We start from the raw sequence: 144,179 nt of genomic DNA, 5'->3' as shown, positions 1-144,179 counted from the left end.
GGAACTTCAGATGAATTGAATGACTATTCGGTTTATCGTTGATTTAGGTTCTGCCCTACATTCATTGGAAGAAAAATCACAAAAGCAGTGTACTGTGAGAAAATGGAACCTTATCTTTTAAATTTTATCACGAATTTGCCAGAAAATGTACTGTGAACAAATGGAGATGTAGGAAGAAAAACAACTTACCCAGCTGGAAATAAAAAGATTTAATCGGTCCAAAGTGTGGGCTCAGAAAAAGGCTCCTTCAAATAAACTCTGTACAAAACTGAACTTCCTAAATGCAAAAACAGTGAAAAGGACAATGTTTGAAACTTTAATTAAACTGTAACTTTCAACACAAAATAAACTATCATAAATTCAATGACATATCAGTTGATAGAACAGGTTACTTCGTTTTCCAATTACAACTGATCTTGCATCAGGATAGTACACAGTACTCCAAGCAGATTCCGTCATTCCAAGCACACACATGTTCCATAGTCCTGAGTAGACACATATGGCGTTATCACAACTATGCACAACTATATGGCCTCGATCAGAAAATATCTGGAAGCACTATTATCTGAATTTCGTTTTCCAGATAAGGGCTGCTCAATAGCTTAAGTGAGTTTTAAGTGACATGAGGCCTAATAAGTGAAGTTTTGATATGGATTCTAATATACAGTCGGAACAGATCTTATTGTACTCTAATGATATCGAGCCGATTATTGATTATTGATAATTGATTATGACTACAACAGGCCAGGTATCATTTCTTATAATATAATGGTCCTGAGCACATCGGTTTTCCATTACCGGACTTCCATATGAGTATTGGTCCCAAAATTTCAATCCTGAGCCCGTGTCACCCTCCAGTGCCCCGAGTCCCTCATAAATGGCCCACTGTCCCCATCCAGGGCTCCATTTATCCCCCCTAACTTTTCCCCCTCCCTCCTAAACAACCAATTTTTTGAATAGAATTTTTGAGCTTGTATTTTTTTTTATGTAGCCACCCCCATGGTACTCTGTGGTTGAACATCGATATTAGATAGTTTATTATGTGTTTTGACCAATATTAGTTCTGCACTAGAAGAATAAAGACTTACATCATTTAAAAAAGTGAAGATGAAATGTTCGAAAAAAAGTGTTTGTAAATGATAAAATTGTCGTTGTGTTGAAAGCAGACAATAACCAATATCTGAACTATGAAACAATTACTAGTGAGAACTCTATCGGAAACGTATACGCGCGTTTTCCTGATAATAAGACATTGCAATCCTTTGGAGCAATGAAAAATTTAACTTTTGTGACGGTGAACATATGACAGTAACATTTTCAAGGGTGTTCGCTTGTTTTTCTTTGTGTTTATGTGTGTCTGACCGTGTTTTTGTGTCTATTTTCGGCTCCCTCTTTCTCTTTCTCTCTCTCTTTCTCTTTCTCTTTCTCTCTTTCTCTTCATGCCTCTGTGTCTGAGCAGATGTAAGAAAACACCATAAATTAAGTATTGAGCTCCCCAGCTTTCGAAGAAGGAATGCCGTATTGTAGTGCGTTTTCACATAGGCATTACATACAGCATAAATGGTTAAAATAGACATTTATCTTAAAGCTTTATTTATCTAAGTTAATTCACTTCATGTTTCATAAAATCCTACAATGTATAATAAACTAATACAAAGCTGAAAAAATAGGGAAAATCTTTTCAAGACAATGGAAATCAATTCTGTGAATATTTCGTCCCAATGTCAAAAGGCCGTCTTCAGCACGATACGAGAAAGAGAGAAAAAAAAAATATGTATATATAAATAAACTTACATTAAAATTCGAAAATTAAAACTAATAATGTTAAAGACTTTTTAAAACAGCCCTAGCATCCTTACTTCAACGAAGTTCAACCAGTATTGTATTTGTTTGTTATGGAAAGGCAGTGTGGTACTTGTCGCTATTTTCGCTAGTTTTACAATGTATAATTGTGCATCACCTATTTTGAATTAGGGGTGGTGGATCATTGTGTGGTCAGAGGGGGGGGGGAAGACGCCTGAGAGTGTAAATTTTAATGTAAGAACAATCTAACTCTGCAAGAGCCTTCAGATAAATATAAAAGGGGAGCTGGAAATTAATATCTGGTCTCTGTTCTTCTGGATTAAGCTTGAATACAGTGCTGCTTTTTCCGGCAAATGATTTTTCTGTGGTTATAAAAGATGAATGCCACATGACGATTTTACTTACATTCAATAACTATGATTTAGTTTCGTCCAACTTTTGAAATTTTCTCTAAATCTTTCCTCTATATATATATATATATATATATATATATATATATATATATATATATATATATATATATATATATATATATATATATATATATATATATATATATATATATATATATCGTAGCATCGATGCTACGATGCCCTACAATATCCTGACGAATATAAATGACGCCCGGGACACTCAAATAGAAATCACAGACTGGGACACCAGGTCACAAATGACGACGGGGACACAGGGAATATAAATGACGACCCGGACACAGGGACACAACTACAACGGGGACGCCGGGGGGCACAGGGGGATATATAAATGACGACGGCAACAAAGGAAATGGTAGATTAGCAATCACCATCAACAAAGCTCAAGGGCAATCTATAGAATCATGAGGTATAGATCTGAATACGGATTGTTTTCCCATGGACCATTATACGTTGCATGTTCAAGAGTCGGTAAACCTGACAATCTATTTATATGCACAGACGATGGGACAGCAAAGAATGTTGTATATTCTCAAGTTTTACGTAGTTAATAACATATATATATATATATATATATATATATATATATTTATATATATATATATCTATATTCACAGGTGGGACATAGGGACACAACTACAATGGCGCGTAACGACTTACGCGCGCGGGGGGGCTTGGGAGGGGCGCGAAGCGCCCCCACCAACTAGGTGTTGGGGTGGCGCGAAGCGCCACCCCAACAGCTAGTGTATATTCACAGGTGGGACATAGGGACACAACTACAATGGCACGTAACTAATATGGCGCGTAACGACTTGCGCGCGCGGGGGGGCTTGGGGGGGGCGAAGCGCCCCCACCAACTAGGTGTTCGGGTGGCGCGAAGCGCCACTCCAACAGCTAGTATATATATATAAAAATAAGTTGTCTGTCTTTTATGTCTGTTACACTATGTCTGTTACGCCAGATTATATCTTATCTATATATAAAAATAAGTTGTATGTATTTTTGTATTGAGGGTTTGCATATGACGTCTGAAAAATAAAGAAGAAAAAGAAAACTGAAAAAGAAAAATGGTAAAAAACTAAAAAAAAACTAAAAAGAAAAAACTAAAAAAACTAAAAGATAAAAAAAAATTAAAAAAAGAAAAAACTTAAAAAGAAAAAATGTAAAAAAAATAAAAACAATAAAAATGTAGAAAACTAAAAAGAAAAAAAACAGATAAACAACTAAAAAAAGAAAAAACTAAAAAAACTGGGAATTGCACAAATATTTTAATATATTTTGACAAAAGATTAAGGTAATTCGAAAACCTTAAAACAGATACCCAAAATTTGAGGTTAATTATAAATTGTTGGAGCTTTGGCTTGCTTGGCACGTAAAGATTTTTCCAAGTGTCAATGTTAGAATGAACATTGACAAATTGAAGAAAACAAATCAATAAAAAGAAGAAACTTAAAAAAGAAAAACTAAAAAAGAAAAAAACTAAGAAAAGAAAAAACTAAAAAAGAAAAAAAAACTGAAATGAAACTGTATCTATATATCTATATAAATGACGACCGGGGCACTCAAAGAGAAATTACAGACTGGGATACCGGGACACAAATGACGACCGGGACACAATTTTTCCAAGTGTCAATGTTAGAATGAACATTGACAAATTGAAGAAAACAAATCAATAAAAAGAAGAAACTTAAAAAAGAAAAACTAAAAAAGAAAAAAAAACTAAGAAAAGAAAAAACTAAAAAAGAAAAAAAAATGAAATGAAACTGTATCTATATATCTATATAAATGACGACCGGGACACTCAAAGAGAAATTACAGACTGGGATACCGGGAAACAAATGACGACCGGGACACAGGGAATATAAATGACGACCTGGACACAGGGACACAACTACAACGGTGACGCCGGGGCACAGGGGGATATATAAATGACGAAGGGGACACAGGGAATGTTCGATTAGCAATCACCATCAACAAAGCTCAAGGGCGATCGTTAGAAAAATGCGGTATAGATATGAATACGGATTGTTTTACCATGGACAATTATTATGTTTCATGTTCAAGAGTTGGTAAGCCTGACAATCTATTTATATATATCTATATATATATATATATATCTATATATATGTCTGTGTGTGTGTGGGTCTGTCGGGTGACGTCATGTTTTCGACTGACGAAATTACAGACCGGGACATCGGGACACAAATGACGACCGGGACACCGGCACATAGGGAATATAAATGACGACCGGGACACTCAAAGAGAAAGCGACCGGGACACAAGGAATGTTCGATTAGCAATGACCATCAACAAAGCACCGGGACACAAATGACGACCGGGACACAGGGAGTATAAATGACGACCAGGACATAAGTAAAAAAAAAACTAAAAAAAAAACTAAAAAAAAGGCAAAAACTACAAAAAAACTAAAAAGAAAAAAACTAAAAACTAATAAAAAAACTAAAAAAGCTAAAAAAGGAAAAAAAAGGAAAAAAATGAAAAATAAAGGAGAAAAACAAAACTAAAAAAAATAAAAAAAAACTAAAAAGAAAAAAAGAAAAAACTAAAAAAAAGTAAAAACCAAAAAAAAACTAAAAAGAAAAAAAGGGTAAAAATACGAAATTTATTTCATCATATACCATTTCAAAAACGAATGTATATACAGACCGGGACACCGGGATGCAAAATGATGACCGGGACACAGGGAATATAAATGACGACCGGGACACAGGGACACAACTACAACGGGGACGCCGGGGGGCACAGGGGGATATAAATGACGACGGAGACACAGGGAATGTTCGATTAGCAATTACCATCAACAAAGCTCAAGGGCAATCACTAGAATCATGAGTCGTTACGCGTAAGTCGTTACGTGCCATATTAGTTACGCGCCATTGTAGTTGTGTCCCTATGTCCCACCTGTGAATATAGATATATATATATATATATATATATATATATATATATATATATATATATATATATATATATATATATATATATATACTAGCTGTTGGGGTGGCGCTTCAAGCCACCCCAACACCTAGTTAGTGGGGGCGCTTCGCGCCCCCACCCCAAGCCCCCCGCGCGCGTAATATATATATATATATATATATATATATATATATATATATATATATATATATATATATATATATATATATATATATATATATATATATATATATATATATATATATATATGTTTTTAACTAGTAAAACTTGCGAATATACAACATTCTTTGCTGTCCCATTGTCTGTGCATATAAATAGAATGTCAGATTTAACGACTCTTGAACATGCAACATATAATGGTTCATGGGAAAACAATCCGTATTCAGATCTATACCTCATGATTATAATGATTGCCCTTGAGCTTTGTTGATGATGATTGCTAATCGACGATTCCCTGTGTCACCATCGTCATTTATATATCCCCCTGAGCCCCCCGGCGTCCCTGTTGTAGTTGTGTCCCTGTGTCCCGGTCGTCATGTCCCGGTGTCCCGGTCGTCATTTGTGTCCCGGTCTGTATATACATTCGTTTTTGAATTGGTCTTTTTTTAGGTTTTAGTTTTTTACCTTTTTTTAGTTTTTTTTTTTTTAGTTTTTTTCTCCTTTATTTTTCATTTTTTTCCCTTTTCATTTTATTTTCTATTTTAGTTTTTTAGCTTTTTAGCTTTTTTAGTTTTTTATTAGTTTTTAGTTTTTTTTTTTAGTTTTTTTGTAGTTTTTACCTTTTTTTTAGTTTTGAATTTTTTTTACTTATGTCCTGGTCGTCATTTATACTCCCTGTGTCCCGGTCGTCATTTGTGTCCCGGTGCTTTGTTGATGGTGATTGCTAATCGAACATTCCTTGTGTCCCGGTCGTCATTTATATTCCCTATGTGCCGGTGTCCCGGTCGTCATTTGTGTCTCGATGTCCCGGTCTGTAATTTCGTCAGTCGAAACCATGACGTCAGTCGACACATAAACATGACGTCACCTGACAGATCCACAGACAGACAACTTATTTTTATATATATATAGATATATATAAATATATATATTTATATTTTCTTTTTAGTTTTTTTGTAGTTTTTACCTTTTTTAGTTTTTTTCTTCTTTTGTATTAATGCTAAAGCCAAGGTTCAAACCTGGAGCCTCTCGGACCTAGAACCTGAAACATAACGCTTTACCAACTCAGCTACTTCGGATTGAATACATTCGTTTTGAGCAGCTTCCTCGGGTGTTGCCATTTTAGGTTCTTCAGTCATTTTACAATTAGAAATTTCTCTTTCAACGGTCTTCTTACAATTAAAAATTTGTCTTTGAACGATATTCTTAAATACCTGTGTCCTGGTCGTCATTTATATTCCGTGTGTCCCGGTCGTCATTTGTGTCCCGGTATCCCAGTCTGTAATTTCTCCTTGAGTGTCCCGGTCGTTAGATATATTCCCTCTGTCCCGGTCGTCATTTGTGTCCCGGTCTGTAATTTCTCTTTGAGTGTTTTTTCTTTTTAGTATTTTTTAGTTTTTTACATTTTTTCTTTTTTCAGTTTTCTTTTTCTTCTTTATTTTTCAGCTTCACTATGAAATACATGTCACCGAACCTTTGTTTTTTTAACTAAAATCTGGTAGGCATTGATGACCTTATCCAAGTCAAGATCCTAAACCCAATCATCATCGCTATCAATTTCAGTTTTGATATGTTTTGACTCTCGCTGTCCAGGTGGATCTTCATCTAACTGCGCAGTTTTGCGTTCTTTAGCCTCAAGCCTGTTTCCTTGCTGTTCTTTTGATTCCTCGGCACGCTTTCTTTTCTGACTTTCTCTATCAGCAGCAAGTTTTTTGGCATAGACTCTTTGAGCATCTTCATCGGCTTTTGCCATTGTAAGTTCATCAGTCATTTTAAACTTAAACATTAATAGATTTCTACGTGAACATATATGTCTTAAATATCTTTAATGACGTCACCGTCATAGCAAAAATGACGACAACTAACTTCATGACGCAAGTCGACACAGAAATATGACGTCACCTGATCCACAGACAGACAACTTATCTATATATATAAAAATAAGTTGTCTGTAGATCTGTGGATCGTGGATCAGGTGACGTCATGTTTCGGCTGACGTCATGAAATTAGTTGCCATCATTTTTGCTTTGAAGGTGACGTCATTCAAGTTATATAAGACATATGTTCGCGTAGAATTCTATTAATGTTTAAGTTTACAATGACTGATGAAGATGCTCAAAGAGTCTATGCCAAAAAACTTGCTGCTGATAGAGAAAGTCAGAAAAGAAAGCGTGCCGAGGAACCTAGTTGGTGGGGCGCTTCGTGCCCCCCCAAGCCCCCCCGCGCGCGTAAGTCGTTACGCGCCATATTAGTTACGCGCCATTGTAGTTGTGTCCCTGTGTCCCACCTGTGAATATAGATAGATTTATGTATGTATTTCAAACTTCGTAAAAATTGCGAATATACAATATTTTTGGCTTTCCCACTACTGGAAGCTTTCCGTTTCCAATTGCCAGCAATTGATCTGAAAATGTTTGACCAGAATCATCGTTTTGCAATCGGACACGCATATTTGTAGTTAATTTTAATATTTTTACGTGTGCCCATAAATTAGAATTTTTCAGGCAAGCATTCATTTCGTCTGCAGGAGTTAAACTACGTAAAAATTGCGAATATACAACATTCTTGGCTTTCCCATTGTCTGTGCATATACAAAGCCGTATGCACTAATAATGACGTCATATGCAAACGCTCTTTTTAAAAACAAACAAACATGCATACACACAACTCGTTTTTATATAGATAGATAGATAGATGGATACAATACAAATTAACTGTGTAAAACTTGCGAATATACAACATTCTTCGCTGTCCAATTGTCGCTGCATATAAATAGATTGTCAGGTTTACCGACCCTCGAACATGCAACGTACAATTGTCCATGGGAAAAACAATCAGTATTAAGATCTATACCACATTTTTCTAATGATTGACCTTGAGCTTTGTTAATGGTGATTGCAAATGCTAATCGAATTGGGAATTGCAATCTTTTAAATTGAAAAGGCAGATCCGTTGGAATCATGGGAATGCGAGGAATAAGAACAGCCTTACCCTCAAAATGCCCTGTCAAGATTGTCGCCTTTATTAGGCTTTCCATTGTTTTTTTTACGGCAAGTCGCGTGCCATTGCAAAGCTTTGGTGGGTCGCCTATTTTAGTTGTAGCACGTGTGGTGGAAACCCTGAAAGATATATGGAATTTAAAAATTCAGATGGATAATTAACCGCTTCATTTGGTTCCAAAACTGTGTCGACTGACTTGCAAAGGACTGCCTGGTCTCGAATCTTGGTCAAAACAATATTGTTGATTTCGTGGACGTCTATATTTTTGGGTGCGAGAATCGCTCTTTCACTTAGCCATTTATTATTTTTATAATTTTTTAGAATATTCGGAAATACTTTTTCAATCAATTCATTTTTGGACGTCACTAAACTACAGAAATCTACAGAAACTAGCTGTTGGGGTGGCGCTTCGCGCCACCCCAACAGCTAGTTTTTATATATATAGATAGATATAATTCTAAAATTGTCAGGTAATTTTCTATTTTGAAATAAAAACTAAAAATTATTGCTCAGACAACATAAATATTTTTGATATTTACATAATAGCTTTAGTGGTTCTGGACTGAAAACTAAATATGCTAATCAAATTGGGAATTGCGATCTTTTAGGTTGAAAAGGCAGATCCATTGGAATCATGAGAATGCGTGGAATAAGAAAAGCCTCACCCTCAAATGGCCCTGTCAAGATTGTTGCCTCTATTACGTTATAACAGACATAACACGTCATTTGTGTCCCGGTGTCCCGGTCTGTAGTTTCGTTAGTCGACAAACATGACGTCAGACGACAAACAACTTCATGACGACATACAGCTCAATCCTTATAATGACGTCAGTCGACAAACATGACGTCAGTCGACACACAAACATGACGTCAGTCGACAGACAGACAAACAACTTATTTTTATATATATAGATATATATATATATATATATATATATATATATATATATATATATATACTAGCTGTTGGGGTGGCGCTTCGCGCCACCCCAACACCTAGTTGGTGGGGGCGCTTCGCGCCCCCCCCCAAGCCCCCCCGCGCGCGTAAGTTGTTACGCGCCATAATAGTTACGCGCCATTGTAGTTGTGTCCCTATATCCCACCTGTGAATATAGATATATATATATATATATATATATATATATATATATATATATATATATATATATATATATATATATATATATATATATATATATATATATATATATATATATATATATATGGTTTTAACTACGTAAAACTTGCGAATATACAACATTCTTTGCTGTCCCATTGTCTTTGCATATAAATAGATTGTCAGGTTTACCGACTCTTGAACATGCAACATATAATGGTCAATGGGAAAACAATCTGTATTCAGATCTATACCTCATGATTCTAATGATTGCCCTTGAGCTTTGTTGATGGTGATTGCTAATCGACCATTCCCTGCCCCGGTGTCCCGGTCGTCATTTATATCCCCCTGTTTCCCCCGGTATCCCCGTTGTAGTTGTGTCCCTGTGTCCCGGTCGTCATTTATATTCCCTGTGTCCCGGTCGTCATTTGTATCCCGGTGTCCCGGTCTGTATATACATTCGTTTTTTAGTTTTGTTTTTCTCCTTTATTTTTTTCCTTTTTTTTCTTTTTTAGTTTATTTAGATTTTTAGATTTTTTAGTTTTTTTATTAGTTTTTAGTTTTTTTTTTCTTTTTAGTTTTTTTGTAGTTTTTACCTTCTTTTTAGTTTTGTTAGTTTTTTTTTTTACTTATGTCCTGGTCGTCATTTATACTCCCTGTGTCCCGGTGCTTTGTTGATTGCTAATCGAACATTCCTTTTGTCCTGGTCGCTTTCTCTTTGAGTGTCGTCATTTATTTTTTTTTTTTTTTGTTCTTTTAGTTTTTACCTTTTTTAGTTTTTTTATAGTTTTTTAGATGAAATTTTTTTTTAGTTTTTTCCTTTTTTTCTTTTTAGTTTTTTATTGGTTTTTAACTTTATTTTAGCTTATTTTTCAGTTTTTTCCTTTTTTTTTAGTTTTTTTTTATTTTTAATTTTTTTTAGTTTTTTACCTTTTTTTTAGTTTTTTTAGTTTTTTTAGTTTTTTAGCTTTTTTACTATTTTTATTAGTTTTTAGTTTTTTTTTTGTAGTTTTTGCCTTTTTTTAGTTTTTTCAGTTTTTTTTTAGTTTTTTATTGGTTTTTACCTTTATTTTAGCTTATTTTTCAGTTTTTTCCTTTTTTTTTAGTTTTTTTTAGTTTTTAGTTTTTTTAGTTTTTTACCTTTTTTTAGTTTTTTTAGTTTTTTTAGTTTTTTAGCTTTTTTATTTTTTTTATTAGTTTTTAGTTTTTTTTGTAGTTTTTGCCTTTTTTTAGTTTTTTTTAGTTTTTTAGCTTTTTTATTAGTTTTTAGTTTTTTTGTAGTTTTTGCCTTTTTTTAGTTTTTTTAGTTTTTTAGCTTTTTTATTTTTTTTATTAGTTTTTAGTTTTTTTTGTAGTTAGTTTTTTTAGTTTTTTACCTTTTTTTAGTTTTTTTAGTTTTTTTAGTTTTTTAGCTTTTTTATTTTTTTATTAGTTTTTAGTTTTTTTTGTAGTTTTTGCCTTTTTTTAGTTTTTTTAGTTTTTTAGCTTTTTTATTAGTTTTTAGTTTTTTTTGTAGTTTTTGCCTTTTTTTAGTTTTTTTAGTTTTTTAGCTTTTTTATTTTTTTTATTAGTTTTTAGTTTTTTTTGTAGTTTTTGCCTTTTTTTAGTTTTTTCAGTTTTGACGTCACCTGATCCAGTTTTTTCAGGTGACGTCACCTGATCCAAAAAGATTGTCAGGTTTACCGACTCTTGAACATGCAACATATAATGGTCCATGGGAAAACAATCTGTATTCAGATCTATACCTCATGATTCTAATGATTGCCCTTGAGCTTTGTTGATGGTGATTGCTAATCGACCATTCCCTGTCCCGGTCGTCATTTATATCCCCCTGTTTCCCCCGGTGTCCCCGTTGTAGTTGTGTCCCTGTGTCCCGGTCGTCATTTATATTCCCTGTGTCCCGGTCGTCATTTGTATCCCGGTGTCCCGGTCTGTATATACATTCGTTTTTTAGTTTTGTTTTTCTCCTTTATTTTTTTCCTTTTTTTTTCTTTTTTAGTTTATTTAGATTTTTAGATTTTTTAGTTTTTTTTATTAGTTTTTAGTTTTTTTTCTTTTTAGTTTTTTTGTAGTTTTTACCTTCTTTTTAGTTTTGTTAGTTTTTTTTTTTACTTATGTCCTGGTCGTCATTTATACTCCCTGTGTCCCGGTGCTTTGTTGATTGCTAATCGAACATTCCTTTTGTCCTGGTCGCTTTCTCTTTGAGTGTCGTCATTTATTTTTTCTTTTTTAGTTCTTTTAGTTTTTACCTTTTTTAGTTTTTTTTAGTTTTTTAGATGAAAATTTTTTTTAGTTTTCTCCTTTTTTTCTTTTTAGTTTTTATTGGTTTTTACCTTTATTTTAGCTTATTTTTCAGTTTTTTCCTTTTTTTAGTTTTTTTTTTATTTTTTATTTTTTTTAGTTTTTTTAGTTTTTTTAGTTTTTTAGCTTTTTTACTTTTTTTATTAGTTTTTAGTTTTTTTTGTAGTTTTTGCCTTTTTTTAGTTTTTTCAGTTTTTTTTTAGTTTTTTATTGGTTTTTACCTTTATTTTAGCTTATTTTTCAGTTTTTTCCTTTTTTTTAGTTTTTTTTAGTTTTCAGTTTTTTTAGTTTTTTTACCTTTTTTTAGTTTTTTTAGTTTTTTTAGTTTTTTAGCTTTTTTATTTTTTTTATTAGTTTTTAGTTTTTTTTGTAGTTTTTGCCTTTTTTAGTTTTTTAGTTTTTTAGCTTTTTTATTAGTTTTTAGTTTTTTTTGTAGTTTTTGCCTTTTTTTAGTTTTTTTAGTTTTTTAGCTTTTTTATTTTTTTTATTAGTTTTTAGTTTTTTTGTAGTTAGTTTTTTTAGTTTTTTACCTTTTTTTAGTTTTTTTATTTTTTTTAGTTTTTTAGCTTTTTTATTTTTTTTATTAGTTTTTAGTTTTTTTTGTAGTTTTTGCCTTTTTTTAGTTTTTTAGTTTTTTAGCTTTTTTATTAGTTTTTAGTTTTTTTTGTAGTTTTTGCCTTTTTTTAGTTTTTTTAGTTTTTTAGCTTTTTTATTTTTTTATTAGTTTTTAGTTTTTTTCGTAGTTTTTGCCTTTTTTTAGTTTTTTCAGTTTTGACGTCACCTGATCCAGTTTTTTCAGGTGACGTCACCTGATCCACAGATCCACACACAGACAACTTATTTTTATATATATATATATATATATATATATATATATATATATATATATATATATATATATATATATATATGTTTTTAACTACGTAAAACTTGCGAATATACAACATTCTTTGCTGTCCCATTGTCTGTGCATATAAATAGATTGTCAGGTTTACCGACTCTTGAACATGCAACATATAATGGTCCATGGGAAAACAATCCGTATTCAGATCTATACCTCATGATTCTAATGATTGCCCTTGAGCTTTGTTGATGGTGATTGCTAATCGACCATTCCCTTTGTTGCCGTCGTCATTTATATATCCCCCTGTGCCCCCCGGCGTCCCCGTTGTAGTTGTGTCCCTGTGTCCTGGTCGTCATTTATATTCCCTGTGTCGCGGTCGTCATTTGTGTCCCGGTGTCCCAGTCTGTGATTTCTCTTTGAGTGCCCCGGGCGTCATTTATATTCCTTGTGTCCCGGTGTCCCGGTCGTCATTTGTGTCCCGGTGTCCCGGTCTGTATATACATTCGTTTTTGAATTGGTCTTTTTTTTAGTTTTTAGTTTTTTACCTTTTTTAGTTTATTTAGCTACACCTCACTTGAGGTATACCTTTAACTTGATTCCCCCAAAAAGAAGATCAGGCTCTAAAATTATGTTTATAATCTTGTCAAATATGTTTGATGTTTGTACGTTTGTATGATGTTGTCAAATATGATGTCATGCTTGTCTGTAATGAAATATGGAATAGTTCATTAAACACTAAACTATTACCTTAGAATTATGCAAGGTTTACAAATATCATAAGATTGCAGTTATTTTTACAAACAGTAAGGTAACCTAAAGTGATGTTTTAGATATTTTTAAACCACATGTCCCAAATACAATTAGCGACGTTTTGATTTGAATTGACTATGTTATGCCACAGATCTTGTGAGATTCAAGAAATTGTACGAAAAGTAGCTCAGGAGGAAGCAGACAACCCTGACCCAAAATTAATGTCGAAAATTGCAAAATGTACTTCTGAACTACTAGCACGAACTCGTGTAATGACCTATGTCTGGAGCAAGTTGAATCGAAGTAAGAAATGGTCCCATATAGAAAAATGGTTACTTCTTCTCGATTATTGAGTAAAAGAAGGGAATAAAGAAATACTCGAGGACTGTAAAAGTCACCTTTGCGCGATTGCAATTGTGGAACAGCAATGTAGCATCAAGAGACATGGGGAGCACATTAGTACACTATTGACCGAAATCCCTATTTAAATAAATTGAAGTTCCTTGGCTTGAACAACAAGAAAAATCCATTAGCTTGAATTATTAGTAATAATGGTGGGTGCAGCAAATATGTTAAAAGTAGAATAACCAAGGCAAAAGGTGTTTTTTACTGTTGGCTTTAAAATCCTGTTTAAAATCTTGTCAAATATGTCTGATGTTTGTATGACGTTGTCAAATATGATATCATATTTGGGTGTATCGCAATACAGAAAAGTCAATTCAACATTTAACTATTACTTTAGAATTACACAAGATTTTCAAAAATCGTAAATTGCATAAATTTTGCAAACAGTAAGGTAATCTTGCGTGATATTTCAAATATTTCTAAACCTTACGTCACAAACACAATCAGCGACATTTTGATTTGAATTGGTAATGCTATCGTAATATATAACTATAGATTTAGTAAACTATATAGAGTAAACTATACAATGTTATTTTTGAAAAAAAAGTATGAAATAGTCGACATTGTAAGAAAAGTAGCTCACGACGAAGGAGACAACCTTGACCCAAAACTCGTGTCAAAAGTTGCAAAATGTACTTCTGAGCCCCGCGCGTTAAGTCGTGTAATGACTTATGTCTGGAACAAGTTGCTTCGAAGTAACAAATGGTGCCACATCAAAAAATTGTTACTTCTTCTCGAGAGTCTAGTAAAAGAGGAGAATAAAGAAATTCTCGAGGATTGTAAAAGTCACTTTGGTGCAATTGCAGCTGTGGGAAAGAAATGGAGGAAAAAGAAACATGGGAAGCACATTGTTGATTTAGTTGGTCAACTGATGTGTTGTATTTTGGATGCTACTGAATCAACCATATTGATTGAACATACCTTAGAATATTTTCTATCACAGCATCTTTCTGATGCTGTGATAGAAAATATTCTAAGATATGTAAATATATTAATAAAAGAAATCAATGAATTTGATCTCTTTGTCAAAACCAAATTTGACAAAGAGGAAGTATTGGACGAAGATATTAAGGTCATTGAGACTAAAAGCAAAATCATCGAGAAAAAAATAAGAGAATTTGCAAATATTGAAGCAAATAACATAGCTTCAAGAATACAAAAATTCCAGCATTCAGCAATTGAAGAAAGCTTTCAAAAAGTGATGTTCAATTACAGTACTTGTCTAAACTCAATTACTTGTCTAAAAGAAAACTTGAACCTTTTATCCCCTGACATTACAAAAGTAATGGAAGTGGGGAAGTGTGAACTTACTGACACTGTAGACATACACAAAAAAACTATGAACCTGGAATGTTCAATCAAACAATTATCTTCCATGCAAGAAGATATTTCTTTTTTGGTCCAACAACAGGGTGATTTAGTTGATAACATAGAGTCAAACATGGACCAGACAGAAGACTATGTCCAACGAGGGGCAGACCGAACAAAACAAGCCTCGAAGTTTCAGAGAAAATATAGAAAAAAATTGATTTTTGGGGGTATTTGTTCCCTCAATTTAATTTCTATTTTGACCGTAACTTTAATTTTGTTAATTTAAGGTTATGTATGATTGAAAGTAGAAGGTTGGATGATTGATCTAAGGTTAGATGATTGAAAAAGGTTGGATTATTGAAGAAGATTGGAAAATTGAAAGAAAGGTTGTATGATTAAAAGAAGAAGGTTGGATGATTGATATAAGGTTGGATGATTGAAAAAGGTTGGATTATTGAAAGAAGGTTGGATGATTGAAAGAATGTTATAGACGATTGAAGAATGGTTCGATGATTGAAAAAAGGTCGGTTGTTCGAAAGAAGATAGGAAAATTGAAAGAAAGGTTGTATGATTGAAAGAAGAAGGTTGGAGTATTGAAAGAAGGTTGGATGATTGAAAGAAGGTTATAGACTATTGAAGAATGGTTCGAAGATTGAAAAAAGGTCGGTTGTTCGAAAGAAGATTGGAAAATTGAAAGAAAGGTTGTATGATTGAAAGAAAAAGGTTGGATGATTGATGGTTGTATGATTGAAAAAGGTTGGATTATTGAAAGAAGGTTGGATGATTGAAAGAAGGTTATAGACGATTGAAGAATGGTTCGATGATTGAAAAAAGGTCGGTTGTTCGAAAGAAGATTGGAAAATTGAAAGAAAGGTTGTATGATTGAAAGAAAAAGGTTGGATGATTGATATAAGGTTGGATGATTGAAAAAGGTTGGATTATTGAAAGAAGGTTGCCTGATTGAAAGAAGGTTATGGACGATTGAAGAATTGTTCGATGATTGAAAAAAGGTCGGTTGTTCAAAAGAAGATTGGAAAATTGAAAGAAAGGTTGTATGATTGAAAGAAGAAGGTTGGATGATTGATATAAGGTTGGATGATTGAAAAAGGTTGGATTATTGAAAGAAGGTTGGATGATTGAAAGAAGGTTATAGACGATTGAAGAATGGTTCGATGATTGAAAAAAGGTTGGTTGTTCGACAGAAGATTGGGAAATTGAAAGAAAGGTTGATTGAAAGAAGAGGGTTGATTGATATAAGGTTGGATGATTGAAAAAGGTTGGATTATTGAAAGAAGTTTGGATGATTGAAAGAAGGTTATAGGCAATTGAAGAATGGTTCGATGATTGAAAAAAGGTCGGTTGTTCGAAAGAAGATTGGAAAATTGAAAAAAAGGTTGTATGATTGAAAGAAGAAGGTTGGATGATTGAAAAAGGTTGGATTATGGAAAGAAGGTTGGATGATTGAAACAAAGTTATAGACGATTAAAGAATGGTTCGATGATTGAAAAAAGGTCGGTTGTTCGAAAGAAGATTGGAAAATTGATAGAAAGGATGTATGATTGAAAGAAGAAGGTTGGATGATTGATATAAGGTTGGATGATTGAAAAAGGTTGGATTATTGAAAGAAGGTTGGATGATTGAAAGAAGGTTATAGACGATTGAAGAATGGTTCGATGATTAAAAAAAGGTCGGTTGTTCGAAAGAAGATTGGAAAATTGAAAGAAAGGTTGTATGTTTGAAAGAAGAAGGTTGGATGATTGATATAAGGTTGAATGATTGAAAAAGGTTGGATTATAGAAAGAAGGTTGGATGATTGAAAGAAGGTTATAGACGATTGAAGAATGGTTCGATGATTTAAAAAAGGTCGGTTGTTCGACAGAAGATTGGGAAATTGAAAGAAAGGTTGATTGAAAGAAGAAGGTTGATTGATATAAGGTTGGATGATTGAAAAAGGTTGGATTATTGAAAGAAGTTTGGATGATTGAAAGAAGGTTATAGGCAATTGAAGAATGGTTCGATGATTGAAAAAAAGGTCGGTTGTTCGAAAGAAGATTAGAAAATTGAAAGAAAGGTTGTATGATTGAAAGAAGAAGGTTGGATGATTGAAAGAAGGTTGGATGATTGAAAGAAGGTTTTAGACGATTGAAAAATGGTTCGATTATTGAAAAAAGGTCGGTTGTTCGAAAGAAGATTTGGAAAATTGAAAGAAAGGTTGTATGATTGAAAGAAGAAGGTTGGATGATTGATATAAGGTTGGATGACCTTTTTCAATCTTCGAACCATTCTTCAATCGTCTATAACCTTCTTTCAATCATCCAACCTTCTTTCAATACTCCAACCTTCTTCTTTCAATCATACAACCTTTCTTTGAATTCTCTAATTTTCTTTCGAACAACCGACCTTTTTTCAATCATCGAACAATTCTTCGATCGTCTATAACCTTCTTTCAATCATCCAACCTTCTTTCAATAATCCAACCTTTTTCAATCATCCAACCTTATATCAATCATCCAACCCTCTTCTTTCAATCATACAACCTATCTTTCAATTTTCCAATCTTCTTTCGAACAACCGACCTTTTTTAAATCATCGAACCATTCTTCAATCGTCTATAACCTTCTTTCAATCATCCAACCTTCTTTCTATAATCCAACCTTTTTCAATCATTCAACCTTATATCAATCATCCAACCTTCTTCTTTCAAACATACAACCTTTCTTTCAATTTTCCAATCTTCTTTCGAACAACCGACCTTTTTTTAATCATCGAACCTTTCTTCAATCGTCTATAACCTTCTTTACATTGGGTGCTAATATAATCTTGGTAGGTTCTTGCCAATTAGGAGACAATTGTGTATTTGAACACATCTTCAACCAAGCTCCAGCCAAAAAGTGTTTTCGAAAATAGAATTAAGGCAAATTACACTAAAAAAATGAGCTCAGTGATTTTCAGCCAAGTGCATCAACAAAGTTCCAGCAAAAGAGTACCAACAAAAAAAAAATGTGATATGCAAACATTTTTATCATAATCGTTGTAAATTTAGTAAGCAGTGCAAATTTTGACATATATGTCGTAATTTTATTTCAGGTAGTTGTGGTTCCGTTAAGTGCAGTTTTGACCATGTGAAGCTTTGTCCAGTTTTAGCTTGTAATAACAAATATTGTAGTTTTGCCCATGCACCAAAAGTAAATGATGTTAATTCTCCTCCCTGGGGCCCTGTTCCAGGGTCCCTGTCCAAACATAAAAATTGTAAGAGCCACTCATCTCCCTTCCGCCGTCCTTTTTTAGTGCACCGCACTCAAGCAAAAATTTCTCATCAAAGTTTATCAGGCACAGCTCAAAAGTTGACAAACCCTTCCCGATCTCGAACTCTCCTCCCTTATCCTTTGCTACCTCCTCCCCCTCCCCGCACACAGAAGTCCTATTTCCTCCCCCCTCACAGTATGCTGCCCTGTACCCTCCCTACTCTGCCACAAACCAACAATTTCTTGACGGACATGAATCACTACTCCCAACCAGGCCCCCTTTCCCAGCACTTTACGAAACCCCACCCCCAGTCCATTCGTTTTATCCCTCGTGCCTACCCTGTCAACGTGACTCAGGTCTGAGACTTTTTAATTGTCTTATAATGAATCCTAATTGTTCTCCTCGTGCTTCATCCATATCATTGCCCGTCCCCCCACCCCCAAATCCCCAAGATAAATCCTTTTCTTACTCTAATAATTCATCTTTCGGTGTTGACCCTAATAGTCATCCCATAAAAGTCAAATGTGCTCCATTGGTCCCCTGTTCTGACTACATTAATCTGGCCCCCGCTAAGAATCCCACCACGCCCCCTGTACCCATTTGTAATTTAAATAAAGTTAAGTGTAAAAATGGTTCCTTTGCAGGTCGTTTTAAATTTCCCACACTTTTGTTAAGCAACGCTGAAAGTCTTAATTTTGACAAACCTAATGAATTAGACTCCTTTTCTAAAATATATAGATCAGACATAATCGCTATTACTGAAGTACACGCTCAAAATACACACATGTTAAAAATGAATAATTTCACCCAGTTTATTAAACTCAGACCCGAAACCCACCCTCTGGGTAAGAAAGGGGGTGGAATTCTTTTCTTTGTCCGTAATGATTTTTATCCTTCAGAAATATTAGTTCCTTGTCTTACTCCCTTTGATGAAATTTTGTGGGTTTGTGTTCGACCTAAAGTCTTACCACGTCCTTTCAACTTGATTGTCCTGTGTTGTTTTTACTACTCTCCTGGGCAGAGAGCGACTGAAAAAATTAATTTTATTGAAAAATTGCATGGTAGTGCCGACTATGTACTATCTAAATACCCAAATGCTGGAATTTTCCTCTTAGGTGATGCAAATGAATTAAAACTTGAGTCTACATGTAATACTTTTAGTCTAAAACAAATTGTAAAAGTCCTTACTACCAAAGGCAATTCTAATCTTGATTTAATATGCACCAATATGTCAAATTTCTACAGACCCGTCACCATTCTTCCCCCTCTCGGAGGTAGTTACCACTTTAGCCTACTCCTATCTCCACTAGCTACAATTAAACATTCCTTTACTATTACTGAAACCGTCTTTAGACCTCTAATTGACTCAGGACTCTACAATTTTGGCTTTTGGATCACTAGTGAAAATTGGTCCCCTGTGTACCAAACAAATGATGTCGACTTCAAAGCTTTGTCCCTCCAAAGTTTATTGAGGAATAATTATGAAGCCCATTTTCCGGTGAAAAAAATTAAAATATGCTCTACCGATAAACCTTACATTACTGCGACTTTTAAAAAACTAATAAGGAAAAAAATCAATTTGTTCAAGCAAGGACATATCTCACAGGCTAATGATCTAAGAAAGTTCCTGAAGAGAAAATTGACAAAGGCAGCTTCTGGGTGTTACAATAGTAAGGTTAAGGATTTGTATTCTAACAAACCCAAACAATGGTACAGGAAAATCAAAGAGATTTGCGGAAAAAACCCTGTTGAAGTTAATTTTCATCTCCCTGAGCCCCCTTCCAAGATAGCCAACGATTTGAACATGCATCTTGCGTCCATAGTTCAAAGTCTCCCCCCTTTCACTGGCTCAGGTCAAACTATTCCTCCCTCCACCTCTTTCCCCCAAATTTCTCCCTCTGATATTATAAATAAAATCCAAAAGCTCAAAAAATCAAGTACTTGCCCATTAGACATCCCAATTGACTTGATTAAAGCCTTTTCAGACACAATTGCTGGACCTTTATCTGATATTTTTAACCAAATTACAAAATCTGGTAAATTCCCAAGTTGCTGGAAACTTGGTTTTATATCACCCATCCCAAAGAAATCTTCCAGTCTGACTATAACCAACATGCGTCCTATTACACTCACTCCAGTTTTTTCTAAGCTTTACGAAGGGTTCCTTTGTGACTGGCTTAAAATTAAAATTATACCACGCATTGACATCCGACAGTTTGGTAATTTAAGAAAAACCTCCACCACCCATTACCTTGTACACTTGATTCACACGATCCTAAGTGAACTAGAGAAACCAAATGTTTGGCTAAACCCTGTTTTAGTCGATTTCCAAAAAGCGTTTGACTTAGTTGACCACATATCCTAATTCGTTTACTACATGATAACTTTGAAATTGACCCACTCTTAGTAAATATTGTTATATCGTTCCTTTCAGACAGATCACAAGCTGTAAAACACACAAATACCTTCTCTAACCCCCTCCCTAGGTACTGTGGGATACCTCAAGGAACCTTATTGGGACCACTATTATTTCTTGTCATGATTAACGAAATTGGCAAGGAGTTCCCCCAACGATGGAAATATGTTGATGACTTGTCGATCCTTGAAGTATGTCATAGGAATATTAAAAGTGACCCCGTTGAAATCCTAACCCAATGTTCGGATGAATCCAAGAATCTAAATATAACAGTAAATCCCACTAAATCACAGATAATGACAATCAACTTCTTGAAATCTACTCCTACTTTTTACGATCCGATCCCTAGCGAAATGCTAGTGAAACATGTTAAGCTTCTTGGTGTCACAATTTCTAATGATCTTAAGTGGGAAACACATGTATCCAACATTGTTAAACAAGCAAATGTTTCACTATCCATTTTTAAGCTACTAAACAAATTTAATTGTCCTAAGATACATTCCCTCCGTGTTTACTTATCCTTTATCAGACCGTTATTTGAATATGCATGTCCGGTCTGGCATTCGCAACTTTCAAATGAACTTAGTGACAAAATCGAGTCGGTCCAAAAGCATTCGCTCAGAATCATTTACAAAGAAGGCAAAATTCCATACTCCTTCCTCCTTAAAGCTGCACGCATTACCACCTTAAAAGAAAGGAGGGAAAAAATTTGCCTGCTTTTCGCTAAATCAGTCATTTCCAATCCCCGCACTGAGGACTTACTCCCTGATTTTCACAATCCCATTAGACTCCGACTCCCCCGGTCAGCCTCCTTAGCAATCCCAACTTACTCTCCGATTCATGCTGTTACAGAAAGGTTTCGCAAAAGTTTTATACTATTTATTCTGAAACACCTTAATAATAATTCGTGATCATGTAATTGCCAAATCGATTATTGAAAGAAGGTTGGATGATTGAAAGAAGGTTATAGACGATTGAAGAATGGTTCGATGATTGAAAAAAGGTCGGTTGTTCGAAAGAAGATAGGAAAATTGAAAGAAAGGTTGTATGATTGAAAGAAGAAGGTTGGATGATTGATATAAGGTTGGATGATTGAAAAAGGTTGGATTATTGAAAGAAGGTTGGATGATTGAAAGAAGGTTATAGACGATTGAAGAATGGTTCGATGATTGAAAAAAAGGTCGGTTGTTCGAAAGAAGATTAGAAAATTGAAAGAAAGGTTGTATGATTGAAAGAAGAAGGTTGGATGATTGAAAGAAGGTTGGATGATTGAAAGAAGGTTTTAGACGATTGAAAAATGGTTCGATTATTGAAAAAAGGTCAGTTGTTCGAAAGAAGATTTGGAAAATTGAAAGAAAGGTTGTATGATTGAAAGAAGAAGGTTGGATGATTGATATAAGGTTGGATGACCTTTTTCAATCTTCGAACCATTCTTCAATCGTCTAAAACCTTCTTTCAATCATCCAACCTTCTTTCAATACTCCAACCTTCTTCTTTCAATCATACAACCTTTCTTTCAATTCTCTAATCTTCTTTCGAACAACCGACCTTTTTTCAATTATCGAACAATTCTTCGATCGTCTATAACCTTCTTTCAATCATCCAACCTTCTTTCAATAATCCAACCTTTTTCAATCATCCAACCTTATATCAATCATCCAACCCTCTTCTTTCAATCATACAACCTTTCTTTCAATTTTCCAATCTTCTTTCGAACAACCGACCTTTTTTAAATCATCGAACCATTCTTCAATCGTCTATAACCTTCTTTCAATCATACAACCTTCTTTCAATAATCCAACCTTTTTCAATCATCCAACCTTATATCAATCATCCAACCTTCTTCTTTCAATCATACAACCTTTCTTTCAATTTTCCTATCTTCTTTCGAACAACCGACCTTTTTTCAATCATCGAACCATTCTTCAATCGTCTATAACCTTCTTTCAATCATCCAACCTTCTTTCAATAATCGATTTGGCAATTACATGATCACGAATTATTATTAAGGTGTTTCAGAATAAATAGTATAAAACTTTTGCGAAACCTTTCTGTAACAGCATGAATCGGAGAGTAAGTTGGGATTGCTAAGGAGGCTGACCGGGGGAGTCGGAGTCTAATGGGATTGTGAAAATCAGGGAGTAAGTCCTCAGTGCGGGGATTGGAAATGACTGATTTAGCGAAAAGCAGGCAAATTTTTTCCCTCCTTTCTTTTAAGGTGGTAATGCGCGCAGCTTTAAGGAGGAAGGAGTATGGAATTTTGCCTTCTTTGTAAATGATCCTGAGCGAACGCTTTTGGACCGACTCGATTTTGTCACTAAGTTCATTTGAAAGTTGCGAATGCCAGACCGGACATGCATATTCAAATAACGGTCTGATAAAGGATAAGTAAACACGGAGGGAATGTATCTTAGGACAATTAAATTTGTTTAGTAGCTTAAAAATGGATAGTGAAACATTTGCTTGTTTAACAATGTTGGATACATGTGTTTCCCACTTAAGATCATTAGAAATTGTGACACCAAGAAGCTTAACATGTTTCACTAGCATTTCGCTTGGGATCGGATCGCAAAAAGCAGGAGTAGATTTCAAGAAGTTGATTGTCATTATCTGTGATTTAGTGGGATTTACTGTTATATTTAGATTCTTGGATTCATCCGAACATTGGGTTAGGATTTCAACGGGGTCACTTTTAATATTCCTATGACATACTTCAAGGATCGACAAGTCATCAACATATTTCCATCGTTGGGGGAACTCCTTGCCAATTTCGTTAATCATGACAAGAAATAATAGTGGTCCCAATAAGGTTCCTTGAGGTATCCCACAGTACCTAGGGAGGGGGTTAGAGAAGGTATTTGTGTATTTTACAGCTTGTGATCTGTCTGAAAGGAACGATATAACAATATTTACTAAGAGTGGGTCAATTTCAAAGTTATCATGTAGTAAACGAATTAGGATATGTGGTCAACTAAGTCAAACGCTTTTTGGAAATCGACTAAAACAGGGTTTAGCCAAACATTTGGTTTCTCTAGTTCACTTAGGATCGTGTGAATCAAGTGTACAAGGTAATGGGTGGTGGAGGTTTTTCTTAAATTACCAAACTGTCGGATGTCAATGCATGGTATAATTTTAATTTTAAGACAGTCACAAAGGAACCCTTCGTAAAGCTTAGAAAAAACTGGAGTGAGTGTAATAGGACGCATGTTGGTTATAGTCAGACTGGAAGATTTCTTTGGGATGGGTGTTATAAAACCAAGTTTCCAGCAACTTGGGAATTTACCAGATTTTGTAATTTGGTTAAAAATATCAGATAAAGGTCCAGCAATTGTGTCTGAAAAGGCTTTAATCAAGTCAATTGGGATATCTAATGGGCAAGTACTTGATTTTTTGAGCTTTTGGATTTTATTTATAATATCAGAGGGAGAAATTTGGGGGAAAGAGGTGGAGGGAGGAATAGTTTGACCTGAGCCAGTGAAAAGGGGGAGACTTTGAACTATGGACGCAAGATGCATGTTCAAATCGTTGGCTATCTTGGAAGGGGGCTCAGGGAGATGAAAATTAACTTCAACAGGGTTTTTTCCGCAAATCTCTTTGATTTTCCTGTACCATTGTTTGGGTTTGTTAGAATACAAATCCTTAACCTTACTATTGTAACACCCAGAAGCTGCCTTTGTCAATTTTCTCTTCAGGAACTTTCTTAGATCATTAGCCTGTGAGATATGTCCTTGCTTGAACAAATTGATTTTTTTCCTTATTAGTTTTTTAAAAGTCGCAGTAATGTAAGGTTTATCGGTAGAGCATATTTTAATTTTTTTCACCGGAAAATGGGCTTCATAATTATTCCTCAATAAACTTTGGAGGGACAAAGCTTTGAAGTCGACATCATTTGTTTGGTACACAGGGGACCAATTTTCACTAGTGATCCAAAAGCCAAAATTGTAGAGTCCTGAGTCAATTAGAGGTCTAAAGACGGTTTCAGTAATAGTAAAGGAATGTTTAATTGTAGCTAGTGGAGATAGGAGTAGGCTAAAGTGGTAACTACCTCCGAAAGGGGGAAGAATGGTGACGGGTCTGTAGAAATTTGACATATTGGTGCATATTAAATCAAGAGTAGAATTGCCTTTGGTAGTAAGGACTTTTACAATTTGTTTTAGACTAAAAGTATTACATGTAGACTCAAGTTTTAATTCATTTGCATCACCTAAGAGGAAAATTCCAGCATTTGGGTATTTAGATAGTACATAGTCGGCACTACCATGCAATTTTTCAATAAAATTAATTTTTTCAGTCGCTCTCTGCCCAGGAGAGTAGTAAAAACAACACAGGACAATCAAGTTGAAAGGACGTGGTAAGACTTTAGGTCGAACACAAACCCACAAAATTTCATCAAAGGGAGTAAGACAAGGAACTAATATTTCTGAAGGATAAAAATCATTACGGACAAAGAAAAGAATTCCACCCCCTTTCTTACCCAGAGGGTGGGTTTCAGGTCTGAGTTTAATAAACTGGGTGAAATTATTCATTTTTAACATGTGTGTATTCTGAGCGTGTTCTTCAGTAATAGCGATTATGTCTGATCTATATATTTTAGAACAGGAGTCTAATTCATTAGGTTTGTCAAAATTAAGACTTTCAGCGTTGCTTAACAAAAGTGTGGGAAATTTAAAACGACCTGCAAAGGAACCATTTTTACACTTAACTTTATTTAAATTACAAATGGGTACAGGGGGCGTGGTGGGATTCTTAGCGGGGGCCAGATTAATGTAGTCAGAACAGGGGACCGATGGAGCACATTTGACTTTTATGGGATGACTATTAGGGTCAACATCGAAAGATGAATTATTAGAGTAAGAAAAGGATTTATCTTGGGGATTTGGGGGTGGGGGGACGGGCAATGATATGGATGAAGCACGAGGAGAACAATTAGGATTCATTATAAGACAATTAAAAAGTCTCAGACCTGAGTCACGTTGACAGGGTAGGCACGAGGGATAAAACGAATGGACTGGGGGTGGGGTTTCGTAAAGTGCTGGGAAAGGGGGCCTGGTTGGGAGTAGTGATTCATGTCCGTCAAGAAATTGTTGGTTTGTGGCAGAGTAGGGAGGGTACAGGGCAGCTTACTGTGAGGGGGGAGGAAATAGGACTTCTGTGTGCGGGGAGGGGGAGGAGGTAGCAAAGGATAAGGGAGGAGAGTTCGAGATCGGGAAGGGTTTGTCAACTTTTGAGCTGTGCCTGATAAACTTTGATGAGAAATTTTTGCTTGAGTGCGGTGCACTAAAAAAGGACGGCGGAAGGGAGATGAGTGGCTCTTACAATTTTTATGTTTGGACAGGGACCCTGGAACAGGGCCCCAGGGAGGAGAATTAACATCATTTACTTTTGGTGCATGGGCAAAACTACAATATTTGTTATTACAAGCTAAAACTGGACAAAGCTTCACATGGTCAAAACTGCACTTAACGGAACCACAACTACCTGAAATAAAATTACGACATATATGTAAAAATTTGCACTGCTTACTAAATTTACAACGATTATGATAAAAATGTTTGCATATCACATTTTTTTTTTTGTTGGTACTCTTTTGCTGGAACTTTGTTGATGCACTTGGCTGAAAATCACTGAGCTCATTTTTTTAGTGTAATTTGCCTTAATTCTATTTTCGAAAACACTTTTTGGCTGGAGCTTGGTTGAAGAAAAAACGTGTTCAAATACACAATTGTCTCCTAATTGGCAAGAACCTACCAAGATTATATTAGCACATTTTAGTTTATTATCAGAAGAGACAGTCTTATTATGCAGGCTATTCACCTTGTTAATATCCACACGTTTTTGAGCATCTGTAATGTGGTAATCAAGGCTACCATTATAATTAGCCTGTATCAAGGGTGGATTGAGGTCAATGAAAACTTCCGGATTTGTGTCACTTGTTGTGACAGGTATCACTGGATTTAATCCTCTAAGTCCTTCATCAATATTCATTTGGTTTATAGACATTGCACTTTTTTTATGGTCAGAGATGAAAGTGTTATTAACCTTATTCAAAATGGAATTATATGCAGGTTGATTTGCTTGATCGCTATGGTGAATTGTCAAAAAATTGGAGATGAAAGTTAATGCATCCGTTAGCTTTTCTTGTATAACCAAGATTTTGGTAATATCTGGTTGTAAGATGGGGGGTGTAGGGACAGTGTCCGTTTGAACTGATTTATCAATGCTACAGTCTATTGTTTGACAAGATGCATTTGTTTTCCCTTCAGAACAGCCTCAGTGTTGGGGAGGGACAAGGGAAATTGTAGGATCACACAAACTAGTGCCAGCCTTGTTAGAAACGGTTGGTTCTTCAGTTAATAGAGGAAACTGGCTGAGCGGAGTGTCTGGAAAATGTTTAGGGCTGCTGAGATCACTTAGAATGCTAAGAATCCTTCTTCTTTCAACAGGGGTACGGGGTGTCCGAAAAGTTCTGGATGAGGAGATAGAAAACACTGGAGAAGAAGTACAATTTACCTTAGACTTAGTAGAGCAATCTAGGCACATCCAGGAGTTATTCCAACTAGTGATTTCTATCCTAGCACACTTTTCAGTCCCTGCATGGAACCAAGAACTGCAATTAACACATTTGACTGCGTTTGAAGTAACCCGTAATCTGCATTCAGGACAAAACTGTTTTGATTTCATCATTTAGTCTTGCAACACAGGTTTGCAAGACATCCGACAGTTTGGTAATTTAAGAAAAACCTCCACCACCCATTACCTTGTACACTTGATTCACACGATCCTAAGTGAACTAGAGAAACCAAATGTTTGGCTAAACCTGGTTTTAGTCGATTTCCAAAAACCGTTTGACTTAGTTGACCACACTATCCTAATTCGTTTACTACATGATAACTTTGAAATTGACCCACTCTTAGTAAATATTGTTATATCGTTCCTTTCAGACAGATCACAAGTTGTAAAATACAAAAATACCTTCTCTAACCCCCTCCCTAGGTACTGTGGAATACCTCAAGGAACCTTATTGGGACCACTATTATTTCTTGTCATGATTAACGAAATTGGCAAGGAGTTCCCCCAACGATGGAAATATGTTGATGACTTGTCGATCCTTGAAGTATGTCATAGGAATATTAAAAGTGACCCCGTTGAAATCCTAACCCAATGTTCGGATGAATCCAAGAATCTAAATATAACAGTAAATCCCACTAAACCACAGATAATGACAATCAACTTCTTGAAATCTACTCCTGCTTTTTGCGATCCGATCCCAAGCGAAATGCTAGTGAAACATGTTAAGCTTCTTGGTGTCACAATTTCTAATGATCTTAAGTGGGAAACACATGTATCCAACATTGTTAAACAAGCAAATGTTTCACTATCCATTTTTAAGCTACTAAACAAATTTAATTGTCCTAAGATACATTCCCTCCGTGTTTACTTATCCTTTATCAGACCGTTATTGGAATATGCATGTCCGGTCTGGCATTCGCAACTTCCAAATGAACTTAGTGACAAAATTGAGTCGGTCCAAAAGCGTTCGCTCAGGATCATTTACAAAAAAGGCAAAATTCCATACTCCTTCCTCCTTAAAGCTGCGCGCATTACCACCTTAAAAGAAAGGAGGGAAAAAATTTGCCTGCTTTTCGCTAAATCAGTCATTTCCAATCCCCGCACTGAGGAATTACTCCCTGAATTTCACAATCCCATTAGACTCCGACTCCCCCGGTCAGCCTCCTTAGCAATCCCAACTTACTCTCCGATTCATGCTGTTACAGAAAGGTTTCACAAAAGTTTTATACCATTTATTCTGAAACACCTTATTAATAATTCGTGATCATGTAATTGCCAAATTCCCCTTTTTACTGCAATGTTTTTGTAATTTAATTGTTAAGTTTATCTTTATTCTTTGATAAACTTATTCTTTATTCTTTAATTGTTAAGTTTAGTTGGTGGGGGCGCTTCGCGCCCCCCCCAAGCCCCCCCGCGCGCGTAAGTCGTTACGCACCATAATAGTTACGCGCCATTGTAGTTGTGTCCGTATGTCCCACCTGTGAATATAGATATATATATATATATATATATATATATATATATATATATATATATATATATATATATATATATATATATATATATATATATATATATATATATATATATATATATATATATATATATATATATATATGGTTTTAACTACGTAAAACTTGCGAATATACAACATTCTTTGCTGTCCCATTGTCTTTGCATATAAATAGATTGTCAGGTTTACCGACTCTTGAACATGCAACATATAATGGTCCATGGGAAAACAATCTGTATTCAGATCTATACCTCATGATTCTAATGATTGCCCTTGAGCTTTGTTGATGGTGATTGCTAATCGACCATTCCCTGTCCCGGTGTCCCGGTCGTCATTTATATCCCCCTGTTTCCCCCGGTGTCCCCGTTGTAGTTGTGTCCCTGTGTCCCGGTCGTCATTTATATTCCCTGTGTCCCGGTCGTCATTTGTATCCCGGTGTCCCGGTCTGTATATACATTCGTTTTTTAGTTTTGTTTTTCTCCTTTATTTTTTTCCTTTTTTTTTCTTTTTTAGTTTATTTAGATTTTTAGATATTTTAGTTTTTTTATTAGTTTTTAGTTTTTTTTTCTTTTTAGTTTTTTTGTCCCGGTCGTCATTTATATCCCCCTGTTTCCCCCGGTGTCCCCGTTGTAGTTGTGTCCCTGTGTCCCGGTCGTCATTTATATTCCCTGTGTCCCGGTCGTCATTTGTATCCCGGTGTCCCGGTCTGTATATACATTCGTTTTTTAGTTTTGTTTTTCTCCTTTTTTTTTTCCTTTTTTTTCCTTTTTTAGTTTATTTAGATTTTTAGATTTTTTAGTTTTTTTATTAGTTTTTAGTTTTTTTTTTCTTTTTAGTTTTTTTGTAGTTTTTACCTTCTTTTTTGTTTTGTTAGTTTTTTTTTTTACTTATGTCCTGGTCGTCATTTATACTCCCTGTGTCCCGGTGCTTTGTTGATTGCTAATCGAACATTCCTTTTGTCCTGGTCGCTTTCTCTTTGAGTGTCGTCATTTATTTTTTTCTTTTTTAGTTCTTTTAGTTTTTACCTTTTTTAGTTTTTTTCAGTTTTTTAGATGAAATTTTTTTTTAGTTTTTTCCTTTTTTTCTTTTTAGTTTTTTATTGGTTTTTACCTTTATTTTAGCTTATTTTTCAGTTTTTTCCTTTTTTTTAGTTTTTTTTTATTTTTTATTTTTTTTAGTTTTTTACCTTTTTTTTAGTTTTTTTAGTTTTTTTAGTTTTTTAGCTTTTTTACTTTTTTTATTAGTTTTTAGTTTTTTTGTAGTTTTTGCCTTTTTTTAGTTTTTTCAGTTTTTTTTAGTTTTTTATTGGTTTTTACCTTTATTTTAGCTTATTTTTCAGTTTTTTCCTTTTTTTTAGTTTTTTTTAGTTTTTAGTTTTTTTAGTTTTTTACCTTTTTTTAGTTTTTTTAGTTTTTTTAGTTTTTTAGCTTTTTTATTTTTTTATTAGTTTTTAGTTTTTTTTGTAGTTTTTGCCTTTTTTTAGTTTTTTTAGTTTTTTAGCTTTTTTATTAGTTTTAATTTTTTTTTTAGTTTTTGCCTTTTTTTAGTTTTTTTAGTTTTTTAGCTTTTTTATTTTTTTTATTAGTTTTTAGTTTTTTTTGTAGTTTTTGCCTTTTTTTAGTTTTTTCAGTTTTGACGTCACCTGATCCAGTTTTTTCAGATGACGTCACCTGATCCACGATCCACAGATCCACAGACAACTTATTTTTATATATATAGACTAGCTGTTGGGGTGGCGCTTCGCGCCACCCCAACACCTAGTTGGTGGGGGCGCTTCGCGCCCCCCCAAGCCCCCCCGCGCGCGTAAGTCGTTACGCGCCATAATAGTTACGCGCCATTGTAGTTGTGTCCCTATGTCCCACCTGTGAATATAGATATATATATATATATATATATATATATATATATATATATATATATATATATATATATATATATATATATATATATATATATATATATATATATGGTTTTAACTACGTAAAACTTGCGAATATACAACATTCTTTGCTGTCCCATTGTCTTTGCATATAAATAGATTGTCAGGTTTACCGACTCTTGAACATGCAACATATAATGGTCCATGGGAAAACAATCTGTATTCAGATCTATACCTTATGATTCTAATGATTGCCCTTGAGCTTTGTTGATGGTGATTGCTAATCGACCATTCCCTGTCCCGGTGTCCCGGTCGTCATTTATATCCCCCTGTTTCCCCCGGTGTCCCCGTTGTAGTCTTGTCCCTGTGTCCCGGTCGTCATTTATATTCCCTGTGTCCCGGTCGTCATTTGTATCCCGGTGTCCCGGTCTGTATATACATTCGTTTTTTAGTTTTGTTTTTCTCCTTTATTTTTTTCGTTTTTTTTCTTTTTTGGTTTATTTAGATTTTTAGATTTTTTAGTTTTTTTATTAGTTTTTAGTTTTTTTTTTCATTTTAGTTTTTTTGTAGTTTTTACCTTCTTTTTAGTTTTGTTAGTTTTTTTTTTACTTATGTCCTGGTCGTCATTTATACTCCCTGTGTCCCGGTGCTTTGTTGATTGCTAATCGAACATTCGTTTTGTCCTGGTCGCTTTCTCTTTGAGTGTCGTCATTTATTTTTTTCTTTTTTAGTTCTTTTAGTTTTTACCTTTTTTAGTTTTTTTTAGTTTTTTAGATGAAAATTTTTTTTAGTTTTTTCCTTTTTTTCTTTTTAGTTTTTTATTGGTTTTTACCTTTATTTTAGCTTATTTTTCAGTTTTTTCCTTTTTTTTAGTTTTTTTTTATTTTTTATTTTTTTATGTTTTTTACCTTTTTTAGTTTTTTTATTTTTTTTAGTTTTTTAGCTTTTTTACTTTTTTTATTAGTTTTTAGTTTTTTTTGTAGTTTTTGCCTTTTTTTAGTTTTTTCAGTTTTTTTTAAGTTTTTTATTGGTTTTTACCTTTATTTTAGCTTATTTTTCAGTTTTTTCCTTTTTTTAGTTTTTTTTAGTTTTTAGTTTTTTTAGTTTTTTACCTTTTTTTAGTTTTTTAGTTTTTTTTAGTTTTTTAGCTTTTTTATTTTTTTTATTAGTTTTTAGTTTTTTTTGTAGTTTTTGCCTTTTTTTAGTTTTTTTCTTTTTGGTTTTTTTGTAGTTTTTACCTTCTTTTTAGTTTTGTTAGTTTTTTTTTTACTTATGTCCTGGTTGTCATTTATACTCCTTGTGTCCTGGTGCTTTGTTGATTGCTAATCGAACATTCCTTTTGTCCTGGTCGCTTTCTCTTTGAGTGTCGTCATTTATTTTTTTCTTTTTTAGTTCTTTTAGTTTTTACCTTTTTTAGTTTTTTTTAGTTTTTTAGATGAAAATTTTTTTTAGTTTTTTCCTTTTTTTCTTTTTAGTTTTTTATTGGTTTTTACCTTTATTTTAGCTTATTTTTCAGTTTTTTCCTTTTTTTTAGTTTTTTTTTATTTTTTATTTTTTTTAGTTTTTTACCTTTTTTTAGTTTTTTTAGTTTTTTTAGTTTTTTAGCTTTTTTACTTTTTTTATTAGTTTTTAGTTTTTTTTGTAGTTTTTGCCTTTTTTTAGTTTTTTCAGTTTTTTTTTTAGTTTTTTATTGGTTTTTACCTTTATTTTAGCTTATTTTTCAGTTTTTTCCTTTTTTTTAGTTTTTTTTTAGTTTTTAGTTTTTTTAGTTTTTTACCTTTTTTAGTTTTTTTAGTTTTTTAGCTTTTTTATTTTTTTTATTAGTTTTAAGTTTTTTTTGTAGTTTTTGCCTTTTTTTAGGTTTTTTAGTTTTTTAGCTTTTTTATTAGTTTTTAATTTTTTTTGTAGTTTTTGCCTTTTTTTAGTTTTTTTAGTTTTTTAGCTTTTTTATTTTTTTTATTAGTTTTTAGTTTTTTTTGTAGTTTTTGCCTTTTTTTTAGTTTTTTCAGTTTTGACGTCACCTGATCCAGTTTTTTCAGGTGACGTCACCTGATCCACGATCCACAGATCCACAGACAACTTATTTTTATATATATAGATAAAGCGAATTCGGCTCTTTAGAGCTTGTGATAGTTCTTTCGCAAATAAATCTTATCTTATCTAAGAAGGATGGATGATTGATATAAGGTTGGATGATTGAAAAAGGTTGGATTATTGAAAGAAGGTTGGATGATTGAAAGAAGGTTATTGACGATTGAAGAATGGTTCGATGATTGAAAAAAGGTCGGTTGTTCGAAAGAAGATTGGAAAATTGAAAGAAAGGTTGTATGATTGAAAGAAGAACGTTGGATGATTGATATAAGGTTGGATGATTGAAAAAGGTTGGATTATTGAAAGAAGGTTGGAAGATTGAAAGAAGGGTATAGACGATTGAAGAATGGTTCGATGATTAAAAAAAGGTCGGTTGTTCGAAAGAAGATTGGAAAATTGAAAGAAATGTTGTATGATTGAAAGAAGAAGATTGGATGATTGATATAAGGTTGGATGATTGAAAAAGGTTGGATTATTGAAAGAAGGTTGGATGATTGAAAAAAGGTTATAGACGATTGAAAAATGGTTCGATGATTGAAAAAAGGTCGGTTGTTTGAAAGAAGATTGGAAAATTGAAAGAAAGGTTGTATGATTGAAAGAAGAAGGTTGGATGATTGATATAAGGTTGGATGATTGAAAAAGGTTAGATTATTGAAAGAAGGTTGGATGATTGAAAGAAGGTTATAGACGATTGAAGAATGGTTCGATGATTGAAAAAAGGTCGGTTGTTCGAAAGAAGATTGGAAAATTGAAAGAAAGGTTGTATGATTGAAAGAAGAAGGTTGGATGATTGATATAAGGTTGGATGATTGAAAAAGGTTGGATTATTGAAAGAATGTTGGATGATTGAAAGAAGGTTATAGACGATTGAAGAATGGTTCGATAATTGAAAAAAGGTCGGTTGCTCGAAAGAAGATTGGAATATTGAAAGAAAGGTTGTATGATTGAAAGAAGAAGGTTGGATGATTGATATAAGGTTGGATGATTGAAAAAGATTGGATTATTGAAAGAAGGTTGGAGGATTGAAAGAAGGTTCGAAAGAAGATTGGAAAATTGAAAGAAAGGTTGTATGATTGAAAGAAGAAGGTTGGATGATTGATATAAGGTTGGATGATTGAAAAAGGTTGGATTATTGAAAGAAGGTTGGATTATTGAAAGAAGGTTATAGACGATTGAAGAATAATTCGATGATTGAAAAAAGGTCGGTTGTTCGAAAGAAGATTGGAAAATTGAAAGAAAGGTTGTATGATTGAAAGAAGAATGTTGGAGGATTGATATAAGGTTGGATGATTGAAAAAGGTTGGATTATTGAAAGAACATTGGATGATTGAAAGAAGGTTATAGACGATTGAAGAATGGTTCGATGATTGAAAAAAGGTCGGTTGTTCGAAAGAAGATTGGAAAACTGAAGGAAAGGTTGTATGATGGAAAGAAGAAGGTTGGATGATTGATATAAGGTTGGATGATTGAAAAAGGTTGGATTATTGAAAGAAGGTTGGATGATTGAAAGAAGGTTATAGACGATTGAAGAATGGTTTGATGATTGAAAAAAGGTCGGTTGTTCGAAAGAAGATTGAAAATTGAAAGAAAGGTTGTATGATTGAAATAAGAAGGTTGGATGATTGATATAAGGTTGGATGATTGAAAAAGGTTGGATGATTGAAAGAAGGTTATAGACGATTGAAGAATGGTTCGATGATTGAAAAAAGGTCGGTTGTTCGAAATAAGATTGGAAAATTGAAAGAAAGGTTGTATGATTGAAAGAAGAAGGTTGGATGATTGATATAAGGTTGGATGATTGAAAAAGGTTGGATTATTGAAAGAAGGTTGGATTATTGAAAGAAGGTTATAGACGATTGAAGAATAGTTCGATGATTGAAAAAAGGTCGGTTGTTCGAAAGAAGATTGGAAAATTGAAAGAAAGGTTGTATGATTGAAAGAAGAATGTTGGAGGATTGATATAAGGTTGGATGATTGAAAAAGGTTGGATTATTGAAAGAACATTGGATGATTGAAAGAAGGTTATAGACGATTGAAGAATGGTTCGATGATTGAAAAAAGGTCGGTTGTTCGAAAGAAGATTGGAAAACTGAAAGAAAGGTTGTATGATTGAAAGAAGAAGGTTGGATGATTGATATAAGGTTGGATGATTGAAAAAGGTTGGATTATTGAAAGAAGGTTGGATGATTGAAAGAAGGTTATAGACGATTGAAGAATGGTTTGATGATTGAAAAAAGGTCGGTTGTTCGAAAGAAGATTGAAAATTGAAAGAAAGGTTGTATGATTGAAATAAGAAGGTTGGATGATTGATATAAGGTTGGATGATTGAAAAAGGTTGGATGATTGAAAGAAGGTTATAGACGATTGAAGAATAGTTCGATGATTGAAAAAAGGTCGGTTGTTCGAAATAAGATTGGAAAATTGAAAGAAAGGTATTATGATTGAAAGAAGAAGGTTGGATGATTGATATAAGGTTGGATGATTGAAAAAGGCTGGATTATTGAAAGAAGGTTGGATGATTGAAAGAAGGTTATAGACGATTGAAGAATGGTTCGATGATTGAAAAAAGGTCGGTTGTTCGAAAGAAGATTGGAAAATTGAAAGAAAGGTTGTATGATTGAAAGAAGAAGGTTGGATGATTGATATAAGGTTGGATGATTGAAAAGGTTGTATTATTGAAAAAAGGTTGGATGATTGAAAGAATGCTATAGACGATTGAAGAATGGTTCGATGATTGAAAAAAGGTCGGTTGTTCGAAAGAAGATTGGAAAATTGAAAGAAAGGTTATATGATTGAAAGAAGAAGGTTGGATGATTGATATAAGGTTAGATGATTGAAAAAGGTTGGATTATTGAAAGAAGGTTGGATGATTTAAAGAAGATTATAGACGATTGAAGAATGGTTCGATGATTGAAAAAAGGTCTGTTGTTCGAAAGAAGATTGGAAAATTGGAAAAAAGGTTGATTGAAAGAAGAAGGTTGGATGATTAATATAAGGTTGGATGATTGAAAAAGGTTGGATTATTGAAAGAAGGTTGGATGATTGAAAGAAGGTTATAGGCGATTCAAGAATGGTTCGATGATTGAAAAAAGGTCGGTTGTTCGAAAGAAGATTGGAAAACTGAAAGAAAGGTTGTATGATTGAAAGAAGAAGGTTGGATGATTGATATAAGGTTGGATGATTGAAAAAGGTTGGATTATTGAAAGAAGGTTGGATGATTGAAAGAAGGTTATAGACGATTGAAGAATGGTTTGATGATTGAAAAAAGGTCGGTTGTTCGAAAGAAGATTGAAAATTGAAAGAAAGGTTGTATGATTGAAATAAGAAGTTTGGATGATTGATATAAGGTTGGATGATTGAAAAAGGTTGGATGATTGAAAGAAGGTTATAGACGATTGAAGAATGGTTCGATGATTAAAAAAAGGTCGGTTGTTCGAAATAAGATTGGAAAATTGAAAGAAAGGTTGTATGATTGAAAGAAGAAGGTTGGATGATTGATATAAGGTAGGATGATTGAAAAAGGTTGGATTATTGAAAGAAGGTTGGATGATTGAAAGAAGGTTATAGACGATTGAAGAATGGTTCGATGATTAAAAAAAGGTCGGTTGTTCGAAAGAAGATTGGAAAATTGAAAGAAAGGTTGTATGATTGAAAGAAGAAGGTTGGATGATTGATATAAGGTTGGATGATTGAAAAGGTTGTATTATTGAAAGAAGGTTGGATGATTGAAAGAATGCTATAGACGATTGAAGAATGGTTCGATGATTGAAAAAAGGTCGGTTGTTCGAAAGAAGATTGGAAAATTGAAAGAAAGGTTGTATGATTGAAAGAAGAAGGTTGGATGATTGATATAAGGTTAGATTTTTGAAAAAGGTTGGATTATTGAAAGAAGGTTGGATGATTGAAAGAAGGTTATAGACGATTGAAGAATGGTTCGATGATTGAAAAAAGGTCTGTTGTTCGAAAGAAGATTGGAAAATTGGAAAAAAGGTTGATTGAAAGAAGAAGGTTGGATGATTAATAAAAGGTTGGATGATTGAAAAAGGTTGGATTATTGAAAGAAGGTTGGATGATTGAAAGAAGGTTATAGGCGATTCAAGAATGATTCGATGATTGAAAAAAGGTCGGTTGTTCGAAAGATGATTGGAAAATTGAAAGAAAGGTTGTATGATTGAAAGGAGAAGGTTGGATGATTGATATAAGGTTGGATGATTGAAAAAGGTTGGATTATTGAAAGAACATTGGATGATTGAAAGAAGGTTATAGACGATTGAAGAATGGTTCGATGATTGAAAAAAGGTCGGTTGTTCGAAAGAAGATTGGAAAATTGAAAGAAAGGTTGTGTGATTGAAAGAAGAAGGTTGGATGATTGATATAAGGTTAGATGATTGAAAAAGGTTGGATTATTGAAAGAAGGTTTGATGATTGAAAGAAGGTTATAGACGATTGAAGAATGGTTCGATGATTGAAAAAAGGTCGGTTGTTCGAAAGAAGATTGGAAAATTGAAAGAAAGGTTGTATGATTGAAAGAAGAAGGTTGGATGATTGATATAAGGTTGGATGATTGAAAAGGTTGTATTATTGAAAGAAGGTTGGATGATTGAAAGAATGCTATAGACGATTGAAGAATGGTTCGATGATTGAAAAAAGGTCGGTTGTTCGAAAGAAGATTGGAAAATTGAAAGAAAGGTTGTATGATTGAAAGAAGAAGGTTGGATGATTGACATAAGGTTAGATGATTGAAAAAGGTTGGAATATTGAAAGAAGGTTGGATGATTGAAAGAAGGTTATAGACGATTGAAGAATGGTTCGATGATTGAAAAAAGGTCTGTTGTTCGAAAGAAGATTGGAAAATTGGAAAAAAGGTTGATTGAAAGAAGAAGGTTGGATGATTAATATAAGGTTGGATGATTGAAAAAGGTTGGATTATTGAAAGAAGGTTGAATGATTGAAAGAAGGTTATAGGCGATTCAAGAATGGTTCGATGATTGAAAAAAGGTCGGTTGTTCGAAAGATGATTGGAAAATTGAAAGAAAGGTTGTATGATTGAAAGGAGAAGGTTGGATGATTGATATAAGGTTGGATGATTGAAAAAGGTTGGATTATTGAAAGAAGGTTGGATTATTGAAAGAAGGTTATAGACGATTGAAGAATGGTTTGATGATTTAAAAAAGGTCGGTTGTTCGAAAGAACATTGGAAAATTGAAAGAAAGGTTGTATGATTGAAAGAAGAAGGTTGGATTTGGGGATTTGGGGGGGACTTATAATCTTGGAAAACGCTTAGAGTGGAAGGATTGGGAGGAAGCTTGGAGGGAAAAATAATCGTAAGTCCTAGATATGTAACTAAAATAACCGGAACCGATCCGCTCTCTTTGGGGAAGTTGGGGGGAGGGTTAATTCTGAATTTTGAGTTGTTGAATTGATTGATTGATTGAATTGAATTATTGATTGAATTACGATGCTAATAAACCGTTTCACAAACTGTTGGTGGATTTGACGAATGTAAAAATTTTCCGCACGAGCAAAAATTTATAAAGATGGTACTTCCTAAATTCCCACGAGTCTTATCCTTCCAAGATTTCAGAAAGTTACTAAATGGGCTAATTGATTGGAAGTATCAACGTTTTATCTACGTAACTTTGTTTAGGTTTTTCACCTATGCCAAGTACATATGGTAAAGAGATATATGTATTAGTCATTTTCTATTCGGAAGACTGTGGCATTTCCTTTATTTTGTTAGTAGCCTAAGAAAGACAACTATAGAAGCTACAACAAATCCACAAAAATGGATTTAAAAAAGGTTAGGCTAAACTAGTAGGGGTGTTACACTGGTTAAAAGTCAAACTAATGTGTATACTTTCTTTTAGGTGTGTAATTCAGCGTCTGAACAAACCATTGCCGACGTTTCGTCTTCTTCGAATGAAGTGACGGTCCCTTAGATCAAGCAATCAGGAAACGAGACAACCCGAGGAACCACTACGCCTGTCGCAGGTCTGTCGGAGCCTCAGTTTCGGTGATATACGCCTCAAGATAAAGAGCTTCATCGGTCCAGCGGCCCTACTGAAATTTTTTGTCCTCTCTCGATCCACCATCCCAACCAAAACTAGTACAATACCCTGCGCAAGTGACGGCAAATGGCAAGCCGAAACAGTCATTCAATGCTTCATATTATGGGAAGCACCCGTGGCTGGAGTACTCCGTCCAGGATGATTCTGTTTACTGCTTCTGCTTCAGACACTTTGGCGGCACATCTACTCTTCCCAGGCAGAGGTACGGGTCTAAACCTTTCATAGACGTCGGCGTGAGAAGATGGAAAGATATCTCTAAGGTCCTCGAACAGCATACTAGAAGTAACCGCCACAAAGACAGTGCAGTTTCATGGACGAAGTTCAAAGCCATACAAACCAAGGATACGCAACCAATCGCGTCTGTTTTAATTACAGACAAAGACAATGAAATCAAGGAGAACAGGGAACACGTAAAAACCTTATTAAAACTAACAGCTCTATTGGGGTGACTCGGCACTGCCTTTAGGGGGCACGACGAAACAGAATCCTCGACAAACAAGGGAAATTTCGTTGAGACGTGCAATCTTCTCGCAGAATACTCTCCTACGCTCTTCAACAAGCTACAGAGTCGGTACGGTCACTGCACACCCCATGAATACCAGAACGATCTTTTTCGGTGATCGGTTCCAGGCTTCAGTGCAAGATAGGGCAAAAACTAAAAAGCACGAAATACTTTGCCGTTCTGGTCGCAGAAACTAAGGACAACTCGAAGAAAGAGCAGCTCGCCATTCTTCTCAGGTACTTCGACGAAGGAAAAGTAGAAGAAATACCGATCGGATGCTATCACATGAAGAGCCTGGATGCCGAAAGTCTAGCAAATTTCATTCATGACACAGTGACAAGAATTGGACTTGATTGGAACTAATGTGTTGCGCAGTGCTACAACGGAGCAAGCGTAATGAGTGGATCGTTCTCTGGTGTTCAAGCTCGTTTGAGAACGAAATCACCACAGGCATTCTACATTCATTGCCATGCACATAAGCTAGATTCGGTCATTACGAGCTGCGTTGAATCTATCGGCACTATTGGTTCTTTTTTCTCACTGGTCCAGACTCTATACACATTCATTTCCAACAGCAGCACTCGGCATCATTTGTTTGTTGAGGCCCAGAAAGCTGCCAAATTTGCAAGTTCTGGAGCTGGAAAGAGGTGCTGCCACAAGATGGTCTTACTGGTATAGATTTATATCGAAGTTGAGACTCCGATATGAATGCATTTTAGCTCAATTGTCTGCTGTAAGCGAGAGAGCCGACGGCGAAGCACGGGCAGAGGCAGCTGGGCTCCAGAAGAAGATGGAATCATTCCTTGTTATCTTCCAAATGCACTACATAGAAGCAATTATGCGAGCGACGAACTCGCTGTCTCAGCAGCTCCAGGCAGTCGACTTGGATGTGTCCCGATCGCGCACCCTAATCCAGGCCACAAGAAGCAAACTCACCAACCCGCGTTCAGATGCTTCATTCGTATCGCTTTTCGTGAAGGCTAAAGAGTTTGCGACAGAACTCGAAATCGAAGTACCTGCTGTGAATGAACTCGCGACTAGACCCTCCTTTGTTGGTTAGAAAGGACGACCTCGAAGAACTCAATAGATCACCAAGCATCTGAAACAACCGTCTGACAACAATCTGAAACAACTTTGACGCTAGGAGAGAATTCCATCGAATCTGGAAATCGGACTACTCCTTTGGCGGATGAAATGAAGCGAGAATACTTCGAAACTTTTGACCGTCTACTAGCCAAATTTGACAGAAGGTTCACAGATTGCCAGTGCTGAGTACACTCGAAGCCTTGGATCCAAGCTCAACCAAGTTTATGGACACAGATATGCTTAAGCGTTTCTCTGCTCTTTACGGCGACCTGGATATCGACGACATTCTTCTCGAATCTAAAGCTGGTATTGCCAAGCGTTTCTTGCTCGATGAGGAGAAAAAGCCAGAAAACTTCCTAGACATTGTCGACCATCTTCAGGCATTACCAGTGGCTTACTCAGAAGTAATTAAAGTACTTCGTATTGCTGCCACAATTCCTGTGACAACAGCGAGCAATGAGCGTTTGTTTTCTAGCCTAGACATAGTGAAAAACTACCTGCGATCTACAACAGGAGACGATCTTCTCAGTCACCTCCTTTCGATATTTGCAGAGAAGGATTTAGTAAAAAATTTGGATTACGACCAGCTTGTTGACGATTTTGCAAAGATGAAACCTCGGCGGTTCCTCTTGTTACCTTGGGTGTTGTAATATTTTTTTTATCTTGTTATGTCTTTCCTTTTTGTAAATATATTTGATCTGGAAGATTTCTGCTGAAGGAAAACCGAAATTTTGGTTACAACCCTCAGCATAGCAATGAAGATTACTTTCACCGACGTATTGTTTACTTAAATAAGAAAGTTTCTCGCTGAGGAATGCCAGCCTGTAGTCTGGTTGAATTTTCCACTTTCAGTTCAATCACTTAACCTCGTTGATTGCATTCTTCGTTGTTATAATTAATCTTAGAGGTCAGTGTGGCTGAGTTCCACATCCGGTTACAGTATATTTCCAAGCAACACACGGGTGCTAAAAATAGGTTTTTACTTAAAATATTCAAACAACGTGCTGCCAAAACCCGCATTTTTATAACGCGACGCGAAGTGAATCGGGGAGGGGGGAGGCAGATAGGGTTCACGTCCACCCCAAGATTTGGCCCAAATGGCGCCTCTGTTCCTGGCCCCTTATTATGTCTATTTATACCTGAAAAATGGGATTTTCTAGGGTTTTCTAGTGGTTGTTGATCCGCCACAAGAAACCAGAATTTAAAAGCTTTTTGCAGAGTTTTTGTGCATATTATTGTAATGCTGAATCTTGAAAAAAATAAGCCAAAATTAATTCCGTAAATTTGATGATACTTTTCGCTTATAAAAATTTAAACTTAAATCAATCTTTTGATCCACAGTGTATTAATTACACGTTATTCCTGTTTAAGTAATTGGTGTAGACTGGGTAACAACCCACAAGTCAAGGTTAGCTCTTATCTTTCAATAAATGCTACAGCGAAACTCAAAATATGCCAAGTCAAGATTTTCATCTTGGCATCAGAATCAGAAAATTGAATTCAATATTTGAGATTTACATAATATAACTCAAGTAATAGCAATAATATTTTTAGAAGTAGAACAAAATAAGGATTCTACTGATATCATAACGAATTCTGAAATACTAAACTGATAAATATGAAAAAAATATGACAATGGTTGGGAAAAAATGGAGGCATTATTTGAAAAACGATAAAAAATTACACAAAAACAAGGCTTTTAAACTGAAAGTAAGGAGCAACGTTAAAAACCAAAACGAGCAGAAATTGTTCAGTATACGAAGGGGTTGCCCCTCCTCAACACCTTGCTCTTTCCGCTAAAGTTTTAATGTGTGTCCAACTTTTTTAAGAACGACTCCTGAAACACAAGGGTCGTTTAATTAGAATAGATGCTTACTCTAAAGAGATGGAAGCCTTAGCACTAAGAGCAAGGTATTGACGGGAGGGCATCCCCTTCATGTACGGAATAATTTCTGTTCGTTTGAGTTTTATTGTTGCATCCCCTTCGTGGACGGAATAATTTCTGTACGTTTTGAGTTTTATTGTTGCTCCTTACTTTCAGTTGAAAAAACTTGATTTTATGTAACTTTTAGAAGCTTCAACTTTTACATGTCATTTTAATATCATGAGTATAATGTTTAACAACAGAGCTTTCTGAGATTTTCAAAACGATTCCAGTCTAAGACAATTAATTGTTTTACCTTAAATATGTATCCAAAGGAAAATGTATTAAGTATCCAAGGGATGGTGGTGCCGTGGCAAAATTAATTAAGGTGCCCCCGCCCCCTCAGACTCAAATATAAATAAAAAACAGTAGCCTCGGCCACTGGGCTTCCCTGCCACGACCCCCAGTAATGGCACCCGTGGCAGCTTTCCCCGGCTGCCTTTACCCTATTAATGCCCGTGCCAACATGTTAGCAAAAGATTTTTTTTTCACAACTGATATCTGAAAAATGACCTGTAAAATTCTGCCGATTTGAATATCTGACTTTTTTCTGGAAATTGACAAAAAAAAATCAAAAGTGTACCTACGCAGCTTTTCTTTTTAAGTAACATTTTGTTAGTCTGGAGCCTAAAAAATTGGGAATTTGAAGGAATCAAAAGCACTATAAACTCTTGAATGAAATTGACAGGTCTGAAAAATTCTTGATTTTTCAGATTTATTCCTCCACAGTTTTCCGACCGGAGGAAAAAAAATTCAACTTTGATCCGAAAATAAAAACGAAACAAATATACATCCACATGAAAACACTTTCAAAGAAAATTATTGCCATATGCATCAGCGTTAAAAAGTGTACTCTAGTTCAATTGCTTTATTCCTTCGAAATATTTTCGCAAGCCAGTCACATTGTTAGTTATCCCTGGAGAGAAAACAGCCTCACTTTTTAAAACCGGTTAAACTGTTTTCACGACATCTCTTACATCTGCGATATTGATTTCAGCAGGTGCTCATGAAATCAAGCGACCGTTTCGGAACTATACTCCTGTCGTACCTATATATATGTATAGCTTCGTACAAATTTGTTAAGGCAGGACGGGCTCTCAAGGAATCTTCCTATACCTCCCATGTTAAACATTTGGTGTTTGCCTGACGTTCCTGAATTAGTGATTTCGACGGTTTTTATTTTAACAAATATAAAAAAGATCTGGTAATATTTGATCTAATCAAATTTTATAGCCGACAATTATTATTTTTATAATTCCAAAATAGTTATGAAACCTGTTTCGGGTTTGCATTCTAAATTGCTATCCTTGATACTGTTGCTGTGGGGTATAAAAAATAGAGCAAGAAATATTCTATGCAACAATCAGAAACTTATTTCTATAATATATACTTGCTGGCTGCAGTCCCTTCAAATGCTTTATATATTTGTGTTCCGAAGTCAAAAATTCCCCTCAAAAGACTAGATGCAGCTGTAATCGGAGTGCGTGAGAATGCATAAATTAGACCAAGGAACTAACCACTTCGATTTTTCTTGAGCGATTCAGTGAAGTATTAGTTAGTTGTAACTGGTTTAAACAGTCTGGAAAATGAGTAGCGTGCAGACACCAAACTACCGGTTAACAAATATACATAAAAAATTATTTTGTATAAATAATTACAAGAAGAATTGCTAAGGATAACCTGCGCCTAATCGTAACTTAGAGTGAGAAACCCCTTAAGTGCAACCTGCTCATTTTTATTTGGTTGTAGCGACGAAGAAAACTGATAACTTTTTCCCTTTGACCGAGTTGCCGCCCCTGAAAAAGAATTGACGTGGGAGTTAAATACTTGGACTTCCGCTAGGCCTTAAACCTTTTTAGCTTAGGGGAAGCGGTGTGTTGGAACAACCGTTCTGCCACTATGACGTTTGAATTATTTTTTTAAAAGCGTTAATTCAAAAAGAAGTATGCTACATGACACAAGTTTCATAGGAGAATAAAAAACTTGAAAACACGTTTTCAGTTTCCTGACTATTATCAATGGCAAATTTTCTGTTCAAGGGGGTAATTTAGGGATACAAAATACGGGGAAACGATTTTTGTGTCAAAATACCTATTTTGCTAATGTTTGTATAAATTAGAAAAGAAGATGCAATACATTATAGAAAACGTAGAAATTTCTCAATATCTCGAAAACCAAAACCAGATATGGGAAAACAAAATGGACAGTTTGAAAGGGAAGAGATTTGAAATGACCATAACACTTCAATTTAAGGAGACTGAGGAAAAATTCTTCATTTTGTAAACAATACCACCTAGCAGCTTTTGGATTATCATACTTTGAATGGTCGTAGTTAAGTTTTCTTTGGCACTGAAATCTGGCTTTGTACAAAGAATATATCTTACGCTATGGTGACGCAGAACACGGTTATGGCACAAATACTTGCTAAATTACATATTTCGGTCCAGTGTTGTAAAATAAGAACTAGGAGCACTCTAAATTTGAAAGATGTTCATCTCAAAATCCCTATTTCCGAAAATGGCAATTTCGCTCTAGCGGAAGAACTAGTAGCGGTTCTGGCCTTTCTTGCACCCGGGGCAAAATTTCAATTAGCGCCCTTCCCTGTCTTTCACAGAATTTTCGGGCCACAATTATCAAAATTTTCATTTTTAACGTTATTAATCGATTAATAATTTAGTACTTAATTTAATAACTATTTTTATTATTATTGTTTAACAGTTGTTTAATTTTAATTTATATATTATTCTCATTTATTAAATACACCCTCAACTTTATTTAAAAAAAAAAAATTCAAAATTACAAAATAATTACAACCGTTAGATTATTTATTCGAAAAATAGCGCCCCTAAAATTTCTCCGCCTAGGGCAAGTGCCTCCTCTGTCCCTCCCCTAAAATCCCCTCTGGGGAGAAAGAGTATCTTTGTAACTCCCAGCAATGTTCCGCGTAAAATATTACATAGTCTGACTTCGTTTTATCAAATTCGTGTGGTCAATGGTTCTAGACCTAGGTCTACTACTACAACTGGCTACTCATCACAATGCAAATCCACTTGAGGCCAAAACCGCAGCTCACGCTCGTCCTACAGCCCAGTCTGTTCAAAGTTTCACCATTTACTCAATTCCATAAGCTTGCAGTTTCCTTAAAATTCTTTCTGATGAACTTTTTCTGCCCGCTTGAAGGCGTCCTGCTTTAGGATTGGCCTCAGATAGATAGCCAATAGGCACAATTTTTAGCATCCAATCATCGCAACATGTAATCTAGCTAACATAGCAGATCGTTTTTTATAGCCTTAGAACGTAAGATGAAACAACGCTTCTCGCACAACTTATTATTTAATATTAATAGTTCAGACCTTAGGAAATTTTCTGGAAAACATCTAGGACATCTTCCTCCAGCTTTCGAAGCGCCAACATTTCACAGCCATGCTTGACCGCCGTCATTACCCTGGCTTCCAAAATTCCAATGGAAGTTCCCTCGAAAGACTTACCCCTGGTTCCCACTGCTGCGTCAATCCCGACACGATTTTTTCTGGCGGAACGGACTTACGACAGAATCGGATGGAGGTTCACAAAGAAACGCAGACTTTTGCGTCGCTGCGACAAGAATTCAAATTAGCCAAAATTAGCTCTTCAATCAGCTCTATGACTTTGGTTGTGATTTTTTTTTTAATCATAACAACGTATGCGATTTGTCGTAGGAGTTGAAATTATTCAACGCATCCGACATTGCAGCAAAACGGATGGTTTTGCCTCGTTTGTCACACGATGTGTCATTTGTCGCATGTCGCGGCATTTTACGCGAAAACGCAGCAGAGGGAACCAGGTGTTATAAATCTGAATTACTGACTTCGAAAACTTAAATTTTTACTGCCGAACTTAGCAAAATACCTCCTTAAAACTTGTTTACTCTACTCTTTAAAATATTACTGCATCCAACATCTTTACCAATAATGATAACAAGCTAAGTAAAGCTATCTAATCCCTAGAACATACTTCTTTGGCATCCCATACAAGAATAGCACAAGCTTTTTTATGAGCTGAATCAAATGCCTGCTCATAATATATGAGCTGAATCAAATGCTTGCTCATAATCTATGAGTTGAATCTTTTCTATGAGCTTAATCAAATGCCTGCTCATAATCTATAAAACTTCAGACTAAAAGGGTCGGATGGTTCAGGCGCTTCTCAATTATTAATCTAATTGGAAAAATTTGGTCCTCTCCTTTTTTTAAAACCTCATCGTTCTTTTCCTGAAACCTTTTCAACAATGTTTAATATCTCGATTTTTAATAAGTATCATCATACTACGTAATTTTCTTCCTATGGATATCAAGTTAAAGACTCTATAATTACAACAGTCACTCTCATCACCTATCTTGCAAAGGGATATAACTGAAAGTTTCCAAAAATGGCTAGGTACTTCCCCTTTTTTCATGGATCTTTTTCATAAATTTCGGTATTTTCATTTCTAGCGTCGTAATCACAACACTTCAAAAAGACATTTACCATACTAATAGTATCTGAAGCCTAATTACTTTTAAACTCTTTTAGCACCGTCTCTACCTCGTTTTTACAAAAAAAAATCCTTCGCTTCCAAATTATTGAATATTTTCCCATTATCTTCGATTTCGTTTCCTACAATTTTACCAAGGTTTAACTGATTCAAAAAATCAAAGCCTTATCCAGGGGGACCCCCCACCCATCCCCAAAAATGTTTGTCTAACTCGCAAAAACATAACAAAAACAAATATGAACAAATTTTCGGTGCGTCTTTTAAAGTTTATTAGTACCCCCCCCCCCCCAAAAAAAAAATAATCTGAAAGAATTTAGTGAACACAGTCCCTATTTAAAGAAATATTATTATTTATTTTGAGACTAATTTCGATTGATTCCCGAACAAGCTGTTTTATCCCTAAATCATTACTAATGAGAGAAGATTTTTCAAAAGTATTTTGTGGCAGCAGTCACTGAATTGTTTATCAAATTTAATTAAAAACGATCTAACAAAATATTTTATTAAACCAATTTCTAATAGTATTGAACAAGTTACAAAAAGGCTTTTGAGGCAAACTGCCAAAAAAGCAAGATTAGCTTTTAAAACTTATATTCAATTATTTTGTTCTTTTTTTTTATGAATTTATCATCTCACGTCATTTTATGTATTAGTCCTGGTTGAACTTCGTTGAAATGAGGATGCTAGGGCTGTTTTAAAAAGTTTTTTAAAAACATTTTTAGTTTTAACTTTCACATTTTAATGTAAGTTCATATATATATATATATATATATATATATATATATATATATATATATATATATATATATATATATATATATATATATATATATATATATATACTAGCTGTTGGGGTGGCGCTTCGCGCCACCCCAAGCCCCCCCGCGCGCGTAAGTCGTCACGCGCCATATTAGTTACGCGCCATTGTAGCTGTGTCCCTGTGTCCCACCTGTGAATAGAGATAGATATAAATATATATTTTTAATTACGTAAAACATGCGAATATACAACATTCTTCGCTGTCCCATTGTCTGTGCTTATAAATAGCATTTATATTCCCTGTGTCCCGGTCGTCATTTGTGTCCTGGTGTCCCAGTTTGTAATTTCTCTTTGAGTGTCCCGGTCGTCATTTATATTCCGTGTGTCCCAGTGTCCCGGTCGTCATTTGTGTCCCGGTGTCCCGGTCTGTAATTTCAATTCAAACAATCCCTGTATCTCAGACGTCAATTATATATCCCGCCTGTGCCCCGGCGTTTCCGTTGTAGTTGTGTCCCTGTGTCCCGGTCGTCATTTATATTCCCGGTTATATCCACGCTTTCTTTTCTGACTTTCTCTATCAGCAGCAAGTTTTTTGGCATAGACTCTTTGAGCATCTTCATCGGCTTTTGCCATGGTAAGTTCATCAGTCATTGTAAACTTAAACATTAATAGATTTCTACGTGAACATATGTCTTAAATATCTTGAATGACGTCACCGTCAAAGCAAAAATGACGACAACTAATTTCATGACGTCAGCCGACACAGAAACATGACGTCACCTGATCCACAGACAGACAGACAACTTATTTTTATATATATAGATATATATATATGAACTATATATATATATATATATATATATATATATATATATATATATATATATATATATATATATATATATATATATATATATATATATATATATATATATATATATATAAATATATAAATATATAAATATATAAATATATAAATATATCTATATATATAAAAATGAGTTGTCTGTGTGTGTGTGTGTCGAGTGACATCATGTTTGTGTGTCGACTGACGTCATATTTGTCGACTGACGAAATTACAGACCGGGACATCGGGACACAAATGACGACCGGGACACCGAGACATAGGGAACATAAATGACGACCGGGACACTCAAAGAGAAAGCGACCGGGACACAAGGAATTTTCGATTACCAATCATCATCAACAAAGCACCGGGACACAAATGACGAGCGAGACACAGGGAATATAAATGACGACCAGGACATTCAAAGAGAAATTACAGACCGGAACACCGGAACACAAATGACGACCGGGACAAAAATGACGACCAGGACACAGGGAATATAAATGACGACCGCGACACTCAAAGAGGAATTACAGACTGGGACACCGGGACACAAATGACGACCGGGACACAGGGAAACAACAACAACGGGGACGCCGGGGGCACAGGGGGATATATAAATAACGACGGGGACACAGGGAATGTTCGAATAGCAATCACCATCAACAAAGCTCAAGGGCAATCATTAGAATAATGAGGTATAGATCTGAATACAGATTGTTTTTCCCATGGACAATTATGTGTTGCATGTTCAAGAGTCGATAAACCTGACAATCTATTTGTATACACAGACAATGGGACAGCCAAGAATGTTGTATATTCGCAAGTTTTACGAAGTTAAAAATATATATATATCTATCTATATTCACAGGTGGGACACAGGGACACAACTACAATGGCGCGTAACTTATATGGCACGTAACTACTTAAGCGCGCGGGGGGACTTGGGGGGGCAAAGCGCCCCCCCCCCCAACAGCTAGTATATCTATATATATAAAAATAAGTTGTTTGTGTGTGTCTGTTGACTGACGTCATGTTTGTGTGTCGACTGATGTCATGTTTGTCGACTGACGTCATTATAAGGATTGAGCTTTATGTCGTCATGAAGTTGTTTGTCGACTGACGTCATGTTTGTCGACTGACGAAATTACAGACCGGGACACCGGGACACAAATGACGACCGAGACACTAAAAGAGAAATTACAGACTGGGACACCGGGACACAAATAACGAACGGGACACAGGGAATATAAATGACGACCGGGACACAGAGACACAACTACAACGGGGACGCCGAGGGGCACAGGAGGGATATATAAATGACGACCGGGACACAGGGAATGTCCGATTAGCAATCACCATCAACAAAGCTCAAGGGCAATCATTATAATAATGAGGCATAGATCTGAATACGGATTGTTTTTCCCATGGACAATTATATTTTGCATGTTCAAGAGTCGGGGGGGGGGGCGAAGCGCCCCCACCAGCTAGGTGTTGGGGTGGCGCGAAGAGCCACCCCAACACAAAATATATATGTACATATATATATATATATATATATATATATATATATATATATATATATATATATATATATATATATATATATATATATATATATATTTCTGGTGTCGTACTGAAGACGACCCTTGGACATACGGCTGAAATATTTACTGAATTGAATTCCACTGTCTTGAAAAATTTCCCAATTGTTTCTAAGTTGTGTTTGCTTGATATGGAAAGGCAGTGTGTTCTTCAACGCTATTTATATTACTCTTTCACTATCATATTGACGAATCTACTGATTTCAGTTACGTGATTCTATGAATAGTAGCTGACAGATGCCTCAGTTTTCTCAGGAGAAGTTAAATTTTAATTCAATTTAATAGCTATAGATACTACAAAAAAGGTACTTAATTTCTTCAATTAGATCGGATATAGGTTTCTAAGCCATGGGAGTATCGGAGGTAGACCTGAAAAAAGAAATATTTCATCAGCGACCTTTAGGATAACCAATAAAAGAAATTTTAACGGGTAACAAAGAAAATGTAATGTATTCGATAAAATAGCACAAGCACGTCAATGCAATTATTGAAATATTTAATACAATTGGAATAATTGGAAAATTTAATCATCCCCTATAGAAATTAGCAATAAAATAGGTACTCAAATGTTTTATTTCATTATCGACACAACCAGATTCATAACATGACACATATAATAATAATAATTTATTTACTACCCAGTTTACAAAAACAGAGGTTAAGTGGAGTAAAATACAAAAGAAAAACAGCAAAAGTAATACAAGAAACAAATTTAATCACATACAGAAAAAAAAACGGATAAGGCGATGAAAACATCCTAGCCTATAAATCGCGTCAATAGCTAGATTGGCAGATAATTTTTCGAAAGCACCAGTAATATCTGTCGCATAATACTTTTTAACCAGTTTTGTATTCCGGTAAGAACGAGGTAGATATAAAAGAAATTTGCAGTACCGGTAATAATTTATACGAATACGTTTTAGATCACCAGTCAACAGAAGTGGCCTAATACCAGAACAGAAGAGTACAGAATGATCGCAAAAATGTGAGTAAAGCCGAGTTAGCGCTCTTCTCCTATAGTGTCCACGATTTGCTACAATCTTAGAGTAACCGAGCCCCAGCTTATCAAACCACCGCAGTGTAGTAAATCTGAACAATTATTAACGCTGAAAACAAGAAACTCGCACTTGTCAATATTTAGGTTCAGGCCGATATCGGGGAAAGCAGAAGTAACTGACTTCACTGAACGGGCAAGACCAGACTCAGTTTGACTAATCAGAAGAAGGTCATCCGCATAAGCCAGATATGAGATATCAGATGGTTCTAGTAGGCACGTAGTCGATATTTTTGATAGTACATTTTCAATACAAGCATTAAAAATTTACTAAGAAAGAACTCCCCCTTGTCTTACACCGCAACGAACAGGGATATGACCAAAATAAGAATTATCTAATGACTTAAGGCGAAGGTAAGAATGGGAGTACCAAAAACGAAGCACGTGAATTACCGACGGATTTACTCCTCTCTGGCATAATGCTGTCCATGCTTGAGTATGACAAACACTGTCAAATGCTTTAGACAAGTCTAGGGTTGCGAAATGAAGTAAACGACGAGTGCGATGGGCATCTTTTAATAAAGAAGCCAAAGCACGGTGAGCATGCTGACAGCCTAGCCCCGATCTAAAACCAAATTGATTATCATCATTTAAAGCAAGCTTAGTGATATAAGGTGGTATGAGGTGTTCAAAAAGCTTGCTAAGAGTACAAGCTACCGTTATTGGCCTATAAGAACTACAAGAAACCCGATCTTTCCCTTTTTTTAGAAGTGACGAAACGCTACCGCATAAGAACGAGTCGGGCACACACGAACTACTAAAACACATTTGAAAAAACAGTTGGAGATGAGATACCAGTTCAAAAGAATTCGGAACAAGATTCAAAAGACTAATCCCATCAATATCCAAAGATTTTGATTTTAAACCCTTAATACCTTTAACAATAGCCCACTTTTCAACTGGAATCACATGTCTCTGACATAAACGTGACGGCAAATTTTTTTCGAGCAAACGCGAGAAACGCTTATGCACTGCATAATTAACTTTCGAAAATAATTATCTAATTTTTTCATTTATTTTTTCTCAATCTTCCCACTCACATGTCTGTAAAGTTAATTTCTTAGGTAGTCTGTCATACAAGTCCGTTCAACAGGACAATTTGCCAACTTTGGCTGTCCGCAGCCCACATTAAGGCTCCATAGCTTTAGTGAAGCCACTCTAAAAGATCCAAAATGGTAGAAGTAGGACAAACTACAGTACTTCCAAAGACCAGAGGCTCCCTTTGAAGGACAAGTCCTAACAGCATTAGTGACAGTGTTCTAGAAGCAAATCATCTCCCTCTTCCTGAGCCACTTATTCTTCTTGTGATTATGTTTAGGATTAAAAATCCTGATATTCTTCCTAAAATCCATATGTTTTAAGAAGAAAATGCGTAGGTTTGACTATTCAAGAAATAGACTCGGTCCTGAGGAAGCTTCTCCCCGAGTGACACCCCTGAGGGAGACTATCCCTTCAACGACATCGGCGGATTTCTTTGAATGGAGATTCAATGACTATATTTATTTTATGACTATTTATTATTTATGACTATTTTATTTATGATTATTTATATTTATTTTTATGACTATTTATTTTATTTTATGACTTCAATGACTATTTTTATGTTTATTTAAAATTTAAATAGCAGATCAGATAATTTGGTGTGCTTTGGAAAGCAGTTCTTGTTTAAATAAAAATCTACTTGATTGTATAACAAAAACCCGATGCAAAAATTCATCACGCAAAATGCATCATTTGTAAAATCAGTCCACGTACACATAAGGATGAGATATAAGCCACCCAAAATGTCACCTTCGCGAAACTTAGCTAACAGCCACAGATGGGTCAAATATTGGCCGAAGTTCACGGAAGAATTGGCAAAAGGCTGACAATCGTGGGAGACCATCGTTCAGAGGTATTGTTCAGATACCGCTTGAGGCGAAAACGCCTGGCCCAGCTGCAAGCAAGTGAGCAAGATTTAACATGGCACTAACATGAATTTAAAACGGCGAGTGTCATAGACTGCGCATGCTTTACACAGCTGAATAAAAAAAAAATGATTATAAGATTAGCGTCAAAGGCAGCATAGCACCACAGATTAAAGTTAATAAGAGTGAACTTCTTTGGCATTCCATTTGTAATGGTTATTTGCATTTGTTTTTGTTGTCACAGACCAACTTGAGTTGTATATTAGGAGTCTCCTTAAACATTTCAACTCGTACAGTAGGTGAAAAAAGAAACCTTTTTGAGAATTCTGACAACCGTATTAAGCTCTTCAATTGTTTTTAATAAACAATATAATACCACAACCGAATATGATTGTAAAAAAGGTCGTTGTCAGAATATCAAAAGCAGTAATAATAATATAATGCGAAGTAATGATAACAATACAATAATAATAATATAAATAATAATAATAATGCGAAGTAATAATAATAATGTGAATTTTTCCTGCTTGAAATACTTCCAAAAGGATAGGTGTGTGGAAAGACCTATAATGGGTGTGCGTGAAAGAAAAAACGCTGAGAACCACATGACGAGGAAGACAAAAATATTTAACTAGTGGCATCCCATCTTTAGGGAGGGAAGTGACATGGGCGAAATCGCCCTTGTGAGTATCAAATGGTCTGATTAATAATTTGCTACCGAGTGAATATATAAATTTGATTATATTACCAAATATGCCTATGAAATTCTTCTATGATTTGAAGATGAGTTTGTGATTTGCTTTTATTACTTTCATGGTGATAGATCAAACTTTGTAAAAAATTGTATCGAGGTAAACATTTTGAAACAAGAGTCTACTAAGTAGGCTGCTAAGTAGAAATTAAAATTAAATTTAGAAATTGTCTGTGGACAACAGAAATATTATTCCCAGACAGAAGAAAGAAAAATTACAATCATAGGCACATACAACCAACATTTCAGTTTAGTCTCTACGTTTAAAAAGGGCATTTATGTATCGAGTTTTGTAGGGACCCTTCAGATATTTATCAGAAGGATGAGAGGATTAACAACCCTCCCCTCCCGAGGGTACAGATATGGTGCCAACGTTGATGCACTAGATTCCATTCCTCTCAGGCAAACCGGATGTTCAGTTAGCAGCGGCTATAACACACTAAAAGGGTGTAACAGTGTAAACACACAAACAAGCTGAAATTATAGTTCCTGGAAAGCTTAAGAAAAAGTTTATTTTTTAAGGCCAAATACCTAACCTCTCGGCAATCACACTTATTTAACAAAAAACCCAAAACTTTTTAGAGATAGGATCCTAAAAAGGATTTCACTGTGCCCTAAGTTCACGAAAATTTAGGGACTGGGGAAAAAGTTTATTTTTTAAGGGAAGATATCTAACCTCTCGATAATCAAACTTATTTAACAAAAACTACAAAACTTTTTAGGGATAGGATTGTCTGTGCTGTTTGTGCCTGTGCCTTGAGTTCACGAACATTTAGGGACTGGGGAAAAAGTTTAAATTTTAAGGAAAAATGCCTAACCTCTCAACAATCACACTTATTTAACAAAAACTACAAAACTTTTTAGGGATAGGATTATCTCCCTGTGCCGTCAGATCACGAAAATTTAGGGACTGGGGCGAAATTTATTTTTTAATATGAAGGGGAGGGGATAAATACCCCCTTCCCCCATCCAAAAATATATTTTTCAGATCCCAGAGCGGAGTGAAAAATCTAGCGGGGGGGGGGGGCAAAGAAACTCCCGATTGAAGTCTCTGTTATATCCCCTTTGTTTTTTAGTTATATTTTTAAAGAATTAAAATGGGGGGATACATTTCAACCAAGATTAAAAATATTTGACATAAAGATGGCTTTCCAGCTCAAAAATGCCCCCCTCCCTCTTCATAATAAATTTATTAGTCCCAGAGCCTCCTTTAATGATGCAGTAAGAAAAATGGCCTTCATTTATGAAATATACCTGAATAAGCAAGAAATTCAGCTGTTCCCCCCAAACATGCAAAAGAAAAAAATACCTTTTAAAAATCAGAAAGCACTATAGTCGACAGGCTGCATAACCATAAACTTCGCAATTTTTTCACAAACTTCAGGTGACAGTAACTCGTGAATTATCAGCAAAGCGAAGTTTATCGCAGTTCCAGGTCCACGACTTGTAATTATTTTGCCTGAAACCAAAAAATTAACAAATCAATTCAAATTAAAGCCAGATCAAACAGACACTTTCAACATATCATAATTTTTGACCTTTAGAGTTATTATTGGACATAGATAGATGTTCAAAATAAAACTGAATATTTTTAAATCAGACACTAACGAACATCTGTTTAGTCCAAACCTATTCGTTGTTCGTAGCTAGGCATTGGTGACAAGTGTTGTATAGACCTGAATTCTTCCTCCTTTTTTTTTAAGCGTTCTTAATTGAACGTCTTAACGACTTCCGCACGCCTTAACAGCTTCTGCATAAATTTTCACAACCAGACAATGGTTTTAAAATAGCAAAAGATGACCAGTCTCAGGTGATTAAATGATAAGATAAACGCTAGGGCGATAGCAACAGGAGAAACGTTACATATTTCATATTTATATTCCAAAAACAGATACATCATGGTTGCAGCGCAAGCTGCAACCTAGTCAAGAGCAAACAACAGCCCATAGTAACCAAAAGTAAAAAACGCGTGTTGAAAAAAACTAACTACTGAAAAAAAATTGTCATCTGACACTGATTTAGGAATGGTGACTATTATTTCGGTTCGTCCTAAACGTAAAAGTTTATTGCGAAAAGAAATTTATGGTGATTTCGAAAAAAAAGTCTGAAACCTCTCGAAAATGGCAACAGATCAACATGAAAAGTATACCATTGGAATCAGCGTGATCAAAAAGTAGAGTAGAGGGAAATTACAGTCCCCCTCCCTTAACAACAAGGAAAATCACTTTTTTGCATCGGTAGCACTGATGTGTCTCCCGTTTTTTTTTTTTTTTTAAGGCCTAGCGGGTTACCAGAACTTCATAGAGAGATGCTTAATGACTCATTCAAAAGCTATTTCTCATAATCTACGTGTTTCTTATTAATTCCCCCATCTGCAAGTGCCATATGGCACTAAAATTGCACTTTTTGTGCCATTTCTCAAGGGGTGGAACTAGCAGGCTACCAGAACACCATAGACAGATTTTTTATTGCTCATATGAAATATATTGCTCATATCTACATTCCTCCTATAAATTCCACCATCTGCAAGTTCCAAATGGCACTAAAAACGGCATATTTGGTGCCATGTCTCAAGTGGAAAAGCTGGGGCTATTGGGCAAGCAGAACTTATAAGAGTTACGTTTAATAATTTATTTGAAAGCTATTGCTCATACCTACGTGCTTTTTTGTCAATTCTATCATTCGTAAGTGCGATATAGCACTGAAAACAACACTTTTGGTGGAAAAGGTCTTTGGTCTTAGACTGATGCGCTGGATTCACCCTTTGTCTGAGGGCGAGGGTTCGAATCCTAGCGTACCCAATTATTTAGTTTGGGACGGGGGTCAGTGGTGTGACTCTGTAAGCTCAGCCAGAGTCGACCCAGCTCTAAATGGGTACCTGGAGAAATCTGGGGAAGGTACACAGGAAGGGTGTGCGAAAGCACAGGATGGTTGGCCCCCAGCCCCCCATTGCACTTCCTGGCTGAAGGGCCAAGAAACGGAGATCAGCACCGCCGGTAGGGACTGTAAAGTCTAATGCCGTATTCTTTACCTTTTTTTATCTTTACTTGACCGTTTTGCAGAAGGTGTGTTTTAGTTTTCGGTTACTATGGGCTGCAGTTTGTACCTGACGCTGAAAACCTGAGGACTAGTGATCTAATTGATACAGTAACCAACAGTTTGTTGTGTTTTCTGTAAGCGGTGGTTTGTGAATAATTCTAAATGCAGAGCATAATACTTGGTGTCACTTCAGAAAAATGTAGAGGAGGGATTTCATTTTTTCGATTTTGTTAATGAAGATAATAAAAAACATTTTTTCCAATCTAGGGGGAGGGGAGAAATCAAAAGGGAGCGAGTAATCCCTCCTCTAACTGACGCTCTTAAGGATACGGCGTAAAGGGATGTTAAAGATGTTTTTAAGTGCATCAAAAAATATTGCGTGCTCTATTCATTTTTCTACTAGTTTTGGTATAAATGTTTATTTAAGGGAATGTTCTTATGAGTGTTCCAAGTTAAGAATCAATATTTTTGACAGAAAATCGTCAAAAATAAAAAGCAAACTTGGCCAGAACGTCATTTAACATAGCTTAATTATGGCTCAATATAACAGGTTTGGGTTATTGAGCTAAACCTGTTAAACTTTGTTAATATGACCAAATGACATGCAAAATATTATAGATGGGATTATTGGTGAACATAAGATATGTCTTTTCTGAGGGTTATATACATAGTTGTGTAATTCAGTCTACGATTTTTCAATCTCAAAAGAATCATAACGTAAATTCTCGCTAGTGGGTTAATTTTGATACATCCTGTTTGCCAAAGCAATAACGTGACCATGTTTATATTTTGACTGGGCTTTGTCTACTAAAGTTCCTACAGACTCAAAATTGCCTCTGCCGTGACCACAGCTACCCTGTTTATTTGTGAATTTCTCGTAAAATATGGGAAGGATGTACAAAATTATGACGGGTTTTGACACTAGAGAATTATGAAAGAGTGGTAATCTAAAGCTAAGCCTTAAATTGCATTTTAGCCATTGGTCACCAGTTGATTTAAGATCAATGTTATCAGATTAGTGATCGAATGATCATAATATCTTAGTCGACTATTTTGAATTAAAATCAAATAGATGTGGTTAGGTTAGGTCATCTTGAACACAAAGATCATAATATCTTTGTCGACTAGTCAGGTCACTGGAAACAATATTTAAGGTAGGTAATCAGTTTGACAAAAGATGTAAACAATTAAAAATGACAAAGTGTCGTGTCCTCGAATGCAGGAATGAATCTAAAAAATACACAAAGCTCACATTTGACTAGCGACTATGAGAATTCTATTTACTTGTCGGTTATTGGAAACACACACAAGAAGTGAAGTTTGGTTAATCCTAATGAAAAATAGTAAAGTATGATGATAAAATAATACTTTAAAAACTAAATTATGGAAACCTAACCCAATCTTACCTATCCCAACGCAACCTAACCCCCATCCCTAATTTGCAAATATGCAGCCCATATACAAGTCCAATGCTTTCTGTTTAAGTCCAATGCATTATATCGCCCATCACTTGTTTTCGTAGCTACGAAACTGGTTTTTCTGAGATGTAACCTAAGTGCAATTCTTGAATGTTTTCAATAACCGACAATTACTGAATTCTATTTACTGTCGGTTATTGGAAACACACACAAGAAGTGAAGTTTGGTTAATCCTAATGAAAAATAGTAAAATATGATGATAAAATAATACTTTAAAAACAAAATTATGGAAACCTAACCCAATCTTACCTATCCCAACGCAACCTAACCCCCATCCCTAATTTGCAAATATGCAGCCCATATACAAGTCCAATGCTTTCTGTTTAAGTCCAATGCATTATATCGTCCATCCCTTGTTTTCGTAGCTAAGAAACTGGTTTTTATGGCACTTGGTATTAACCAAGTGACATATAGCAATCGCCAATTCTGTCGGTCTGTCTGTCTGTCGGTCCCAATTTTGCTACTTTAGGCACTTCCAGGTAAGCTAGGACGATGAAATTTGGCAAGCGTATCAGCGACCGACCAGAAATAGTCGTTTTCCCGATTTGACCATCTAGGGGGGGGGAGTGGGGGCCCGGTTAATTTGCAAAAAATAGGAAAAATGAAGTATTTTTAACTTATGAGTGGATGATTGGATCTTAATGAAAGTTGATGTTTGGAATGATATTGTGTTTCAGAGCTACTATTTTAAATTCCGACACGATCTGATGACATTGGGGGGAGTTGGAGGGGGAATACCTAAAGTCCCAGTTTTGCTACTTTAGGCACTTCCAGGTAAGCTAGGACGATGAAATTTGGCAAGCGTATCAGGGACCGGACCAGATTAAATTAGAAATAGTCGTTTTTCCGATTTGACCATCTGGAGGGGGGCCGGTTAATTCGGAAAAAATAGAAAAAATGAAGTATTTTTAACTTATGAGCGGGTGATTGGATCTTAATGAAATTTGATGTTTGGAATGATATTGTGTCTCAGAGCTCTTATTTTAAATCCCGACCGGGTCTGATGACATTGGGGGGAGTTCGAGAGGGGACACCTAAAATCTTGGAAAACACTTAGGGTGGAGGGATCGGGATGAAACTTGATGGGAAAAATAAGCGCAAGTCCCAGATACATGATTGACATAATCGGAACTGATTCGTTCTCTTTGGGGTAGTTGGGGGGGGGAGTAATTCTTAAAAATTAGAAAAATGAGGTATTTTCAACTTACGAACGGGTGATCAGAACTCAATGAAATTTGATACTTAGAAGGATATCGTGTCTTAAAGCTCTTATTTTAAATCCCGACCGGATTTGGGCGATAAGGGCGGGGAGGGGGAAACCTAAAACTTGGAAAACACTTAGAGTGGAGGGATCGGGATGAAACATGGTGGGAAAAATAAACACAAGTCCTAGATAGATGATTGACATAAACGGAACTGATCCGCTCTCTTTGGGGTAGTTGGGGGGGGGGTATTTCTGAAAAATTAAAAAAAAATGAGGTATTTTTAACTAACGAACGGGTGATCGGATCTCAATTAAATTCGATATTTAGAAGGATATCGTGGCTCAGAGCTCTTATTATAAGCCCGACCGGATCTGGTGACATTGGGGGGGAGTTGGGAGGGGGAAACCTAAAATTTGGAAAACACTTAGAGTGGAGGGATCGGGATGAAACTTGGTGGCGAAAAAAGCACGAGTCCTAGATACTTGATTGACATAACCAGAACAGATCCACTCTCTTTGGGGTAGTTGGGGAGGGGGGGTTAATTCTGAAAAATTAGAAAAAAGGAGGTATTTTCAAGTTACGAACGGGTGATTGGATCTCCATGAAATTTTATATTAGAAGGATATCGTGTCTCAAAGCTCTTATTTTAAATCCTGACCGGATCTGGTGATATTGGGGGAAGTTTGGGATGGGGAAACCTAAAATGATGGAAAACGCTTAGATTGGAGGGATTGGGATGAAACTTGGTTGGAAAAATAAGCAGAAGTCTTGCATACGTGATTTACACAATTGGAACGGATCCGCTCAATCGCGGGGGGGGGGGGGGTGATTCTGAAAAATAAGAAAAAATGACGTATTTTTAACTTACGAAGGAGTGATCGGATCTTCATGAAACTTCATATTTAGAAGGACCTCGTAACTCAGATCTCTTATTTTAAATCTCAACCGGATCCAGCGTAATTGGAGGGGGGGCATTTGAGGGGAACCAGAAATCTTAGAAAATACTTAAGAGGTGAGATCAGGATGAAACTGGATGGGAAGAATCAAAACCTGTCTAAGATACGCGACTGACATAACTGGACCGGATCTGCTCTCTTTGGTGGAGATGGGGGGCGGGGTAATTTTGAAAACTGAGGCATTTTTAACTTACGAAAGGGTGACCAGATCTTAATCAAATTTGATATTTAGAAGGATCTTGCGCTTTAAAGCTCTAATTTTAAATACTGATCAGATCCTGTGACATTCGGGGAAGTTGGAGGGGGAAACCGGAATTCTTGGAAAACGTGAAAATTGGGATATTTTTATTTTACGAACAGGTGATCGGATCGTAATGAAATTTGATATTTAGAAGGAATTCCTGTCTCAGAGCTCTTATTTCAAATCCCGACCAGATCTTTTGACATTGGGGGGAGTTGGAGGGGGAAATTTTGGAAAAACACTTGGAGTGTAGGAATCGGGATGAAGCTTGGTGGATAGAATAAACAAATGTCCTTGATACGTGATTGACTGAACCATGCTGGATTCACTCTCTTTGGGGGAGTTGAGGGGAGGGGTTCAGTGATTTGGCGAGTTTGGTTCTTCTGGACGTGCTAAAACGACGAAAATTGGTGGGTGTGTGAGGGAGCTTCACAATTTGACTTGATAAAGTCGTTTTCCCAGATTCGACCATCTTGGGGGCAAAAGGGAGAGGGAAAATTAGAAAAAATTAGGCATTTATAACTTACGAGTGGGTGATCGGATCTTAATGAATTTTGATATTTAGAAGGACTTTGTGACTCAGAGCTCTTATTTTAATCTTGACCGGCATTAAGCCTCTTATTTTCCTTTTTAAATCAATCTATTGATTTATAGAATTTTGCTAGAGCTCATACCATATGATCTCTTGGCTCTTAGCTCTTCTTGCCACGTCACAAGTGCCATATGAGCTCTTAGCTCTTGTTCTGAGATGTAACCTAAGTGCAATTCTTGAATGTTTTCATTAACCGACAATTACTGAATTCTATTTTCGTATTTTTGTATAGCAAATAATATTAGCAAACCCAGTCAGTTTCTCCTGTTTTTTCGTTGTCATAACAAATGCTACGATTTCAAGAAGTTGACATCCATAATTGCACACAGATTTGCATATATTAGAGGGATACAAGCAGTAGTGTAATATCGTCAAAATCCTGGGAGGGGGGAGGGTAAATTTGGGGCCGATTTCCCCAAGTCAAATGAAAAATGAGCTTTATAGTACCACAAAGGATAAGAAATACTAAACAAACTGACCTGTTTCTGTCAATCCTTGAATTACGCTGATCTAACCTAGTTTTGATAAGATTTTTGAAGACGCTAAATTTTAAGTGGGGGGAAACTGGAATCTGGGTGGACAGGTTACCCCTGCCCCATAGCAAATTACGCCCCTGTAGCAGTCACGCTTAGGGGTAGTATCTGACTTCTGGGAGAATTGCCGAAAAAGTTTACTAAGCTATCTTATTTTCTTTAAAAGCTTTGCTAGATTTGCTTTTTTTTTTAATTTTATATAGGTTTTTCTTTATTTACTAGGCTTCTCACCATCAGTTTCTGCCTTGGCCAGAAATTTAACGTCTGTGTTGAAGTTTTCATTATTTTTATTTTTACGTGGAGCTCTCGCTTTCACGATAATATTATTTGAAGTAGGTGTTGGCTGCAACTAGTACTTCTAATTTTTTTTCCATGTCCTTATTTATTTGAAAAACAAACCAATTTGAACTTGAAGTTGTCGTCAAAGAGGGATCGGCATGAGGGACCTACCCACGGGGGCCTCAGATCCTTCTCCATATATCTAAAATTTTCTTGAATTAATGGGTATTTCTTATTCAAAGAATCAAATGAAATTTGTTTCATACTATTCCCCCCCCCCTAAGAAATTCCTCCATACCTGCCTGATCAGAAGGATATTGCGTTTTGAATCCCGCTTTGGTCCTCCTGTTTTACTTTACCCCGATGATTCGACTTTTTGAAAAGGACATTTTTTTGCAATTATCTCATAAGTCTGACAAAATCCGATACAACTTTCGGCGTGAGAGCCGCGGCATATAGGGGAAAATTATATTTTACTTTCAAATTATTTAAACTTCTGATCGAAAATCGAAGTTGAAATTTTGTATGAACTCAAGAATGGATCTTGGATCATTGTTTACAGTGTACAGTTGGTACTGATACTGTCATATTATTTTCCTCTGTTTTAAAGGTACTACGCACTTTTATTTTTAAGCATCCCCCCTCCCTAGCAAAACACTGTGACTGCACTGGTTGTACCCTGTCTTTAGCCAAGGCTAAACTTGCGATAAAATAAAAAGTATTGATTCAATGGCAGGCTTGTCACTGGTTCTAAGATTTGACTAACTATATAACATAAAGAGTGAAATGAAGCTGTTTTAATTAGGAAGAGAAAGTTATCTCGAAAATTGACTAACCTGAAATTGGCGTGTAGTATGTAGATAACATTTTCCTCCGAAAACTTTCCGAAAATACGAGCCTGAGAAAATTTGTATGATGTTCGAAAAAGGCGAGAAACACCCGCAGAAATTCAAGGAATCTTAATGAAAATCATACCATTAAAACCGCAAAATGTGCAATTTTGTATTTGTTGCCAGAAGCAAGAACATGGATAAGTAACAATTATTTTCTTAACATGTCTCCTTCTCAACTGCCCCGATTCTTGGCTAATACCATAGATCCTTTCTGCAAAATAATGCAAATTTGGAAAAGAGAGAATATAGATATATAACCTTAGGTATTGGGAAGTGAGAATTATATTTCGAAATAATTCGTAAGCAGGAATCAAATAAAAATACTCTTTTGTTACGACGCTCTTTATTTCATATTTGGAATCTTGGTTCAAGATCAAGAGCCATAACGATGGTCTTATCGTTGTATGGTATTAATATTAATTTAATATCTCGAAGATCGACTAACCTGAAATTGGCGGTAGTATATAGATAACATTTTGCTCCGAAAACTTTCCCAAAATACGAGCCTGAGAAAATGTGTGCGATTTTCGAAAACGACGAGAAACACCCCAAGATTCAAACATCCAAGACACACCAAGGAATCCTGATGAAAATCACACCATTTAACCGCAAAATATGGAATTTTGTATTTTTTGGCAGAAGAAAGAACACGGTTGCTTCGAAAATGTAGTCTGATTCCTCCTCCCTTTCCGATAATTTGGCTTTTTTCTTTCCCTACCCCTAATTCATATATTATATTCTGAGTCATAATATTACATGAAATCGTCTTGATATTAGAATGCCCTGTAGAAAAGATAGCCTGCTTAGCCTTATGGTTTTACAATCAAGCCTTGACAAGAAGTCTTCAGTTGTAATTTTATTGGATAAATCTAAAATAAATAATTGGATAATCAGTGAGTTATTTATTAGTTTATTAGACAATTTATCTATTAGATAGTCAGTCAGTTATTACAGTTTTTCTCTTGATATTAAATATAATTTCAAATTCATTAATTAAAAAAGTCCAATTGTTTCAACTGAAAATAAGGAGTAAAATTAAAACGAACAGAAAATATGGAAGTGGCCGCCCCCTTCTCAACACCTCACTCTTTACGCAAAAGTTTGACTTTTTGTCACAACTCTACTTTTTAAAGTAATAAATAGCGTAAAGAATGAGGTACTGAGGAGGGGGCAGCCCCTTTCATATGCAGAATAATTTCTGTTCATTTCAAGTTTTAATGTCGCTCCTTACTTTCAGTTGAAACAAACATGTTTTTTTATTTGATTTCTTAATATTTTTTTAAATAATGCCGGGAAATCCATAAGACACAAGATGGTGTACACATTTTTTTTAAGTCCGTGTCGCAAAACTATTTCATCAAAAAGTTATAAATAATAATCATTTTTCGATATGTTGATAATGAAAACTAACATTTTGCTCTTGATTTTCGTGGTTTCCGATGTGGCACTGGTTATTTTCTTTTTTTTTGTAGTTAAAGAATTATCTATTTTAGGGTACATTTTTTATTATATGCTGATTATTTGGTTACATAAGCTGCGTTTAAAATATTCAAACATGACTTAGTTAATTTTTTTATGCTGGCATCATAACACATTTTGAAAATTGGTCAAGGTTTGACCAACTAAATCAATTTTTGGGAAAAAGATTAAGAAATAATACTAACTAAATAATTTGTGTTTGAAAAAGCTTTAATTTCCTCTATAATTCCCCCTCCCTAGCCTCCTAATGTCCCATGCATTTTGCCATGTGTCACTCTTGTTTTCACTGTGCACTGATAAAGTGTTCAATGATGCAAAAATAAAGAGGCAGAAAAATGCACAAATTTGCTATATGTTTTCATGCAAAGGAGGGGAAGGGGTTGAAGTATAACAGAAATGCCTTCAAAGTATGTTACAAACAATTTTTTTTAGATACTGTAAAGTAAGAATTATTTGCTGAACATGTTTCCTTCTCAACAGCCCCGGTTCTTGGCTAATACCATAGGTTCTTACTGCAAATAGTGCCAATTCAGAAAGAAATTAAATATAGATATATAATCTTAGGCATTATCTGGCCTTTTTAATGGATTTCCAGGGAAGTGAAAATTATGTTTCGAAACAATTCTGAATTAGGAATCAAATAAAGCTAGTTACGAAACTGCTTATTTCCTATTTGGGATCTTGGTTCAAGATGAAAGAGCCTTAACAATGGTCTTATCCTTGTATGGTATTAATTAAAAAAACGTTTTCCATGAAACAAGTTTTTCAAAGAAAATTAAAGAGCTGCATTAAGCCAATAATGAGCAGAAATAAAGTCAAATAATCCTCCAAGCGTAAAACTACCATAAACCATTATCAATGAATAAATGAAACTCAAAACGAACAGTAATTGCAATAAATAGTCGAGTCAAGCTCAAAGCGAGCAAAAATTAATATGAGTAGAGCTTATAGCCCCCATTCCTTCTCAGGACCAGAGCATAATTTAGGCTTTACTGAAAAAAAAGTTTCATTGAGATATACTGATACTTATTCATTAAAGTTATGATATTTTTTTATTTATGAAAGTAATAAAACTGTAAACATTTAAAATGTGTTTTGTTTTCAGTAAATTGTGTTCAAGTATTACTAGTAGTAGTATTGAATTGCAGTAGTAGGCCTACTACTATCAGCAGCGGTATTAACATATTGCCTTTTGATCAGTAGAAGATCCCTCTCATCAAGTCCTGGAAGTTTCAACTTAATACAATTAGCCATCGCTATGCTGATATGTTCTTTTGATAACCTATATTCATATAAATCTTGAAATTTTCATCTCAATGCTCTTAGCCCTAGTAGTTGCAATAGAAGTAGTAGTAGTAGTAGTAGTAGTAGTAATGTAGTAGTAACAGTAATATTAGCAGTAGAGTGCAAATATTGTCTTTTGGTGAGATGATCCTCCCCTTTAAGTATTCTAGGAAAGTTCCAACTTAATACCCAAATCAATTCTTGAGATGCGCTATTTTGACAATGTGCATGCACATAGCCTCTTTTGATTTAGTTCAAGTTTCCCATTAATACTGTAAATGGAGTAGCGTGGTAGTAGTACTGGCGGTAGTTATAGTAGCATGCAAATATTACCTTTTTGATCATCTCTCTTATTATTTTCTGCATTTTCCTAATTAATATACAAAGTCATTCCTGTGTTGCGCGCTTTCGACACATACACATATACACTCCCCTCAAAATTTTCTGAAAGTCTCACCTGAATACCCTTCCTCCTCTTGGAAAGTAAAGTTCAAACATGCATACCTTTCTCAATAACATGTACAAGGTGTAAACAATGCACGAATTACCTAACTTACAGCCCTTGTCTTGAGGACTGTGGGGAGGTTGACATCCACAAAGACATAACTGGGCCTTTCAACAAGGCGTAACAAAATAGCTCTATAAAAATTTTGATCGGATATGATTTGGGGTATGATAAACTTGGGGGGAGGGGGCTGATTGCCCTCTTTTCACTTGTGATTCTTATAAAGGCCTCTAAAACTTCCAACTTCTTATAAAAGGAACCCCATCTTATCCAAACTTTATATGACTACCCGTTTCATAAAAACCTTATACACCCTGGACATAACTTACAACTGTCAATGGGCTCGGGGGGATCGTGTCCACAAGACGTTGTTATATATTATTTTTGGACTATTGGTAACAAAGTGGCTATCTCAAAATTTTAATTGAATGCGTTTTGGGAAAGGAGCATGTCAGGGAGGGGGACTGTTTTGTTTCTATCATGTTTGATTCTTAAAAACGAACTAGAACTGTACATTTCAAATCAAATGAGCCGCTTCTAAAGTTCACACGACTACCCCTTCCATTATTGTATGATCTTTGGACTATTTTCGAACAAATGGCTGTCTCAAGACCTTTATCAGATGCATTTGTGGAAAATACAACACGGGGGGGGGGGGTGGAGTGGGTGCCCCCAATCACTTTCACTCTTAAGAAGAGAACTAGAAAATGTGGTTTCCGATCCACCCTCTGTAGTTTATACGACCTCCCTTTCCATAAAAACCTTATATTACCTTTGGACATAACTTACAACCCTTACCCTGAAGGCTGTGGGGGGTTGTCATCCTCAAAGGCATAATTTCTAGAACTTTCAACTACGCTGAACAAAATGGCTATCTCAAAATTGTAATTAGATGTGTTTGGGAATTGATGGGCTTGGGGGGGTTGTTGTTGCCCTCCAATTACTTTTGACTAATAAAAAGGGCCTTACAGTTTCCAATCGAATGAGCCTTTTCTGAAGTTTTTACGACAACAAATGACAGTCTGAAAATTTCTATCAGATACATTTTAGGAAAATGCGAGTTGTGTAGGGAGGGGTGGGGTGGTTATCTGCCCTCCGATCACATTGAATCTTCAAAAGGGAATTAGACTAGAACTTCTGGTTACCATCCAATGAACCCCCTCCGAAACTGATACGACCATTCTTTCTATAAAAACTTTATATGGCCCTGGGCATAACTTACAACCCTTGCCCTGGGGGCTGCGGGGAGGGAGGTGGTTGTCATCCTCAAAGATATAATTTTTGGACATTTTAACTACGTTGAATAAAATGGCTATCTCAAAATTTTGATTGGATGTGTTTGGAGAAATGGTGGGCGTGGGAGGGGGGTTCTGATCACTTTTGACTATTAAAAGAGGTGCTAGCCCCTTCAATTTCCAATCAAATGAGCCTTTTCAGAAGTTTCTACGACAACAAATGGTCATCTCAAAATTTCTATCTGATGCATCTCAGGAAAACACGAGTTGTGGGGGGAGGGGGCTATCCACCCTCCAATCACTGTAAACTTTTGAAAGTAAGTCTAGGAAGAGGAAACATGGAACCTAATTTTAATGCAATGTGGGTCAACTTTATCTTTGAAATTTACATTGGATTCAAGAAATGCTATGTGGAACCCGGGTTTATAGAATTTATGATACTTTGTCTTGTGGAAATGTGAATGAGAAAAATGAGAAAATATAAATATTTTAAAAATAATTTATTTAATTTATTAATTAAATTTAATTTATTTAAAATTATTTATTTATTTATTATTTTAATTTAATTAATTTAAAATAAAAATATTTTAATTTTATATTATAAAAATATAAAACCAGAAAGTTGAAAATTTTCATATAGTAGAACATCTTTCTTAGAACTTTGGAAATCGTCTTTATATACGAATTTCTGGTGTTACAAGTAGTTCCTCTCGCACAGTACTTCTGTTAATTGTGATTTCCTGTTATAAGCCTCTGAAACGAGGATGAATAAATAGAACTTCACTCAATTTTTCAAAATTGAAAGGCTAACTGAAGAAACTGAGGTACCAATCCGTAAAAATCCGTGGCTAACTGAAAAATTTCTGGTGTTATTGTGTTTTGGTTATCTGGTGTTCTGGTGTTATATGGTGTTCTGGTGTTATGAATTTCTGGTGTTACAAGTAGTTCCTCTCGCACAGTACTTCTGTTAATTGTGATTTCGTGTTATAAGCCTCTGAAACGAGGATGAATAAATAGAACTTCACTCAATTTTTCAAAATTGAAAGGCTAACTGAAGAAACTGAGGTACCAATCCGTAAAAATCCGTGGCTAACTGAAAAATTTCTGGTGTTATTGTGTTTTGGTTATCTGGTGTTATATGGTGTTCTGGTGTTATGAATTTCTGGTGTTACAAGTAGTTCCTCTCGCACAGTACTTCTGTTAATTGTGATTTCCTGTTATAAGCCTCTGAAACGAGGATGAATAAATAGAACTTCACTCAATTTTTCAAAATTGAAAGGCTAACTGAAGAAACTGAGGTACCAATCCGTAAAAATCCGTGGCTAACTGAAAAATTTCTGGTGTTATTGTGTTTTGGTTATCTGGTGTTATATGGTGTTCTGGTGTTATGAATTTCTGGTGTTACAAGTAGTTCCTCTCGCACAGTACTTCTGTTAATTGTGATTTCGTGTTATAAGCCTCTGAAACGAGGATGAATAAATAGAACTTCACTCAATTTTTCAAAATTGAAAGGCTAACTGAAGAAACTGAGGTACCAATCCGTAAAAATCCGTGGCTAACTGAAAAATTTCTGGTGTTATTGTGTTTTGGTTATCTGGTGTTATATGGTGTTCTGGTGTTATGAATTTCTGGTGTTACAAGTAGTTCCTCTCGCACAGTACTTCTGTTAATTGTGATTTCGTGTTATAAGCCTCTGAAACGAGGATGAATAAATAGAACTTCACTCAATTTTTCAAAATTGAAAGGCTAACTGAAGAAACTGAGGTACCAATCCGTAAAAATCCGTGGCTAACTGAAAAATTTCTGGTGTTATTGTGTTTTGGTTATCTGGTGTTCTGGTGTTATATGGTGTTCTGGTGTTATGAATTTCTGGTGTTACAAGTAGTTCCTCTCGTGCAGTACTTCTGTTAATTGTGATTTCCTGTTATAAGCCTCTGAAACGAGGATGAATAAATAGAACTTCAATCAATTTTTCAAAATCGAAAGGCTAACTGAAGAAATTGAGGTAGCAATCCGTAAAAATCCGTGGCTAACTGAATAATTTGAAGTTACAATCTGTAGAAATTAATTTCCACAACGGGATACATTATTCGAAAAGTTTTGACAAAACTTTCATGATTAATTGTCAGTCAAACAAAGGATTACAAATGATGAGTTGTCATTACTTTTGAAAAAATAAAAGGTTTTCAGTATTTGTTGACTTCATCTACAACCTCAAAAGAAAATTGAGACCTTCTTTGTTCAGTAGGATTAATCCTTGGATATATTTAGTTTGTCGACAAAAAGTGCTACACAGGATATCAAAACAAATCTTGAAATATTGTCTCTGCAAACAAGACCTAAGAATGAATAAAATCCACAAAATTTTGAAATTTCGGCGCAAATTCGTAAATTTGCTTAGAAAATTAATGACTTATTCCACTCTATTATGTTGTCACAAAGTAACTCATTTCCTTCACAACTTGTTAAACATCAAGGTCATTTGGAAGTTTTAGGTTCATTTACAAGTAGCTTACTTGTAACATTTCAACTACCTATTGAATATAAAAACAGAAATGGATTGTTTATGAAACTCTTGGACGAGGAAAACTACGTATTTGCTTCACCAGGTGAATTAAGCCAGGTCGCATTGACTTACGCAACTTCAAATGTCATAAAATAAAAAAAAAATTTTAACTGCAAGTAAAGAGCAACGTTAAAACTTAAAACGAACAGAAACTGTTTCGTATATGAAAGGGGGTTTCCCCTCCTCAACGTAACGCTCTTTACGCTAAAGTTTGACTCTTTGTCACAACTCTACTTTTTAAAACAATAAAACACTTTAGCGTAAAGAGCGAGGCGTTGAGGAGGGGACAAACCCTTTCATATACGGAACAATTTCTGGTCGTTTTTAGTTTTAATTTCGCTCCTTACTTGCAATTAAAAAACTTGTTTGTTTTTTTAAATTTAATTTCTGAACGTTCTGTTTTTGGTAAATAGCTTTCTCATAGTTTTTATCGGACGATTTTGATAAAACAAAGGGGTGTAGGAGGAAGCCTAGTTGCCCCCCAGTTCTTGGTTACTTAAAAATGCAACTAGAAATTTTATTTTTTACGAACGTTTTTGTTAGTAATAAATATACGTAACTTACAAATTAACATAAGTAATAAACTTCTATATTTGTTTATTTTTATTACGTATATGAGGGGGTTCGCCCCCTCATCAATAACTCGCTCTTTATACTAGAGCTTGAATTTTGTCCCAATTCTTTGAGAATGACCCATGAATCGCAAAGGCCTAGAATAAACAGTGAAAATTACTAAAAATACTTTAGAGTAAAGAGCAAGGTATTGTGAAGGAGACAAACCGCCTAATACACATAATATTTTCTGTTCGTTTTAACTTTTAATGCTTCTCATTACTTCCAGTTGACTTTTTTCTCATTGTTTTTTTGTATAATAATGCTAGAAAATCCTGCGCCCCCTTTATGGAAATTCTCTTCCCTTATGATAAGTTCCTCGATGGAAAGATCCTCCCATGTAATCCCCCCTACCCATCCCTACCCCAACGCGAAAACGTCCCCTGAAAACGTCAGTACACTTCATAATAACAATTGCTGCATGTAAACAATGGTCACAGTTTGTAACTTGCAGCCCCTCCCCCGAAAGACAAAGTTATCAAGTTTTCGACTAAGTTGAACTGAATGGCTACCTCAAAATTTTGATCTGGTGACTTTGGGGAAAAATGTGCGTGGGAGGAGGCCTAAGTGCCCTCCAATATTTTTGGTCGCTTAAAAGGGGCACTCGAACTTTTAATTTTCGGTAGAATGAGCCCTCTCGTGACATTCTAGGACTACTTGGTCGTTACGATCACCGCTGGAAAAAAAACAAACAAACAAAGAAACACGCATCCGTGATCTGTTTTCTGGCAAAAAATACAAATTCCACATTTTTGTAGACAGGAGCTTGAAACTTCTACTAAAGGGTTCTCCGATACGCTGAATCTGATGGTTAAGATTCTATGACTTTTAGGGGGCGTTTCTCCTATTTTCTAAATAAGGAAAATTTTGTTAGGCTCGTAACTTTTGATGGGTAAGACTAAACTTAAAATATTTAAATTGAGCATTACTATGCAATTCTTTTGATGTAACTATTTGTATAAAAATTCCATTTTTTAGAGTTTCGGTTACTATGGAGCCGGGTCGCTCCTTACTACAGTTCATTACCACGAACTGTTTGACAATCTCCGACCATGCTTACAAATATCTTACACTTAATTTAAGGCAGGGCCGTATCAAGGATTTTTCTTCGGGGGTAGGGAGATTGAGCTATATAAAATAGTAAGGAATGATAACATTGTTGGTGTCATCAAGGTCTTCCTTGGGCTAAAAGAGAAAAAAATGGCCTTACAGTAAATGATAACACTCTTAAAACTGGAATCAATAAACTTAATTTTGACGAAAGCAAATCAAATTTGGCTCCATCCTTTGCAAACATCATGTCATTTTTGAATGTCATTTTGCAAAATGACAAAATGTCATTTTGTCATTTTGCAAACATAATGTCATTTTTCTTGTCGTATTGGGACTATGTTGTGCATGGACGTGCTTTCGTTTAAGAGTGCCGAACTTCGCTTTCTTCTCGCTAAAAACTGAAGATACAAACCTGAGTTAACGTAATGGTACTCATACATCTAAAGAAAATTAAATTGCTCTAATGTAAAAATGAAAGGAAGGAAAAAAAAAGAAAAAAAATTCCTCGTTGGTACTTGTATAATAAATGTCCTACTGCTCAAATTGTTCATTCATTGACGCATTATAGATTCGGTTTTTTGATCGTTAGTTTCTTTCAGCTTAGCCTGAGACAAGCAAAGAGAAGTGACAGAATAGGTGAAAAATACATAATTTGGGCTATATATTTGCACATTAGAAGGTGGGGGTAAAATATCCGGACAGTTTGAGGTTAGAAAGCAATTCATACTACATAATAAAAAGAATAATTGTGTCTAAAACATTAGGCATGCAGAACCGCTACACTTATCCCCACCACTCCCCCCTAATGCGAAAGAACTTAATTTTCTATTTAATATCCGATGTACTTCAGAGCTAGGCCAAAATGCTCCTCCTTCCCTGTAACAATTAGCATAGAAAATTTCTCCGTAATTTTCCACCAAAGCATAAATTCTCCCTCCAAACAATTCTTATTGCATAATAAGCAGAATAATTGTGCCTAACACATCAGGCATGCATAACCGTTATACTTACCCCCACCAATCCCCCCCAATTGAAACAACTTAATTTTTTATTTAATATCTGATGTACTTTAAAGTTAAGCCAAAATGCTCCCCCTCCCCTCTAACAATTTACATTGAAAATTTCCCCGTATTTTTTCCCTGTAAAAGTTCCCCCGTATGCAAACCCGCTATACTTTACTCCCCTCTAATGTGCAAATATATTGCCCAAATTTGTTTCTAAAATATTAAAATTTTTATCTTACTCTGGTATATTCCATTAGGTTTGAGTATCAGAGAAACATATTAGAAGAACATTAGGTATGACGTATATGATACAAGTACCCCTTCGTTTTGGAGTTCAAGTGTATTTATACATTTAGGTGTAGGGAGCATTGTCTGTAGTTGCGCCCTCTTCTCTTTAAAAAAAAGGCCCACACTTAGTGACAGCAGATCAACAGTTCTACTGATGCTGTACCAAAAGTGAAAATCGCATTTTAATGCTGATTTTAAATACATAAGTTTCATGAAGTTGAGTCTTACCCATCAAAAGTTACGAGCCTGAGATAATTTGTCTTATTTTAGAAAATAGGGGGAAACACCCCCTAAAAGTAATAGACTATTAACGAAAATCAAACCATCAGATTAAGCGTATCAGAGAACCCTATTGTAGAAGTGTAAAGTTTCTATAAACAAAAAGGTGGAATTTTGTATTTTTTGCCAGAAAACAGATCACGGATACGTTTTTTTTTTTCCCAGGGGTGACCGTATAGACCCATTTGTCCTAGAATTTCTCAATGGGGCTCATTTTGACGGAAATTGAAATTTCTAATTCCCTTTTTAAGTGAACAAAAAAACTGGAGGGCACCTAGACCTAATCCCACGCACATTTTTTCCCCAAAGTCACCGGATCAAAATTTTGAGATAGCCATTCTGTTCAGCTTAGTCGAAAAGCTAATAACTATGTCTTTGGGGTTGAATTAATCCCCTAGTTCCCGGGGGAGGGGCTGCAAGTTACAAACTTTGACCATTGTTTACATGTAGTAATTGTTAATTATGAAGTGTACAGACGTTTTCAGTGGGACTTTTTCGCTATAGGGTGGGGGAGAGTCGCGGGGAGGAGGTCAACTGGGATGATCTTACCGTGGAGGAATTTTTCATGAGGGAAGAGAATTTCCATGAAGGGTGGGCGCAGGATTTTCTAGTATTATTTAAAAAAAAAAACAATGAGAAATTTTTTTTTCAACTGGAAGTAATGAGTAGCATTAAAACGCATAAGGAACATAAAATATTACGTATATAAGGGGGTTCGTCTCCTCCATAATACTTTGCTCTTTACGCTAAAGTCTTTTTATTTGTTTCAACTATTTATTCTAAGGCCTTTGTGATTCAGGGGTCATTCTTAAATATTTGGGACAAAATTCAAGCTTCAATGTAAAGAACGAGGTATTGACGAGAGGGTGAATGCTCCCTGCTCCCCCGGATCCGCCAGTGGACTCGGTCTTAGAGAGTTTAATTTCATGTCTGTTCTGAAGATATTCTGAGTCGCTTGTGACTCAGAGTCACAGTCGTCTGTGGACAACAGTGGACTTCGCGTGGATTCGCAGTGGACTTCGCGTGGACTTCGACCATTCGCAGTGGACCTGCGAATGGTTGTTATATTGCGAGTACCATTTGAAGAACCAAGCCCATACCAGCCAAGTCTCACAAAACCATCAAAGCATACAGTAAAAAAACAAGGTAATAGATTAAGGTAAAAAAATAGGGAGTTTTGTAATTTGTCTTGTCATCTCTTTGCTTAATATGGCTGATAATCTTTCAATATATCCGAATGTTTCCATTAATTGAGAAAAACTTTCCTGTGCTTCGTTACAAATATGACAAAATAGGCTAGTCGTTCAACGAATCTAAGAGGGATATTCTTATTTTTGGCCCATCTCAATCTGCTATACAAGCTAAAAGTAAAAAATCAAATTGTATCCTCATTTACAAGTAATGAGTTTATCCACCTTTAAATCAACACCAGTGTTACTCCTCAAAATGCTAGGGTTTCTTGTTAAAAAGTTCTGAAAGGTATTTTAACTTTTAGGTATTTTGACTATTTGGCGCCCCTGTTTTTGTGATAATTCCAGCGGAAACCGATGAAATACTTCAAAGTCATTCAAAATTGAAGAACGGAGACAACAGTTTTTTTTTTGGCTTGGTAAATCGGATACTTGGCCGTTGAAAGCTATATCTGTTTTAAAAAAAACTTGAGCCAGCTAAAAAAAAGAATAAAAAAAAAAATCAGGAAACATGTAAAATCCAAAGTCCGTTTAAAAATTTCAGAGGAGACAGAGAAAGATACATTTCTAGACATGAACTCTGGGAATTATCCGAGCTTTCTGATTTGGTCACCAGGACGGGCTATATTGTCCCCCTGCCCGATACAGTGTTACTCTTCAAATGCTTGAATTTCTTGTTAAAAAGTTCTGAAAGGTATTTTAACTTTTTACTTGTTGGAAAGTGCTATACAAGAGGCGCGTACACTAGACCGATTCTAGGACTCACTTGATCTTCCACATGTTTTCATTCTTCCCCGTTTTGGGAACAGCTTTACGTGCGCTGACGAATAGAACATCTGGCCCACAGATTTTGTGCAAAGTTTCTATTGGTCCAAAATCAGGCAGTTGATCGGAATTTACGGTCCTGCTGAATTTTGGACTACATCAAAGTCAACGTGACAAATTTTTTGAAAGATTCGCCAAGTAAATCTTTGTCAAGTAATCACCAAGTAATCTTAAAGGTGAAAGATTCACCTGATGATTCTTATTTATTCCATCTTTATGCACTCTCGTCGTTTTAAGGGACAATTAACATTGTCCGTAATAAGAAATATCGCTAATAAAAAAAATGTCAAAACTAAATTCTGCTTTTGCTAATATACTGCTTTTACTAATTTTTGAAGTTTTAATAGCCACTTAAACGGCATAGATTTTCATTTCTGTGCTAGAAGAGGCAGTACGAACCTATAGAATGTTTAAAACATAGGGAGGGAGTGAAGAATAGAGCAGATGTGGAAATTTAGTTTCGTTTTGGGGGAGCGGTAGTAAGTATCAAAAGGCTTGCAAAAACTGGTAGCCTTAATGGTTAATTGATTCTTACCATTGATAATTTTGATTCAAGTTATACATCTAAAAAAAAAAAAAAAAATATATTAAGCAAACTTTAATAAGGGGTTCTTGCCTTTTGCTATTTTTCCTACGATACTTTTCTGGGTTTTATGGAAATAGCCAATGTCAAGTCACTGATTTTCTTCTTTGCATGCAGGGAGGCCGATTCTTGAAACGGTGAGTTAAGGGGAGCAAAGTTTTTTTTTAGTTATTTTATAAGATACAAAAAAATCAAAATGTTTTTTCTTTTTTCCATTTTAAAAATAAAATATCAAAAAGGGTATTTTTCTAAATTAGTTGGGGTAATATCCCCTTGTCCATCCCGCCTACATGACACCCCTGTTTTTGTGATAATTCCAGTGGAAACCCATGGTATACTTCAAGAACTGTTCGAAAGGGAAGAGCTGAGATAACAGTTTCTTTTTTGGCTTGGTAAACCGGATACTTGGCCGTTGAAAGCTAAATCTGTTCCAAGAAAACTTGAGCCAACTGAAAAGAAAATAAGAAAACATGGGAAAACCTAAGTTCATTTAAAAATTTCAGAGGAGACAGAGAAAGATACACTTCTAGACCTGAACACTTGGAATTATCAGCGCTTTCTGATTTGCTCACCAGGACGGGCTATATTGTCCCCCTTCCCGATGCAAGTCTGGGATAAATACTCTATATCAAATTTGAACAAAGCGCATTGGCCGGCTTGCGACCCGAAAATAAAATCTCCACCTGAAGGACAATACCATAACTTCATTACTTTATCTTTCTTTGTTTTTTCCGTATAATAATAATAAAAATATCTCCACCTTAGCCCTCTTTGTCACTATATAATTTTCAATATTGAGTAATCCTCCTATGGTAGATTTTATTGTACCTTATCTTCCAGATTGGCTACCCATGACCTGCCATTTGTTAACACCTGCGAATGTTACGCTCTGATAAAGAGACAACTTTTTACATGAAAAAAGGTATTCAGTCACCCCGAATGGTCAGCCTAGACAAATTAAGTTGAGAAACTATCAATTTATCAATAGTTGCAAGGCAAATTGTGTACTCGGCTCAGAAAACATTTGGCAGGAAGAATCGACTACCCAACACACCCAACAGGTGTAATCAAGTATTTAAAATTCTGTTGATTAAAAAGTTACCAATCATGAAATAGCATAGCTCGTGAAAGATTTAAAACCTGTTTAAAAACCTGTTAAAAGCTACCAAATTCTTCAGTTGGGTTATAAGCTAGTGTGATAGAATCTGTGCGTTTAGCTAGTATCAAATTATAAAAAAAAACTAATTTTTTCAACTGAAAGTAAGGAACAGCATTAAAACTTAAAAGGAACAGAGATTAATCCGTAAATCAAGGGGGCTGCCCTGTCCTTGACCCTCGCCTGTTATGCTAAACAGTCTTGAAGTTCTTTAAAATGGTTCTCGTTCAAATTTAACTCATTGTTTGAGCAGTCGTTTCAAAGGATTGTGACAAAAAGTCATACCTTAGCAAAAAGAGTGAGGTGTTGAGGAGGGGGTAGCCCTCCTCATATAGAGAATAACTTCTGTCTGTTTAAATTTAAATGTTACTCCTAGCTCTCAATTGAAAAAAAAAATGTTATTTTTATTCACTTTCTGATCGTTTTTCAAATTAGGACCAAGCCTAACCAAGATATGATGTAGTGTACCTGCTCCCAAAATACACGATTTCTTGCTGTCAAACTGTATCTTTCTATATTCTTTCTATATTCCCATCTCAAAGAAAGTGTTTTTTCTGTCTAGTTAATCAGCACAAAATCTATATACATCCTCATTTTTAACTGTGAGTTCTATTCCCAACACGATTTATACTGAAATACCATATCCATCCCTTACTAATCTCTATATTAGGCTTACTCTGCTTATCTCTATAATATTAATTTTCACTACTCTCTGTAATAACCTGGAGGCTAATTGCTTCTTTTCCTAACATTGGTTTGACATATGCATTTTATTTCTACGCAAACACAAATTACAATTTTCGCAATACTCTCGATCTTTAGTGCTCATTCTTTCAAACATAAAAATACGGCTCACTCGGTCTAATGTTTTCTCCATAGACATTTGACCACCAATGAGTAAGTGATCATGAGCCAGTTTGCCAAGTCTACTAGGACACTTGGCAAGACTAATTTAGCTGTTCTAGGGATCCCTTTGTCCTTGCCAACGCCTACTAGCGGATAACAATAAAGGAAACCATTACTCAGAAACAGGCCGTCAAAAACACTTAACAGCCAAGACAACTAACCGCTATCTACTCTTTTCTCGCCAGGTAAGGAACTCTTTCTCGACCTGTCGGCATATATCCCATGTGTGGAGCTCCTTTCCACCATGTCAGCCCTTTCCAGATATTCCTGGTCCCTCGGTCGACCGCAGTCCGCCCCTTCACCAGCCTTATCTCTCTCAACACAACGCCTTGCTACGTCAGTGCCTAATAATAAATTTCTCATAATATTTATTTCCACTAAAATGTCTGTCTAAAATGTTAATCTAACCCTTACATCCTATATAAAAAATCTACCTCTTCCCTGGTCACGTTTTACGTCAGTCCAATTCTGAGTCCTTTAATCTGTCCTGTCTAAAATCAGCATCTACGGTTGCTGATAAAATTCCTGCTTTTTTCAAGAAGTGCGTTTTCAGTAGGGGATCCCTTACTGACCCAATATCTATTTGATTCATATTACCCTGGTTGATGTTGCCCTCCATAGATATATCGGTTATATTAACCCCCGAAATATCTCCCATATTTATCCTGGCACTTTTTTTGACCATTAAATTACCCACACTTTTCAAAAATTTTACTACAGAATTCGTATTATAATCCCGACTTGAAGAATCAAAATTCAAATGGGCTTTTAGACCTTTAATTTTTTTATCATTCAAAAATAATAAAGCAATATCGCTATCAAATTCAGGATCAGAAGGATCTAAAATTGGAATTGCGCTCATAACTAAAAGAAATTGGTTAAGTTAAAGCTGTAAAAACAAAGCAACTAAGCACTCCTAACAGATTTCCTGCTCGCGTGTGAACTTAAAATGCATGACTTACAATCATAAAGTGTCCTTTGACGTTCTTTACTTTTTTATTCTCTAAAACTGGATTCTGAAGCGGGAACCTGGAACTGGAACGACGAAACTGGAAGAACTGGAACGGCGAAACTGGAAGAATTGGAACGGATAAACTGGAACGACTTTCACGAAACGAAACAGCTTTCAGCGGAGAGTCTCCACGCCACAACCACAGCTGACAATGGCGAAGTCCACCGAAATTGGAAGGTAAACAAACTCACGACACAACCGCAGACCGAAATCCAGAGTATGGTAAGAACTCTATCCTCTCCGGTGAAAACCGCTGCAGCACTCTGTAGAGTCTTTTCTACTACTTCTCTTGGTGTCAGAAGAGGGATTTGAGCCCCTGCCCGCTTTTGCGGAGTAGAAACAGAATAAGAACTGAATAAAGCATTCTAAAACGGTGGCTTATATTGACTAAATCAAGGAAATAAACATCGAAGCATGTGACAGGAACTGACCTATTTTAATCTGCCATTTCCTGTAAAGTTTCAGAATTTATAATATTAATGCAGTCCTCTAGGAAGTGGAATTTCACGGAACTTAATTATGATTCAGAATTTAATTATGTATCTAACCTACTTTCACTACTTTCAAAGTTTATACAATTTTCATTTGAATTACAATGATCGTCTACCGTTGGTTCGATACGATTACCCATGAGGACAACAACAATAAATAAACACACCCCGTGACGCTTCTTCTGGAAAAAAAAAGCAAAATTTCATATTTTTGAAGATATTGGCTTGAGACCTCTATGCTAGTTTTCTGATATGCTGAATTTAATCATGTGATTTTTTCTATTAAGATCGCTTGATTGTTGAGGGTGTTTCCCTCCTTTTTCTAGAATTAGGCAAATTTTTTCAGACTCGGAGATTCTGATGGGTAGCATAGAAATTAATAAATTCCATATACTTTTTTGGAAATAACCATAAAAACCCAATTCTTTTAATGTACCGAATTGTTATTAAAATTCCTTGTTTTAGGCTTTTGATTATTATTAGCTCGAGATGTTCCTTATTTATAGTTTGTTACCATGAACTGTTGGATGCTATTATCAAAAAGCAGAGAGAAAGAACAAGCATTATAGTTATTAGTATGCCCTTTTTATTATATGTCAATATATATTTGGGAATAAAATCTTAACAATAAAATTTGTTTTATTTTCATTTTGTTTATGATTATCCAGCTCTCGAGCTGATTTAAAACAGCTTTAGCATGGCCTAATCATGGGATATAAGTTTAACAAACCTGGTATGGGGTACAACAGTCTAGCTGTATGGGGTCTCCGTACACCAGTGGTCCATATGTCAGTGGAGTTACTGTTAGTCAGAAAGTTGTCATCTATCTATCTATATAAAAATAAGTTGTTTGTGTGTTATGTCTGTTACACTTTGTCTGTTACGCCAGATTATATCTTCTATATATATAAAAATAAGTTGTATGTATTTTTGTGTTGACGGTTTAAATGTAAAAACTGGGAATTGCATAAATATTTCGAAATATTTTGACAATAGATTAATGTAATTTGAAAACCTTGAAAAAGATAGTTAAAATTTTGAGGTTTATTATAAATTGTTGAGCTTTAGCAAGCTTGGCACGTGAAGATTTTTCTAACTGTCAATGTTATAGAATGTTACCAAAAAGCAAAACCAGGCTTGCGGTTCAAAGAGAAAGGGCCAGATTAGGAATGTGCAATTTACGTCAACGAAGGCGTGTCGAGGAACTACCAGAGCAACGCGAAACCAGACTTGCTGCTGAAAGAGAAAGTAAAAAAAGAAGGCGTGTCGAGGAATCACAAGAGCAACGTGAAAACAGGCTTGCGGCTTCAAGAGATAATGCTAGATAAGGAATGTGCAATTTACATCAACGAAGGCGTGTCGAGAAACTACCAGAGCAACGCCAAACCAGACTTGCTGCTAAAAGAGAAAGTGAAAAAAGAAGGCGTGTCGGGGAATCACAAGAGCAACGTGAAAACAGGCTTGCGGCTTCAAGAGATAATGCCAAAAGAAAGCGTGCCGAGGAATCACAAGAGCAACGTGAAAATTATCGCATGGCATTCAGGTAGAGCCCAGTCAATGATTATAGTAGATGTGTTCAAATCGGGACTATGTCTAAAATTTGTCCCTACTGCAAGGCCTTGAAATTTAATGGTGAAACAATGGGAATGTGTTGCGCCTCAGGGAAAGTTAAACTTCCTCTACTGGCTGCACCCCCAGAGCCATTGAAGACTTTGCTTACTGGAACTACGTCAGAATCTAAGCGTTTTTTTTATCAAACATCAGAAAATATAACTCATGTTTCCAAATGACGTCGTTTGGTGCCCAAATCGAAAATCAAGATCAATTTATGCCTACTTTCAAAGTAAAAGGGCAAATTTATCATAGAGCAGGGTCCCTTCTACCATTCTCAGGCGAGAATCATAAATTTTACAAATGTACTTCATCAGTGATAGAAATTCTGAATTGAATACACGTTGCGAAATTTCTCCCAGCGTTGAAAGGACAATCGTTTCCCAATTGCAACATCTTTTCCACGAAAATCATAATTTAGTGCGTCTGTTCAAAACAGCCATCGATTTGATGCCTACTGATACGCATAAAATTGTTATTTCCACTGACAAAACGCCTCCTGGCCAAAATGTGCGTAGATACAATGCTCCAACTATCGACGAAGTGGCAATCGTTATGGTCGGTGATCAGTTTTTACCTCGAGATATTATTCTTCATAAGCGAAACGCTCAGTTGGTAAGAATTGCTGAAACTCATCGATGCTACGATGCCCTACAATATCCTATCATTTTTTGGGATGGAGCAGACGGCTATGACTTTAATATTAAATTGATGAATCCAGCCACTAACAAAGAAATGAATAAGAAATGCAGATGCAATGTATTATTATTCCTATAGACTAATGATTCGGCAGGATGAAGACAATTATATTTTAAAATGCCGTCAATTGTTTCACCAATACGTCGTTGATATGTATGCAAAAATTGAATCCGAACGTTTGCTATATATCCGCCTGAATCAGACCAAGCTCCGCTCTGAACAATACATTCATTTGCGAGATGCAGTTATAAATGACGGTAATACCACAAACGTTGGAAGATTAACGATTTTACCTTCGTCATATGCTGGCAGTCCCTGTCATATGCATGAATATGCTCAAGATGCTATTGCGTTTGTTTGTCTCTATGATCGTCCAGATTTATTTATTACATTTACATGTAATCAATCTTGGGACGAGATACAGCAGCTTTTACTTCAAGGACAATCGGCGGTTCATAGACATGATATTACGGCCCGTGTCTTCCGGCAAAAGTTGAAATCACTGATAAACTACATAGTAAAACTTGAAGTGTTTGGGTCAGTGCAATGCTGGATGTACTCGGTGGAATGGCAAAAACGAGGTTTGCCACACGCACATATACTAATCTGGCTACATAACAAAATTACTTCTAACGAAACTGATGATGTGATTTTCGCTAAAATACCTGATGAAAATGTCGATAAGGGGTTATATGATATTGTTGTAAAAAATATGATACATGGACCTTGCGGTGCACTGAACGAAAATTTACCATGCATGGCCAAAGGAAGGTGCACGAAGCAATATCCTCGACTTTTAGTATCCAACACAATTACTGGCAATGATGGTTACCCACAATATAGAAGAAGATCTACTGAAGATGGCGGTAAAACAGCAATAATAAAGAAGCGTAACGGTACCACCATCGAAGTAGATAACCAGTGGGTTGTTCCATATTCCCCATTATTATCAAAAACATTTAATGCACACATAAACGTTGAATACTGTAACTCCGTAAAGGCAATCAAATACATATGTAAATACGTCAACAAAGGCAGTGACATGGCAGTTTTTGGCTTGCAGTCCCAAATTAAAGATATCGACGAAATCGTACAATATCAGGCTGGAAGATACATAAGCAGTAATAAAGCTGTTTGGCGAATTCTTTCATTTCCGATACATGAACGTAGTCCAGCTGTTGTTCACTTAGCGGTACATTTACAGAATGGTCAACGTGTTTATTTTTCGGAATCCAACGTGCAACAAAGAGCCTTGAATCCACCGGATACAAAGTTAACTGCTTTCTTTTCGCTATGCAAAAATGATTCTTTTGCAAAAAAACTGCTGTATACTGAAGTGCCTTCGTATTACACATGGAATACTAAAAATAAAGTATTTGAACGTCGAAAAAAGGGTAAGTCAGTCGACGGCCAACCTACCATCTTCAAAGATACCACGATAGGAAGACTCTACACCGTTCACCCCAATCAACATGAATGCTTCTTTCTACGCCTGCTTTTGGTGAATGTACCCGGTCCGACATCCTTTGAGTATTTGAGAACTGTAAACGGTACTATACATGACACTTACCATAGTGCATGCCAAGCTCTGAATTTATTGGAGAATGACCAACACTGGGATAACAGCATCAATGACGCGTGCGAAACGTCAACTCCAAGTCAAATTCGTGCATTGTTTGGCATCATACTAACAACTTGCTCTCCATCAGCTCCTACAGAGTTATGGGGAAAATATAAATCAAAAATGTCCGAAGATATACTCCATCGAAAACAGTTAGAGACGTCAGATATGACTTTTGATTTTACATCAGAAATTTATAACTACACTTTAGTTATTATAGAAGATTTGTGCGTATGTATGGCAAACAAACCTCTTCAGGATTTGGGAATGTCTTCACCTAATCGTACCGCTGCTGGTTCGACATGTGTAGAATTGGATCGTGAACAAAGTTGCAGTACGAGTGATCTATTGTTGTATGTACAAAGTAACATTTCCAGGTTAACGTCGGAACAAAAAGACATTTATGATACGATAATGCATTGTGTCGATAACAACGTTGGAGAAATTTTCTTTTTGGATGCGCCAGGAGGTACTGAACGTTTGTGATAAAACTGATTCTGGCATCAATTCGATCAAAAAATGATATAGCGTTGGCAATCTCGTCGTCCGGAATAGCCGCAACGTTGCTGCCTGGTGGAAGAACTGCTCATTCCGCTTTGAAATTGCCTCTGAATTTGCATTCTACAGAAACTCCCACGTGCAATATTTCCAAATCATCTGGGATGGGTTAAGTATTGCAGCAATGCAAACTTATTATTTGGGACGAGTGCACAATGGCACACAAAAAATCGCTCGAGGCTCTGGATTAATGTTTGAAAGATTTGCGAGGGAATTCGAAACCCTTTGGCAGCACATTAATATTGCTTGCGGGAGATTTCAGGCAAACATTACCTATAATACCTAGATCAACCCCTGCAGACAAAATGAATGCTTGCCTGAAAAATTCTAATTTATGGGCACACGTAAAAAAAAAAAAAAATTAACTACAAATATGCGTGTCAGATTGCAAAACGATGACTCTGGTCAAACATTTTCAGATCAATTGCTGGCAATTGGAAACGGAAAGCTCCCAGTAGACTCAATTTCAGGACGTATACAACTACCTGCTGAATTTTGTAATTTAGTGACGTCCAAAAATGAATTGATTGAAAAAGTATTTCCGAATATTCTAAACAATTATAAAAATAATAAATGGCTAAGTGAAAGAGCGATTCTTGCACCCAAAAATATAGACGTCCACGAAATCAACAATATTGTTTTGACCAAGATTCGAGACCAGGCAGTCCTTTACAAGTCAGTCGACACAGTTTTGGAACCAAATGAGGCGGTTAATTATCCATCTGAATTTTTAAATTCCGTGGAGCTTTCAGGGTTTCCACTACACGTGCTACAACTAAAAATAGGCGTACCAATAATACTGTTAAGAAATATCAACCCACCAAAGCTTTGCAATGGCACGCGACTTGCCGTAAAAAAAAACAATGGAAAACGTAATAGAGGCCACAATCTTGACAGGGCCTTTTGAGGGTGAGGCTGTTCTTATTCCTCGCATTCCCACGATTCCAACGGATCTGCCTTTTCAAACAGTTCGTGGTAACGAACTGTAGTAAGGAGCGCCCGGCTCAATAGTAACCAAAACTCTAAAAAATGGAATTTTGATACCAATAGCTACATCAAAAGAATCGCATTTTAATGCTGGTTTTAAATATATAAGTTTCATCAAGTTTAGTCTTACCCATCAAAATTACGAGCCTGAGAAAATTTGCGTTATTTTAGAAAATAGGGGGAAACACCCCCTAAAAGTCATGGAATCTTAACGAAAATCACACCATCAGATTCAGTGTATCAGAGAACCCTACTGTAGAAGTTTCGAGCTCCTATCTACAAAAATGTGGAATTTTGCATTTTTTGCCACAAGACAGATCACGGATGCGTGTTTATTTGTTTTTTTTTTGTTTTTTTTTTCCCAGGGGAAAAAAACCTAGGCCCCCTCCCGCGCTAATTATTTTCCCAAAGTCAACGGATCAAAATTCTGAGATAGCCATTTTATTCAGTGTAGTCGAAAAACCTTATAACTATGTCTTTGGGGACGAATTACTCCCCCACAGTCCCCGTGGGAGGGGCAACAAGTTACAAACTTTGACCTGTGCTTACATATAGTAATGGTTATTGGGAAGTATACAGGCGTTTTCAGGAGGATTTTTTTGGTTGGGGGGAGGGGTTGAGAAGAGAGGGATATGCTGGGGGAACTTTCCATCGAGAATTTGTCATGGGAAAAGAAAATTTCCATGAAGGGAGAGCAGGATTTACTAGCATTATTTAAAAAAAGCAATTAAAAAATAAATGTGAAAAAGCTTTTTCAGCTGGAAGTAAGGAACAGCAATAAAACTTAAAACAAACAGAAATTATTACCCATATGAGGGGCTCACCTCCTTCTAATACCTCGCTCTTTACGCTAAAGTATTTTTAGAAATTTCAACTATTTATTCTACGGCTTTTGTGATTCAGGGGTCATTCTTAATGAATTGGGATAAAATTTAAGCTTTAGTGTAAAGAGCGAGGTACTGACGATGGGGCAAATCCCCTCATATCTATATATATAAAAATAAGTTGTTGTGTGTGGATCTGTGGATCTGTGGATCAGGTGACGTCATGTTTGTCCGCATATGACGTCTGAATTATTTCACACTAATACAAAAGAAGAAAAAAACTAAAAAAGGTAAAAACTACAAAAAAAACTAAAAAGAAAAAAAAAACTAAAAAAGCTAAAAAACTAAAAAAAAACTAAAAAAAGGTAAAAATCTAATAACTAAAAAAAACTGGAAAAAATAAAAAAAGGCAAAAACTACAAAAAAAAATAAAAACTAATAAAAAAACTAAAAAAGCTAAAAAACTAAAAAAACTAAAAAAAAAACTAAAAAAAGGTAAAAAACTAAAAAAAACTAAAAACTAAAAAAGAAAAAAACTAAAAAAAAAGGAAAAAACTGAAAAGTAAAAGAGAAAAAGAAAACTAAAAAAATATGAATAAATATATATAAAAATAAGTTGTTTGTGGGTTATGTCTGTCTGTCTGTCTGTCGAGTGACTTCGTGTTTGTCCGCATATGACGTCTGAATTATTTCACACTAATACAAAAGAAGAAAAAAAACTAAAAAAGGTAAAAACTACAAAAAAAACTAAAAAGAAAAAAAACTAAAAAAGCTAAAAAACTAAAAAAAACTAAAAAAAGGTAAAAAACTAAAAACTAAAAAAAACTAAAAAACTAAAAAAAGGCAAAAACTAAAAAAAAAAAACTAAAAACTAATAAAAAAACTAAAAAAGCTAAAAAACTAAAAAAACTAAAAAAACTAAAAAAAGGTAAAAAACAAAAAAAAACTAAAAACTAAAAAAGAAAAAACTAAAAAAAAGGAAAAAACTGAAAAATAAGAGAAAAAGAAAACTAAAAAAATATTAATAAATATAAAAAATATAAATATAAATATAATATAAATTAGCAATCAACAAAGCACCGAGACACAAATGACGACCGGGACACAGGGAGTATAAATGACGACCAGGACATAAGTAAAAAAAAAAACTAAAAAAATGGTAAAAACTACAAAAAAACTAAAAACTAATAAAAAAACTAAAAAATCTAAAAATCTAAATAAACTAAAAAAGAAAAAAAAGAAAAAAGGAAAAAAATAAAGGAGAAAAACAAAACTAAAAAACGAATGTATATACAGACCGGGACACCGGGATACAAATGACGACCGGGACACAGGGAATATAAATGACGACCGGGACACAGGGACACAACTACAATGGGGACGCCGGGGGGCACAGGGGGATATAAATGACGACCGGGACACCGGGACACAAGGAATATAAATGACGCCTGGGACACTCAAAGAGAAATCACAGACTGGAACACCGGGACACAAATGACGACCGGGACACAGGGAATATAAATGACGACCGGGACACAGGGACATAACTACAAAGGGGACGCCGGGGTGCACAGGGGGATATATAAATGACGATGGCGACTCAGGGAATGGTCGATTAGCAATCACCATCAACAAAGCTCAAGGGCAATCATTAGAATCATGAGGTATAGATCTGAATACGGATTGTTTTCCCATGGACCATTATGTGTTGCATGTTCAAGAGTCGGTAAACCTGAAAATCTATTTATATGCACAGACAATGGGACAGCAAAGAATGTTGTATATTCGCAAGTTTTACGTAGTTAAAAACATATATATATATATATATATATATATATATATATATATATATATATATATATATATATATATATATATATATATATATATATATATATATATATATATATATATTCACAGGTGGGACATAGGGACACAACTACAATGGCGCGTAACTAATATGGCGCGTAACGACTTACGCGCGCGGGGGGGGCTTGGGGGGGCGCAAAGCGCCCCCACCAACTAGGTGTTGGGGTGGCGCGAAGCGCCACCCCAACAGCTAGTATGTAATAAAAACATGAGAATACAAAAGTTCTTTACGTAAGCTAATTTATAAGTTACGTAAATCTTTTACCAATAAAAATATTCGTAAAAAATTAAAAGTTCTAGTTGCTTTTTTAATTAACCAAAAAATCGGAGGGCAACTAGGCTTCGTCCCCCGCTATTTTTTTCTCAAAATCATTCGATCAAAATTACGAGAAAGCTATTTAGCAAAAAAAAAAGTATACGAATTTCGTTTTGATTATTCCTCTGCGGAGAGCCAAAATCAAAACATGCATTGATTCAAAAACGTTCAGAAATTAAATAAAAAAAACAAGTTTTTTTTTAACTGGAAGTAAGGAGCGACATTAAAACTTAAAACGCACAGAAATTACTTCGTATATGAAAGAGGCTGCTACCTCATTAACGCCCCGCTCTTTACGCTAAAATTTTTTACTGTTTTAAAAAGAAGAGTTGAGAGAAAGAGTCAAACTTTAGCGTAAAGAACGGGGCGTTGATGAGGTAGCAGCCTCTTTCATATACGAAGTAATTTCTGTGCGTTTTAAGTTTTAATGTCGCTCCTTACTTCCAGTTAAAAAAACTTGTTTTTTTTTTATTTAATCAATTTAAAAGATTGCAATTCCCAATTCGATTAGCATTGAGCATTTGCATATGACGTCATTATTATTATATAAGGCTTTGTATATGCACGGACAATGGGAAAGCCAAGAATGTTGTATATTCACAAGTTTTACGTAGTTCAAAACACATATATAAATCTATATATATTCATAGGTGGTAAACAGGGACACAACTACAATGGCACGTAACGACTTATGCGCGCGGGGGGGCTTGGGGGGGCGCGAGGCGCCCCCACCAACTAGGTGTTGGGGTGGCGTGAAGTGCCACCCCAACAGCTAGTATTACATAAAACAAATTGTAAAACAGAGCGAAACAACCAAAAAGTGTGTTTCGTGTTTTTTAATTGGTATTAATGGCTAGTTGTTTGTACAGGGAAGGTTTTGTTAGGGTGTGCCAAAATTTGGCAAACATATTGGTTTAAAAGGTTTCCAAAAATGTATGTGAGTGAGATAAGAAAATACCAGGCAATTTTTGAAAAATAGAAATATTAATCTTAAAAACCAAAAAGATAGGATAGACTGGACTGTATCCGCGATTTTTTTTTGGGGGGGAGGGGTAAAAACACTTCAAAAACACATCAAGAATTTGTTTATATTCATTTTGTTACGTTTTTAGGGTCAGAAAAACACTTCGGGGTGGGGGTGTGTGTGTGGTAGGTTTCAAATCTCCTAGCCGCTCCCTGGATATGGCCTTGAGAATATACCAATAACTACGATTTTTGAGGTCAAGAATGGATTGTAAACCTTAGTGTTACAAAAAAGGTCAATTAGCGTTTTAAACTGCCACACCAGATTTTTTTTTTTTTTTATAAGAATTGGGTAATCCTTCGCTTAAGGCGCAGTTTAGGGATACACGTAGTGTAATATCCAACAGCCTATTTTTTCAAAAAACTCCGGATTAAATGAAAACCTTTTCCAACCCCCAAGGATGCATCCAGGATTTTTGATCGGGGGAGGTTTACAATATAAGAAAAAACACATAAAAATTTCTTTATATTCATTTTGTCGCGCTTTAAGAGCTGGAAAAATGGGGGGGATCTAAACCTCTGAATCTCCTGGATATAGCCTTGCCCACCACCCTGGAAAAGCAAAATGCAAAAAAAAATAAGCCAATGAAATTACAGCATTCACAATTTACCATTTTCAACCAAGAATGTAGGCTACTGTTTACTTAGTTGGAAGTGTAATACATAGGATCAACTAAATCAGATAGTCCAATAAAACTAAAATAAATTATTAATCCAAGAAAACATCGACAAAAAAAGGAAGCTCTTGCGAGATAAGAAATTGATGAAAGAGCCCAGAATTATGGTTAGAGAAAATGCTATATAAGGTCCAGTTAATAGATTAACTGCACCTTGACTTTTCGAAGTTATTGTTGTTACAAGGTACCACTGTACCACTGTACGCCCCCCAAGCCCTCCCCGCGCGATTAAGTCGTTACGCGCCATTGTAGTTGTGTCCCTGTGTCCCACCTGTGAATATAGATCGATATATATATATTTTTTTAACTACGTAAAACTTGCGAATATACAACATTCTTCGATGTCCCATTGTATGTGCATATAAATAGATTGTCAGGTTTACCGACTCTTGAACATGCAACATAAAATTGTCCATGGGAAAAGCAATCCGTATTCAGATCCATACCTCATTATTCTAATGATTGCCCTTGAGCTTTGTTGATGGTGATTGCTAATCGAACATTCCCTGTGTCCCCGTCGTCATTTATACATCCCCCTGAGCCCCCATTGTAGTTGTGTCCCTGTGTCCCGGTCGTCATTTATATTCCCAGTATCCCGGTCGTCATTTTTGTCCCAGTGTCCCAGTCTGTAATTTCTCTTTGAGCGTCCCGGTCGTCATTTATATTCCCTGGGTTCCGGTGTCCCGGTCGTCATTTGTGTCCCGGTCTGTAATTTATCTTTGAGTGTCTTGGTCGTCATTTATATGTCCCGGTCGTTATTTGTGTCCCGGTGTCCCAGTCTGTAATTTCTCTTTGAGTGTCCCGGTCGTCATTAATATTCCCTGTGTCCCAGTCGTCATTTGTGTCCCGGTCTGTAATTTCGTCAGTCGGCAAACATGACGTCAAACATTCCCTGTGTCCCGGTGTCCCGGTCGTCATTTGTGTCCCGGTCTGTAGTGTCATCTTATAATGACGTCATATACAAAGCCTTACATACTTATATCTTGCGAATATACAACATTCTTCGCTGTCCCATTGTCTGTGTATATAAATAGATTGTCAGGTTTACCGACTCTTGAACATGCAACATATAATTGTCCATGGGAAAAATAATCCGTATTCAGATCTGTACCTCATTATTCTAATGATTGCCCTTGAGCTTTGTTGAAGGTGATTGCTAATCAAACATTCCCTGTGCCCCGGTCGTCACTTATATATCCCCCCTGTGCCCCCCCGGTGTCCCCGTTTTAGTTGTGTCCCTGTGTCCCGATCGTTATTTATATTCCCTGTGTCCCGGTCGTTATTTGTGTCCCGGTGTCCCAGTCTGTAATTTCTCTTTGAGTGTCCCGGTCGTCATTTATATCCCCTGTGTCCCGGTCGTCATTTGTGTCCCAGTGTCCTGGTCTGTAATTTTGTCAGTCGACAAACATGACGTCAGTCGACAAACAACTTCATGACGGAGTAATGCTCAATCCTCAAAATGACGTCATTCGACAAACATGCATGACGTTAGTCAACAAACTAACAATTTATATATATATATATATATATATATATATATATATATATATATATATATATATATATATATATATATATATATATATATATATATATATATATATATATATATATATATATATATCATGAAAAGAGAAATCACCAATACTACAGCACAAAAAAAAAAAAAAAAAAGAGACAGAAGGAGAAAAGGAAGACTGTTTTTCTAAATTAGTGATTAATATAGACCAGCACTTGAATGAGGCCTTAACCCTACTCATCCATACAATCACATAGGTCAATCAGTATAGCCACACACAATCAACCATAAAGAATAATCCATGGACAGGCAGTCATGTCGTCAATAAGTATAAGTCGTCATTTACCGAACAATAGAAAAAATAATATAGACAAATAATTCAGAGGCAACACCCAACATAAGGGCTCATCAGGAGAATACACTGGCCTATATAGGGTTTCGCCACTCTAAATTCTCTACCCAGCACAGTGTTGTGGCTACCACAGAATATCCATGGCATCCCCGCGTCAGGTATCACCCCCAAAATACATGCCTATGAAAAAAAAAACAGCAAATGTAAAACAATCAAGTAAAACCAAAACAAGCTTATCCTGTTAATATATCCCTCCCTTTAGCAACAATAGGTAAACTAAATATTATAAATTTTACCAAATCACAAATATTAACACATTGCAAAAAACCTGAATGAACTAAACAATTATAGAATTCATCTTTACCATGTGGCTAATTTTTTAAAAAATGCGCTCAATTAGAAACACAATTCAAAATAAATGGCGCTGTGACAACATTTCTCGAACCTCCGAAATTAGTTAAAAATTTCTTTAAGTATTTCTAGATAATTCCTTTGATATTTATTTAAAAGTTCGTTATAATGAAAACTAAATTTTTTAAATTGCCAAGTTAATTTATTTGCAGAAAAACCTCTTGATATCAATTTTTGGCTTAAGATTTTACATCTATTTTTAAAATCAATATAATTACTACGAATCCTTGCATAACGAACTAACTGCGAGAAAAACGCTGAATATGTGATATTTGAGTGTATATTACTTTCAGGGAATGGGAAACTAATCACTTCAAAATCAAAATCATCCGTTTTATTATAAATTTTAAAACTTAATTTATTATTATCACAAATATTAATATTTAAATCCAAGAAATGATCTTCATGACCAGCGCCATGATTAGGCTCAAGAATATATATATATATATATATATATATATATATATATATATATATATATATATATATATATATATATATATATATATATATATATATATATATATATATATATATATATATATATATATACATATATGTATATATATATATATATATATATATATATATATATATATATATACATATATATATATATATATATATATATATATATATATATATATATATATATATATATATATATATATATATATATATATATATATATATATATATATATAGTCAAAATATATCCCAGATTATCCTTGTTCAGGACTCTGGTGAACACACTTTTTGGAAATCACCATAAATTACTTTTTGCAATAAGCTTTACTTAAATAAAATGACGACCGGTGTCCCGGTCGTCATTTGTGTCCCGGTCTGTAATTTATCTTTGAGTGTCCTGGTCGTCATTTATATGTCCCGGTCGTTATTTGTGTCCCGGTGTCCCAGTCTGTAATTTCTCTTTGAGTGTCCCGGTCGTCATTAATATTCCCTGTGTCCCGGTCGTCATTTGTGTCCCAGTCTGCAAACATGACGTCAAACATTCCCTGTGTCCTGGTGTCCCGGTCGTCATTTGTGTCCCGGTCTGTAGTGTCATCTTATAATGACGTCATATAAAAAGCCTTATTTACTTATATCCTGCGAATATACAACATTCTTCGCTGTCCCATTGTCTGTGTATATAAATAGATTGTCAGGTTTACCGACTCTTGAACATGCAACATATAATTGTCCATGGGAAAAACAATCCGTATTCAGATCTGTACCTCATTATTCTAATGATTGCCCTTGAGCTTTGTTGAAGGTGATTGCTAATCAAACATTCCCTGTGTCCCGGTCGTCACTTATATATCCCCCCTGTGCCCCCCAGTGTCCCCGTTTTAGTTGTGTCCCTGTGTCCCGATCGTTATTTATATTCCCTGTGTCCCGGTGTCCCAGTCTGTAATTTCTCTTTGAGTGTCCCGGTCGTCATTTATATCCCCTGTGTTCCGGTCGTCATTTGTGTCCCAGTGTCCCGGTCTGTAATTTTGTCAGTCGACAAACATGACGTCAGTCGACAAACAACCTCATGACGGAATAATGCTCAATCCTCATAATGACGTCATTCGACAAACATGCATGACGTTAGTCAACAAATTAACAATTTATATATATATATATATATATATATATATATATATATATATATATATATATATATATATATATATATATATATATATATATATATATATATATATATATATATATATATATATATATATATATATATATATATATATATATATATATATATATATATATATATGTATATATATCTATATATATATATATAAAAATAAGTTGTCTGTGGATGGATGGATGGATGTGTCAGGTGACGTCACCTGAAAAAACTGGATCAGGTGACGTCAAAACTGAAAAAACTAAAAAAAGGCAAAAACTACAAAAAAAACTAAAAACTAATAAAAAAAATAAAAAAGCTAAAAAACTAAAAAAACTATAAAGGTAAAAACCAATAAAAAACTAAAAAAAAAACTGAAAAAACTAAAAAAAGGCAAAAACTACAAAAAAAACTAAAAACTAATAAAAAAAGTAAAAAAGCTAAAAAACTAAAAAAACTAAAAAAAGGTAAAAAACTAAAAAAAAATAAAAAATAAAAAAAACTAAAAAAAAGGAAAAAACTGAAAAATAAGCTAAAATAAAGGTAAAAACCAATAAAAAACTAAAAAAAAAAGGAAAAAACTAATAAATGACGACACTCAAAGAGAAAAAAAAGGCAAAAACTACAAAAAAAACTAAAAACTAATAAAAAAAATAAAAAAGCTAAAAAACTAAAAAAACTAAAAAAAGGCAAAAACTACAAAAAAAACTAAAAACTAATAAAAAAGCTAAAAAACTAAAAAAACTAAAAAAAAGGCAAAAACTACAAAAAAACTAAAAACTAATAAAAAAAATAAAAAAGCTAAAAAACTAAAAAAAAATAAAAAAACTAAAAAAAGGTAAAAAACTAAAAAAACTAAAAACTAAAAAAACTAAAAAAGGTAAAAACTAAAAGAACTAAAAAAGAAAAAAATAAATGACGACACTCAAAGAGAAAGCGACCAGGACAAAAGGAATGTTCGATTAGCAATCAACAAAGCACCGGGACACAGGGAGTATAAATGACGACCCGGGGGAAACAGGGGGATATAAATGACGACCGGGACAAAAAAACTAAAAAGAAAAAAAAACTAAAAACTAATAAAAAAACTAAAAAATCTAAAAATCTAAATAAGCTAAAAAAGAAAAAAAAAGGAAAAAAATAAAGGAGAAAAACAAAACTAAAAAACGAATGTATATACAGACCGGGACACCGGGATACAAATGACGACCGGGACCCGGGACACAGGGAATATAAATGACGACCGGGACACAGGGACACAACTCCGGTACACCGGGATACAAATGACGACCGGGACACAGGGAATATAAATGACGACCGGGACACAGGGACACAACTACAACGGGGACACCGGGGGAAACAAGGGGATATAAATGACGACCGGGACAAAAAAACTAAAAAGAAAAAAAAACTAAAAACTAATAAAAAAACTAAAAAATCTAAAAATCTAAATAAGCTAAAAAAGAAAAAAAAAGGAAAAAAATAAAGGAGAAAAACAAAACTAAAAAACGAATGTATATACAGACCGGGACACCGGGATACAAATGACGACCGGGACCCGGGACACAGGGAATATAAATGACGACCGGGACACAGGGACACAACTACAACGGGGACACCGGGGGAAACAGGGGGATGTAAATGACGACCGGGACACCGGGACAGGGAATGGTCGATTAGCAATCACCATCAACAAAGCTCAAGGGCAATCATTAGAATCATGAGGTATAGATCTGAATACAGATTGTTTTCCCATGGACCATTATATGTTGCATGTTCAAGAGTCGGTAAACCTGACAATCTATTTATATGCAAAGACAATGGGACAGCAAAGAATGTTGTATATTCGCAAGTTTTACGTAGTTAAAACCATATATATATATCTATCTATATTCACAGGTGGGACATAGGGACACAACTACAATGGCGCGTAACTATTATGGCGCGTAACGACTTACGCGCGCGGGGGGGCTTGGGGGGGGCGCGAAGCGCCCCCACCAACTAGGTGTTGGGGTGGCGCGAAGCGCCACCCCAACAGCTAGTATATATATATATATATATTTATATATATATATATATATATATATATATATATATATATATATATATATATATATATATCTATATATATAAAAATAAGTTGTCTGTCCGTTACCCCAGATTATATCTGTATATATAAAAATAAGATGTCTGTGTGTGGATCTGTGGATGGATCAGGTGACGTCACCTGAAAAAGCTGGATCAGGTGACGTCAAAACTGAAAAAAACTAAAAAAAGGCAAAAACTACAAAAAAGACTAAAAACTAATAAAAAAAATAAAAAAGCTAAAAAACTAAAAAAACTAAAAAAAGGCAAAAACTACAAAAAAAACTAAAAACTAATAAAAAAGCTAAAAAACTAAAAAAGGGCAACAACTACAAAAAAAAACTAAAAACTAATAAAAAAAATAAAAAAGCTAAAAAACTAAAAAAACTAAAAAAACTAAAAAAAGGTAAAAAACTAAAAAAAACTAAAAACTTAAAAAAACTAAAAAAAAGGAAAAAAACTGAAAAATAAGCTAAAATAAAGGTAAAAGCCAATAAAAAACTAAAAAAAAAACTGAAAAAACTAAAAAAAGGCAAAAACTACAAAAAAAAACTAAAAACTAATAAAAAAAGTAAAAAAGCTAAAAAACTAAAAAACTAAAAAAACTTAAAAAAGGTAAAAAACTAAAAAAAATAAAAAATTAAAAAAAACTAAAAAAAAAGGAAAAAACTGAAAAATAAGCTAAAATAAAGGTAAAAACCAATAAAAAACTAAAAAGAAAAAAAGGAAAAAACTAAAAAAATTTTCATCTAAAAAACTAAAAAAAACTAAAAAAGGTAAAAACTAAAAGAACTAAAAAAGAAAAAAATAAATGACGACACTCTAAGAGAAAGCGACCAGGACAAAAGGAATGTTCGATTAGCAATCAACAAAGCACCGGGACACAGGGAGTATAAATGACGACCAGGACATAAGTAAAAAAAAAAACTATCTATATATATAAAAATAAGTTGTCTGTGGATCTGTGGATCGTGGATCAGGTGACGTCACCTGAAAAAACTGGATCAGGTGACGTCAAAACTGAAAAAACTAAAAAAAGGCAAAAACTACAAAAAAAACTAAAAACTAATAAAAAAAATAAAAAAGCTAAAAAACTAAAAAAAACTAAAAAAAGGCAAAAACTACAAAAAAAACTAAAAACTAATAAAAAAGCTAAAAAACTAAAAAAACTAAAAAAAAAAGGCAAAAACTACAAAAAAAACTAAAAACTAATAAAAAAAAATATAAAAGCTAAAAAACTAAAAAAACTAAAAAAAACTAAAAAAAGGTAAAAAACTAAAAAAACTAAAAACTAAAAAAAAACTAAAAAAAAGGAAAAAACTGAAAAATAAGCTAAAATAAAGGTAAAAACCAATAGAAAACTAAAAAAAAAACTGAAAAAACTAAAAAAAGGCAAAAACTACAAAAAAACTAAAAACTAATAAAAAAAGTAAAAAAGCTAAAAAACTAAAAAAAATAAAAAAACTAAAAAAACTAAAAAAAGGTAAATAGCTAAAAAAAATAAAAAATAAAAAAAAAATAAAAAAAAGGAAAAAACTGAAAAATAAGCTAAAATAAAGGTAAAAACCAATAAAAAACTAAAAAGGAAAAAAGGAAAAAACTAAAAAAAAATTTCATCTAAAAAACTAAAAAAAAACTAAAAAGGTAAAAACTAAAAGAACTAAAAAAGAAAAAAATAAATGACGACACTCAAAGAGAAAGCGACCAGGACAAAAGGAATGTTCGATTAGCAATCAACAAAGCACCGGGACACAGGGAGTATAAATGACGACCAGGACATAAGTAAAAAACAAAACTAACAAAACTAAAAAGAAGGTAAAAACTACAAAAAAACTAAAAAGAAAAAAAAACTAAAAACTAATAAAAAAACTAAAAAATCTAAAAATCTAAATAAACTAAAAAAGAAAAAAAAAGGAAAAAAATAAAGGAGAAAAACAAAACTAAAAAACGAATGTATATACAGACCGGTACACCGGGATACAAATGACGACCGGGACACAGGGAATATAAATGACGACCGGGACACAGGGACACAACTACAACGGGGACACCGGGGGAAACAGGGGGATATAAATGACGACCGGGACAAAAAAAACTAAAAAGAAAAAAAACTAAAAACTAATAAAAAAACTAAAAAATCTAAAAATCTAAATAAGCTAAAAAAGAAAAAAAGGAAAAAAATAAAGGAGAAAAACAAAACTAAAAAACGAATGTATATACAGACCGGGACACCGGGATACAAATGACGACCGGGACACAGGGAATATAAATGACGACCGGGACACAGGGACACAACTACAACGGGGACACCGGGGGAAACAGGGGGATATAAATGACGACCGGGACACCGGGACAGGGAATGGTCGATTAGCAATTACCATCAACAAAGCTCAAGGGCAATCATTAGAATCATGAGGTATAGATCTGAATACAGATTGTTTTCCCATGGACCATTATATGTTGCATGTTCAAGAGTCGGTAAACCTGACAATCTATTTATATGCAAAGAAAAAAAAGAGAAAATATATATAAAATATAAAATATATATATATAAAATCTATATATATAAAAATAAGTTGTCTGTCCGTTACGCCAGATTATATCTATATATATAAAAATAAGTTGTCTGTGTGTGGATCTGTGGATGGATCAGGTGACGTCACCTGAAAAAACTGGATCAGGTGACGTCAAAACTGAAAAAACTAAAAAAAGGCAAAAACTACAAAAAAAAACTAAAAACTAATAAAAAAAATAAAAAAGCTAAAAAACTAAAAAAACTAAAAAAGGCAAAAACTACAAAAAAAACTAAAAACTAATAAAAAAGCTAAAAAACTAAAAAAAGGCAACAACTACAAAAAAAAACTAAAAACTAATAAAAAAAATAAAAAAGCTAAAAAACTAAAAAACTAAAAAAACTAAAAAAAGGTAAAAAACTAAAAAAAACTAAAAACTAAAAAAAAACTAAAAAAAAGGAAAAAAACTGAAAAATAAGCTAAAATAAAGGTAAAAACCAATAAAAAACTAAAAAAAAAACTGAAAAAACTAAAAAAAGGCAAAAACTACAAAAAAAAACTAAAAACTAATAAAAAAAGTAAAAAAGCTTAAAAACTAAAAAACTAAAAAAACTAAAAAAAGGTAAAAAACTAAAAAAAATAAAAAATAAAAAAAAAAATAAAAAAAAGAAAAAACTGAAAAATAAGCTAAAATAAAGGTAAAAACTAATAAAAAACTAAAAAGAAAAAAAGGAAAAAACTAAAAAAAATTTTCATCTAAAAAACTGAAAAAAACTAAAAAAGGTAAAAACTAAAAGAACTAAAAAAGAAAAAAATAAATGACGACACTCAAAGAGAAAGCGACCAGGACAAAAGGAATGTTCGATTAGCAATCAACAAAGCACCGGGACACAGGGAGTATAAATGACGACCAGGACATAAGTAAAAAAAAAAACTATCTATATATATAAAAATAAGTTGTCTGTGGATCTGTGGATCGTGGATCAGGTGACGTCACCTGAAAAAACTGGATCAGGTGACGTCAAAACTGAAAAAACTAAAAAAAGGCAAAAACTACAAAAAAAACTAAAAACTAATAAAAAAAATAAAAAAGCTAAAAAACTAAAAAAACTAAAAAAAGGCAAAAACTACAAAAAAACTAAAAACTAATAAAAAAGCTAAAAAACTAAAAAAACTAAAAAAAAGGCAAAAACTACAAAAAAAAACTAAAAACTAATAAAAAAAATAAAAAAGCTAAAAAACTAAAAAAACTAAAAAAACTAAAAAAAGGTAAAAAACTAAAAAAAACTAAAAACTAAAAAAAGGAAAAAACTGAAAAATAAGCTAAAATAAAGGTAAAAACCAATAAAAAACTAAAAAAAAACTGAAAAAACTAAAAAAAGGCAAAAACTACAAAAAAACTAAAAACTAATAAAAAAAGTAAAAAAGCTGAAAAACTAAAAAAACTAAAAAAACTAAAAAAAGGTAAAAAACTAAAAAAAATAAAAAATAAAAAAAAACTAAAAAAAAAGGAAAAAACTGAAAAATAAGCTAAAATAAAGGTAAAAACCAATAAAAAACTAAAAAGAAAAAAAGGAAAAAACTAAAAAAAATTTTCATCTAAAAAACTAAAAAAAACTAAAAAAGGTAAAAACTAAAAGAACTAAAAAAGAAAAAACTAAATGACGACACTCAAAGAGAAAGCGACCAGGACAAAAGGAATGTTCGATTAGCAATCAACAAAGCACCGGGACACAGGGAGTATAAATGACGACCAGGACATAAGTAAAAAACAAAACTAACAAAACTAAAAAGAAGGTAAAAACTACAAAAAAACTAAAAAGAAAAAAAAAACTAAAAACTAATAAAAAAACTAAAAAATCTAAAAATCTAAATAAACTGAAAAAGAAAAAAAAAGGAAAAAAATAAAGGAGAAAAACAAAACTAAAAAACGAATGTATATACAGACCGGTACACCGGGATACAAATGACGACCGGGACACAGGGAATATAAATGACGACCGGGACACAGGGACACAACTACAACGGGGACACCGGGGGAAACAGGGGGATATAAATGACGACCGGGACAAAAAAAACTAAAAAGAAAAAAAAACTAAAAACTAATAAAAAAACTAAAAAATCTAAAAATCTAAATAAGCTAAAAAAAAAAAAAAAGGAAAAAATAAAGGAGAAAAACAAAACTAAAAAACGAATGTATATACAGACCGGGACACCGGGATACAAATGACGACCGGGACACAGGGAATATAAATGACGACCGGGACACAGGGACACAACTACAACGGGGACACCGGGGGAAACAGGGGGATATAAATGACGACCGGGACACCGGGACAGGGAATGGTCGATTAGCAATTACGATCAACAAAGCTCAAGGGCAATCATTAGAATCATGAGGTATAGATCTGAATACAGATTGTTTTCCCATGGACCATTATATGTTGCATGTTCAAGAGTCGGTAAACCTGACAATCTATTTATATGCAAAGACAATGGGACAGCAAAGAATGTTGTATATTCGCAAGTTTTACGTAGTTAAAACCATATATATATATATATATATATATATATATATATATATATATATATATATATATATATATATATATATATATATATATATATATATATATATATATATATATATATATATATATATATATATATATATATATATATATATATATATATATATATATATATATATATATATATATATATATATATCTATCTATATTCACAGGTGGGACATAGGGACACAACTCCAATGGCGCGTAACTATTATGGCGCGTAACGACTTACGCGCGCGGGGGGGCTTGGGGGGGGCGCGAAGCGCCCCCACCAACTAGGTGTTGGGGTGGCGCGAAGCGCCACCCCAACAGCTAGTATATATATATATATATATATATATATATATATATATATATATATATATATATATATATATATATATATATATATATATATATATATATATATATATATATATATATATATATATATATATATATATATATATATATATATATATATATATATATATATATATATATATATATATATATATATATATATATATATATATATATATATATATATATATATATATATATATATATATATATATATATATATATATATATATATATATATATATATATATATATATATATATATATATAGTCAAAATATAACCCAGATTATCCTTGTTCAGGACTTTGGTGAACACACTTTTTGGAAATCACCATAAATTACTTTTTGCAATAAGTTTTACTTTTGAGATAAACCAAAATAATTGTTACCAATCCTGAATCAGTGTCAGATGGCAATCTTTTTACACTAGGTGGGTTTTTTTCGTGTTTTTTAACTTTTGGTTACTATATGGGCTGCGGTTCGGTCTTTACTAGCTTTCTTAGTCTTTATCGCTGCTGCAACCATAATTATTTGTCATAAAACTGGCAGGGGACAAATCCAGCTCATTTTCTTTTGGTTCGTGAAATATCTACTCAACATACCAACGTAGATTGACAACTCAAAATTAATTAACACTCATAGCATAACCGACCAAGAACTAGGATATTTTCAAAACTCATTGAAACACATAAAAAGAAAATTTATTGCCAATGGTTTAGAATTCGTATTTTATTTGTTGATTTTATTTTTCTATTTTCTTGCCTCTTATTGGGGTACCATTCAGTAACATTGTCGATGTTTAGAAAAGCTATTTGTTCGTTTTCCTTCTATGCTTTGTGTTTTCCTTTGTTTTTGTAGACGGGTTTCCAATTTTATTCATCAAAATAAACAATTTGCAGAAAAAACACTTTTCGTTTTTGCGGAGTTCGGAGTTTTTAAGTAAATTTATACGAATTCGTTAATCGGTAAGTCTGGGGCCCTAATTCGGGTGATGTAGTTCAATATCATATATGATATACATTTATGTGAATTTGTCAAACAAAAGAAAAGAAGAGGTGATTGAGTTTCAATTCTATCTGCAAAAAAATCCTTAATATCTGATTTTTTGTGATTTTTCCGATCAATGTCTGATTTTTTTCTGCGTGAGCAGGAAGAACAGTTGTAGTGCTCAGTTCTTTGTAATATCTTTCGTCTTTATTAATTTACTTTTGTTGGGAATGATAGCAGGGAATTAGCTTGGGGTTAGGAGCAGTCTATAATAAAAAAGGGGCGTTAGTTGGCGGAGGGTTTTGTTGGATTTAGCCTCTGATATTTAAAAAAATAGCTTTTTGGTATTCTCACTGAAAATACTTTTAAAAGGATTCTTATTAAAAAATTCAACAAAACTGCCCCCTTAGATTCGGAAATATCCATTTCGCCCCGTCCTAAATTTTTGTACATTGTCATCACCGAGTTTATGCTATTCAAATTAAGATTTTCCGAGAAGCCAGACACAAGAAGTTTTTCTAAGAAGTGGCACCATAATCAACTTTTGGGCTTTAATATCTTTGCGAACAAATAAACGTTCGAATGGGGATCAATCCATTTATTTAGACAGTGAAAACAGGCACAAACGTTTAGATATTCCGATCATATACACAGTGATCGTCATCAGTAGAAATACTAAAGTATTAAAATTTTAACTAACATATGTATACAAAACAAATTGTGTCATTCACAAAATAACAAACTTCCGGGTAATTCACTAGTTAATTAAGGTGCCCTTCACTAATTAATTAAGGCCCTTAAGCAGAAATTTAGATCTTTCAATTTCTGATGTCTGATTTTTTTTTTTCTGCATGAGCAGAAAAAAAAAGCGGTGTAAAAAAGCGGTGTAGTGCACAGTTGTTTGTCTTCATTATTAATTTCATTTTTCGTCTTCATTATTAATTTATCATTAAAGATCATTCATTATTAAAGATCAAGATCTTTCGTCTTCATTATTAATTTATTTTTGTTCGGAATGATAGAAATAGCACCTTTGATAACAACTATACTTTTATTGAAGCTTTCCTGAAAATAAACAATGCTGTATGTTCATGCAGGATAGGAAATCAAATGAATTTTGCATTAATCCGTTGGAATGTTAAAGACTCTTACATAAGCAGAATTTACAAATGAATGAAATACCTTGAGAGGGTGCGGGGTTGTGGAACCAATCAAATAAGCCAGTGAAAAAAGTCCCAATCGCTTAGGAAGCGCCAAGACAGCTACAGCCGAGCTATTTATCAGGTTAAGAGATTCAGTTTAATAGTGTCCAGGATGTTCCAAACGTTAGTGAACTCAATGTTTTTTAGGAGGAAGGACCTTCCTCTTGAATGAAGGAGCTTTCTTTGCGGGAGCTTCAGGAAGGTGTTAAGAATGGCCCTTTATAATAAAACTCGGGTCTTATCAAGATAAGCAAGGTCTCACAGCTTCAGCCTTTCAAGCACAGGACAAACTCTGAACAATTTTTCGACATTTTGGTCCTGTCTATTAGCCTAGCACAAAGTGTACACGTCAGGAGAGGCCAATCGTCGTCTACAAAACAAATCTTTGAAATATTTGTGCTGATACATTTGGTAACATTAGAAACCCAAAATCAGTTGGGAATAACTGGTGGAATGAGATGGAAAGAGAAAAGAGCTTTGGTATATACACAAAAGTCCTATGCTATTTGAAATATTTTCCCGAGGGAAATAATGATTTGGGAAATATGGCCACGGCCTTGTGACACCATGCATCCAAATACTGTGACACTTACTCCCAAAAGATATTACATTTGTAATAGCCATCTGGTTATAGCTGTGGCAACCCAAAAGAAGAAATACCAAAGAGGGCAGTGCTCGTAGAATATGTGGCTCGTTACAGATAGTTTACAAGGGACTACGGCAGCGTGGTACATAACTGTCTCCAACAGTGGCCCCAAACTACCTATACTAGTGACATCAGTACCTATAGTGGGGTACTAGAGTACTACAGATGGTCGTCAGTGACGTCTGAGTTCAAAAAATGACCATTCCGAAACTGGAGGCCGATAAACAGTGTGTTGTTGTGTGTAACTTTGTGTCAAATGTTCATTTGTGAATTCAGTGAAGAACAACTATCTTAGCAGAGCTATTCTCTTAGAGCAAGAGAGAACTAAAAGATTGGATTTATTATCTATTATAGTTAAATGAAATATTTCTTATCACTTTTGAATACACATTGGAACGTATTGACTAAATATCATAAGCCAACGGACACTTTTCCTATCTTTTTTTTTTAGCTGTGCAAGTTTGTTCAACTGATAAGCTATCCAAAAGTAGAAGATAACCAGTAATGCACCTGTCATTAATCCAAGAACTCACAGCTCAAAGGTTGAGGCAAGCTAAGCGCCTACTCAGAAGGGTGTGCATAGGGGAGGGGCAAACCATTTATCTGTCCCTTGAAATTTAAAATGATTATCCCCATTGTATAAGGAACAATTCGTCCCATCATGCTTTCTTGTTAATCGTAAATCGTTAAATTTTGCAAATCTTTATCGTTTCTTGTAAATCGTTAAAAGGCATGAAGTACCAACATGCATAGTAACAACAACAAAAAACAACTAACATTTTATAATTCGAACCAACTTTTGTCTCCATTGGACTAATTTTGGGGCAGAGGATATATTTTCGTAATGAGGATGTCTACTTGAAAGGGCTATCGAATTTCTACTAAACTTGGTGAAAAATAGATGCTAAGTACCGCATTGTGCCTATTTGAAGTCGAGATAAATCGGGCCCCTTTAGAGGATTAGGCTCCTAAATTACGATCTTCGGGGTTGTTACCAGAAAGAATACTGAATATTAATCGAATTTAACAAGAGGTAATATTTTGAGTTAAAATCGTTCGCTTTGGGGGCCTGAGAACAACCTGAACCGACCTCTCTGGAGGAGGAAGTGTCAATACATTTAATTCACTTAGTATGGAAAAAACGTGGAAACGAACAAACAGTATTTTGCCCATGAGACATAGTTACGTTTGTTGCTCCATCAATATCCCCCTATGTTAATTATATAGCAATATTTCCTACTGAGAACTGAAACTAAAGGTCTATTCATCAGCTTCTTTTTCAAGTTCCTTGTCCTATTCCACTGCAGATTGAAATCCTGCAAATAGTACGCTTGCATTTTTCAACGAAGTGCAGTGTCCTAACAATACAACCTAGACCTCAATAAATTCTTGTAAATATGTTCGAGATAGTAGTTCGGATTCTATGAAATATTGCCCAAAACCTTTTTTATAAGTTAATATTGTATATGGCTGTCGTCTTATTAAACTTGTATTTACTAATGTTAAAAAAGACATGAAGAAAAAATAGCATAAAGTGTAGCCAACACTATTTCACTTGAATACCTGGAGGAGTGAAAATAAAACCTGATTTTTGGAACTCTCTAAATGAAAACATACACAAGCATATACATCTTTAAAAGTCAGGAAATCTCAGAATTAAGTTTTCGACGAAGAGCTTTTTATCCATTTTTTTTCTTAAAAAGTTCAAAAACTGCAACTTTCCTTAGAATGTATAGTTGTGTTTGGATTAGCAGACCATTAATTGTGGAATTTCTGTGGACCAACAATTTTGTCGAATTGAACTAATTTCGCTTTTTCAGTTTCATGCTCCAAGACTGACGAAAATGTTATACTGCCCTAAAAACTTCATGATCTTAAAACAACCAAAAGAAGCATCTTGGAAAACCTTGGTTTTCAAGAACAGATTGAGCTAGCATGTGTCCAGGGGTAAAAAAACGTTTCCATATGGATGTCCCTAATGCTTAAAGGAATGCACCTGATTTCGCCGAGAAATAATAAGGTATTTTAATGGTTCCAGATTGTAGATAAGATCACAAGAAGCATAACAAGAGGCGTAAGTCACAAGAAGCACAAAGCAAACACTAACATGAAGTTGTGAGTAAAGTGTGTGCACTAACAGCTAACAATTTGGAGAAGGGTACGTAAAATTAAGAGAATTTATTTGAAGAGGAACATTTCTCGGAGGAAATAGCCCTCCAAACCCATCTAAGAGAGAAATATTCCCAGTATCGTCATTCTGGCACGTATATAGGTCGACTGACGGGCAGGGGAAGTCTGTAACTTGGCCTCCACCAAATTATTAGGATTTTTAACCCAAAACCGCCGAATTTGTCATATAATTTGGTTATTTTTGCTCTTCGACAAGACAATCCCGCCACAGTAATTTCCTTTATAAATACCTTTCCTAATGCGCTGAATTCTGCTCTGAGACTTTCATTGGACTATTCAGACCGCTCATTTAAGAGCCATTCCATTTATCTCGTGCGTGGAAAATATAATTATTATAGAAAAAACTTTAGGACTAACGCCAAAAAATCCGCGCACAGAGAAATGCTCGTAGACAAAACTTTGGTTCTCTATTGGTTATTATTGTCCACAAAATTTAAACATAACAATGATAGATGGTAATAAACTTACCTAAGCTATGGATGTCAGGTGATTGATTTTTTCAAATGATAATTTCGACAGTACCTGTGCCTGTCATCATCAGGTTCAAATCAGAGCAAGAGATTTGAATTTGAACCTGGTGATGACAGGCACAGGTCCTGTCGAAATTATCGTTTTAAAAAATCTATCACCTGACATCCATAGCTTAGGCAATCTTATTACCATCTATCATTAATATGTATAAGAGTCAGGATAGCCTCAGAGAATATATCCAAATTCAGACTAATTTTTTTTCTAAGAATTTCGTTATTTCCGAACCAATTTATTCTCCCAATTGAAACCACTGCCCAACATTGAATATTATTTTTAACCTTGTAAGAATACTGCATTTTCTTGGTGTCCTAATTATTCCTCAATAAAACTTTATTTGTTTTTAAATTACAACATTAAAATCATTACAAATATACAAACTACGACCAAGCCCGTATCCAGGGGGTGGGTAGACCCCCCCCCCAAGAAAAATGTGTGCGAGTCGTAAAAGCATAAAAAAAATGAATAAAAAATTATACATATTTTTGTTTACACCCCCCCCCCCTTCGAAAAAATACCTATGTAAAACACCCCCAGAAAAAGAAATGCTGGATACAGCCCTGACTACAGCAAATCACCACATACAAATCATTATTTTTTCCGTTGACGCAGGCACACAAACACGGGGGGGGGTCTAAAGGGATATCTTGAAATCTCAATTAATCTGCTTGGTTTAATTATTCATTCCTTAGGATTTACTCATACTTGAATTCAAGGAGTTAAAATTAACTTAAACTAATTTCTTAAAATACCGTTTTTCAAACGATTTTTTAAAGTTTTCTGTTGGTTGGATCAGGGAATCCCGGCCAGCCCCCCATAATTATTTTTTAAGTGTGCCGCTGCCTTGATGTGCTGTGTCCCTCGCTTTACCGGATATGATCAAAGTACAATGTCTTTTAACTAGCTTCCACCATAAACTGGATCACAAATAATATGCGAAATTCTTCGTCATTCAACTTTCTATATGAATATTCTCCTAGCAGCTGCAGATTGTTTACAAATTCAACTTATGTCGTTCTGAACGCTTTCCAAGCTTTTTCGTGACTGATCCAACGATTAACATACTCACCGGGTTAATGATTTTCAATGGCCTCCAACAGATGCGTCCTGGTCAAACTGGTTTCCTCTCTTAGCGCAAACGCAATACGATCGATTTCACAATAAATTCTCTCTTGGTAACATAATTAAAAATAGTTGCGTCCTAAACTTTGGTGTGTATGGACAGAAAGACTGGAATAGATATTGAGGGAATTTTACGTAGTTCCCTTGATAGTCTTTTAGTTATTTGTGTGTGAAAGCCTTGTAAGTTCCTATGACAGTTTAGTTTATGATTCACTAATGAAAATTGAATAGTTTTATTTAGTTTAATACCAGGCAATTTAGTTTTGATGATAAACCATTAAGGAAGGAAAAGACCTTAGGTCCTAGGCTTAGCCAAGTTGCACTCGACTAAATAAATTATAATTAATCGCAACCAGTAGATACAAACGATTATTTTTGCGTCTCTTTCTGAATTTCCTAATCATTTTCCTCATAAATTCCGTTTTCAGCCCTTAATGGGATATTTTTAATATCACCTTGAGACAACAATGGAGCTTATCCCAGTAGCAGTGGTTTTAAAACTGTGGTACGCGTACCCCTTGGAGATACGCCAACATTTCTAGGTGATGCGCGGCCGGCCAACAAGTCCTTTTTTCCCACTTTGTTTTTTTTTTTCACTGTACTGTTTCTTTAATTTCATATCACGAATAGTTTAAGCTTTAAATTACTTTGGAGGAATAATAAATAATAATTTCCGTTCTTGTGTTTTGTTTAGGAAAAGGCTTTATTTCAAATATTTTTTGTTTAGAAAAATATATTTTCAAATATTTTTTTATTTGCTTATATAAAGTTTCCGTTGTATTACAGCATACATATAATTTACCAATAATCAATCTCAAATTCGTTTCATTACGTCATTCACAGAGCCGGCAATAGCAAGCACTACGGTCTTAACTAGTTGAGCAATGAATCATGACTGAATTGGGTGAACCTGACGGTTGATGTGACAAGCATGGCATATCCAATTGTTATATAAAATCGGCTTTATTGTTCACATAGAGTGAACACTTTAAAGAAGTGAATCACACGGGATCTTGCAGATAGAAAGCTATCATCCCTAGGCCCTATCACATCTAATAACGGAGATATTCTCACTGACGAGAGCGCTCAATTGTCTGCCTCGATGATCACTTCTCTTCACTACTAAACATGGACTGCGTTAGCCAGCCCGACCTTGCCCTTCTTCAAGTTGTATGTAACACCCCTGAGACCCCATGTAGAGTGTGCAACACCCTTTCACCTCTACAGAAATCTCTGAAACGGATGAAAAACAACCGAGCCCCTGGAATCTGGTATCCCTGAAGAACTGCTGAAATATGGTGGGGCAGTGAGCCCTTTCTGGCTCCAAGTACTTTTCTCCATAGTATTTCGTACAGTAAGGATTCCAAAAGACTGGCGAGTGGGATCTTTTGGATCATTCTGCCTCTTTTGGAACGGAAAGGCAGTTGCAGAATTTGCTCCAACTATCGTGGCATTATACTCCTCTCTGTGCCCGGGAGGCTTTTCGGTATGACCCTCTTGGTCATACCGGCTGGTATGACCTACATTCAACAGGCTGGCTTCATGACAGGAAGGTCTACAGTGGAGACAATATTCACAATGTTTCAGCTGGTAGAGAAGGCTCGAGAATTTTAACAAAAAGCGTATTTTGCCTTTGTGGATTTTAAGGCTGCCTTTGATTTTGTCGATCGGCAATCACCCTGGCTCATTCTGAAAACAACGGGACTACTAGCGAAGTACTGCAGCCTTTTCGAGCGGCTGCACGAAGAGACTAAAAGCTGCGTGCAAGTCAATGGCAGACGCAGCCCATCTTTTGAAATCAATACTGGAGTCCATCAGGGCTATGCTACTGGTCCAGAGCTCTTTAATTGTCTCATCGACTACATTATGATTCGGACCATTAACCACCTCCAGTCTGGGTTGCAATACAGCGATAGAGAACTTTCAAACGCTGACTATGCCGATGACCTTGCTCTTGTCTCCTACTCACCATTGAAGCTCACAGAGTCCTGCAGATCCTTGCTGATGAAGCCTTAAAGATAAGACTGTTGATTAATTGGCAGAAGAAACAAGTGATGTTTGTCGAACCCCATAACTCACCGCGTCCCCCGCCAGTGCTAATGGTCGGTGACAAATCAGCTGAGATTGTTGAGGAATTTACATACCTTGGCTCTATTCTCTCGAACTACGGATCAATCCTCAAAGATCTAATGCACCGAATCGCCAAAGCCTCAGCTGTGGTGGGAAAACCAAGTGCCCTCTGGAGGAAGCCTTCTATTAGCCGTAGGACCAAGATGCGCATATACATTGCTTCGGTGTGATCCGTACTTCTTTACAGAGCCGAAACCGGGCCAGCCACTCAGTCTGTGCTTAGCAACCTAAGTATAGCGCAAACAAAATCTTTGCCGTATTGAAGGAATACACTGGCACGATTTTTTCTAGCAACAAGAACCTCCTGGCGTTAACTGCTCAAACGCCGTTCTCAGTCCAACTCGCCCAGTAAACACTACGTTGGTACGGACATCTCCTTCGCATGCCTCCCGACACTCCTGCACGAACGATTTTTGACTTTGATCCCGTGCTGCATGGCGGGAAACGTCCATAAGGTCGTTCCCCAACCGGATGGAAGGACACGGCAGGTGCCTTCTTATCCATGGCAAATATTCAGGAGGATGTCCACATCCTTGCAAGAGACCGGTCTAAATGAAGGCACCATACAGCATCACTCTCGACGCCGTAAGCATTTCGGCAGGAGCATTAAGTCAAGTCAGTTAAGTTTATTGTTCACACTGGCGTGATAAGAGGCATAAAGTAAATGAAGCTTGGCTCTATTTTCTCGAATGCATCACCAATCAGAATGCTTAATTGATTGTGTCGATATGGATATGGAATAGATCATATCTAAGATAGATATTGAAGTCAAAATGAACAACATATTAGCTTTTCGTGGCTGTTTTATTGTATTCGGATATAGTTAGGTAGGATTGTTTATCACACCAATGCAAACAATGCATTACATATACTTAAAAATCTAAAGTTCAGTCTTCATTGACAGATTTTGGCGCCAGATTCCAGAATTTGTTCAATGAAGCCTGAACTTAAACCGTGAAAACTTCGTCTAAACAGTTGCCATAACACTATGGTCAATATTGTAGTTTGATATGCCACTACTTTGAAAATTGTGTCGGAAAAAAAGTCCTTATTATAATGAGAAGTCATGACATTTTTGTTTACTTTTAATAGCAAAAGCTTCTCAAACTTTGCATCTTCTGATCGGTTTCTTTTTGCAGTCAATGCATCTCCTGCAGTGGAAAATAGGGGCTCAACAGGTGCAGATGATAATTTGCAGGGGCATTAAATTTCTTAAACAGTTTTCCAACTTTTGGATAATCTTTCAGAGAATGAAGGGTCCTCCTTTTGTTTTGAAGAAATCTGAAGGTTTCAGCTTTGAGACTAGTGTCTAGACTTCTTAATCACTGACAGTATCATTATCATCCACAAACGAAACTAAATCATTAGTCACATTTGTACCAGACTTCTCCTCAGCACCTTCAGCCATTTCATCACTGGAGACAAGCATGGGCATTTTCTCATTTCTAAGTTCATTTTGTCTCTTCGTTTTTTTGCTCTTTTCTCTTCCAATTCCAAAAAGAAAACATGCGAGAAGCGCTCATGCAAACCACCTAAAATTGCCGCTACTAATGATAAAGCATGCTTGCAAATACGAATATTCTGAAGTCCTTTTAGTTTATTCTTCAAACTGTAAAGTACTGGCAACAACACAAAGATAGCAATTTTTCCGCCTGGCAAAAATCTAAGGCTTGGCACAATGGATATGTAATAAGCAGATACTCCTTAAGCAGATCCCTCTCCACCTGCTTCAACTTTGGAAGCTCTCCTGGACATAGAATATGCTGACGATTTAAGCGTCCTAGACGAAACTGTGGGCAAAATGAATAAACTTATAGAAGTTTTGCGAGTTCAGGGTACTAGATCAGGTTTGAAAATAAATGTTAGGAAGACTAAGTCACTAAGGCTAGGAATAAGTGAAGATGAAAAGTTGACATTGGGCAAATGATTGATCAGTTGGACAGTTTCACTTACCTTGGTAGTGTTACTAGCAATGAAATGACTTAACAGGTGGACAGTTTCATTTACCTTTGTAGTATTACTAGTAAAGAAGGTGGGAGCAGTTAAGATGTTAAAAGTAGAATAGCCAAGGCTTAGGGTGTTTTTTCACACTTAAAATTTCTTTGGAAGAATAGGAAGACAAGTGTGCAAACCAAGATTTGAATATTGGAAGCTACAGTGAAGACAGTTGTCAAGTATGACTCTGAAGTATGGGTGCTCCGAAAAGCGGATAAAGATTTGCTAGACGTTTTCCAGAGAAATTGCCTACGGATTGCTCTTTGCATTTGGCTGACTGACTGCACTTCAAATAGTAGGGCAATATTGAGATAAAGGTTGAAATGGCTAGTATACGTTCTACGGATGAAGGATGATAGATTGCCAAAGATTGTCCTTCTTGGCGAACCGTCTAGGGATAAACGGAAAGCAGGTCGTCCGTAGTTAGGGTGGGAGTATGTCATAAAGAAAAATATGAAAGAACTGAGAACTTCTTGGGGGGTGTAAAAGAGGAAGGCTTTTGAATAGATTGGGATGGAGGATCGTTCGTAGCTGTGTTGGCCTTAAGTGGCTGGGTGCTTTGGTGAGTTATTAGTATTAGTAGTGTCTAAATAAGTTTCACAACCTCTGCCCTACAGTAACAGAATTATTGTGTCTTACGTTCAAAGCTTGTTATTATTTGATCTTCATTCAGAAGCCTTTCTTTCTAAATGTGGTCAACAATGAACTTGTGACTTGTATATTCAGTTCAGAAGGTGAATAAACTGCACCATTACGTGAGAATTTCCTGGAGATTTTTTTGTGCTAATTCTTTTTTATCAGCTGGTGAATATTTATCTTTAATTCTAGCAATTGCCAAGTTGGTTTTTCCTTTAAGTTAATGCTATAATTACAGAAATCCTGCTTCTTTATGTTAGAAGAGCCTCCACTTCGTAGATTTATGCAAGGAATTTCGGTTCAATCCAAACATTACCAATAAATTCATTGTATTATTTCAAATGCTTGTTTGCTCGTTTTGTTGTGACTCCTATTTGTGTACTTCTTTTGTTCACTATTTTTGAGTTGGCTTTGGTAATGGTTATTCCAACACTAAACTATATGAAAATTTTCTAATTTCAACTTCTTTAAAATGTTTGAATTGTTTTAGCGCTTCTCAGAAAAACGATGATAACCAATTCTAGTATCATTTATCCCATTTGTGAGTAAACAAGGCCCCGTTTGAATAATTGCTTACATTAATTTGTATTGTAAAGATCTGTTTCTGGTGGCACTTCCCAGCTTAGAAACATTCCAACTTTTTTTTTATCAAATGGTTATCTGGGGTGAAGGGGAGTCAGTAGGGATATAAGCTGGTTCTCTTAGAGTCAACAATATTTACTAACTTAAATTCCATTCTCATTTCAGGCAATTAAAAATGACAGGAAGATGTTTCATTAGTCTCGCTGAAATACCCGGAATTAGAAGACAATTGAAGTCCGCTAGAGTAGTCTTAAATAAATTAACGGAACGTGAGTTAAAGTCCTGTGCTCTGCAGGCATCAGGATCTTTACATCCTCATGAAGACGAATTGGACTTTCATGCCAAGTGTGAAGTAAACGAACCAAAGAAGAAAAAGCAAAGATTAGAATATCGTTCTTTAAGTCATACAAGTAATACAGATTCCCCCAAGTTTTCTAACCTGAAAAGAAAGCAAAATTTTCAGACATACATTAAAGATCAGACAAAAACCACTCAGACACAAATTAAAAACAACAAGTTCTTAGCAACACCTGGAAGTGCTTCGGAAATCCCACTTGATTTGAAAGATGAAGTACTTATAACAAAAAAGGAGAAGGAAACTCAGAAAACCCAGAAAATTCTGAAAAGAAAACCTAGAAACTCTGAGGCTATGGATAGGAAGTGGTCGGTTGAAAAAGGAAAGACTTGTAGTGATGAAGAAGGCATAGGGCCCGTAAAGAGGCTGAGGCTAAAAATAAGTTCCAGAAGCAATGAATCTTCAATTGCCGATTCTAAAAGTTGCATTCCAATGTTGGATGAACCTCTCAACACAGAAATCTTGCCAGATAATTCTACTTGCATAAGTGATGTAGATTTGTCTAGTATTTCTCTGGGAAAACAAAGCGTTTTAAATGATCCAATTCAGCAATCACAAAATGAGTTTGACGATGTCACAAGTGAGGCTCAGTCTTCCAGGAGCCATGAATCAAATTTGCTTGAACAAGAAAATAACCCTTATATGCGAAGAACGGTATACAGTCCTATTTCAGAGGCTTCCTCTCCAAAGTAAGTAGCTGCTTCTGACTAACATTTGTATTCGTTTTACCATTAAAATTTTTACTGTAATTTAACAAAAACTATTTTTGTAACGGGCTGAGATATCTAATTTGAAGTAGTTACGATCTGTCTTTATAAAGATTTATTTTTATGGTTCACTTTTACATTTCGAATCTTCAAGTTCTTGTTTGTGGAATTGTAATTTAACTCCAATCAAAGTTTAGCATGAATGGAACATTTTATTTTTTATTATGGGTTGAATTTCTTTACCTTTTCAGTTTCTTTTGGAAAAATATTAAACCTAGCTAAGATTATATGCCTATGGTTTCTTCTAAAAGAATCTTTTTATAGGTGACGTTTTTCATCAAAAACTCTTCTTAGGAGGATTTCCGCAGTGTTTAGACACAATTACTTGTAGACAGTTAAAAGAGTAATTTAAAAGAAAGTAATTCTAAATATTTACAGGTTTGAAATTAGTACTGAATATATATTTCTCTTTATCAAATATATACTATGGAAATCTGAACAAACAGTCAAAATATGGTCAACTTAACAAGTTCTATCAAAAGAAAAAAGTTCCTTGACTACCAGGTCTGTAAGAATTTTTTTTTTTTTTTAAAGAGGTGGGTTTGCTGTTTAACAGCAATAAAGCTCTATTCTGTTTACTACTTTCTCCTCTCAAGTTTCGACTAAAGGTTATAATAGTACACTTTTTTATTACGTTTAAATAATTTATATCAATAACTTAAATTAAGTTTTATTTTTAGGCCCAGTTCAAATTCAATTGCTGATATTTCGAATCTGGCAAGACTTTTTCAGAGACGGTTGGAACTTTTGAAAAATATAGAGGCACTGAAAGTTGAAAATTCAGTACTTGAAGAGAAACAGAAAGCAACCACAAACTCACTTAAACAAACGCAGGTGCTGGCAGAAAGCCTTACGAAACACTTGAATGATACAATCATCAATGATCGAAGGGGGAAAGACCTGGAGATTGAAATCCGTGAAACTAAAAGAAGACTAGACGCACTACATGATGAGATTAGTTCTATCAACGATACTGAGCTTGTCAGTAATGAAACACTCTATAAAAGTAAAGTAGAAGCGTATCGGATTACATGCGCAAAATTAGAAGAAATTAAAAATAGTATCGATTCTCATAAAAACTCAGTTGAGTATTGCTCCATTAGAGAGCGTATAGCCACAAAACAAAAGAAAATGATTGCCTTAAAGAAAGACCTTGCTGTTTTGAATGAACGCATAAGTAGTAGCCAGAGCAAAGAAAGTTCGCTTCAGAAAGAGTTAGAGTTGATTAAAATAGAAATCAACAATGAATGGGCAAAACGTAATCAATTTTACTCTGAAATCGAAAACGAAATTTCAGTCGTTTTTTCAAGCACTGGGTTTCTCCTTGAACAAACTCAAAATAATTCTTATTCAATTGAAGAAAGACCTCCTAGTCCAGATTCACAAACGGCCGAATCTTCACCACCCCACCCTCCTTCGCCACCTGTTTCTGGCGAAAGAAAACTTAGGTCGTTGAATATTTCCTCTCCTGAGGTGCCAGTTGCACCTACAGGGATTCATACTAAAAACAATCTTGGGGAATCTATTATCTATCTCCGTTCACCCAATATAATTGCTACTGCAACTTCAAATCCTGCGTGTGGCGAAAAGCAACTTCAACCAGAGACTTCTACTGATGACAATTTATGTTCCTCAACAACCATCACCTTCGCTCAACCAAGTCCTAACTATGCGATACCGGTTGGTAACACTGTAGAGCGTAATTCAGTTATAAACAGGCATTATCCTGTTGAAGATTTACAAAAATATATAGAAGGTTATCTAGATTCTCTCGAAACCAGTAGTGAAAAAAAGGACAAGTCTGATAAAGAAGAAATCGCACACGAAGAAGTTGAAGCAAAACAATTAAAGCAAGACGGTTTGTTTTCTGAAGAAGCAAAATCACAATTCTCTCGCTTAGTTGCATATGTTTTGAGGTCACTACCAGAGACAAATGAAAACATACTGCTGCAAAGGGATTTAGTTATTTCGTTAATTCAGTATGAAATGTGGCCGAAACTTTACGAACAGTTGCAGGAAACAAAACCTTATCTTAAGTCTGTTGATTTTTCTGTGTTCAAGGAAGATCTTGAAAAAATTGAGGCTTCAGGCTCCTCAGCCACAATCAGTGTCTCTGTTGGCTTGACAGATTATTTCGAGATTCCTTATAAACCAATTCCTGAATCCAATTATTCTCCTGCTCAACGGAAAGATCCACCTGCTCAGAAAAAAATTAATGTAGTTCATCATCATCAAATGGAGCCAGTAAACGTTGATGCTAGAGTTTTACATTCTTTTCAGGACAACAACCATCATACTCAGTCAGCTAAGGTGAATATTCAGCGTAGAGAGACCTTACCCACCCGTCGTCCTACAATTTGTAATGAAACAAATGGGGCCCAAAGACTAGAAGACGAAGTTACTATTCTTGATTTTCAAAATAATTCTCAGTCATCGTCCATCATTCCTACTTCTCAAAATGATAGACATAAGAAGTTTGCCTACCCAGTATCTAGAATGAGTATGCTAAGATCAATGTTAGACTCTCCTGTAGTCAGTCAACAAAGTGGTAATACCACTTTGTCGCAACAAAGTGGTAATGACTCTAGTGTACTTCAACCCGTTTTCCCTGCAGCAGAGTCATCTGTAATTAACTTGACTCTAAGAGACTTCCAGGTAAATAATTTTTTTTTCATTGTATTTAGAGAGAGTATTAGCTTCTCTGCTAGCATTTAAATATAAGGTGTTAACACGTTTGATGACAACTTTTTCAAGAAAAATCAAAATATTCATAATAAAGTGGTACACAGGTCAAGACCTTAAATATTTAAAAGATTTTCCGGGGTGGTGGTCTGGCCACCAAAAAGGAAATTTATACCTCCAATTTTTCAGATCCCGAGTCTTAAGGATCTGATAGCATTGTAATGCTGTCACCAAAGGACACTTTCACCATATGACGGTGGTTTCCTTTCTTAACGCCATGTTTTTACTTTACGTGTTACTTTTCAGAATGAAGCTGTGTATCTTTTCACAAGCCACTTTAGAGAACTCCTTTGAAGCCATTGACTTAAAACATGACTCTTTAGAGGGTTAATAGTAGCTATTAGTCTGGTAGATGAGTAACTTGATCTGGATCGAATCGCAATTAAAATAATTTGTTAGAATTATTTGAAAAAGTGATTTTCCGATCCCGAATATTAAGAGTTTGTCGTTCTCTTTATACGAAGTGTCTATGGGCACTGAAATATTGTGAATGGTCGCGCGTGACTAGTCTTTTCTGTGGAGAAAGCACGCTTTGGATTTGATCTCTTGATTTTGTGCCTAAATACCCTGGTGACCTGAGCTAAGCTTTGATTTCGATTAATTTGTTCTACTAAAATCAAAACTTTTGTCAGTTTTAATAGTGACAACTATTATGAAACAAAAACTAGGGATCACTGCTGAACAGACTTCATAATCTTATGTGTCCTGATTTTATCCATTTTTATTTGCACTTGATTTCTGCGTTTGTTATGATTGTTAACTTTGATTTCTGTCCGTTTTAGGTTTCTGTTATTCTTTCATAGTGTTTTCTGTTAGTTTTTAGTTTAAACTATAATAGGAAGTAATTTCTGCCCTTCCGGCGTCCCCGTTGTAATTGTGTCCCGGTCGTCATTTATATTCCCTGTGTCCCGGTCGTCCTTTGTGTCTCGGTCTTTAATTTCTCTTTGAGTGTCCCGGTCGTCATTTATATTCCCTGTGTCCCGGTCTGTAATTTCTCTTTGAGTGTCCCGGTTGTCATTTATATTCCTTGTTTCCCGGTGTCTCGGTCGTCATTTGTGTCCCGGTGTCCCGGTCTGTAACGTCATAAAGTCTTCAATGACTCTGGTGGTGCAGCCAGTTGAGGAAGTTTAACTTTTCCTGACGCGCAACACATTCCCATTGTTTCTCCATTAGATTCCAAGGCCTTACAATAGGGACAAATTTTAGACATAGTCCTGATTTGAACACATCTACTCAAGCTATAATCATCGACTGTGCTGTACCTGAATGCCAGGCGATAATTTTGACGTTGCTCTTGTGATTCCTCAGCACGCTTTCTTTTGGCATTATCTCTTTGAGCCGCAAGCCTGTTTTCACGTTCTTCTTGTGATTCCTCGGCACGCTTTCTTTTGGAATTATCTCTTTGAGCCTCAAGCCTGTTTTCACGTTCTTCTTGTGATTCCTCGGCAAGATTTCTTTTGGCATTATCTCTGAGCCTCAAGCCTGTTTTCATGTTGTTTTTGTGATTCCTCGCCACGCTTTCTTTTGGTATTATCTCTTTGAACCTCGGCACGATTTTTTGGTAATTTCTCTTTGAGACGCAAGCCTGGTTTCACGTTGTTCTTGTGATTCCTCGGTAGGCTTTCTTTTTTTACTTTCTCTTTTAGCCGCAAGCCTTTTGGCATTAACTCTTTGAGTCGCTTCCTCGGCTGTTTGTTCTGCCATTGTAGGATTTATACTGAAATTTCTCTTTGAATCGCCCCCTTATATACTTATAATGACGTCATATACAAAGCCTTATATACTTATAACGATGTCATATGCGGACAAACACACAAACTACATCTACTCAAGCTGTAATCATCGACTGGGCTGTGCCTGAATGCCAGGCGATTATGCACGCATTGCTTTTGTAATACAGTGACACGCTTTCTTTTTTTTACCTTCTCTATCAGCTGCAAGCCGGGTTTCGCGTTGCTCTAGTAGTTCCTTGACACGCCTTCTTTTTTTACTTTCTCTGTCAACTGCAAGTCTGGTTTCGCGTTGCTCTCGTGGTTCCTCGACACGCCTTCGTTGACGTAAATCGCACATTCCTAATCTGGCTCTTTCTCTTTGAACCGCAAGCCTGGTTTTGCGTTGCTCCTGTGTTTCGTCCTGGTGTTCAATTTTTTGTAACATTTGACATTTGGTAACATTTGACACTAATTGAAACTTGGACAAATTTTCTTTGTGTACCTAGCACTCTAAAGCTCAACAATTTCTAATAAACATCAAACTTTTGGGTTTCTGTTCTAAGGTTTTCGAATTACTTTAATCCATTGTCAGAATATATTGAAATATTTGTTCAATTACCAATTTTTTATACTTTAAACAAATTAATAAATTTGAAAGAGCCTCAATTTTTTTGAATACTTACTATTCAAAAAAAAGTATTATTGATATTTTGATTGAGACAGAGTCGTAGAGAAAATGAAAAAGAACTGAAACCTTTTTTTAATTATTTTAAATGATTGCTTTTTTTAGATTTTTGATGTTTTCTCAGTTTTTCTGTTATTTTAGTTTTCCTTTAATTTTTTTAGTTTCTTCTTTTTTAATTTGTATTCTTTTTTAGTTTTTTCTTTTTTTGGTTTTTTATTTTTTTTAGTTTTTATCCTTTTTTCTTTTGTTTTTTTTTTCTTTTTTAGCTTTCTTTTTCCTTTGTTTTTTGGTTTTTCTTTTTTTAGTTTTATTTTTTAGTTTTTTCTTTTTTAGTTTTGTAGTTTCTTATTTTTTTAATTTTCTTTTTTTCTTTTTTTTTCTTTTCTATTTTTTTCTTTAAACTTTTTTAGCTTTTTCAGTTTTTCATTTTTTTTAGTTTTTTCAAGTTTTTTACCTTTTTTTAGTTTTATTCTTTTTTTTTCCTTTATAACGGTAATAACGTGTAACGGTGTAACGGTAAAGATAGTGTAACAGACGGACGGACAAAGTTTTAATGAGTTTTGACCAGATGAATTTTTCAGGCTCAGGTGTGTGTAATATGCAGGAAACAAGCATATCACGTTTGTAATGCATGTTTGCTGACCACATACTGCTCTCAGGACTGCCAGGTGAGTTTTTCTCTGTTTTGACCAAAGAAAAAAAATTCAAGACCAATTTAGGGCAATTGGTCCTAGGTTCTGGGGCAATATTGACCCTGGAGGTGTATTAGCAAGACTTTGCGTCATTTTTAAATTTAAAGCCTACCCAAGTTTTGATCGGATACCACGTGGAGTCTTTCTGGGTGAAAAGGAGCGCGACATGGGGGCTGGGTCTTCCCTAAACGCTTTTTGCCTTTTAAATGGACACTTGACATATATATATATATATAGCCCATAAACATTTTGGGCTAAAAAAGGATCTAGATAGGCCAGAAGTTTATAGTCTTAAAAATAGGTGTGTGTGTGTGTGTGTTGGAGCGTAAGAATGTGAAAAGAAACAAAAAAAATTCATTTTATTATTGCTAGCTTTGGAAATAAAAGTCAAAGAAGCCACGTTGGAAGGTAAGAACGATAAGAAAAACAATTCCCCTTTAGTATTGCTATTTTTGGAAACAAAGGGTCAAATAACCCTGGTTGGAACATAAGAATAAAAAAGAAACGGAGCAATTCTGCTTTAGTATTGTTATCTCCGGGAGAAAGTCAAACAACCCTGCTTGAAACAGAAGAATGAGAAACAAAACAACAATTCCGCTTTGATATTGTTATTTTTTGAGCAAGTCAAACAACCCCGGTTTAAACAATTTAATAAACAAAGAAACATAAGAATTCAGCTCTGGTATTACTATTTTTGGAAATTCCGAAGAACCCGTTTTGCGACATAAGAACGAGAAAAGTGCACTAGATGTAATAATGCACGCCAGAGGGGTTCAACAAGCCAGTCAGAGTGGCACAGGTCGGGAATTCCATGGAAGCCATCACGTTGGGGTGGCTTGCGATAACACGAACCAATTGATTTAAAGCAAGATTTGTATGAAGAAAATGTCTGAATGCAAGTATCTGGAAAAAGCCGTAGGAATGATAATATATGCCAGAAAGTGCCGTGTGCCAGCCATAGTGTGCCACGGTGGCGTGAATTGTCATGGGGGGCATCACGTTGGGGTTGGGTTTCCAAAACACGAGCCAATGAAATTAAAGCAAATTTTGATTCATGAAAATATCTGAGAATGCCTTAGGAATGATAGTTTGCGCTGGAGGGTGTCATTTACCAGCCATAGTGTGCAACAGTTGTGTGAATTGCAATGACGGGCATCACGTTGGCGGTGACTTCTAAAAAGTCAATTTTTACAAAAACAGTGGAAATAAGGGAAAGGGCCGTTCAAGAAATATTTTAAATTTTATGTCTTTTTTAAACAGTAAGGAAATATAAAATGAAAGACGAAATATATTGCAATTGATCAAATGTTTGCTAAAGTTAAGGAGTGGCGTTAAAACTTATGAGCACAAACAGGTGTATGTCAAATGTAATCAATTTATAGTAACTGATTTTCTCCTTGCATGTGAGTTATTCCAAGGATAAGAAACACGCCATCCTTAGCTCGCAGAGGACAATAATGGGGAATCTTATCTATTCAAGCAAAAATCATCACGCTATGTACGTTGTTGGGACCATCCCAAGAAATTCCCGGAAACAATTATAGCATTTGTAATAAATTTATTTCCCCGGAACATAACATTAAAGATGTGTTGGTCCAGATGGTTAAGGCAGTATTCCGTTGGGGAAATCCCTGGTCTCGCGTTTTATTCTTAGAGCGAACGAAAATCTTTGATGATGGATTATAAAGGTTTCCTGAGGAATAAATCTTTGAAAATGAAATCTCGAATTAATAAAAAAAAAATCTTGTAGAAGAAAAATGCTGTGAAAAAAAATCTTTGAGAAAATATCCTGAAGAAATAAAAAAAACATCTTGCGGAAAAAAACTCTTGAAGAAATAAATTTCTTGAAAAAAGAAAGAAAAAATCTTGATGAAAAAGAAATCTTGGAGAAAAAGACCCTCGTGTGCCGTCCTCAGGTACAACCACGGCTTCTCCGCAGACCCTGGGATCTGGAAAGTCACAAAATATCACTTAACAAACTCCTACATCTTGAGGAAAATACTTGCATAAGTAAACAAATAATTCCTATTGCGTAACAGATAAGGGTATTTTAGTTTTTCGCAAGACCTAGGTGTGCGGAATAACGTCTTGAGGGATTGGTAACCCCAATAGTATAACCCCTATGGTTACTTTTAAATAGATTGACCCCTATCTACTGACAATCTTATGCCCCATCCAGGCTATTTGGCCATTGCAAGGAAGACAAATTACAATCTAGTTCGTCAAAATATGATGGCCGCGATTCAAGATTTGGAGAATGTTTGTTCATTAATTTGATGGTTGGTCTCAGATTTTTTAAGGCTTTCCAAAAATCTAGTGTTTTATAAGTTTTGAAAAATATAAGTATTTTTTTTATTGGTATATTTTTTTATATAAGTTTTCTTTTCCTGCCTTTTTTTATCAGTTTTGTTTTGTTCTGTATTTCTGTATGTGGTGTACTTTTGATTCGTCGTGATTCTCTGACTGTAATCTATTAAATGTAAATTCAGCTGCAATTTACTTTTTTCACATTTAGCATCGAAAAAAATCTACTCTATAAAAATTTATGCCTTTGCAAATATCATGACAAACTAAATTGGAAAAACAAGGCAAATCTCGTCGTAATATCATCTGCTGAACAGCTGCTTGTTTCAATATTTTGAATTATTCTGTGACTAACTATCAAAAATTTCTATTAGACCCATCAATGGAATGCAACCTAATCATTTAAAGTCTCAACTTCAAACCATTGAATTAAAATTTCTAAGTGTGAAACTAATTGAAAAATGGTCATGACCCTATCAGGACTCTATGGAGCACTTCCATGTTAATTATTTCTAGTGTTTATTGCCAACCAAAAAACAATCAATAACGCTGAACTTTTACCCGCTTACACATATATACTCATTTCAGCATAAATATTAAACGGTAGCAAAATTTGGTTCGGAAATAGGACACATCTCGGCACACGGAAAGTTTCCATATGCGCCACAGCAATAGTTTCAGTTGGTACCACTACATAAATATAGAAGAAGGCACAATTATGAAGAAAGGTGTGCGACTGCTGTGTCCCAAAAATCTTTAATGGAGAGCATAGAAATGCTGGTTATTAATATCAATGCTTTGATACTCACCGCGAACCTCAACAATGCCAAAACTTCCATTTCCGATAGCTAACCCAATTTAGCGCAAAGCTCAATGAGCTCTTCATTCCCTTGATTAGCCCTCCTACCTTCATTTCGGCTACGCCTGGGTGTCTTACAATCAGACAGCATAAACGATAAATCCTCAGCTAGAAAAAAAAATACAAATCCGTTTTGTCAGTATCAAACATATTAATCTGTTGCTCAGGGATGTCCTTTTGATTAAATAAATTCAGAGTCAATTAAGTTTTATTGACCTTAGAATCTCAGAATATGAAACAGTGTTGGTCAGATTGTCTTTTGAAGGGCTGATTTACCAATCACAATTAAATTCCATTTTCATGACACTACATATTTTGTCTTTTTTTTAAACGGGCTAATAAGCAACTGAATAAAAAGTAGTTCCGTCAATATTGACATAAGTGTTTCCTTTGGGATATTTTTTGATAGTATACGACTAAGATTTAATCAAACAGATTGACACCAAAACATAGTTAATGTAAAACAAAGTTGCCCAGATGCCATTGGAAAGACTCATTTACAAATTATAATTAGTTAACCATTTCATGACCTTTTAAAATGTTTATGTAATGCGGAAGTGCCATTAAGTATTTTTAATGCAAAATTATTTCATAAATTTTGAAGTTAATCTATTCCTTAGAGATTTCCTATCGGCTACAGAAACTAAGATACAATGAAATATGTTAATGTCGAAATTTAAAATTGTGTAACAGTCTTGGTCAGATTGCTATTAGAAAGGTTCATCTACGCATTATTATTACATGCCCTAATCATGACCTTTTACCGTCTTTAACTTTTGCAGAGACTTCATTGGGCAGCTCATCGACACTTTTGCAAAAGGAAGAGCTGAAGCAGATATGTTCCCTCTATACGGAGCTTCTTGGCTCCTCCTCCCGAGAATGATGCCATAATGAAACTGAAGAAATTCGGAAGCCAAATATTTAAAAGTGAATGCCCCCGTTTTCGAAAGGGTCATGTCTTTTGACGCAGTCAGCTGTTGATAGAACACGTGTTCTTTTCGTGCTTATTGTATGCTTTCTCTCGGTGCTTTCTGAAACTTCGGTTTTGACACTGTGATAATTACTCAAGTATCAAGTTGAAATATGTATACGTTAAAGCGTTTACACTGCCAATAAATTTTGTAGCTTGTAGTAGAAAGCCAATTTTTAAGTGCTTTGAGATCCGTAGGACGAACAAGGCTCTTTTGGTTGCCTTGTATAATTTTGTTCCCTGTATAGTTTCTGGTACCAGTCAGTGTTGCCAAGTCGGGCTATTTTCTGCCAATTGGACTAGAAGAAATGAATTAGGCTAATGAACTTTTTTTTCGACAAAAAGTAGAGCTCATGATTCAACGCAGCTGAAGAAAAACTAGGTTCAGGCTATTACTGAATGTGCGATTAAACTTCAACGCAGCTGAAGTTCAGCTGAACTTTAACGCAGCTGATAGTTTTTGGTACCAGTCAGTGTTGCCAAGTCGGGCTATTTTCTGCCAATTGGACTAGAAGAAATGAATTAGGTTAATGAACTTTGTTTTCGACAAAAAGTAGAGCTCAAAGTTCAACGCAGCTGAAGAAAAACTAGGTTCAGGCTATTAATGAATGTGCGATTAAACTTTTTTCAAAGAAAGGAAGAAGTGACAATAAAATTTAAAATGAGCAGAAATTGTACTTTCTTAAATAAGTTCTAGAATGCAGCAAATATAGCTAGCTGGTAACTGTTAGTGTTTTATTTATCGAGTGTCTGAGAAAACCCTTAAACTAAAAGTGCTGTTGCTTAAAACGCATGTTTCCTCTGAAAGAAATACTTTTGAGACACACCTGCAGCACTATATCATACAGTTCGTGGTAACGAACTGTAGTAAGGAGCGACCCGGCTCAATAGTAACCGAAACTCTTTAAAATATAATACCAATAGTTATATCAAAAGAATTGCATTTTAATGGTGATTTTAAATAATTAAGTTTTGTCTTACCCATCAAAAGTTACGAGCCTGAGAAAATTTGCCTTATCTTAGAAAATATGGGGAAACACCCCTTAAAAGTGATAGAATTAACGAAAATCACACCATCGGATTCAGCGTATCAGACAACCTTACATTAGAAGTTTCAAGCTCCTATCTACAAAAATGTGGAATTCTGTTGTTTTTTTTTGCCACAAGACAAATCCCGGATGTGTCTTTATTTGTTTGTTGTTTTTTTTTCCAGGGGTGATCGTATCGACCCAGTGTCCTAGAATGTTGCGAAAGGGCTCATTCTGACGGAAATTAAAAGTTCTAGTGCCCTTTTTAAGTGACCAAAAAAATTGGAGGGCACCTTGGCAACCTCCCATGCCCATTTCCCCCCCTCAAAATCACCGGATCAAAATTCTGAGATAGCGATTTTATTCAGCATATTCTAAAAACCTAATAACTATGTCGTAGGGGACGATTTACTTCCCCAAAGTCCCCGTGGGAGGGGCTGCAAGTTACAAACTTTGACCAGTGTTTACACACAGTAATGGTTATTGGAAGTGTACAGACGTTTTCGGGGGATTGTTTTTGTTTGGGGGAGTTGAGGGGAGGGGTTATGTGGGGGATACTTTTCATGGAGGAATTTATCATTGGGAAGAGAATTTCCATGAAGAGGGCGCAGGATTTTCTAGCATTTAAAAAAAATAAATATGAACAGTTTTTCTACTGAAAGTAAGGAGCAGCATTAAAATTGAAAAAGAATAAAAATTATTACGATTTTGAGGGGTTCACCTCCTCTTAATACCTCGCTCTTTACGCTAAAGTATTTTTAGTAATCTAAACTATTTATTCTATGGCCTTTGTGATTCAGGGGTCTTTCTTAAGGAATTGGGATAAAATTTAAGCTTTAGTGTAAAGAGCGAGGTATTGAGGAGGGGGCGAACCCTCTCATATACGAAGTAAAAAAAAAATACGAATATAGAAGTTTGTTACGTAAGTTAATTCGTGATTTATGTATATTTTTACGAATAAAAACGTTTGTAAAAAATTAAAAGTTCTAGTTGCCTGTTTAAGTAACCAAAATATTGTTGGGTAACTAGGCCTCTTCCCCCGCTCCTTTTTTCTCAAAATTGTCCGGTCAAAACTACGAGAAAGCCATTTACCCAAAAAAATAATATGCAAATTTCGCTTTAATTATTCATGTGCGGAGTGTCAAAACTAAAACTTGCATTAATTTAAAAATGTTCAGAAATTAAACTAAAAAACTAGTTTTTCAACTGAAAGAAAGGAGCGACATTAAAACTTAAAACAAACAAAAATTACTCCGTATATGAAAGGGGCTGTTCCCTCCTCAATGCCCCGCTGAAGATTTGAAACATCCCTTCTGTGAAATTTTGTTTAACTCATAAAAGCGGAAAAAAAAATGCAAATAAGCAAATTTTTGACGCGCCTTTTAAAGTTTTTGGTACTCCCCTCCCCTGAACAAAAATCTTGGATACGACCTTAGGTGTAATTCATTTCTTACATTTAGAATCCCAGCCCTAGTCCAGTTATGAACTTCCTCTTTAATAAGAATGGTCATTGTTAAATAGAAACAATTCATGTCTGTCTGCATTCCGCATTCTTCATGAACTTTGCATAGTGCTTGCGAAATATCTATTTATAAACTCTTACTACGCACTAATTTTGAAGGCATTCCAAGTTTCGATGTCTGGCTTTAATCAAGAGTAACCAGAGGCGCTTGAAAATTAAACAAGTCTATTTTGCGCAGGTGCGATTTCAACGTTTGCGGAGCGCTTAGCAACAGAATGGTTTTTATCAGTGATACTTTAGGCTTTGGCATGGAAAACTACTGTCCAAATTTCAGATAATGTGGATCAATTTGCAAGTAATTGATCACTTTATTGCTTGTGTTTGAAGAGAAGCATTGAAAGTTAGTTTATAGCGCAATTCAGGTCTTCTTTTGAATAAAACATTTTGATGAAGAATTCTGATAATTATGGAGCCTTATTGCGCAGTATTCTTGTTTGCCTTTAAAACCTCTAAAAATTCATTCATTTTGCTCACACTTTCATCTAATATGCTTAAATCATCAGCATAATCTAAGTCCTGGAGCGTTCTTCCTCCCCATTTGATTCCATGGTCTCCAATTGCCATTCCTGTGCTCCTTAAGACGAAGTCCATCAAAATGATCCATATAAAGGGGGATATAACACAACCCTGCTTAAATCCTGATTTAATACAAAATTAGTTGCTAACCTCATTTCCTACCTTAACCGCAGCAGTATTATTCTCGTACATAGCGCAAATCACTTTAATGTATTTTTCAGGTATACCATATAACGATGAGACCTTTGTTAACGCTGTTCTATCAACAGAATCGAAAGCTTGCTCATAATCGATAAAACTGAGGACCAAAGGTGTTTGACCTTTGAGCTATTAACCTAAGAGTCGACACATCCTCTGCCTTTTCTAAAACCGCATTGTTCTTCCCTTGAAACTTTGTCCACAGTATGTCTCAGTCTAAAAAGTATCATATTACTCAGTAATTTGTTACCTACAGAGACCAGACAAATGCCTCGATAATTACGACACTCACTCTTGTCACCTTTCTTATACAGTGGTTTAATTAAGGTTTTCCTAAAATCATTGGGTACTTCCCCTTTTTCAAAAATCATGTTCAAAATCTTCAGTAGCTTATTCCTAACCTCAGAGCCACCATATTTAAGAAAATCATTAATCATACTATCAGCACCTGGGGCCTTATTAATTTTTAATCCTTTTAGTACTGTCGCTAATTCTTCATCACTAAACAAATCTTCCTTCAAATCCATGGTATCACAAACTTTTTCATTTTCATCTATATCTTTCCCTGCAACTGTATCTCGGTTTAGCTCATTCTCAAAAATTATTTATTATTTTACTAGTCCGGATTGGCTACTCCTTTTCAATTTATTAACATGCCAGTGTAATATTTTACTATTATGCCGTCTAGCCGCATCTTCCAGATCCTCAGCAATGTTATCCATCGCCTCCACTTCACATCTCCTTAGTTCATATTTTAATGCTTTCTCCACTTTCTTTACATTCCTTTTGTTTTCATACGACCTATCACTTAGATAATTCTTATACAAACCCCTTCTACTCTCTATGAAACTTAAAGCCTTTTCACTAATATTCCTAGTCGCAGTCTTAGCACTCTTCCCTAGGACACCATCAGCAACTTCACAAATTGTTTTTCTGAAATTATTCCATCCATCTTCCACATTGTCAAATTTTAAACTCTCAAGTTTAGTACTCAACTGTTCCTGGAATTTTTTTCTGAAATTTTCATCCTGAAGTCTACCAACATCATAACTTTCTGGGAGGGAGTTACCCTTCCGAAATTTCAGCTTTAAATTAACCTTAGACACTACTAGATGGTGATCTTTACTTTTAACATCAATAACGGCACTCCTATACACCCTAGCATCTTGTATTGATCCTGCTAGTCTTCTGTTTACAATAACATAATCAATAAGGTTTGCTGTCTTACCATCACGTGAATACCATGTCAACTTATGGGCCATTTTGTGACCAAACACCGTATTGGTTATAACTAGGTCGTTATACCTACAAAATTGCAAAAGCCTATAGCCATTACTGTTTTCTTTTCCTACACCAAATTTACCTAGGCTAGGATACCATCTATCCCTATTTCTACCAACCTGGGCATTAAAATCTCCAAGCAAAAACACCATATTTCTACCTGGTACCCTGTCTATTTGCTCCTGTAACTGTAAATAAAATTCATCTGAGTCACTAGTATCCCCATCAGTTGGTTCAATGGGGCATATACTACTATAACTGATACCCTAAGCTTTTTAGTCATAAAATGAGCAATTAGTATTCTATTATTAATACCTTCCCAGCCTAAACAAGACTTAAGACCAGGATAAACAACAAGACCAGGATAATTAGGAAAAAAGAAGGGAGTAGGGTTGTATTAAAGAGGATATAACTAAAACGGAACAGCTCCATCAAACAGTTCGTGGTAACGAACTGTAGTAAGGAGCGACCCGGCTTAATAGTAACCGAAACTCTAAAAAATGGATTTTTGATACCAATAGTTACATCAAGTTAATCACATTTTGATGCTGATTCTGAATATATAAGTTTCATCAAGTTTAGTTTTACCCATCAAAAGTTACGTGCCTGGGAAAATTTACCTTATTTTAGAAAATAAGGGTAAACACCCCCTAAAAGTCATGAAATAATCACACCATCAGACTGAGCGTATTAGAGAACCCTACTGTATAAGTTTCAAGCTCCTATCTACAAAAATGTGGAATTTTGATTTTTTTTTTTCCCAGAAGACAGATCACGGATGCGTGTTTGTTTGTTTTTTTCCAGAGGTGATCGGATCGTCCAGTAGTCCTAGAATGTCGCAATAGGGTTCAATTCTAACGGAGATTTAAAGTTTGAGTGCCCTTTTTAAGTAACCAAAAAATTGGAGGGTACCTAGGCCCCTTCCCACACTCATTGTTTTCCCAAAGTCACCGGATCAAAATTTTGAGAAATCCATTTTATTCAGCATGGTCAAAAAACCTGATGATTATGTATTTTGGGACGACTTACTCCCCCAAAGTTCCCGGGGGAGGGAGGGGTTGTAAGTCACAAACTTTGACCATTGTTTACGTATAGTAATGGTTACTGGGACGTGAACAGACATTTTCAGGGTTTTTTTGGTTAGGAGGAGGAGACGTTTAGGGGAGTGGTTAGTGAGCGGATCTTTCCATGGAGGGCTTTGTCATTGGGGGAAGAAAACTTCCATGAAGGGGCGCAGGATTTTCTATCATTATTGAAAAAACAGTGAAAAAATAAATATGAATAAGTTATTTCAGCTGAAAGTAAGGAACGATATTAAAACTTAAAAAGAACAGAAATTATTACGCATATAGGGTTCATCTCCTCCTAATAACTCCCTCTTTACGCTAAAGTATTTTCGGCAATTTCAACTATTTATTCTACGTCCTTTGTGATTCAGGGGTCATTCCTAAGGAATTGGGACCAAACTTAAGCTTAAGTGTAAAGAGTGAGGTGTTGACGGGGGGGGGGCGTAAGTTAATTCGTAAGTTGTGTATATTTTTTACTGATAAAAACGTTCGTAAAAAATTAAAAGTGCTAGTTGCCTTTTTAAGTAGCAAACAAATTGGAGGGCAACTAGGCCTCCTCCTCCGCTCCTTTTTTCTCGAAATCACCTGATAAAAACTATGAGAAAGCCATTTAGCCAAAAAAAATAAATTAATATGCAAATTTGGTTTTAATTATTCATGTGCAGAGAGCCAAAATCAAAACATGCATTAATTCAAAAACGTTCAGAAATTAAATAAAAAAAAGTTTTTTTTAACTGAAAGTAAGGAGCGACACTAAAACTTAAAAAGAAAAGAAATTACTCCGTATATGAAAGGGACTCTTCCCTCCACAACGCCCCACTCTTTACGGAAAAGTTTCTTACTGTTTTAAAAAGTAGAACTGAGAGAAAGAGTCAAACCTTAGCGTAAAGAGTGGGACGTTGAGGAGGGAACAGCCTGTTTCATATACGGAGTAATTTTTGTTCGTTTCAAGTTTTAATGCTGCTCCTTACTTTCGGTTAAAAAAAACGTTTTTTTATTTAATCAGAAAAAGAATAGTTTTCGGACGCTGAAGCACAAACATGCTGAAAAAACGTTTGCCTTAATTCCGTCATAAATTGTTATGTCCTAAATAAATCGAAGTATCTAAAATTTTCACGATTTTGAAGAAGGACAGATTAGGCTTTACGCTGGAACAGCTTTTTTTCCCAAATAGTTCAAAGGAAAGAAAAATATTTGAAAATTCGTCTGTCTAAGTGAGTAATGGGGGTTTATTTGGGTATTTTTTTTTAAAAAACTAGATAATTCTTGGCTATAGCTACTAGAAATTCTTCTTTCCCGTCCCCTTACCTCATTTTAAGGATTATGCTCCTTCCCTGACGGCTTATATCTTTATCGTATGCTTTTTCTTCACTGGGAATAAAAGGAATAAAAAAATAGTTTACTTACTAAACTCAATACAACTACTAAAAAACGTTAATTAATTACTAACTAAATATTAGTGTATTTCTTTGCCACAAATTTTCCTTCCATTATTACTTAAAATTTTTAATATGAAATATACAAACAAATAAACTTATTAAAAGTAAATCCTTTACTAGATGTTTCCCAAAGAAATTGCCTACAGACTGATCTGGGTACCCGGCTGACTGGCCATATTTCAAACAGTAGGTTTTACAAAAAATGTTTTTCAATCCCGCTTTCTAGGGCTATAATGAAAGAAAAATTGAGATGTCTAGGCCACGTTCTGAGCCTGAACGATGACAGATTGCCGAAGATTGCCCTTTTTGGCCAAACGCTTGGGCAAAACGGAAAGCAGTTCGTCCTCGTCTGGGGTGGGAAGATGCCATAAATAAAGATTTAAAGGAAATTAACACTTCTTCGGAGGTTGCAGAGGGAAGCCTTGAATAGATTGGGTTGGAGGAGGAGCGTGCGTAGCTGTGTTGGTTTCAGGCGACTTGGTGCTGCGGTGAGTTATTAGTAGTAGTAGCAAAATGATAACCCAAAGTTCGTTTAAAAGTTAAGTTTATTCTATCCATAAATGGTATATATTCATGCGGGCAGTCTAAAGAAATTCAATTCATATTCATACCCAGCTGAAGAAGTCAAACTAGTTTGAGACACGTGGTCGAATAATAAAATTCCCACCATAGCGGCGCAGAGGTATTCAACTGAAATTGCCTTGAGTCGACCAGTTGATTTTCTGCAGTTGGTGATAAATGATAAGCCGCAGGGGACTTCAGTTAAAACGTCAAACTTGTCAAAGCAGGTCAGCTTGTGCTAAAATTTTACGCTGGGGTTTAAAAGAAAAATTTAATGTGACGGGATTTTTTGGTAAATTCTAGTGTAGCTACTTTAAGCTTTCTTCGATAGGGGTCAGGCTAGGAAATTGAGACTTTCAGGGATTGGTCTACAGACTAAAGTATGTCCTTGAAAGGTATTTTGAAGTAACTACCTCCAGAGGGTACCGACCTTTTAAATTGATCTTGTGCTTAAATGAATTACGAAAAAAAAAACAATTTTAAGCTTCACAAATTTTCTCAATCTCGAGGCCCCTATTTATGTGGTTTGAAATATTCGCACAAGGCTTCATCTCCTAAATCTAGAAAAAAACATTGTTATGGCTTAGAGTTCTACTTAAATAACAGGGATTGCATATTCAAGACTTAAACCAGAAAAAAAGAACCCAGAAACTGGAAATTAAGGTAAAATATTATTTTGTCAAAAACCTTGGCAATACCTTCGCTGAGTACCTTTTGGTCATGGATTCATTATGGAAAGTTAAAATTTTCCAACCTAACCCCTTTCCAAGATGGCAAAAAGTAGCTAAACTAGGTTAGAAATTTAGCCTACTGATTTTTTGCTACCTTGTTAGTATTTTTGGAAGCTTACGGAAGTTCGTATCTCTGATTCGGTTCTGAGGCCTGAAAATTGCATAGAAGACATCGTAACTTGTTTTAATATTGGAAAAAGTTTAGTTTTTTATTAATTTTGGTTTTAGTTTAGGCTACTTTTCTTGGTAAATATTTAGTGGTTGGCTACTTCTGAAGGAAACATACTAGACCTAAATGAATTTTATTTTTATAAATAAATTATACTAATTTATATCATACTAGCTGTTGGGGTGGCGCCTCGCGCCACCCCAACACCTAGTTGGTGGGGGCGCTTCGCGCCCCACCCAAGCCCCCCCGCGCGCGTAAGTCGTTACGCGCCATAATAGTTACGCGCCATTGTAGTTGTGTCCCTATGTCCCACCTGTGAATATAGATAGATATATATATATATATATATATATATATATATATACTAGCTGTTGGGGTGGCGCTTCGCGCCACCCCAACACCTAGTTGGTGGGGGCGCTTCGCGCCCCCCCCAAGCCCCCCCGCGCGCGTAAGTCGTTACGCGCCATAATAGTTACGCGCCATTGTAGTTGTGTCCCTATGTCCCACCTGTGAATATAGATAGATATATATATATGGTTTTAACTACGTAAAACTTGCGAATATACAACATTCTTTGCTGTCCCATTGTCTTTGCATATAAATAGATTGTCAGGTTTACCGACTCTTGAACATGCAACATATAATGGTCCATGGGAAAACAATCTGTATTCAGATCTATACCTCATGATTCTAATGATTGCCCTTGAGCTTTGTTGATGGTGATTGCTAATCGACCATTCCCTGTCCCGGTGTCCCGGTCGTCATTTACATCCCCCTGTTTCCCCCGGTGTCCCCGTTGTAGTTGTGTCCCTGTGTCCCGGTCGTCATTTATATTCCCTGTGTCCCGGGTCCCGGTCGTCATTTGTATCCCGGTGTCCCGGTCTGTATATACATTCGTTTTTTAGTTTTGTTTTTCTCCTTTATTTTTTTCCTTTTTTTTTCTTTTTTAGCTTATTTAGATTTTTAGATTTTTTAGTTTTTTTATTAGTTTTTAGTTTTTTTTTCTTTTTAGTTTTTTTGTCCCGGTCGTCATTTATATCCCCCTGTTTCCCCCGGTGTCCCCGTTGTAGTTGTGTCCCTGTGTCCCGGTCGTCATTTATATTCCCTGTGTCCCGGGTCCCGGTCGTCATTTGTATCCCGGTGTCCCGGTCTGTATATACATTCGTTTTTTAGTTTTGTTTTTCTCCTTTATTTTTTTCCTTTTTTTTTCTTTTTTAGCTTATTTAGATTTTTAGATTTTTTAGTTTTTTTATTAGTTTTTAGTTTTTTTTTCTTTTTAGTTTTTTTGTCCCGGTCGTCATTTATATCCCCCTGTTTCCCCCGGGTCGTCATTTATACTCCCTGTGTCCCGGTGCTTTGTTGATTGCTAATCGAACATTCCTTTTGTCCTGGTCGCTTTCTCTTTGAGTGTCGTCATTTATTTTTTTCTTTTTTAGTTCTTTTAGTTTTTACCTTTTTTAGTTTTTTTTAGTTTTTAGTTTTTTTAGTTTTTTACCTTTTTTTAGTTTTTTTAGTTTTTTTTAGTTTTTTAGCTTTTTTATTTTTTTTATTAGTTTTTAGTTTTTTTGTAGTTTTTTGCCTTTTTTTAGTTTTTTTAGTTTTTTAGCTTTTTTATTAGTTTTTAGTTTTTTTTGTAGTTTTTGCCTTTTTTAGTTTTTTAGTTTTTTAGCTTTTTTATTTTTTTTATTAGTTTTTAGTTTTTTTTGTAGTTTTTGCCTTTTTTTTTCTCTTTGAGTGTCGTCATTATTAGTTTTTTTCCTTTTTTTTTTTAGTTTTTTATTGGTTTTTACCTTTATTTTAGCTTATTTTTCAGTTTTTTCCTTTTTTTTAGTTTTTTTTATTTTTATTTTTTTAGTTTTTTACCTTTTTTTAGTTTTTTTAGTTTTTTAGCTTTTTTACTTTTTTTATTAGTTTTTAGTTTTTTTTGTAGTTTTTGCCTTTTTTTAGTTTTTTCAGTTTTTTTTTTAGTTTTTTATTGGTTTTTACCTTTATAGTTTTTTTAGTTTTTTAGCTTTTTTATTTTTTTTATTAGTTTTTAGTTTTTTTTGTAGTTTTTGCCTTTTTTTTAGTTTTTTCAGTTTTGACGTCACCTGATCTTTAGTTTTTTTGTAGTTTTTACCTTCTTTTTAGTTTTGTTAGTTTTTTTTTTTACTTATGTCCTGGTCGTCATTTATACTCCCTGTGTCCCGGTGCTTTGTTGATTGCTAATCGAACATTCCTTTTGTCCTGGTCGCTTTCTCTTTGAGTGTCGTCATTTATTTTTTTTCTTTTTTAGTTCTTTTAGTTTTTACCTTTTTTAGTTTTTTTAGTTTTTTAGATGAAATTTTTTTTTAGTTTTTTCCTTTTTTTCTTTTTAGTTTTTTATTGGTTTTTACCTTTATTTTAGCTTATTTTTCAGTTTTTTCCTTTTTTTTTAGTTTTTTTTTTATTTTTATTTTTTTTAGTTTTTTACCTTTTTTTAGTTTTTTTAGTTTTTTTAGTTTTTTAGCTTTTTTACTTTTTTTATTAGTTTTTAGTTTTTATGGCACTTGGTATTAACCAAGTGACATATAGCAGTCGCCAATTCTGTCGGTCTGTCTGTCTGTCGGTCTGTCGGTCCCGGTTTTGCTACTTTAGGCACTTCCAGGTAAGCTAGGACGATGAAATTTGGCAAGCGTATCAGGGACCGGACCAGATTAAATTAGAAATAGTTGTTTTCCCGATTTGACCATCTGGGGGGGAGTGGGGGCCCGGTTAATTCGCAAAAAATAGAAAAAATGAAGTATTTTTAACTTATCAGCGGGTATTTGGATCTTAATGAAATTTGATGTTTGGAATGATATTGTGTCTTAGAGCTCTTATTTTTAATCCCGACCGGATCTGATGACATTGGGGGGAGTTGGAGGGGGAAAACCTAAAGTCCCGGTTTTGCTACTTTAGGCACTTCCAGGTAAGCTAGGACGATGAAATTTGGCAAGCGTATCAGGGACCGGACCAGATTAAATTAGAAATAGTTGTTTTCCCGATTTGACCATCTGGGGGGGAGTGGGGGCCCGGTTAATTCGCAAAAAATAGAAAAAATGAAGTATTTTTAACTTATCAGCGGGTATTTGGATCTTAATGAAATTTGATGTTTGGAATGATATTGTGTCTCAGAGCTCTTATTTTAAATCCCGACTGGGTCTGATGACATTGGGGGGAGTTGGAGGGGGGAAACCTAAAATCTTGGAAAACACTTAGAGTAGAGGGATCGGGATGAAACTTGATGGGAAAAATAAGCGCAAGTCCCAGATACATGATTGACATAATCGGAACTTATTTGCTCTCTTTGGGGTAGTTGGGAGGGGGGGGGAGTAAGTCTTAAAAATTAGAAAAATGAGGTATTTTCAACTTACGAACGGGTGATCGGATCTCAATGAAATTTGATGTTTAGAAGGATATCGTGTCTTAGAGCTCTTATTTTAAATCCCGACCGGATCACATGATGGGGGCGGGGAGTTGGGAGGGGGAAACCTAAAACTTGGAAAACACTTAGAGTGGAGGGATCGGGATGAAACATGGTGGGAAAAATAAACACAAGTCCTAGATAGATGATTGACATAAACGGAACGGATCCGCTCTCTTTTGGGTAGTTGGGGGGGGGGGGGGGGTTAATTCTGAAAAATTAGAAAAAATGAGGTATTTTTAACTTACGAATGGGTGATTGGATCTCCATGAAATTTGATTTTTAGAAGGATATCGTGGCTCAAAGCTCTTATTTTAAATCCTGACCGGATCTGGTGACATTGGGGGAAGTTTGGGGTGGGGAGACCTAAAATGATGGGAAACCCTTAGATTGGAAGGATTGGGATGAAACTTGGTTGGAAAAATAAGCAAAAGTCTTGCATACGTAATTTACATAATTGGAACGGATCCGCTCAATTGCGGGGGGGGGGGGGTAATTCTGAAAAATAAGAAAAATAACGTATTTTTAACTTACGAAGGAGTGATCGGATCTTCATGAAACTTCATATTTAGAAGGACCTCGTAACTCTGATTACGATCTTATTTTAAATCTCAACCGGATCAAACGTAATTGGGGGGGGGGCAGTTGGGGGACCGGAAATCTTAGAAAATACTTAAAGCGGTGAGATCAGGATGAAACTGGATGGGAAGAATAGAAACCTGTCTAAGATACGTGACTGACATAACTGGACCGGATCTGCTCTCTTTGGTGGAATTGGGAGGGGGGAGGTAATTTTGAAAATTGAGGTATTTGTAACTTACGAAAGGGTGACCAGATCTTAATGAAATTTGATATTTAGAAGGATCTTGTGCTATAAAGTTTAACTTTAGGTTCTGACCTTCTCACAAGTGCCAAATGAGCTCTTGGCTCTTGGCTCTTCCGACCTCGTCCAAATGAGCTCTTGGCTCTTCCGACCTCGTACCATATGAGCTCTCGGCTCTTCCGACCTCGTCACAAGTGCCATATGAGCTCTTAGCTCTTGTTTTTGTAGTTTTTGCCTTTTTTTAGTTTTTTCAGTTTTTTTTTTAGTTTTTTATTGGTTTTTACCTTTATTTTAGCTTATTTTTCAGTTTTTTCCTTTTTTTTAGTTTTTTTTAGTTTTTAGTTTTTTTAGTTTTTTACCTTTTTTTAGTTTTTTTAGTTTTTTAGCTTTTTTATTTTTTTATTAGTTTTTAGTTTTTTTTGTAGTTTTTGCCTTTTTTTAGTTTTTTTAGTTTTTTTAGTTTTTTAGCTTTTTTAGCTAGGATCAGGGTGACGTCACCTGATCCACAGATCCACACACAGACAACTTCTTTTTATATATATAGATAGTTATAAAATATGTTATGATTATACATGATATGGACTATAATAGGTAAAATTATAGCAAACAGTATTACTGGCTTTCGTATAAAGTGAATATTCCACTCGATGCCTTTTTTTATGCTCTTTACAAATATAATAATTGCTTCTACCGGATATTCAGATTTAAGCATCTTTTGACCTCTTAAAAATGACCTAAATATGGGGTATAAAAAAGGCTTAAAACATTGCTCTCAAACTTTATAACATTGGACTCAAACTTACTGTTTCATTATAAATCCATTTTTTTAATGTTATTTTATCCACAAGCTCTGATTTTAAACGATTAAACTGGACAAATAAATTTTGTCAATGTTATGGCGTTTTCTTCTTCCTTGTCGCCGAAATTTAAATTAAAGCATGCGTTTTCGGTCGTTTTTTACAAAATAATAGGATATTTGAAATAGCAAATCTGTAATAGTTTTGAAACAAATTTGGGCTATATATTTGCACATCAGGGGGGTGGGGGTAAAGCATAGCATATATTAAATACGTAAACTAACCATTGCTGTTTTTAATATAGTTAAATTTATAGCAAACAGTATAACTGGCGTTCATAATAGCCGGCTTTCATATTTTCGACCAAAAACGCATGCTTTTATTTAAAATTCGATGTCAAGGAAGAAGAAAACATCATAACATTGGAAAAATTAATTTATCCAAATTAATATTGGAAAATCAGTGTTTGTGGATTTAAATAACATTAAAAAAATTTATTTATAATGAAACAGTAAGTTTGAGATCAATGTTATAAGGTATTGAAGGTTCAAGACCAATTTTCTTAGCCTTTTTTTGTAACCCACATTTAGGTCATTAGCGATTATTATATTTGTAAAGAGCCATAAAAAAAAAAGACTGAGTGGTATATTCAGTTTATACGAAAGCCAGTAATACTGTTTGCTATAAATTTACCCAATAATTAAATAAGTTATGCTAAAATATATTTCTTAATATTCTTGGTTTGTACCATTTCCAAATATCGGTCAATGTTCCTATTACCTGAACAGTTGTTTTTGGGTCATAAAACTATTGTTAATAGATGCATTTTGACTTTTGGAACATCTTTTCTCTCTTGCAAAATTACCGCAAACTCACCGTTAGAAAGTTATTATATATTTGCACATTAGGGGGGGGGGGGTAAAGCATAGCATATATTAAATGCAGCAATGGTTATTTTACGTACTCAATATATGCTATGCTTTACCCCACCCCCTGATGTGCAAATATATAGCCCAAATTTGTTTCTAAACTATTACAGATTCGCGATTTCAAATATCTGATCAACGAATACGGAAATGATTGCAATTCCATATGTATAAATACAAGAGTATTTGGGCCGGAATAACTCCATTACGGTGAGTTTGCGGTAGTTTTGCAAGTGAGAAAAGATGTTCCGAAAGTCAAAATGCATCTATTAACAATAGTTTCATGACCCTAAGTAATTGTTCAGGTAACAGGAGCATTGACCCACATATCTTGGCTGTTTTTCTGACAATCCCCCCCTCCTCCCGATGGTCGCACATTTGCTGTATCCCTAATTATATTTATGCCTTTAAAAAACATAAAATACAGTGACATTTTGACTTTATAATATGCAAGACGTTTACATGAATCAGATTATCGTGTTTGACTTTGTTGCTATCTACTTTTTTCGAATTATTCCAAATAATTTAGACTAACTGCTTTTCGCTATCTTGGAGAGTGGTTAGGTTAGGAAAAATGAAACTTTCAGGGATGAATTTACAGACTAAATTATGTCATGGGATGGAATTATGGTCAAAATTGGTATTATATTAACCGGAATTTTGAAGTACCTACCTCCACTCCTTCTCCCTCTGGAGGGCACTGGCGTTTTATCACCTATAAAAATCTTCGTGTAAAATTTTAGTTGATTGACTTTTGGCTATCTTGGAAAGGGGTTAGGTTAGGAAAATGAAACTTTCAGGGATGAGTCTAAAGGCTAAAGTATGTCCTGTGAAGGTATTTTGAAATACCCACCTCCACTCCTTCTCCCTCTAGAGGGCCCTGACCTTTGATGACCTTTAAAAATATGTGTGTTATAAAAGTGAAACCTTGTAGAATAGATCTGCTTGAATGAAGTAGAACAAAATTGTTTTCAGCTTCACAACTTTGCTCAATCCCAATTTATGAGGTTTTAAAGATATGCCAATACATTTCCTAAATTTTGAAAAAGAACATTGATATGGCTCAGAATTCTACTCAAATAACAGGAATTGCATTTTCAGAACTAAAGGCAGAGAAAAGGCAACTGGTAACTAAAAATTAAGGTAAAATGTTGTTTTGTCAAAATTTCAATAGGTATAGACCTGTCATGTAGGTGAATTTCAGGGCCTCTAGAGGGAGAAGGAGTGGAGGTGGGTACTTCAAAATACCTTCCCGGGACATTCTTTAGCCTTTAGACCCACCCCTGAAATTTTCATTTTCCTAACCTAACCTCCTTCCGAGATAGCCAAAAGTCAATCAACTAGAATTTTACCAATCTTTGTTTTATAAAAGTGAAATCTTGCAGAATAGATCTATTGCTAAAATGTATCACTATAAAACTATTTTCAGCTTCACAGCTTTGCTAAATCCCAATTTGTGAGGTTTCAAAAATCTGGAAACACATTAATTAATTTTAGAAAAAAAAAACCATGCATATGGCTTAAAATTCTACTCCAATAATAGGAATTGCTTTATTAAAACCAAGACCGTCCTATAGAAAATGAAAACTAAAAATTAAGGTGTAAAGTTGTTTCATCAAAATTCCAATAGGTATACCTGAACAACTATCAAGTAGGGTAGGCAAATTTCTAAGATGTAGAAATCAGGAGAGGGTTAACATAGTAGCTTGGCAATACCTCCCCGGAGTATGTTTTTGACCCTGGATTCATTAATGAAAGTTTTATTTTACTAACCTAAGCGCTTTCCAAGATAGCAAATAGCATCTTGTCTAGAAATTTGCCCACATTATACTTTATCAACATTTCGTTTTGTATTATTTAGCCAAGACTAAACTTCATCGAGTCGAGGGTCTGTTTAAACGACGAACCAGCGTCGGTGTGACTAGATTGATTTATACGAAAAAGGGGGGAGGGGAGAGCAAATATAATATTCAAAGTTTAGGGGACGTTTTCATCAATGATAACCCCCCCCCCCCAAATACAGGCAGTTTTCAACCAAAAAACCGAAAAAAAATTAGGAATGAATATCATAATATTTTAAACAGTCAATCCTTATTCATTTTTGCTCGTCAGTAATTTTGGTTATGATCGTGATCTTTTTTTTTTCCGTATGAGGAGACATAAAACACCGCTCGAAATAAAGATTGTTCTTGGTAAAGTGCAAATTATGTTTTGGTCTTTAAAAGGTAGAGAGGAGTGTTAGCATTACTCCTCATTATGGTCCCAGGGACTGTGGGGGATTAAGTCTTCCGAAAGACATAATTATTAGGGTTTTCGACTATGCTGAACAATATGGCTATCTCAAAAGTTTGAACCAGTGACTTTGGAAAAAAATGAGCGTGGGAAGGGGCCTAGGTGCCGTCCAATTTTTTAGTCTTTTAAAAAGGGCAATATAACTTTTAATTTCCGTTAGAATGAGCCCCCTCGTGACATTCTAGGACCTCTGAGTCGATGCAATCACCCCTGGAAGAAAACAGCAAAATAAACAAATAAACATGCATCCGTAATATGTCTTCTGGCAAAAAATATGAAATTCCACATTTTTGTAGATAGGAGATCGAGACTTCTACAGTAATGTTCTCTGATACATTGAATCTGATGGTGTGATTTTCGTTAAGATTCCATGACTTTTAGGGGAGGGGGGTTTCTCCTTATTTTCTAAAATAAGGCACATTTTCTCTGGCTCGTAACTTTTAATATGTAAGACTAAACCTGACGAAGCTTATATATTTAAAATCAGCATAAAAATGTAACTCTTTTGAGGTAACTATTGGTATCAAAATTCCATTTTTTAGAGTTTCGTTTACTATTGAGCCGGGTCGCTCCTTAGTACAGTTCGTTACCACGAACTATTTGATACCTGCGCACTGAGGATTCGTAAGCCGATTACGATCTCTGTATTCTTGATCTCTGATAGCTAATTATACAAAGTCCTTTTGTCTTTCCTTTATGTGAAATTTCGGGTTTTTGATCCAAAAGGGATAAATTTGACTGTTTCAAGAAATCTTGAATTTAAGAGCAAACATCTTTATTTACTAAAACTATAGATTTGTGAGAGAAGTGTCGATTAAATTATGCCTTTTTAGTGACATTTCTATGCAGAGAATTGGACTACAGTTTTTGAACATAAGCATTATTTCTTAGTAGTGTTCAAGGTCCCTCCTCCAATTTTGTAAAAATAGAAATGCTATAACCCCCAATGTTTTTTTTTTTACTGGTCCCCAACCCACTTTTTATATTTATGTTATATTTTAGTCTACAGTAGTGTTACATGTTTTATGTTTCAGGATTCAAAACGGAAAGACACTTTTTTATTTGCCTTGGAGAGCTTCCTGGAATCAGACGACAATTAAAACTCTCGAAAGTCGTCGTGGAAAAATTGAATGAGGTTCAGTAGAAACTAAAATTAGAAATGGTAAGCGAAAGAGAACAGAAAAGGAAAACATGCAATCTGATCTGATTTTATGTGATCCAGAAAAGAGTTCAGCCAGCAACTTTAAATCTGAAAATCATTCCAGTATAACATATAGCAACATTCAAAGTAATAAAACTATTATTGAGGGAGCAGATACTAAAATTATAAGTGATGAGCAAAAGAGAACAGAAAAGGAAAACATGGAATTAGAAAAGACCAGAGTTTTATCTGAACCAGAAAAAAGTTTGACCAGCAACTTAAAATCTGGTTCCACCACAATTAATAGCAATATTCAAAGTGATGTATTTAGAGACAGAGAGAAGAAAAGACTGAGAATGGAAGGTACTGGTTTTTCAACTGACCAAGAAAACAGGTCAGATCGTCTTTGCAACTCAAAAAGAGAAATAAAACCAGGCAACACCCGAAACCCTCTGAAATGTACAAATATGTTCAATCCAATAGCTAGCGTAATAGAAAACATCAAGGAAACTGGTGTAGAAAAGCAACTGAATAGCGATATACGTATTTCTAATCCAAAAACACTTTCAGGGAGCCATAAACAGGATTTGCCCTCTAGGTTAGGTGGAAAAGATTCTACTAACATTGTCAAAATCAGAAATGCTTCAAACTCAATAGCTAGAACAATTTATAGTGATAAAAATCAGCCAAAAGAAAAGAAAATTGTAAGATCAGAAAGTTTTTGTTTTCTTGACATAGAAGACGGTTCACATCATCAAAACAAAGCAACAAAAGCTGTGATGAAAGGTTCGCCATTGTATTTTCCAAAACGTTTTCCAAGTTTAGTAAAGAGCAAAATTTGCAGTGATAAAAAGAAGCAAAAAAAGCAGCTTAGTTCAAGAAGCACCAAATATTCATCAGACAAAGAAAGTAGTTCTAAGCGCCGTGGACGGGAACTGGAGCGTGTTGTGAAAATTCCCATTTGTAGTTGTGAAAGTAGAGGCTCTCTGAATAAAACAAATAATAAGGGTAGAAGTGAAAAGTACAAGGGAATTAAAATGAAAAAGATAAGATCAGAAAGTGCCCAGTCTTCATTGGTTAATGAAATTAATCCTAAGTTTCGTGAAGGAAGATTGGAGGGAAAACTAAAAGATCGCATATTTCGTTGTGAAGGTGGAGATGCACTGAGTAAAACAGATAATAAAACAGATATGGCAAAAAGTGATAATCGTGAGGAAAACGAAGAGGAAAGGATAAGATTAGAAAGCCGTTACATCCCGTTTATACCGGAAAGCAGGTCTAATTCTCTTAAAGAAAAACCAGACAGTAAGTTGACTAATTCCCCGAGCAAGTGTCCAACTGGAAATATTTCGAACGGATTAGAAAGTAAAACAAAGAAGTCTAAAAGAAAAAGCTGGTCTGTAGTGAATGTAAAGAGTAGCTCTGGTAAAGAAGTACTAAAAATATTTCCAAGCCTAAGAAAAGATACAGGAAATAATAAAAGCTCTTGTGTAAGAGAGGAAGCACAGAAATATCTTCTTTCTCCGATGCCATCTCTTTCTAGCAATCCCAACCAAGACTTAGATTCTACCAACATTGTCAAAATCAGAAATGCTTCAAACTCAATAGCTAGAACAATTCATAGGGATAAAGATCAGCCGAAAGAAAAGAAAATTATAAGATCAGAAAGTTTTTGTTTTCTTGACATAGAAGACGGTTCACATCATCAAAACAAAGCAACAAAAGCTGCGATGAAAGGTCCGCCAATGGATTTTATTGCAAAACGTGTTCCAACTTTAGTAAAGAGCAAAGTTTGTAGTGATACAAAGAAGCGAAAAAAGCAGCTTAGTTCAAAAAGCACCAAATATTCATCAGACAAAGAAAGTAGTTCTAAGCACCGTGGACGGGAACTGGAGCATGTTGTGAAAGATCCCATTTTTAGTTGTGAAAGTGGAGGTTCTCTGAATAAAACAAATAATAAGGCTAGAAGTGAAAAGTACAAGGGAATTAAAATGAAAAAGATAAGATCAGAAAGTGCTCAGTCTTCATTGGTTAATGAAATTAATCCTAAGTTTCGTGA

At 35.0% G+C, this 144,179-nt stretch overlaps 2 protein-coding genes and 1 long non-coding RNA gene across 7 annotated transcripts in view; 2 read left to right on the top strand and 1 right to left on the bottom strand.

The window, feature by feature from the left end:
• Window positions 1-50,358: 50,358 nt before the first annotated feature.
• Window positions 50,359-104,261, bottom strand: LOC136028043 (uncharacterized). Of its 3 annotated transcripts, none has more exons than XR_010617720.1 (4): window positions 103,271-104,261; window positions 78,953-79,453; window positions 55,119-55,268; window positions 50,359-50,466 (listed from the first exon to the last, which is right to left on the bottom strand). It is a non-coding gene; the product is annotated as an uncharacterized LOC136028043 (long non-coding RNA). The 3 variants fall into 3 exon arrangements; XR_010617722.1 differs by having other exon boundaries at window positions 78,953-79,325; window positions 103,271-104,257; XR_010617721.1 differs by lacking the exon at window positions 78,953-79,453 and having other exon boundaries at window positions 103,271-104,229.
• Window positions 104,262-107,826: 3,565 nt separating this feature from the next.
• LOC136028042 (uncharacterized) lies at window positions 107,827-124,877 on the top strand. The gene is made up of 5 exons (XM_065705635.1): window positions 107,827-107,956; window positions 113,285-114,163; window positions 114,922-116,896; window positions 119,962-120,048; window positions 124,018-124,877. Exons 2-5 carry the CDS (start codon window positions 113,295-113,297, stop codon window positions 124,063-124,065), a joined length of 2,979 nt encoding a protein of 992 aa, XP_065561707.1. The 5' UTR covers window positions 107,827-107,956; window positions 113,285-113,294; the 3' UTR covers window positions 124,066-124,877.
• Window positions 124,878-131,963: 7,086 nt separating this feature from the next.
• LOC136028041 (uncharacterized) overlaps window positions 131,964-144,179 on the top strand; it is a 71,426-nt gene continuing 59,210 nt past the window's right edge. For all 3 annotated transcript variants that reach the window (XM_065705631.1, XM_065705634.1, XM_065705632.1), the window contains exons 1-2: window positions 131,964-132,044; window positions 142,014-144,179. The exon at window positions 142,014-144,179 is cut by the window's right edge and continues 1,782 nt beyond it. In XM_065705631.1, coding sequence (XP_065561703.1) covers window positions 142,171-144,179 — 2,009 coding nt within the window. In that variant the 5' untranslated portion in view covers window positions 131,964-132,044; window positions 142,014-142,170. The remainder of the gene's footprint in view (window positions 132,045-142,013) is intronic.

Source organism: Artemia franciscana, chromosome 6, assembly GCF_032884065.1.
Source record: "Artemia franciscana chromosome 6, ASM3288406v1, whole genome shotgun sequence".
NCBI lineage: Eukaryota > Metazoa > Arthropoda > Branchiopoda > Anostraca > Artemiidae > Artemia > Artemia franciscana.
Note: the sequence above shows the minus strand (reverse complement) of the source record. Positions and strands in the feature narration are given on the sequence as shown.

Excerpts from the sequence above, each read along its gene's own strand:
- LOC136028042 (XM_065705635.1), top strand. The coding sequence starts at position 113,295 with ATGACAGGAAGATGTTTCATTAGTCTCGCTGAAATACCCGGAATTAGA. Across the intron at positions 114,164-114,921 it reads TCAGAGGCTTCCTCTCCAAA|GCCCAGTTCAAATTCAATTG; the intron begins GTAAGTAGCTGC and ends TTTTATTTTTAG. Across the intron at positions 116,897-119,961 it reads TGACTCTAAGAGACTTCCAG|GCTCAGGTGTGTGTAATATG; the intron begins GTAAATAATTTT and ends TGAATTTTTCAG.